At 37.8% G+C, this 119,024-nt stretch overlaps 3 protein-coding genes across 16 annotated transcripts; 2 read left to right on the top strand and 1 right to left on the bottom strand.

The window, feature by feature from the left end:
• Positions 1-17,458: 17,458 nt before the first annotated feature.
• Positions 17,459-35,350, top strand: NEPRO (nucleolus and neural progenitor protein). 9 transcript variants are annotated; one of them, XM_063805153.1, is made up of 9 exons: positions 17,459-17,789; positions 19,735-19,889; positions 23,334-23,417; positions 23,959-24,090; positions 24,551-24,628; positions 25,955-26,316; positions 26,663-26,724; positions 28,937-29,196; positions 31,360-32,446. In XM_063805153.1, exons 4-9 carry the CDS (start codon positions 24,026-24,028, stop codon positions 31,826-31,828), a joined length of 1,296 nt encoding a protein of 431 aa, XP_063661223.1. In that variant the 5' UTR covers positions 17,459-17,789; positions 19,735-19,889; positions 23,334-23,417; positions 23,959-24,025; the 3' UTR covers positions 31,829-32,446. The 9 variants fall into 9 exon arrangements, with proteins under 9 accessions (XP_063661223.1, XP_009444236.1, XP_009444237.1 ...); NM_001251850.4 differs by having other exon boundaries at positions 17,598-17,789; positions 23,334-23,413; positions 31,360-35,350; XM_016939923.4 differs by lacking the exon at positions 17,459-17,789 and adding an exon at positions 17,865-18,596 and having other exon boundaries at positions 23,334-23,413.
• A 616-nt stretch (positions 35,351-35,966) lies between these two features.
• On the bottom strand, positions 35,967-48,297 carry GTPBP8 (GTP binding protein 8 (putative)). Of its 2 annotated transcripts, XM_001156883.8 has the most exons (6): positions 45,965-48,297; positions 44,164-44,262; positions 42,045-42,175; positions 40,317-40,416; positions 37,736-37,854; positions 35,967-36,449 (listed from the first exon to the last, which is right to left on the bottom strand). In XM_001156883.8, the coding sequence occupies exons 1-6, from the start codon at positions 46,298-46,300 to the stop codon at positions 36,380-36,382; spliced, it is 855 nt and encodes a 284-aa protein (XP_001156883.1). In that variant the 5' UTR covers positions 46,301-48,297; the 3' UTR covers positions 35,967-36,379. The 2 variants fall into 2 exon arrangements, with proteins under 2 accessions (XP_001156883.1, XP_009444436.1); XM_009446161.5 differs by lacking the exon at positions 44,164-44,262.
• Positions 48,298-59,120: 10,823 nt separating this feature from the next.
• Positions 59,121-116,896, top strand: CD200R1 (CD200 receptor 1). 5 transcript variants are annotated; one of them, XM_063806997.1, is made up of 9 exons: positions 59,138-59,367; positions 63,354-63,672; positions 90,554-90,622; positions 106,935-107,000; positions 108,597-108,914; positions 109,040-109,288; positions 112,909-113,017; positions 113,563-113,608; positions 114,299-116,896. In XM_063806997.1, exons 2-9 carry the CDS (start codon positions 63,606-63,608, stop codon positions 114,419-114,421), a joined length of 1,047 nt encoding a protein of 348 aa, XP_063663067.1. In that variant the 5' UTR covers positions 59,138-59,367; positions 63,354-63,605; the 3' UTR covers positions 114,422-116,896. The 5 variants fall into 5 exon arrangements, with proteins under 5 accessions (XP_063663069.1, XP_063663067.1, XP_063663068.1 ...); XM_063806999.1 differs by lacking the exon at positions 63,354-63,672 and having other exon boundaries at positions 59,121-59,367; XM_063806998.1 differs by lacking the exon at positions 90,554-90,622 and having other exon boundaries at positions 59,140-59,367.
• The last annotated feature ends 2,128 nt before the right edge of the window (positions 116,897-119,024 follow it).

Raw genomic sequence — 119,024 nt, 5'->3', positions numbered from 1 at the left:
GTAGATATGGGGTTTCTCCATGTTGGTCAGGCTGGTCTCGAACTCCCGACCTCAGGTGATCTGCCTGCCTCGGCCTCCCAAAGTGCTGGGATTACAGGCGTGAGCCACCGCGCTCAGTCTGAATTAAGAAATTCTTAATGCCAGGTTAGTGATAGGTTCCTATAGGAAGGATTTTTTATTCATGAGTTAATTCATTTGGTTTTTATTCAACAAGTATTCCCTGAGCACCCACATGCCAGCACTATGGAAGATGAATTCATCACCTGCATGAAGGTGCTTACAGAGCTGAGAGTAAATGTCTTGAGAACAAGGCAGACCATGGGCAGCTCACAAGAGAGGTAGAGGTAAAACGAGATCAGAATTCAGAGATGATGGCTGGGTGCGGTGGCTCATGCCTGTAATCCTAGCACTTTGGGAGGCCGAGGCGGGTGGATCACTTGAGGCCAGGAGCTCGAGACCAGCCTGGCCAACAGGGTAAAACCCCGTCTCTGCTAAAAATACAAAAATTAGCAGGGCATGGTGACACGTACCTGTAATCCCAGCTACTCAGGAGGCTGAGGCAGGAGAATCTCTTGAACCCAGGAGGCTGAGGTTGCAGTAAGCCAAGATCACACCACTGCACTCCAGCCTGGGCCACAGTGTGAGACTCGTCTCAAAAAAAAAAAAAAAAAAAAAAAAGAATTCAGAGATGAAAGAGATTACTTCCAGTTCCAGTTTTGAGAGCAGGTGAAACAAGGGACTTTTCTGAACTAGAAATTAAAGTGTGAACAAGATTTGGATGTAAAATCATTCTACATGGCAGAAATTTGGAAATTTCTTTCTTAGGTATAATTTTTCTTGGGAAAATAAGCTATAGACAGCTCCTAAATGCCATGTAAATGACTTTCTGTCTTTCAGGCATCTTTTGAAATGTGAGAGTTCATAACATTTCAGATACTGTCAATTCTTGATTGACCTCTGCCCTTTACACATGAGATTTCTGCCCTCTTCCTCAAAATACTCTTCTCTCACCAAGCCAAAAACAGTAAAACAAGAGAGGAGGAATAACTGTTTTATTGGCTCTCCCTGTCACTATATTCTCCTTAAGTCACCAATGCTACTCATTTCATGTCATACTCCATTCGGGCTGCTACAACAAAAATACCATAAACTGGGTGGCTCATAAGCAATAAATATTTACTTCGTACAGTTCTGGAGGCTGGGAAGTCCAAGATCAAGCTGCCCACAGATTTGGTATCTGGGGAGGGTTCATTTCCTGCTTCATAGTTGGTGCCTTCTCACTGTGTCCCCAAAAGGTGAAAGGGGCTAATGAGCTACCTTGGGTCTATCTTACAACGGCACCAATTCCATTCATGAGGGCTCTTACCTTTGTGACCTAGTTACCTCCCCAAAGGCCCACCTCCTAATATCATCACCTTGGAGGTTAGGATTTCAACGTAAGGATTTTGGAGGATATAATATTCAGATCACAGCTTTTGATGAATTTCTTTTTTTTTTTTTTGAGACGGAGTCTCACTCTGTTGCCCAGGCTGGAGTGCAGTGTTGTGATCTCAGCTTACTGCAACTTCTGCCTCCTGGGTTCAAGCAATTATCTTGCCTCAGCCTCCGAGTAGCTGGGATTACAGGCACATGACACCATGCCCAGCTGATTTTTGTATTTTTAGTAGAGACGGGGGTTTCACCATGTTGGCCAGGCTGGTCTTGAACTCCTGACCTCAGGTGATCTGTCCACCTCAGCCTCCCAAAGTGCTGGGATTACAGGTGTGAGCCACCACACCTGGCTTGATGAATATTTATTGGGTACCTATTATATGCCAGATATACTGCTAGGTACTAAAAGTCAATAGTTAGCAAGCATACATGGTCCTTTTTCTTAAAAAGCTTTTACTGGCTGTAGACAGCAAATTAAGCAATAGAATACAACCCTTAATGTATAATAAGAAGAGCAGTACACCACAAATATCAACCTAGCCTTTGGTATAAGGCAATCTGGATTGAAATCTGGGCTCTGTTGAATACTTGCCATGTGACCTTGGGCTACTTAACCTCTTTACACTCAGTTTTTGATATAAATATATTCCTGGTTCACCTAATGGTCCCAGCAGGTGTTCCTGGTGTGAAATGGCTTTTCTCCAGGCCATAATTCCTTCTTGTGATTTTGCCATCCCCTAGGGCTTCATCCTCACAGCTGAAGGGGAAATAGAGAGTGTGAAAGAGGGACAGATGTTTTTTAAAACGCACTGGTCTGGAAATGGCATCCATCGGCTAGAACTCAGTCATTTGGCCAAATGTAGTTCAAGAAAGGCTAGAAAAAGTAGCTCAGCTGTGCACCCAGGAATAAGAGAAGAACATGGATCTTGCTGAACACCTAGAAGTATTTGACACAACCTTTGTAAGCCACGTTAAGTAGTTCAGATTTATCATGGAATTAATAAGCCAGTGAAAGCAAAGGAGTAAAATCATCATATTTTTCATTTTTGGAAAATCATTCTATCAGCAATGAAAAGAATGGCTTGGGTGATTGATTGGATAACTGAGTGGGTAGTAATGTTATTCAGTGAGATACACGAAGAGGTGTGAGTTTTCAGGGAGGAGAGTGGGAGGTGAGTTCAACTGAAGACACATTGAATATGAGGTGCTTCAAGATCATCAGATACACAGAGATGTGCTCTAGTTACATACCCTGAAGTCTAAAGTTCAGGAAAGAAATCTGAACTAGAGGTATACTTTTGTGAATTTTCAACTTATAGATGGAGCTTTGGGAGTTTGTAAAAAAACAAAAACAAAAACAAAAACAAAAACAAAAACAAAAAAAACACCAATATAAAGGAAAGGACAGAGGAAGAGGAACCAGCAAAAGAAACTGAGCAGGAGCATCCTGTAGAGGGAAAAGTGGCCAAATATGCTGCCACACATGCCACAGGAAGAGATTATTTCAAGGAGGCAGTGGTCAACAATACCAAGCAAGACACTGACTTTTATAAAAAGGAGGTTGTGGGTGAATGTTCTGGTTATTCTGTGTATCCACCATTCTCCCCTCTTCCCTGTGTCCCTGAAGGCTGAGCTCTGTAGACTTTATCACTTAGGCTCCCTTGCCCTCTAGCTTTCAGCTGGGTTTGGCCAATGGAAAGCAATGACAGATGGGATGACTGAAACAGAGAGAGCAGAATATTTTTCCCCAGTTCCATCCAGCTTTAGTGTCTTATCTTAGGCAGTAAGTCCACCACTCCTTGACATCAATTCCTACCAGGTGTCTTCTTCTCCCCGGTTCTCACTCTTACTGTTCTATTTCCTCCTCTTGTCTCTTTGGCCCTAGGAATGATAATGGCTTCCTACTGTCACTGCACTTGGAGTGCCTCACGATTCCATTTTTGATGCCTTCATCCTGCCTATATCTCTGTAAGCAGCTTCTTCCCTTGAACCATGTGGGATGAATTCTGCTTTTTGCTGGTATGCTGACTGATCTTGTAATATTAGTATTTAGAAACTAAATTGCAATTGGTAGAAGGGTGAGTATTTGGTGAAGTAGGAATTAGGCTTTCAAGGAGTTTGGCTGTGGAATTCATCATCTCTCTCTACTTTTCTGAAAGGAGAAAGGAAGGAGGAAAGGAAGGAAAGGGAGATAGGACAAGTGGAGAAACCTTGAGTGGAAAGAGTTTGTTTTTTCCAAGATGGAAGAGACCTGTTAATGTTTAAGTACTCATAGGAAAGACCCAATAGAAAGAATTTATTGTTGATGTAAGAAAGTAGGGGACTTATTAATTGCTTGAAGCTTATGAGAAGGCAGAAGGATTTGGGACACAGGATGCAAATGGGAGGATTTAACTTGGGTGAGGGGAGGGTCACCTTATCTGTTGTAAGTGAAAGAATGGAAGACAGGATGAGTGGGAGACAAGTAAGTTTGTAGGGTTGGTGTCAGAAAGTTGAGAGTTCTTATCTAAGGGTTCTGCTTTTTCTGGAATCCCAGAACATTCAGAGAGTAGAATTATTATAGAGTTGGGCATTTGCCTGGCAAATCTCATGGAAGTACAATGGGGCGAGGGAATTGAGCATGCTGGCAAGAAATGGACTGGGGACAAATAAAGATGAAGGTGGGGGTACTGATGAGAGAGAAAAGGGTGCTGGGGACTGGTGATTCAGTGCAGTTTAAGATCAGATTTATAGGGTGTAACTTGAGTAAGAAAGTTGGAAAATAGGAAACTATTGTCAGAAATGGAAATGTCTGAATTCATGATTTCAGAGAAGGAACAACTCTGGTTGATGCTAAGATTTGGGATATGGCTGGAGAGTGCATGCCTGCAGTGAGGTCGAAATGAAGGTTACTGGAGATGAGGACACTAAAGGAAGTGGGATAACGGAGGACTTGGGATGGAGAGGAACCAAAGTCTCTAAGATGGCTGCTTCCACAAGGGGAAAAGTACATGAGGAAAACATTTCTTCCCCATCCTAGGGGTCCCTGGCATCTTCCTAGTCATCCTAATGTAACATCCCATCACCTGTCTCCTTCAGGACCATGCCTGGTGGGAACCCCTGCCCCAGGCCTGGAAGCAGCTCCCTTCCGCCTCCGTGCCCCCACCATGGCAAGGCTCATTGCTGAGGAAGCCCCGGCTCCCACTTTCCACATGGTGAGGAAACTGGTTCTAGTCAAGACAAGATCTGGACCATTGAAGTGAAAACACGGTGGAAAGAGGGACCAAAATGACCTTCCCCAAGCAAGGAAGGAGACCAAACCTCTAAAAACGTTCCAGCTGACATCATCTTTGTTTTAAAGGACAAGCCACATAGTATTTTTAAGAGAAATGGCTCTGATGTCATCTATCCTGCCAGGATCAGCATTTGGAAGGCTCTGTGTGGCTGCACAGTGAACATCCCACTCTGGACGGAAAGACCATACCCATCGTTTTCAAGGAAGTCATCAGGCCTGGCATGCAGTGAAAAGCCCCTGGAGAAGACCTCCCTCTCCCCAAAGTGCCCAAGAAATGTGGGGACTTCATTATTGAGTTTGAAGTGATCTTCCCCTAATGGATTCCCCAGATGTCAAGAACTGTACTTGAGCAGGTTCTTCCAATATAGCTACCTGCATTCCCCATTCCCCAAGGACTAACCAGGAAGCTTTCCAGAGCTCAAGGATTTCTGGACCGTTCTCCAGTTGACCATGAGAGGACAGGTGGGCCCAGGGAAGTCTTTCAGACTGCCGAATGTTTTCCATGGACTATATTACAATCTTTCAAAGTCATGCACTAGAATGGGGAAAAAAAAAAGCTCCCACTTTGGCTGCCAAGGCTTGTTGGGGTGGAGGGTGACACAAGATGAGGAAAGATATGCTCCTGCTATCTTGCCCTTGACCATGGAAAGCACTTTTCTGTAGCAATCCTGGGATCCAGAGTTGGTCTCTATGGAATGACTGGTAGGAATATCGTGTCTGGTTGCAGTAGAGTGGCTTTGGTGGGCTGGCCCTGGATCTTTAACATCATCCTTTACATTAATTTTGTCAGAGAATGCATTCAGCTTCAAACAATGGACTTAGAAATGGCTTTTGTAAATTAGGGATTGTGTTAAATTGCATGCTGGCCTCTGAATACCTCAGAAAATAGATTGCTATCAACAGGTGTTTCTTCTCTATGTTTCTATGAGGTTCTAGGAGTTGAGATAGGAGATGGATTGTCAACAATGATCCTTGCTAAATGAGCACTTTGTGTTTATCACTGAGATATTTTAACATTTAAAAAATAATATGTCATCTTATAGAGGTAATTTATGTTCACTGAACAATTCAGAAAATTAAAAGAATAGAAAATAAAACTCTTCTGTATTCCTACTAACTGGAAATAACTATTATTAATATCTTAGCATCATTTTTTACTCTGGGTACACATCCCCATTTGCCCCTTTCCCAACTTGGAGTCATCATGTATAACCAGTTTTATTATCTTCTTTATTCATTTAATAAAATGTGAGCACTGTGGAGTCCTGGTAAGATGAGTAAGCAACAATGGAGAAGGGGTCCCATGTCGGGGAGAACAATTGTTCTGAGACAGCTAACCACAAACAACTGCTGGTACAACCACCTCACTCTGCACGTAGCCCCAGCAGTATGACCTCGTTTTACACATATCCCTTCCAGCACAACCCTATAAAACTTTCCTCCAGCCCCTGCCTCTTTGCAGACAGCCCCTTCTCTGCTGTGCTGCTGACTGCACCCTTGCAATGTATCTTCATACTTTCTGTAATAAATGTGCCTTTCTTTACCTATAACTGTCTTGGTAAATTCCTTTACCACCTGCAACGCCAGCCCCAGCCAGTCAGACATGCAACGAGCACTTCTCTGGGCCATTAAAAATTTCTTTTTTAAAAAATGATTGTAGCAAAGTCTTCTAGTTGTTCACTATTTTTTTTCTTTCTTCCTTTTTTCTTTTTCTTTTTCTTTTTTTTTTTTTTGAGACACAGTCTCGCTCTGTCACCCAGGCTGGAGTGCAATGGTGCAATCTTGGCTCACTGCAACCTCTGCCTCCTGGGCTCAAGTGATTCTCGTGCCTCAGCCTCCCAAATAGCTAGGATTACAGGCATGCACCGCCATGCTCGGCTAATGTTTGTATTTTTAGTAGAGATAGGGTTTCACCATGCTGGCCAGGCTGGTCTTGAATTCCTGGCCCAAGTGATCCGCCCGCCTTAGCCTCCCAAAGTGCTGGGATTACAGGCATAAGCCACCATGCCTGACCTATTTCCTTCTTCCTGGATATGCAACTAGATTATGTTTCCTGGCCTCCCTTGCAGTTAGGTGTAGCCAAAGGAATGTGAGTGAATATAATGAGTGTATTCCTGGGCCAATGCTTGTAAGAGGCAGGTGTGTCCTACCTCTATGTTATCTGTTCCCCCTTCTTATAGCTAGATGCAGATGATGACAAGGCCCTAGGGGATTTCAAAGTCACAGGATGGGAACCTAAAATTTGAATAATCATGTGTTGAACAAGATGGGGAAAACAGGTGAGAATAAACATCTAATGTGTTTGATCCACTACATATTTTGGATCTGTTCTTTATAGCCATTTTGCTTACCCTGTTTTTCATTCTATGGGCATACCATAATTTCTAAGAGGAAATTTTGTTTGTTTGTTTGTTTTTTGAGACAGAGTTTCGCACTGTTGCCCAGGCTGGAGTGCAATGGTGCAATCTCTGCTCACTGCAACCTCTGCCTCCCAGGTTCAAGCAATTGTCCTGCCTCAGCCTCCTGAGTAGCTGGGATTACCAGCGCCTGCCACCATGCCCAGCTAATTTTTTGTATTTTTAGTAGAGACAGGGTTTCACTATGTTGGCCAGGCTGGTCTTGAACTCCTGACCTCGTGATCCGCCTGCCTCAGCCTCCCAAAGTGCTGGGATTACAGGTGTGAGCCACCATGCCCGGCCAGGAAATGTTTCTTATTAAACTGTAGTAGGTTGTTATAAATGGCCCCCAATGATTAAATCACATCTCCCTGTGTCCTTGTCTCTTTGTAATATTCTTAACTGCTTTCCCCAACAAGAGCAGGGGGTCTATTTCCTCATTCCTGGAGCCTAGGCTGCCCTTATGACTTTTTGGCCAGAAGAATGTGGTGAAAGTAGCACTTGAGGACTTCTGAGCCCAGATCCTAAGGGGCCTTGCAGCATCTGCTTTTGTTCAGGGTGGACCCCAGCCACTATGTAAAGAAGCCCAGATTATCCTATTTGTAGAGAGAGTCTGTGTGGAGAGATGGGTCCTAGAGGTTGAGATAATATGTGGAGAGAGAAGCCACATGGAGGAGAACTCAAGCTCTACACACATGTGTGAGTCCAGGTAAAGCCACGAGAATAAAGATCCAGGCATCTCAGTCCACCCTCAGCCATTTGAGCCATCCCAGGAGGGATGCCAGACTTATAAGTGAAGCCATCTGGGAGTCTCTTGATCCAGTCAAGCCACCCAGCCAACACCATGTGGAGGAGGGACAAGCCACCCCTGCAGAGCCCTGCCCACATTCCTGACCCGCAGTACTGTAAGCATTTACATAGTTATTTTAAGTCACTAAGTTATTGATTTTTAGCCAGCAACAGATAACTGAAACATGGATATTGTAGGAGAGAAAAGGCAATATCTTTTCCTCACCCATTGCAAGGTTCATGACTGACACCCCGGAACAAAAGATGGATTAACAAAGGAAACATATAAAATTTAGATTTAACCAAAATTTTACATGACATGGAACCCTTCAAAAATGATGACCCAAAAACCGAGGGAAAACTGTGTATTTTTATGGTAAGTCCGATAAAAGAAGTGGATAGTTGTGGAGAAACATGACTAGACAAAGGAGAGTATGACCTAATGATAATAAACAGGGATTGTGGGGGAGAACTTAGCAAGGCCTGTTTGTTCAGATTCTTCTTTATGTCTTCCTTTATTTCCTCTAGATACAGAGCAGGACACCTGTGTTGTGATGTCTTATGGCCTACTTTCAGGGGAGGTAGGTCAGATAATTCTTTTATGGCTGGCTGTCTTGCAGAACGGTGGGAGAATATGAGAGAATGACCTTGCTTCTGTGGTTTTCTCCATTTCTAGGGTCCCACACTTTGAAGCCCAACAGTATTTATATGTGTTCACATTTTTGTTACTGTAAATGACAGTGATGAACATCCTTGTCCTGAATTTCCTGTCCATCAAGAGACTCTATATTGTTGAACTTGTCTAAATCTGGAAACTAAGTAAGAAGTCATGTCTCTCCAGTTTGGTGCTCAAATCAAGTTCCTGGTTCCTTTTGTATCGATGAAGTAATATTTTCATAGGCTGCAATATATTTAATTCCTACAGACACTGTGATCAATTAGCCTCCACTAAAGTTTCTTGCTAGTCAAAACAATCTGGTTACCATTTTGTTCCTATTGTCCATTATAGTAAATGCATCAACTGTCTCTTGTAATTAATCATTGCTCATTGGTCTTTACCATTCTGGGATCCCATTGAAATCAAGGGGCCAATTTCAATGATGGTATCTTCTATCATCACTCTGACCTACAGAAGACAGCCATTGCAGAACTTTGTAAAGAAACTGATAGCACCTCATTAATGTATTTCTCAAGGCCTTAGTGGAGGGCGTGACCTCTGAGCTCTCTCAGAAGACACAGTCGGGGTGGGGTGGATGTGCAGACCACAGATTATATATCCATTCCAACATTCCAATTTTCCTAAGTCTTTGGATCCCTCCTTTTACATTAATCCAGGGAAATTCTGGCATCTTAACCTCGTTGAATGTAGGTTATAGCTGGATTCAATTTTCAATCATCAAAGAAAACTGTTAGATACACTTCTCGCTGCAAGACTCTCTAGAAACTGATATGATGACTCATATTGATACATTTGGTTTAGTCCAGTGCTTGATATTCCATCCTCTATGGTCTAATAACCTTAAAATCCAACACTACTTCAGTTTCTGTCACTAAAAATTAGCAACATTTTGCAACTATTTTGAAATCTAAACTATTTCTTTCCATATTAGACTTCGTACTTGTCCCCCTGGAGCTAAGTGAGATCTGATTTTAGTTATAGCTCTAGAAGTGATGAGAAGTGGTTTGGTGGGTCTTGAGGTTATCATAGGGTCTTCATAAAAGTCTCCTCAGACACAGGAAGGCAGACTGCTCCAAGATTCTCAGCTTTTCCCAAGTTCAACTAATTCCGAGGCTCAGAGTCCTTCTTGCTGCCAATCAATGCTCTAACTTTCACAGATGAGATTTGTGAGTCTATGGATTCAGTTTAGGTTGTAATTCTGCAACCCACAGAACTGAATTTTGGGTCAAGGTCAGCTATGAAACTATAAGAAATAACTGATTATTTTAGGGCCACCATAGACGCTCCCTGATTCTCTGTGACTTGAGCTGTGTTAAATACCTAAGTGTGTCACTTTCTGTAGGCTTTCCAGTGCACTCAGAAGCATCACTGCTACTGTAACAGTCGTGGAGTCAGTGGGCTTCAGAGGGCACTTCCTCACAGTCAGCTTCAGGTGACTAAGTATGATGCTGCAGCACACCAAGGATTTCTAATACCCAATTTCCCCATCACTACTGTGTTTAAAGCTAAGGACATGGCCAAACCAACCGCAGAATTTCATTTAGAGGGGCCGTTTCCTGGGACCACTTCTGGTTCCAAATATCATATCAGTCAAAGTCCATTAGTAAAACAAAATAATACCATGTTATATATTTTACCAGAAAGAATTTTCTTTTTCGAGTTGGAGTTTCACCCTTGTTGCCCAGGCTGGAGTGCAAGGGTGCAATCTCGGCTCACTGCAACCTCTGCCTCCAGGGTTCAAGGATTCTCCTGCCTCAGCCTCCCAAGTAGCTGGGATTACAAGCATGCGCCAACACACCTGGCTAATTTTTTTGCATTTTTAGTAGAGAGGGGGTTTCACCATGTGGGTCAGGCTGGTCTCGAACTCCTGGCCTCAAGTGATCCACCCACTTCAGCCTCCCAAAGTGCTGGGATTACAGGTATGAGCCACCGCGCCCGGCCACCAGAAAGAATTTAAGGTAAATATAAGGAATTAGTTAAATGAATGTTTAAGAACTAAGATGAAAAGATGATACAACACTGAAGTAACACAGAGGTAACTGCTGAAAGCAGTTACAATCCCTGGAACTGGAGAAACCAGGCAAAGAAATCTGGGGTTATCAGAATTTAGATTTTTAGAGGAAGGGACTTACAGAATTGGGACCCAGACCTCTGAGGACAGAACACCATCCCGGTGCTGCTGGTACCTCTGAGGGTAGTTCTGGGCATGTGTCAAAAAGAGTCAGGGACTGGAACCAACTGCCATTACCTGGAGTGAAGACAGTGTTGGGCAACACTGCCAGGGACAATGGAGCAGAGAAGAATCTTCTCTCCTGCTCTTGCCTTCAACCTCCCTCTAGTGGCCCATATTGGTATATCTACCAGCTAGCCAAGCAGTATGCAGAGTCCCAGTTCCAGCATCACAGAGCAAATATAGAAGCATGGGATTAGAGCTGAAAGGCCATAGGTGAATAAGCCAAAAGATATATCTCTGAATATATTGTGCATACACATATCATATCATGTGCATGCACACACACAAACATCTTGGTACACAGCATTCTAGCATTAAAAATAATTTTTTTCGCCGGGCGAGGTGGCTCACGCCTGTAATCCCAGCCCTTTGGGAGGCTGAGGTTGGGGGATCACCTGAGGTCAGGAGTTCGAGACCAGACTGGCCAACATCAAGAAACCCCGTCTCTGCTAAAAACACAAAAATTAGCTGGCCGTGGTGGGCGCCTATAATCCCAACTACTTGGAAGGCGGAGGCAGGATAATCACTTGTTCCCAGTGGAGGTTGCAGTGAGCCGAGACACTGTCACTGCACTCCAGCCTGGGCGACAGAGTGAGACTCCACCTCAAAAAAAGTAAAATAAATAAAATAAATAAATAAATAAATAAAAATAATACATAATTTTTTCTCATTACAACAGCAATACTTCTTTTTTTAAAATATAAAAAATAAGCTCATAGAAGAAAAAAAATCTATCCTACTGCCAGAAAAATGACCATTGTTATAACCTTCATTTAGATCCTTCTAGACCTTTTCCTCAATGTGTGGCTACGTATTTTTTTCAAGGAATGACATACAGTTTTCTGAACTGCTTAAAAAAATCTTAATGTATCATTAATAATTGCTCACATTAATACATATTTATTTACAGCAGCGGGTTTCAAACTGTTCTAGGAAATATCTTGGGCAAGTACCTCAGGAAACGGCCCCTCAAAATTGCCTTAATGGGAGGGCCTTGCATTCCCCCATACATACTTAACCACTGCAATCTCGCTTTTATATATTTGTTTTACATAGTAGGTTTCTATATAAGATTTTGTGGGGAATAAAAAATTCCACTGCCAAAATATTAGAAAGTAATCGAATTATTGTGAGGATACAATGTCACTTTCCTTTTTTATGATTACAACAAAGGATAACTTTGCATCTAAATTTTTTGTGCGAAGCCCTAGTGACACCAGACACCATGCTTTTTACTCTTTGTCTATTTGATAGAAGCTAAAAATTATTTTAATTTGTATTTCATGAATTACTAATGAGATGGCCAAGGTTTTACATTTAATGGTCATTTGTGTCTGTGACAGCATTTTTTTTTTTTTTTGCAGTCTAGAGATTTGTTTACAGTAGGGCCCTAAAACCTTACTTCTAATGTACATAGCCTGTGCTTTTCCCATGTGCCCTGATTCAAGGAAGCTCGGATTTCAACATCCATTGCTCATCCAGAACACCATCTCCCTGCCCTCCTCCACTCTTGGTAATGATCTCAAATCCTCCTCCACTGAGAACACAGAAGCTGTCCATCACTCCATTCCAAATAGATCCATATCTATACTATCTTTATTTTTCTTCCTGGCTCAGATAATAAAAGGTTTTGATATTTAAGTAAACTGCTTTACTTCAGCACTTGATTCCATCCCTGCTTGTCTCTTCTGGTTCCTAGGATGGTGTCTGGCAAAAAACTGACGCTCAGAAACTTTGTTGAATGAGTAATGGGTCTTTCTCCATCAATTCTCTCCTATTTTTTTATATCCAGCTTCTTTCACACTTTGAATTCTTCCCTTTAGCCTATATATATGTTTGATCAAGTCATTTTCCATCTGTGATGGTCAGCTTTATGTGTCAACTTGGCTAGGCTGTAGCACCCAGTTATTCAATCAAATATTAGCTTAGGTGTTGCTGTGAAGGTATTCTGTAGAAGTGATTAATGTCTACAGCCAGTTGATTTTATGTAAAGGGGATTATTCTGGGTAATGTGGGTGAGCCTGATCCAATCAGTTGAAAGGCCTAAAGAATAGAACTTAGGTTTTCCTGAAGATGTGAAGAAAGAAGAAATTCCACCTGCGGACTTCCTCTTCAGCTCCTGCCTGAGAGTTTCCAGCCTTATGAATTTCAGACTTTCCTATCTGACCTCTACAATGGTATAAGTCAATTTCTTTCTGTAAATCCCTTTACATATTCTACTGTTTCTCTTTGGCTGGTGGAATCCTGACTAGTAAACTATCCTTAAAATCAGAACAAAACAAAACAATACTCTTCTTGATCCTGCATCTCTCTGTCACCAATAAACTCCATTTTCCCTCCTATCTAAGCTACTAAAAATATTGTTTTATATTCACTGTCTCTACTTCAACCCTTTGAAATCACTTTTGAGCTATAGTCCCATTTATTCAACCGGTGAACTGCACATTTTCTCATGGATAGCCATGGACAATCTCAAACTCAGTATATCGAAAGTTATCTTATCACCCTTGCCACCTACCTAAATCTATTCTTCTTCTGAATGTCATATTTCGAACTTAAGGTGAAAATCTGGAAGTCATTTGTATTAGTCCATTCTCACATTATTATAAAGAACTACCTGAGATTGGGTAATTTATAAATAAAAGAAGTTTAATTGACTCACAGTTCTGCAGGCTGTACAGGAAGCACAACTGGGGAAGCCTCAGGAAACTTACAATCATGGAGGAAGGTGAAGGGGAAGCAGGCACATCTTACATGGCCAGAGAAGGAGAGCAAGCGAGCAAAGAGGGAGGTGCTACACACTTTTAAACAACCAGATGTCCTGAGAACTCACTATCATGAGAAAAGCAAGGGAGATTTCTGCCCCTACTATCCAATTGCATCCCACAAGGCCCCTCCTCCAACATTGGGGGTTATAATTCAACATGAGATTTGGGTAGGGACACAGACCCAAACCATATCATCATTCTAGACATGTAAATATGTAAATAGGTTGAGCATCTTTAAACTGAAAATCCAAAATCTGAAGTGCTCCAAAATGCCAAACTTTTTGAGTACTGACATGATGATACAAGTTACCCTGAACACATTAATTTTCACTGTATTAATGGTATATCATTTTTTTTACTATTAAGCACATATGTGTGAATAAGAGAAAAAAATGGTTGCTTAACAGCAGCATATAGGCTGGGTGCGGTGGCTCACACCTGTAATCCCAGCACTTTGGGAGGCCAAGGTGGGCGGATCACAAGGTCAGCAGATCGAGACTATCCTGGCTAACACGGTGAAACCCCGTCTCTACTAAAAATACAAAAAAACATTAGCCAGACATGGTGGTGGGCACCTGTAGTCCCAGCTACTCGGGAGGCTGAGGAAGGAGAATAGTGTGATCTTGTGAGGTGGAGCTTGCAGTGAGCCGGGATCGTGCCACTGCACTCCAGCCTGGGCAACAGAGTGAGACTCTATCTCAAAAAACAAACAAACAAACAAACAAAAAAACAGTAGCATATAAATTCAGAGTCAGGAATGATGTTGACACCAAACAACCACAGACTGTCCACATGGGTGATTGAGATGTACACAAACTTTGTTTCATGCACAAAATTATTAAAAATATTACATAAAATTTCTTCAGGCCATGTGTTTAAGGTAGATATGAAACATACATAAATTTCATGTTTATACTTGGGTCCCATACCCAAGATATCTCATGTATATTTGCAAGTATTCCAAAATCTAAAAAAAACCGGAAATCTGAAACAATTTTGGTCCCAAGCTTTTCAGATAAGGGACACTCTCCACCCATGCTAGACATCTAAATAAGTCATACTGTCTATATCCAGTAGAAATGCTTGAAGGTTTGGGTCTGCATCATTTCTGGCCTTAGCTTTTGTAATAGAACAGATGGGCCTGGTCTCCTTACTTCCAATCTCTTCTCTCCCAAATCTGTTCTCCAGGGTGCTCTTCTTCTGAGGCAAGCTGACAAAAATTGCTCTGCCTAAGACTCAGTGAGTGACTCCTTTATCACCTATAGCAAGGACACGTCAACCTAGAGTACCATCACAAAGACCTTTTCAAAACAGACCTACTCAGAACTAATGAGTAAGAATTTTCAAGTGGGACCTGAAAATCTCTATTTTTAAGTTATCCAGGCAATTTTGATAATCAGCCAGGTTTCTGAACTACTGGTCTTCAGGTAAAAAGCCAAATTCTTCCCATGATCTGACTGACACCACTATTCCCAGCTCCATCCCTCAGCACAAATCATGTCCCAGCAGTACCAACTCAGGACTAGTGATTCTTCAAACCCATGCTGCTTAAAACCTCTCTGTAGGAATATCCTTTTTCCTTTAACTGCCTGGGGAGTTCCTATTCATCCTTCAAAAGACTCTATTCAAGCATCATCCAACCTCATATACAGCCAGTAAATATCTACTGAGGCCCTACTATATGCCAGGCTCTGAACTAAGCATTGAGATAGAAAGACCAGTTAGCTATGTCAGTGGTAGTTCTCGCTTTCAGTAGGTTCATATGCCATTGGAGAAATAGACATGAAAGTAAACAAAGAAATACAATAAAGCGAGGTAAATTCTGTGAGAGAGGCTGTGGTAGGCTGAATAAAGATCCCTCCACCTCCCACCCAAAGATGTTCACATGCTAATTTCCATAATCTGTAAATATGTTACCTTGCACTGAGAAGGGATTTTGTAGCTATATAACCTTGAGATTTCAGCTGCTTGAGATTTCAGCACCCCAGCATTTTTGTGTGTGTGTGTGTGTGTGTGCATGAAATAATGAAAATTTTGATCAGGCCCTTGCTTGCTTGTACATGTTAACCGCTCGCTTTTTGCCCAGTATTCCTTGTTCCCACAATGTAATCATAAACTGCTGATGTACTGTTTCTTTGTCAAGCAGAAGGAGATAACTTCAGGGTCATAAGAATAGTTTGCAGAAGGAATGAATTCCTGGAAGGACATTGCAACCAGCTGCCATGTACATACGGCTGCACAAGGTGTTATTTGAAATGGAAGAAACACAGACTTTTCCCTTGGATTCCTTGAAACTCCCTCTCCATTACTCTCTAGCTTCATAAAAACTCCCTGCTTCTTTTTTGTTACTGTGGATCTGAGAGATCTTGCTCTCTTGCTCTCTAACTTTGGTCAAATCGAATAAATATTTCTCTGTCTCCAAGCACCAGTATCTCAATATTTGGCATCAGCTGCCCATCGGGTACATGAGCCTGAATTTGGAGTTCTAAAACAGATGTGATTAAGTTAAAGATTCTGAGATGGAGTGACTATCCTGATTATCTTGATGGGCTCAATGTAATCACAAGGGTGTTTTTAAGAGGGAGGCAGGCAGGAGGGTGAGAGAGACAGAGGAAGAGGAGGAGACTGAAAAATGTCATGCTGACAATGAAGGTGGAGGATAGTGAAATGAGCCAAGGAATGAAGGCAGCCTCTAGAAGCTGGAAAAGGAAAGGAAATGAATTCTTCCCTAGAGATTCCGGAAGGAACCAGCCCTGCCAACTTCAGTCCATTGAAATTAATTTTGGACTTCTGACCTCCAGAAATGTAAAATAACTTCTACTTATTTCAAGCCATTAAGTTTGTCGTAATTGGTTACAGCAGCAATAGAAAACTAATACATAGGCCAACATAGGGCACTGTGGTAACACATTAAAGGGGCCTCTGTATCAAGTTATGGAGTGAGGATGGGGTGTTTAGGAAGAATTACCCCAAGTGACGACCCCAGAGCTGAGGAAAGGAGATTGTGTTTCCGAGGATGACCCAGGTAGAGTAGGTAGATGTGTAAAGGCGCACAGAAAGAGCATGGAAAGTGTTTCAATAAAGTAAGACTGCTTGCATGAAATAGTAGTAATAACATCAACAATATTAACTATGGTAAATGTTCATTGTTTGTATGCCAGGAGTGCCTTGGCATTTCACAAGTCTGTGAGATTGATACTATTATTATCATCTTCATTTTACCCACAGGGATACTAAGGTCTGGAGGAGGAGGTAAGTAAATTTCCTGAGATCACCGAGCTAGTAAACAGCAAAGCTAGAACTAGAACCTTGGCAGTCTGTTTCCAAAATTCACTGTTTTTCTAATACGTTACTGTGGGAGTGTTAAGAACTTAAGGGGGCATTAGCATGGCTGAGGATAAATGAATTATTAGAAAGATATTAATGAGGTAAGGATCACTAGAGCTTGGAATATGATCTTGTCTTGGAGACTGACAGAAGTGGGAATGACTGACAGGTGTCTTCCAAGTTTCTTTGATGTGATCTAGGTTTTGCTGTGGTTCAAGACATAAAGGAGCCTTCCTTTACCACTCAAAGCAAATCACTGCTTCTTCGCTACAAATTCCACACCTTGCACAAACCTCTTCATTTCATTTCTTCCTTTTCCCCCCTAATGTCTGAGGCAGAGTTGGGGGTAAAAGCACCAACTCAATTCTGGGCCTCATTTTCCATATTTGTAAAACGCCTAGAAGTATTTAACAGTTCCAAACTTGGTTGTGCTTCCGAATCCCCTGCGCTAAGTTTAAACAAAACGCAGATTCCTCACCCCATTCTCAGAGATTCTGTTGGTTATTGGGATGGGGCCTTTTTTCCCCCATGATTCTAGGCGGCCACGTGTTGGTAACCAATATACAGATGACTGGGTCCTTCCCAGTCCCACGCGTTTACTCGATGAAGGCAGCCTCCGGCCGGGCTCCTGGCTCCGGCCGGGCTCCTGGCTCCGGCCGGGCTCCTGGCCCCGCCCGAGCCCCACCCCCTGCTCCCTTCCGGCCCGGACTGGGTCCCATCGCCCCACCTCCGGTCGCTCGACGTGCTCTCGCGTAGTTCCGCCTTTCTTAAGTCCCCCCGCCTCGCAAGATGGCTGCGGTGCCGCCGGGCCCGGAGCCGTGGAACCGTGTGAGAATCCCTAAGGCGGGGAACCGCAGCGCAGTGACAGTGCAGAACCCCGGCGCGGCCCTTGGTGAGTGAGGCGCCGGGCGAGGAGGGGGGAACGTTTCCGGGGGAGGCCGCCAGGGCCAGCCGGCGCACGTGGGCGGGGGTGGTACCGGGACTTCCCGGCCCGGGGGACGCTGGGAAGGGGCGCGGGGCACGTAGGGGTCGAGAGGTCCCAGCACTTTGCTGGTGTAGCTTGTAGGGCCTCTGGCTTCGCATTCCTTCATTGAACCAGCTGTGCTAACCCAGGGCTTGGCTGGAGAGATGAAGGACCAAGGCTCAGCCGTGCGCTGAGGGGGCGGAGAGAGGTGGACTCAGCTGGTGCCGGGGAACAGTGCTGCCTGGGAACCCTTGCTCACCCGGGTCTTCGGAGTCTTGTTTACCCTTCCGTCCATTTCCCCTTTCCTTCTTTTTCCTGTCCCCGAGGAGCGGTGGACGTCACCTAAGCACTGGGACTCAAACTGCAATCTTTTCGGACCTCTATCTGCTTATCTGTGAAATGGAGTTAGTCCTACTCCTCACAGGGGCGTTGGGAATATCTAATGATGTAATTTAGGAGACAGTGCGCTGTAAACGACGGTGTTTTGCCACCTACATGGATGGTATTTGTTAGGGTGAAGGGCATATAGTAGGTAGGAGCCTGGCGCAGGAGCCAGGTTGTTTGGGTTTGAATACTAGCTCTACCCTTTGCTGGAGCTTGAAGGAGTCATTGAACCTTTCTGTGCCTCACTGATCTCACTTTCAAATGGAGTTGTAGCACCTTCCTCATAGGGCTGTTTGGGGGGATGAAAGAGTTGATAATGTAGAGAAAGCATTTGGAACACTGCCTGGCATGGTAAATGAACACTCAAATGGAAGCTGTTATGAATGTTAAATACGTAGCTCCGGGGCCCAAGGGAGAGAATACAGTCATAGGTTCTTTGTTTCCGGTTGGGCTGGTAAAGCCCTTTCCTCATCCCTCTTTTCACTAGAGACAAACTAAAAACCATGGCTTTAAGCTGCAAAAAGCCCAAAACAAAACAGAACAGAACAACAAAATAAGGCGGGTTGGACAAGCTTGACTTAGATCATCACATCCCCTTTCCCATATATCCATCCTACACACTTTACAGATTATCCCATCTATCCTTCCTACACACTTTACAGATTAATCCTCCCTCTTTCTCTATTCAAAAATTCTTTAACAACTCCTATTAGGCCTGGGAAATTCACCAACTCACTATCCATCCCCGAGGCAGCCCATTCTGTCTTCAGGTAGTTGTTGGGACAGTAAGAAAATTCTTGTTAGGTAGCAACCAGCCTTTACTTCCACTTAGAATGCTAGTGCTGCCTTTAGAGCCATAAATAACACATGAACTACATCTTAGGGACTACTACAGATTTTCAGACTAGGAAGCATCTGCTGATGAGCACCCGGTGTTCAGTCAGGCGTTCATCAAATAATACGATTTCCAGTTTGGTGGTTTTTCTTTTCTGAATATGTTTGTGTCTCTCATAAAGTGATATCCAAACACAGAAGCCTTGATTCTGAAGACTGTGAATTTATTCATTCTGTCTTGCTTTCGGGCATAGCAACATGGGGAGTTAGAGAGTTATTACACATGTTGTGACATGTGCCCCACCTTCAAGGTGGGGGCTTAAGGGTACACATGAGACGTAAGTGTACACCAAATGACTGACAGCAAAGTATTCATATGAAAGATTATTAAACCATGATAAAGTGCAATGCAAAGATATAGCTTCTTGTTTAACAGATGTTCTCTTAACGATTTCCTGGACTTTATATCATCTGTTACCATTTTCCAACTTCTCTCATACTTAGAATCCTTACGTTCTTAACAGTTGAGACTGATTACATTAGTTTTTGATTCCTTTAAAACAAATAAGGAAAGATGCTTTTTTTAGTGTGTTTTTAATATAATATACTTACTGTAGAAATACATACTAAATCTTATTAGATGTCTCTGCTTCAGACCTTTGCATTGCAGCTGTAATTAAAGAATGCCATCTCGTCATACTGTCGCTGAAGAGCCAAACCTTAGATGCAGAAACAGATGTGTTATGTGCAGTCCTTTACAGCAATCACAACAGAATGGGCCGCCACAAACCCCATTTGGCCCTCAAACAGGTGAGGAAGCCCGGTAGGTGAGACCCAACCTGTTCACTTGAAAATGTAGATCACACTGCCACTTACTATATTGCTATTTATGGAAATCTCGTGGAAATCTCAGTAAATTACTTGTGTTTTATAGGCCTATAGCCCACAGTTACATGTGCAGTTTCTTTTTTTTTTCTTAAAAGCATTTCAGCATTTCAAAAAGTAATTTTTGTTAGAAAAGAAGTATGTTTAGATTCTTTCCCAGTCTTGTTTCTAATAGGCAAGTAAACATTTTCTTCATTATATACAATCTATAACAACAGTGCCTTTGCCCAGCTCAAAGATAAAGTGATTTGACCAAGACAAAATGTTGGACATTAAGAAACAGTTCCCTGGGCATAATCAAAATGCTAAAATTATTTTTTAAAAAACTTGTCTACTTATAATGGGGTACATAATCTAATTGGTGGTATGTTAGAGTAAGTGGGTACATAGCAAGTTGTGGTGTAAACTGGTTTCATGTAATGTTTGGAGCTTAAGACAAAATTGGGCCCTCCAGCTCAGGGGCTACACCATAGAGTAGAGCCTCTCTTAAGCTGGCTTCCTGATATGCTCATTCATTCATTCACTTAATTCTGCAAGTATTTTCTGGAAGTTCAGAAGGCTATCCATTGTGTGACAGGGCTACCTTGCAAGTGTTTTTGAACTTTCTGTGTGCCAGGCATTCTGCTTAGTGCTGTGTATAGAGGAGTGAAAAAGGTAGACACAGTCTCTAACCTTACAGATGCATGCTTTCTGGTTAGTTTTCTACCCCTAGTACTTAAAGCAAACAGGGTGAAGATTTCATCAAAGAAAGATCTGGGACCATGGTCTTTCCCTAAATTTTCCATTCTAGGGTGGCTTTTATCTTTTTCGGAGTCTTTTTAATCCAAAAGCAAGCTTGCTAACCCTCAAAGTGAATGTATTTCTCCTTCTAGCTTCTGGGTTGTGAATAATCACCCCGTCATCAAAATTTGGCATTCTCTAGTCTCTCTCTCTTACGTAGCTCTCCCATCCAGGCAGTCCGTAAGACAAAACTTCCTCTGCATCTGGTCCCCTCTTCAGTTCTGGCTGCCATTTTCCTTTCTTAGACCTTGTCAACTTTTAGTTGTCTTACTATCATAACTGATGTTTCCTCCTTCAGCTTTTCCTAAGTTCTGGCATATTCTAAATATTAAAACCAGGTTAATCATCTGAAAACACAACTTTGATTTTTAGTCGTTCTCCATTGTGTCCTGAGTAAAGACCAGACTTCTTAGTTTGGCTTACGAGATCTGTGATCTGGCCTCTTCAGTCTTCTTAGTTCGGGCTTCTCTCTTGCGTTCAGATAGATTATATTCCAGCCAACCTGGACTCAACACACCTGCATGCTCACTGTGTTTGTTCCTGCTTCTGAGTCTGCTTACCTGGTCCTGTATGTTTAGAATGCCCAGCCTCACCATGTCTGCCTGTTAAAGGCCTTCCTATCCTCTAAGTCCCATTTTAAGCCTTTCTGGCAGTGATAATCTGTGTTATAGTAATCTCATTTTAAGTTGTATTTTTCTGATTATTACTGAAGTTGCTTTTTTTTTTTTTTTTTTTTAAATTCTTGGCTATTTGGGCCTCCTCTTTGTACTTCTCTTATAGCATTTAATATAGTCTGTGTCATGGTAAGGTTATTTGTGTATATATTTTATATTCCATGTGATCCCTGAAGTAGGAAACATGTTTTATGCTTATGTTACTGCTACAGCTGCTATTACCACTTCTACTACTGCCTTACAACTGCTTAATATTTCACAGTTTTCAGAGAACTTTCATGTAAGTACTAGAATCGGCCTGTCTCTAAACATTCCCCTAAATGGAACACAGAAAATAGTTTTGATTCCTGTTCTGTGGAGTACATGTAGGGCATGCTGGCAGATAAAGTGGTATTAGAAACTTCCCTATCTCTAGTTGCTAAAAATCTAGTAGTAAAAATAGGAAGACATGTAAAATATTTAATTAAATGCTAAAATATTTAATTAAATGCTAAAATAAAAACAGACCCTATTTAAAATTACAATCTTCTCAGCACTCCCTCTCTGCCTTATTTGTCTTCATAGCACTTAACACCACCTGCCATTGATTGACTGCCTTTCTCTCCCAGCTATAATGTAAGCTCCACAAGGGCAATGTATTTTGTCCCTTTTGTTTACCGCTATAATCCAGTTCTTAGAACGGTGTTCAGTAAGCACTCATAGCATTTTTAATTTTTTTTAAAAAAAGTAAGAGCCATGCATTGTACAAAACGCTGTAGGAATTCTGTAGTCCTCAGGAATAACACACAAAGGGCAGCATGGGACTGCATCTAGACAGATACAAAAATTTAGATGGGCATTGATACTGGCAACAAGAGTATCTTGACAGAGCTGCAAATATACTTCTAGAAATTGAACCAAGGTTATGGATTCTGTTTTAACAGTGGTTTTCAAGAATAGTGGAGGGAACAATCCTTAAATTCTTTAGGGTCAGCTCCTATCTTTTTCAGTTTTCAAGTCTGTACACCATCCTTTGAGGGAGGTATTGACAAACCCAGATGGTAAAGCACTTGGAAAACATAGTAAGTGAACTGTGGTTCAAAGGAGAAAAAAAACCCAAGAGAGAGAAGGGAGAAAGAGAGAAGATGCAGAGGAACATAAGAACAAGCTTCATCTACTCAAAGAATATATTTGTTCAGTGATTAAAGCCAATCGTTTTCCTCATCTCTGTGGTACTTTACAGACTTGAAATTTAGTAGTTAATAATTTGATATCTTGTTTTAATAGTTTCACTATTAAAAATCATGTTGTCGGCCAGGCGCGGTGGCTCACGCCTGTAATCCCAGCACTTTGGGAGGCTGAGGTGGGCGGATCACAAGGTGCAGATCGAGACCATCCTGGCAAACACGGTGAAACCCCGTCTCTACTAAAAATACAAAAAATTAGACTGGTGTGGTGGCGGGTGCCTGTAGTCCCAGCTACTTGGAAGGCTGAGGCAGGAGAATGGTGTGAACCCGGGAGGCGGAGCTTGCAGTGAGCCGAGATCACGCCACTGCGCTGCAGCCTGGGTGACAGAGTGAGACTCCATCTCAAAAAAAAAAAAAAAAAAATCTTGTCTTAGCAAAATTATAATCTTGAGAATAATCTATACTCGTTTTGGTCCCTTTTATGACATCAAGCTCATTGTGGCGTATACTAATTTCTTAGGAATCACCTGATTTTAAAAATGTGTTTGGCTGGATAAATTCCAAATTTGTAACTAGAAGCAATTGCTTGCGCTTTGGATTTCTCTACCCTGAAAAAAAATAAGGTATTCTGTGATATTTAGCGTATTTCCATACTTTGAAAAATCTAGAAGTCTTTGCTTTCCTGGTCATAATCAGTGACCCTGTCTGCATTACATACACATGAATTTGAACTGCTCTTCTTCTTTCAGGTTGAGCAATGTTTAAAGCGTTTGAAAAACATGAATTTGGAGGGCTCAATTCAAGACCTGTTTGAGTTGTTTTCTTCCAAGTAAGTAAGTGGTCCAGTTGCTTTGTGATGTGGTGGGCTGGGAACTCAATGTCTTGTGATCTCCCTTTGGATTTCTCTGTGCTTGCTGTTGGAATATAACCAATTATACCTCAGCTGTATAAATTTTGTTTTAATGTGGGGCACCTGGTGTTTGTGGTAATCTTCTGACATTGATCTATGGGAGTGACTGGTGTGACATTGAAATCTGGGTCATGGTAGATTATATTAAAATATCAGTGGGCTGTTATTGTGCATAACTACCTCAAATTGAGCTTAAAGCAAGTCTTCACTTGAAAACTGCTATAGAAATGCTTTATATTTAAAAATGAAAGTAATGGGAGCTTGCACATAGCTGAAAATGTGAAGGGTCACCCAGGGAGGACATGGAAGCTCTGTGCTTCTTCTGCCATACCTTGCCCTATGAATCTCTTTATTTCAATCCTTTGTCATATCCTTTATAATAAACTGGTAAATGTAAAAAAAAAAAAAAAACAACCCCCTTTTTTTTTAAGTGAAAGTAATGTACTTTTTCTATTTTTTTCAAGTGAAAATCAGCCCTTAACTACCAAAGTATGTGTTGTCCCCAGTCAGCCAGTGGTGGAGTTGGTGTTGATGAAGGTTTTGGGAGCCTGCAAGTTGTTGCTCCGCTTGTTGGACTGCTGCTGCAAAACTTTTCTGTATCCTTGAATATCTTGAAATATACCTTCTTTTGAATTGGAATTGTTTGGATATTTTTAACAGTATTTTTGTTTGAAAGCTAACACTCCATAGGAGTTACAACCTACAGGAATTCTTAAACTTTTGCTTCTTGGCCTCTTTTTCTCAGGTATTGCCTGATGCAGCCATTGCCAGAGACTGCCTGTCACTGTTCAGCACGTATTATCCTAAGAGCATTGATAGCTAGAAATTCTTAATCTTAGAAACTAAACTTTAAGAACTAAATTTAATAACGGGAACTCTAGCAGAGTGTTTATAACCATATTTTAAAGTTTCAAATTCTTAAATAGAACGTGTTTTAAGGCTTTAATACCTTTAAGAAAATTCTCTTTACTTCCAATATATTTCTTCATTCATGATTGTAACTTACAAAACCCACATTACTTTGATTTTGTTTTCTACCTTAAATTGATTTTCCAGTTTGACTGTGAAACATCTAGGTTTGCAAGAGTTCATTATTTTAAACCTTGTGATGGTTGGGCTGGTGAGCAGGTTATGGTATGTACATACCTCTGACATCCTTCATTTCTTTCTCATCTCCTTTCAGCCTAGGTTTCTTATTAGTAGTTTTCAAACTTATTTTCTTATGGGGTTATGGAAGGTGCAGGTATTCTCTTTCTTGGTTTGATCAGAGTTTTTTGAGGGTAGATTGGGAAGCCGAGTGCTGATGGCTGTATCAAAGGAGTAGGCTTTGTATCTCAATCCGCGAGATCAGCCCAACACTAAACAACTAAAAAAATCGGGAGTGACTGGTGTCACACTGAAATCTGGATCATGGTAGGTTGTAGTGAAACATCAGTGGGCTTTTACTGAACATTAAAAAAATTAATGCCTGTGACTGGGAATTGCAGTAATAAAAAATTGTTGGTAGTAGTCATATTGCAACAGGCCGTTTAAAATGATGCTAATCCTGGGCTGGCTATATCACTTGATTCTTTCTGTCACTTGGTTTCCAATTTTTAATGGCAATGATAAATGCAATTTTTGACCTTCTTATGTGCTAGACTCTTTTCTTCCATCTCAAACACCACTGCTTTTTTGAGCATATTTAGTTGATGTATGCTGGTAATACTTGCAAACTAAAGAGACATCTCTTTCATGTCTCTCAGTACATATTGTGAAACTGATCTGATGGATAATTAGAATTTGCCCGTATCTGTAAGAAGGCCTGTTTTGGGCCATTTGAAACAATTAAGATTATTAGTTCTAATATGAATGTAAGAAAACATTGGATGGAGAAAAGAAAAAGAGTTTCTGTGTTTAGAGATTGAAAACCTTGCTTTGATATCTTAACCTGGATATCTCAAATAGTATTTCCTATTGTTTTATTTTTTATTCTACTTATTCTTAATCAGAGGTAACAATGTTTGATTACTAATCATATTATTTTAAAATGCTAAACCTTTGATACTCTCTTCTGTAATGAAAATAGCTTTAATTTTTGCTGATTATAATACATGCCTGTTTTAAGAAATTTAAAAAGAGAAATGTGAAGAACCTGAAATTTGCCTAAAATCTCACCATCTACCACACTTAAAACTTTGATATGCATCCTTTTGTACATTTCTCCATGTAGTACTTTTTGAATATATATATATCTTCCCTGGTAGACTGTCTTACAGTTTTTTGAGTAACATTTTATACTTGGATTTTTCTGTTGGGTTGGACTAATCTGGCTGTTCGCAAGTGTGCACTATAGTGTTTTTTATCTGTACTGGAGGACCTTGATAGCCATTTATTTTCAGCTTTCAATCTTGCAGTTTATTATGTAATCTGCAAATTGTAATTACTGGCTAATTAATGAGCTCCTATTTCTTTCTCTAGGGTTCTCTATAAAGGTGTCTTAAAAAGGTTGATTTTGTTATATGAGTCTTTGTTTGGATTGCTTCAAGAGGTCGCTAGGATTCAACCAATGCCTTACTTCAAAGATTTTACCTTTCCTTCTGATATCACTGAATTTTTAGGACAGCCATATTTTGAAGCCTTTAAGAAAAAAATGCCTACAGCTTTTGCAGCTAAAGGAATAAATAAATTGCTAAATAAACTGTTTTTAATAAATGAGCAGTCACCAAGAGCCAGTGAAGAAACCTTACTTGGAATTTCAAAAAAAGCTAAACAAATGAAGATCAATGTACAGAATAATGTGGATCTTGGACAGCCAGTAAAGAATAAGAGAGTCTTCAAAGGTAATTTGCTTTGATACAGCACATACTCTAGTAAAACAAAAAACAAATAAAAAGAAACCTTTTGAAAGTAATAGTCATGCATTGCATAGAAAGAAATTCAACATCTCACATCTTAATTTTGACTCATATTGATTATCTTTAGAGAGGTATGGTAATACCTGTGCTTTCTAAGCTTGAGTACTTTAAGTTGTTTATTTGTTTCTGTAGTTGCTTCCTAGTTATTTGCTTGCTTTATTCCTGTATTTTGTGGTAATTTGGCAAGAAATGTCATGCACTTAAGAATTTGTTGTAGATTTGAAAATAGTATGCCTAAGGTTTTGTATCTGCAATTTTTCCACCTCCACAGAAAAGTCATCAGAATTTGATGTGAGGGCTTTCTGCAACCAGCTGAAACACAAAGCTACTCAGGTTTGTCTGGCTTCATTAAATTTAGCTTATGATTTCTGCTAATTTGTAGAGGATGCTTCTTACCAAGGGCAGAGATTGAATCTTTTCATTTTATCCCCAGCTCTAAGCTTAGTGCCTTCTTAGTTGTCAGTGTGTGCTTCTGAATGAATATAGAGGCAGGGGATTTTTAATATATCTAGTTAATTCAGTTAATAGAGTACCTTCAGAAATATTTTAGTAGGAGTTTCTCTAGAATTTTAAAGTAACCGTAAGATCTGTTGTTAAGTATGGATTGTACTGCAGCTTAAGAGTATAGGCTTTGCAGTCAGACCGTTGGTTTGAGCCCTGGCTTTGGTACTAGCTGTGTGACCTTCTGTGAGTTTCCTGATATCTCCGTACCTCTATTTTGTAATAGTAATATGTGCCTCATAGGGTTGTGCTAGTTTTAATGCATGTAAAGCGTTCGGCAGTCTGGAGTATGGTAAGCATTTAATTGGAGTTAGATGTTATTAGCTACGGTCATTTTGGTCATCATCCTTATCATTTTGTCATGAAGCTATTCCTTTACTCCTGTTGAGGTACAAGTTTTAACATGATTGATTAATGTCTGTAAATTCTGTTTGTTCTGGACCTAACAGCATATAAGTACATCAGCATTACTGTTTTACTCAGTAACTTGACTTTTTTTTTTTTAACCCTGTCTTTGCAAAATGTCTTTACTTCTGGTATTTTTCATGGGTTAGTTTACTTCTTTTATTTAAGAATTCTTAAACATACTTTCTTGAACTTAAGGACTCCAGCTTCCATTGATGTTCTGTCCAATTTATGAATTCAGAGTGAGGAGTAATACTTTCTGTGCCAGGCATTGTTCTAAGTGCTTTTATATGCATGAAGTCATGTAATTATATCACAAAAGCTCTGTGAGGTGGGCATGCTTATTACTGTTTTCATATTTCAGATGAGGAAACTGAGGCATAGAAAGGCCAAGAAACTGCCAGGCCACATAGTGAATAAATGGTAGAGCTGCGATTTGAATGCAGGCAGTATGGTTTCATAGTCTTTCTTCTTTACTATTCACCAGTCCCCAGAACAGTTTTTCAACTGTATCTCAAGAACTATGGTGCTTTGTGAGCCTTGAAACTTCTGCAGCCTGTGCACCTGTTTGTAGGTGAGCTGGCTTTGAAGTTGGTGGGTCAGCATCCCTCTTATTCAAAACTAACTGCTACTATATTTTTAACAAATAGCACTAACTTGCTTAGCTTTAAAGCAAACTACTTCTATTGATCACCAAACATAAACTATTGACCTGGGACATTACTTTTATATTTTCTACTTTTTTTTAAAGTTCCTTTTGAGTGTAAGAAATTTGGAAGAAGGTAAGCTTTGAATGAAAGAGCAGATCATCTCGTAGGCAGCATATTTTCATAAAGAAATAGTAAACGTTAGTAAAATCCAAATGTGACTTGATATAGAAAGAAGGGGTTGAAGAAGTAAAGGTGCCTTGTCAGAAGATGGTTGAAGTAGAATTGGAAGTGTTGCTCAGTTGAGCATTTTTAATAGATATTCAGCAGGCATTAACTGATTAATGGGCTTATTCTGCTGGGCACTCTGCAGGGCCCCATATCTTCCCTGTTTTCAGAAACATTTCTAAATTGAGGAGGTTTGCTCAGGATTTGGAAATAAGTGAAAAACAAGTCGTGATAATCTGGTGGTGTAGCGAAGAGGGGCCTTTCAGTGATCCCCCAACCCTCTGCAATTAGGCTTTGACCAGTATTTAATCATGTGGGGTTTTTTTATTGTGTATGTGAGATATGTGTGTTAGAATATTTATGTTAACTTTCCTATGTCAATCTAATTCAGCTGCAGATGGGACCTGTCCTGGTACAGAGGGGGAACAAAACAACTTGTATTTGGAGCAGTGGAGAAAAATTCAGTTTTTAAAGACATAAGGAAAGCTTAGTGAGCAAAAAAATTTCCTTACAGACTGATTTTTTTTTTAATTTTTAGGTTTTGTGGGTACGTAGCAGGTATATATATTTATGGGGTACATATTTTGTTATAAGCATATAGTGCATAATAACCACAGGGTAAATGGGGTATCCATCACTTCAAGCATTTAGGGACTGATAATTCTAATTTTTAAATTTTGATTATGAGCTAGCTTTCTTTGTTGTCATATAATTACAAGTCAGTAACATGTCCAATATATTTTTCTCATCTTTCCACGTTTCAGGAGACCAGTTTTGATTTTAAATATTCTCAATCCAGACTAAAGACAACCAAGTATTCTTCTCAGAAAGTGATAGGAACTCCTCATGCCAAAAGTTTTGTGCAAAGATTCCGAGAGGCTGAGTCCTTCACACAACTTTCTGAAGAAATCCAGATGGCAGTTGTATGGTGCAGGAGCAAAAAACTCAAGGCTCAGGCCATTTTTCTGGGTAACAAACTTCTTAAAAGCAACCGGCTTAAACATCTGGAAGCTCAAGGTACTAGGTAGGTATATTGCAAAAATTATGTTACTTTACTTTTTCTGTTGTTGTTATGAGTGAAAGTATTCAGGTCACTTTTCTTTAAAATGTGATGTCCAGCAGCCGCAGCGGGGCTAAATTGGGATGTACTCAAACTGCAATTGCATTTGCTGCTTTTATTGTAAGAGCAAAGCTGTATCATTGGAGGAAGAAGATAAACAAGTTAATTGGACTTCAGTCCCAGTTATGCTCTTCATCATTTCCATCTGCTCATTCAGGAACCATTAAGAGTGTCTAGTGTGCTGAGCCTGAGGATACAACTGCATAAAGACATGACTTGGTCTTCAGGGAGCTCAGGGTTTTCTGGGAAAGGCAGCCCTTCTGCAGACAGCTTCAGTGCAGTGCAGTGGGATAAGGGCATGAGAGCAGACACAGAAGGTGCCTGCCTTCCATGAGGCCCACACAAGACTGCTGGAGTGTTGTACTGTTGCTACTTGCTACTGTTTGTAGCAGCTGGACTCTATATTTCTTTTCTGTGATTTTTATATTCACAACTGTTTAAGGGTGCTTATCTTTGCTTGTGAACCAGTATTGCATGAAGTATTACATGAATTTAGACATTAGACACTTCAGGGCTTAACGGTAATGATTTCAGACACAAATATGTATTAAGAGCCTATTCCACCTTCACAGAGGCAATTATTCTGACCTGTTTTTTATTGTATTCTTTAACAAATATCCTGTGCATGCCCCATAATTTCTTATCCATAGTTTAGAGCTATTCAGGGATTTAAAGTTCATTCCTGGGGATGAACCACGTATTGAAAATTTGTTAAGTTTTCTTTTAAAATTTGCATAAAATGTATTCCTGTTTTAGAAAAAAATTAGTATACAGTGAGGGTTTTGTAACACATTTTGATTAAAAGCTATGGGGAAAGTGGTTGAATATTCCTAAGGGATAAAGTGCTTGAGGGGTTTTTACATTGAGATAGGTCCTCTAAAGGTCTGTAATAATCTAAAAGTGATGTATCCTATGGCTGGAAACGCAGCCTGAGATGGAGAGAAGCATTCTGTTTAAAATTGGGTTTAAAATCAAGGGTAGATGAGGCAGAGGTAACAACTAAAAGTTAATGAGGAGGGTAGCAAACTGGTGTTTATTGGTTAAACCATTACTCAGTACTCCCCCAGATATAGTGCTCCTTCATAGATTGCCCTGTTTTGCTGTTTCATTAATATATTTGTAGTAAACTTTATAATTTATTTAATGTCCATAATAACACTGTGAGGTAGACAGTATTATTCCCATTTCATAGATGGGTAGATGGAGGATTTTGCTCAAGGGGTTAGATGTGGAACTCAGTTCAGGCCCTCTGTTTTCCTTTCAACTCAGAAGTACACCCACCTTCTCCCCACTTAAAAGCCACTGCTTATAGTAAGATAAGAAAATGGTATGGAAGCAAAGATCATGATTTACTTTATTATAATGGGCTTCCTCAAAGTTTTATATCCATGCCCATCTTTTAAAATCTATCACAAACAGTGAAACAATTCAGCAAGGCACTGATGAACCTTGTGGCAGTGTACCGTGTGTGGAAGCAAAACACCTAAAATGATCAGCTGTTTGATTTCTGAATTTCCAAACTTGAAGATGACATATGAATCATAATTAGGGTAGCTTAAGGCTGTCTGTGTATCTGGGCCAGAAGCCCTGTCTTCATATTGTTTTATAAACCCCTCTTAGCCTTTATTCCTTTTTCCTTGTTCATTTCCTGCCACAGCATGAAGCTGATTATCCAGATTCGGATTAATACGTACTGGCAGATTTTTTCATTTGTGATGTTTCCTCACGTCCACTCATTACATTATGAACAGATTAGCAGTTATGAGGGAAAAGCTCTGACACTAAAGTATAGGGTATCTCGCCATTCAGCTAATTGCTAGGCGGCTGTACTTTTGAGAGTTTGAAAGCAAAATGGGGACACATTCGTCTACACTTCAATCAGAGGGCATTTGTGCTCTCAAAAAACAGACTTGGGGTGAAATTTTTCGATGTGGTTCTGGGATTGTACACAGGCATAGGACTTGTAGATAAGTTGTGTATTTTTCTTTTCAGTTGGTAAATTAAAAGTGCTTGAGAATGTTTTTCTGCATCTTAAGCCCAGATTTTTCCTCTCTCTGTCTTTTAAAGTTTGCCAAAGAAACTAGAGTGCATAAAAACGTCTATTTGCAACCACCTTCTTCGTGGCTCAGGTATCAAAACTTCAAAGCATCATCTGAGACAGAGAAGATCACAGAATAAATTTTTACGGAGACAGAGGAAACCACAGAGAAAGTTGCAGTCGACTCTTTTAAGGGAAATTCAGCAGTTCTCTCAAGGGACTTGGAAGAGTGCTACAGATACCAGTGCTAAGTGGAGACTCTCACACTGTACTGTGCATAGAACTGATCTCTACCCTAACAGTAAGCAGCTCTTGAATAGTGGAGTTTCAATGCCTGTCATACAAACTAAGGAGAAAATGATTCATGAAAATCTTAGAGGCATCCATGAAAATGAAACTGATTCGTGGACGGTGATGCAAATAAATAAAAACAGTACATCAGGAACCATTAAGGAGACAGATGACATTGATGATATTTTTGCTTTAATGGGAGTTTAGATCTTCGTTCATATGTGAGACTTTTAAGTGATTAACAAGGCTAGTTCAGTGTTCTAAGTAGAACTGCTAAGATCTGGAAGTACCACCTGGACTCACAGAGGAGCTGCTTTAGTGCAGCATTGCACAGGAGTTCATTTCAGTTCAGTCTACATTTAAAGTAGCATTGTGTCATTTCATCAACAAGTATTTTTTTTTGGCTTCAACTACATGTCAGGTGTTAATATGAAAAATCTGCCACAGCCTACCCTTGAGAAGCAGATGTAATTCCTTGAGTGAGGCTAGTAAGTGTCTGAAAAACTGAATAATTTTATGACTTACTAGGCAATTTAATAATCGTTTGCAAAAACCATTGTGTCTTGAGGTAAATGAGTAAGGAGGGTGGGGGATAGCAAGGAAACACCTGAAAGGTCAATTTGGTCTTATTGGCTCCATTATACATAGGTCCGCCTCTGAATACTAAAGTTTGTAGCTCCTGACAGTTATGTTTTCTTGTTTATATGCTGGAATTGATCAACAAGGTTTGCCACTGCTTGTATTACCAGGGACTGGTTACAACCATTATTTCTCTTCATTTGCTCGGCTTATCTCATATTAAAGTGAGTTTGGAGTTCTCCAAAAGGTTTTAATTTTATTTATTTGGGTACCAGTGATTGATTCCAAATAAACCTTTTTACAAAAAGGCCATAAGGTGGTTTATGGTTACATATGAAATATAATAGGATAACAGGTAGATGAGAAAGTAAAATGAAAAAATGAGGTTAGGAGATACAAAGTAGACCCAGGAATGAGGCTAGAACATTTATAATTTGGTGTTGATGCTGTCATCTGATAGGGGATGTTGCTCGTACTGTTGCTCTGAGGGGAGTACATCTTGAGTATTTTCAAATAATGATGTGAAGTTTGAGGTAGGTATCTTTCCAATGTTCTAACTTTACTAGAATTAGGTTATTAAGCTTCTCTAGTGCCCTTTTGTTACATAGAGATTTAAAGAAAAAGAAAGTAGTACCTTAGTATGTACCGCATCCTTCTTTTCCTCAGCCACCCTATCATAACAGAAGTTATTTCCCTTCCATTCTTTATTTGGCTTTGTTCTTTCCCTGTCTGCCTTCTCCATTTTCTCAGTTATCTCTACCAGTGGTTCTCAAACTTTAGACTTTTTGAGAATCACCTGGTGGGTTGCTAAAAGATGCAGATTAGCCCTTTCCCAGAGACTGATAAACAGGGGCCAGAAACCTGCATTTTTAACATGGAGCCCAGGTGATTTTGATCCAGGTGGCCCCCAAATCCAGTTATATAAACACTACTTTAGCTTCTCTCCTGAAGCCTTAAGTAAACTGGTTTAATTCTTAATCTGTACTCAGTTTTCATATTCCTTTTGGCTTTCTACCAAGTGGTAGTATCCATTTAGTGCCTTAAAATATAGACAATACCAAGGAGATTTCATTCTAGACAAGTCTAGAAATGGCCATTAACTTCTAAGTGTCCTTGTGTTCAATGAATTTCCTTTACCTATTGGGAAATAGAAGGTAAATTCATAAGAGAACTGGTGTATAGCTTTGTGGACCATAGGGCTTATTTGTTGAGAGTTGTCTATATTCATGCACCCAGTCCCCTAAGTAGCCTCTTTTAAGACTTCATTTAGCTGATTCAGAAAAAAACTCCCTGGGAATTACGACATTTAAGGTTCAGTCTTGCTTCTCCTACTTGTGGCTTCACTGAGCTAGTCAGTTTCCTCTGGCTTAGGTTTTGGATTTGAAGTGGAATTTTTTCAAGAATGAAACTTTTATAGCTGAAATAAACTTTGGAGCTTATCTTTCATTGGAAAAACCAGGGTGGTTCAGTGAGTTAAGGACAATATAGCATGGACTGGGCTGCCAGTCTAGCATTTGTTTCTGAATTCATTCATGTTCTTTTGGAGTATCTTCATCTCCTCTCATTTTCCCATCTTCTGCCCTTTACTATTCTGGGAAAATGGCAAAAAAGCTTCACATGGGTCCACAGAATGACAATTTGTATGTTTATAAGGAATTTAGTATTCTGTATCAGTTACTTTTTCCAAATAAATCCAAATATTTAACATTTAAAAAAATGCAATCTAAAGTATACCAAATTGTAACTTACCTAGTAAATGAGATTAGAAACTATTGTCAGGGTCATCATAGTGAATTATTATTATTATTATTTTTTGAGACAGAGTCTTGTGCTGTTGCCCAGGCTGGAGCACAGTGGTATGATCTCAGTTCACTGCACCCTCCACCTCCTGGACTCAAGCTATTCTCCCACCTCAGCCACCTGAGTAGCTGACACTATAGGCACCACCATGCCCTGGCTAATTTTTAAAAACCTTTGTGTAGAGATAGGGTTTCACCATGTTGCTTAGGCTGGTCTCAAACTCCTGGACTCAAGGGATCCACCCACTTTGGTCTCCCAAAGTGCTGGGATTACCCACATCCTAGTACCAATTTTATCACTTCTGATGGCATTAGGACACACAGGCCATTTATAAGAGCAGTGTTTGAGACCTCCTGTGTGTCACTTCCAATCCTCTTGGCCTTCATACTAAAGTCACTGCTGTGGCAACCAGTTTCAAGCAGGGCTGAACCTTGCCTCTTGCTCTGGGGATGTCTCACTTCCTGCCCCTGGGCTTCTCACCAGCTGTAGGAACTGCCTAGCACTTGGGTATGTACAACCTGGAAGAGGTGTGGGGCCACCCCATCCCCTCCTCAAAGAAATTCACAGGCACAGTATGAGGCTAAAGTAACTTCCATCTTGGATGCTAATCTACCATGTTGACTTCTGATAACCAGTTCCTGGAATGCCCTCTAAGATTTCTTTTATCTATTAAAAGAACACACACACACACTGTAAATCATGGCCTTAAGCAAGTTATAGGCTATGTTGTAAACAGCATTCTTGCCTTTCCCTGAGGAGTTGACTTCAGTGTCTCACATGTTCCTTCATGTACACCCTTTTCTCTATGGCATAAAAGCCCTGGGTCGGGGGGTAACTGTGGGGATCACTGCCTGAGACATGGCTTCTGTGTGTAAGTCCCTATTAAATGTTTCTTTCTGACAAACTGGATTTGTTGGCCTCTTTCTTTGGCATCTCAGCACTCTCAGCCTTTGGGGGTAGGTTGCATAGACCTGGTCACTATACAACACATATTTCCTAGGACTTATCACAAGTTCCCTCAAGATCTAGCACTAGTGCTGTTTCGGCTAACTCAATGAATATGTTAAAAGGCTTGTCTGTCTTGTTTCATTTTGCCACTGTTCCCTGGGATCACTTCCCAAATTTACATATGTAAGCTTTTGGCTCAGGCTCTGCTTATAGGAGAACCAAGGATAAATCAAAGCAGTGAAGTAACACTGGCAGACAAAAAGATGACTTCTAAGATAATTCTTTTGTTACTATATATTTTATGAATGTCTATATTAAAAAATCTTTTTTTTGGGTGAAAACATTCCTGCTTAGATTAGACCAATTCCGTCAACTATAAAACTGACAATATATTCAGACTGTTTTCTGAAGAAAAGCCACGAAGTTGGTTTATAGCTTTAATTTGTTATCCAGCAATACAGCTATAACCTTTTAATATTAAGCTTCACTTTGAAAACCTAAGCCACTTACATGAATAGGTTAGTGGCACCTTCACAAAAATCTTCTCTATTAACTTTAGTTCAAAGGCTTTATTTTTCCATTCTGAATCTTAAATGTAGCAGTCTAAACTGTCCCATCAGCTTTTTTCTCTTGCCCTTTGCAAATTAGTTTTCTCACTTAAAGCTATTTTTGTTTTTGCTTTTTCACTAGTGAAAATGTTACTTCCCCCGTGAAAGGATATTTCTTGTAATAAATCTACCTGTGAATTTTGCTATATTTCTTTGTTGGTTTGGCTTTACAAATATGTAGCTGTCTTCTCACATGTTACCTGCTGTAAAACCATTCATTTGAATCTTAATAGCTTTCACGTTTACAGTAACAAATGAATTTCAGAGAAATCAAGTAAGTTGCCCAAGATCCAACATACATAATAAACATCAGAACTAGAACTTGAATTCTGTTCTTTCGGTTGTTTCCAACATGGACTAACACATTTTATCAAGAATGTTTTCAATATTCAAATAAGGACTCAAAAAAATAGGCTTACATAGTAACATTTATCCATCAACTTACCTATCGATGCTTAACAGAAAAGCAGCCCCCTTTTAGCTAGCCCATTTTAACATTTTAAAAAAAAATACCCGTAGTAGACATATTCTTTAAAAGACAAAAGCCCAATAAAACGTCAAACCCTTCTGTACATAGTTGTAACAGGTTTTCATTTTATGGATGTGCTCTTGTCAATTTGTTAAAATAGGGGAATCAGCTAGTAGCTGTTCTAATGAACACCATAATTCAATAACTTACAAACTTTTCACCCCAGGCACAAATTCTTGTTTTGAGAAGGCACAACATTTAAAACAATGTTGAAATTCTTCTAGGTATTTAACTCCAGTTAGCATAAAGCTTTTTTTTTTTTTTTTTTTGAATCTTCAGCTAAACCGGGAACCATTAGTCAAGATTTCCTGTTACACTGGCTATAAAGCATCTCAACAGATGGATTCCAGAGAAGGTCACAGCACTGTGAAAAGAAAAGAAAAATAATTTTCTTCCTTTCCTCAGAGATAACATCTGAATTCATCAACTTAAAAAAATTTACGAATTCTTATGATTTCATATATGAAAGCAGAACATCTTTTAATGTGTTCTAGCTTTCTTCTCTTCCCCCAGCCGCGTCTTGTAGTATTCTAAAATCTGATGATCAATATTATCTGATCCATTTCCTTCATGATTCCAAAAATTTCACTATATCTTCTATTTTGCTTTGTTTTCCAGAATAAGTCTTGATCTCTTTAGTTTGTTCTTTTTATAACAAATATTCAATTACCTTGTTAGACTTTTTAGGTTTTAAAAAAATTACCATCACCATTATTGTACATATTATTTATCTATCTGTCTTCCTATATCCATCTGTGCGTCCGTCTGTCCGTCCGTATGGAGATCAGCCAAAATGTTTCTCAGGTATGGATATACTACAGTGTTTTTTGGTTGTTGTTGTTGTTTTTGAGACGGAGTCTCACTCTGTCGCCCAGGCTGGAGTGCAATGGCGCGATCTTGGCTCACTGCAACCTCCGCCTCCCGAGCAGCTGGGATTACAGGCGTGTGCCACCACATCTGGCTAATTTTTTTTTTTAATTTTAATTTTTCTAGAGATGGGGTTTCACCATGTTGACCAGGCTGGTTTTGGACTCCTGACCTCAGGTGATCTGCCCACCTCGGCCTCCCAAAAGTCCTAGGATTACAGGCATGAGCCATGGCACCCGGCCTTCAAATGTCTCTAGTTTTAAGTGACACTTTAAGAAACACTGATAATATTACAGGTTTTCAGTACATAACGTTATAAAAATTCAACTAACAAGTGGATAAAGAAAATGTGGTATTTATGTACCATGTAATACTACTCAGCCATAAAATGGAACAAAATAATGGCATTTGAAGCAACCTGGATGGAGGTGGAGACCATTATTCTAAGTGAAGTAACTCAGGAATAAAAAACCAAATACTGTATGTTCTCACTTAGAAGTGGGAGCTAAGCTATGAGGTCACAAATGCATAAGAATGATATAATGGACTATGGGGATTCATGGGGAAAGGTGGGAGGGGTGAGCGAAAAAAGACTACACATAGGGTACAGTGTACACTGCTCAGGTGATGGGTGCACTAAAGTCTCATAAATAACCACTAAAGAACTTTTCCATGCAACCAAAAACCTGTTCCCCAAAAACTATCGAAATAAAAAAAAAAAACACAACATTCTCAGATTACTTCATAAAAAACAAAAAACAAACAAAACAATTCAACTCTTACCTTACAGGAAACAACTGAGGAAAACATCCTTGAGTTTTCATGTTAACAAATTTCTGGATCTGAAGCACTTGTTTTAAAAGATGTCCCTTGGAAGATTTGTCAATTTTTGTTAATACAATCTATAAGAAAACAAATTTTTATGCATTAGAAATAAAGTGGTTCTTAATAATTTTACACATTTTAGCTATAATTTTTCATTCACAACTAGGTGACCCGTGCAAATTTATCTCTGTACCTATTTCCTCATCTATAAAATAAAAATAATGACCCATAAGGAGTAGCTGTAAAGATTAAATGAGCAAATGTGTGAAACACATCAAGTATACACTATGTCTGCTGCTTAATAGTGCTTTAACCACATAGGGCCACAATATCTTGGAAAGATCAATGAGAAGGGTCCTGGAGTTATATTTGCAATTGTTCATATGATCACAATGTACCTGATAGCTTAAGATATATAAATGAATATTGGGTTTATCTATACAAAATTGCCAATTTGTAATCATTTTTTGACCTATACTCTAAAAAAAAAAATCAGAAATCAGGCTATTTGTAGGTTCTATCTACTAGTTATATTCCAAGTAAGTCCAGAATTCTACTTGTCCAGAGACAAGTAACATAGTGCAGAAAGGTCAAAGTATGGGTGATTATTACAAAAATCAATTAAAAATAAAACCTTAATCCACCAGGTATTCCTGATGAGTTTCTGTAAAATTAAATTTCCTGGCAAATCATTTATGCTTTTTAGTCATAAAAGATGCTAATGGCAGGAGTGTGGTGTCATGATACATATATTGGTTTATGTCCATGGTTCCTTTCTCATAACTCCCATAGCCCTTGTTACGATCATTTGTTATAATGTTGGATATGTTAGGCATCAGGAAACAAAATCTCTCTGACCTCCTGCCTTCCATTCACCTGCTCCAAGACAAGACTTGTAATCTTCTCTCACCTTTCTGATTGTGGTCATATGACCCTCATTCCAGAGAGGGTCCCACCTCATACCCTGGGGGAAGGGATGCTGATGTTATGAAGCTTCCATAAATAAAAGCCCAGGAAGACTGGGTTTGGAGAGCTTCCAAATAGCTGAACACAGGTAGGTTTCCAAAGGGTGGCATGCCCAAGGAGGACATGGAGGTTCTGTGCATCTTCATTATATCCTTTGTAATATACTTTATAATACCATCAGAAAACATGTTTCCCTGAGTTCTGTGAGCCACTCCAGCAATTAAACCCAAAGAGGGGGTAGTTGGAACCCCAACTTGAAGCCAGTCTAGATACTCTAGAAGCCCAAAATTGTGACTAGTGTCTGAAGCCGGGTGAGAGGAGTCGTCTTGGGGACTGAATCCTCAATCTGTGGGATTGTGTCCACTGGTTGTTGGTGAAGACAAAAACCCCTACACATTTAGCCACAGAAGTCTTCTGTGTTAATTGTTGTGGTATGAGAGCAGAAGAAAAACATGGTTCCAGTGTTTTTCCCACAGTGAGAAGCAGAAAGTGTGTGGTTTCTAATGACCTGTGAATCCCTCCGCAAATGGGAGTCTTTCCTCATAAAGGCAAATGTTCTGATATTTAAAAGGAGATACAGATATAACTTTTCTATTCCAATTCCTTTTCCAATGAAGAAAGTAATATTTCCTTTCAGTTAAAATTGAGGAAAATATATGATTTCATAAACTAGTATCTGTGATACCAAATAAGGAATACTATTATTTAGTTTGGCAATATTTAGGCATTTTTACTAGGTAGACTATCAATCCTTTGACTTCTCATAACTATAAATCATCTCTAATGCTTCATAGGGCTTTTGCAGACCCCAAGAATTCCAGGACCCCAAGAATAAAACAAAAGTGGCTGACTAGTAACTTGGTGTGATTTGTACTAAACTCCACTGTTACATATTAGTGGCTTTCTGACATCTTTTTGAAAGCAAATTATAGTTATTGGGTTCTTCACTTTTCTTTGGAAAGAAACTTTAAGAGTGCCATTTTTTCTGGAAGTCTCACAAAGCAAAATTAATGTGGATACCAATCTACAATTCTGGTATTCTAGTCTAGGTCAAAAGACCAAGAATACTGTAAGAAATTCCCAGAAGAAATTTTGTTTGCTTTAAAAATATAAAAATCCTACTTGTGTGTGCTGGAGGCTGCTATGTTCCTGGAACAATTTTAAAGTTTTAAATTAGTTAAGCAACTTTTTAAGTTGCAGTTTTATTCACATTCTTATAAGTACTATCTGCCATGCTGCTGTTAAAGAGCTACTAACTTTTTCTGAACAAATGTTTATGTTGCTATAAAAAGAAAAAAATATGAACAGTATCTAGGAACATTAAATGAACAGCCTAAAGAAACCTTTACTTTGACTATAATTTTCAAAACATAGCTGAGCGACAGAAAAGAGAATACAAGTGCCATAGAACTTCTTTTAATATTAATGGATGATTAATTGAAAAGATTATTCAAAAGGCACTCTATCTTTTGAGGAGGCAACACAAGCTCAATTGTTAAAAGGTGCATGTTCACACAGATGCACGTAGAACTGATATTTCTAATTGCAACCATGATTCAAAGGAAGTACTTACCACATAAGGTAATGCAAATTCTTCACACATTTCTATGGCAGTATTGTCTGTTTTTTGAATTCCAACAACACTATCCACTAATAAAAATGTTCTCTTCAAGCTATAAGCATGTAGAAAAGAAGATTAATGGCAATATAAAATATACCCATTCATTCATCCCCTCTTCCTTACTGTACTAAGAAATTCTCCTTTGAATAATTCTCATTCCAAAATTAAAACATTTCTTTAGGCAACAGGAATTCTCAATTTGCCAGAAGTTTATCCTGCAGTCCAGAAGGTCTCAATGCTATTTACTTTCAATAACTAAATTCACTAAATATTAATTTAAATCAATAAAGATATATTGGATATAAGACATTCTGCCTGGGACTTGATATATAATGAGTGAGTTCCCTCCTCTAAAAGTTTAAACTCGAGGAGGAGAAAGAGACACAAATCAAATTAACCATAAATTACAGATTATAAATTATAGGAACCATAAATTATAAAAAATTAACCATAAGTTATAAATTTTTTTTTTTTTTTTTTAGACAGAGCCTCATTGTGTTGCCCAGGGTAGAATGCAGTGGCACAATCTTGGCTCACTAACCTCTGCCTCCTGGGTTTGAGTGATTGTCCTGTCTCAGTCTCCTGAGGAGTTGGGATTACAGGCATGTGCCACCATGCCTGGCTGATTTTTTTTTTTTGTATTTTTAGTAGAGTCGAGGTTTTGCCATGTTGCCAGGCTGGTCTCGAACTCCTGATCTCAAGTGATCCGCCAACCTCGGCCTCCCAAAGTGCTGAGATTACAGGCGTGAGCCGGCGTGCCTGGCCTATATGGGAATTTTTAAGTATTACCCTAACACTAACAGATAACAGAAACCAGACACATTATATCTTGCATTTTCTTATGTAAATATTTGATTTTACCCCTTATGTAAAGCTACAACAAACAAGATACACTTTTTTCATTTCAAAAGATTAACATCAATTTTCTATATATTGTGCAATTCTTAGAACTATCACTTGATTACATAAGGAGACAAAAAAGAGATATCATTTGCAGCAAATGTGATGTCTGAAGTATTTTAAGAATGATCAGAATTTACTGATTTTAACCAACAATTTTCATTTTCAAAATTAGCCAGGTAAGAGTTTGGTTTTAAAAAAAATTAATGGGCCAGGTGCGGTGGTTCATGCGTGTAATCTCACACTTTGGGAGGGCAAGGCGGGTGGATCACCTGAGGTCAGGAGTTCAAGACCAGCCTGGCCAACATGGTGAAACCCTGTCTCTACTAAAAATACAAAAATGAGCCAGGCATGGTGGCATGCACCTGTAGTCTCAGCTACTCGGGAGGCTGAGGCAGGAGAATCACTTGAACTCTGGAGAAGAAGGTTGCAGTGATCCTAGATTGCATGACTGCATTCCAGCCTGGGTCACAGAATGAGACTGTCTCAAAAAAAAAATGAAAAAAAAAAAATGCTGAAGTACACTTTACTCTCAATCTCAATTTGGGAAAACACTTAAATTTAATATTAAGGGTAAGCTAAACCACAGACAGAAAACAAGCAAGCAGTATATACCTTGGTCCTAAATATTGTATTGTAGAATATTATGAGAATAAAATGGACCTTATAAAATAAGTCATTTGATAAAACTGAAGTGTTAATCATGTGTATAATACTCTACTGATGAAAACATGCTTTGGGGTTAAATGTATAACTATTATAAGAAAATCTTTTCCTTACTTCCTTCGTTCTTTTAGATAGGTCTCTACCATGTCAACAAAATCTTCAGGTGCTCTAAAGCCATAACCTGGCATGTCCACCACTGTAAAATGTTTTCCAACTTTGAAAAAATTCATTTTCTTTGTGTGTCCCTGATAAAGTAAATAGAAAAAGAAAAGCTGTCTTAAGATAATGATTCAAAATGTTTTCCAGTTAATCAACAAATATTTATTAAAAGCCAAGTATATAACCTTAACTATGCTGATGATGACACAGGAAAAGAAGACAGAAGGGAAATGGCTGGAGATAAGTTTAGATCATACTACTTTTTGCTTCATTTTAAAAAAAGAATCTGTATGACTTAAGAAGAACTTTAGATTCCATATTAGAAACATGTAGGCAAAATATTTTGGAGTCTTTCCTATTGCATTCACTCTTAGTGAAAAATTCACCCTGTTCTAAATTGTGACTGCATCAGTCAATATTCTCTGATGAACAATGTATCTCCACTTTAAAGAGAAACTATGGCAAGGATAGGTTAAAATGTTTACCATCAGTCATACACATTTTCATAAAACCTAGATCCAAAGTCTGATCGTTTCTTATACCTAGACTATTGCTTCCCTAAAATCAAGATGTTTTGCATGTTTTATTAGGTGGATTTTAGTGCTTTCATTAAACAATTTTTTACTGCATATACAACATGATAATTACAAAATATTTGTGCAACTAAAATTGATGCACAGATGATGAAAAGTGGTTTACTCAGTTTTGTGTCCATAGGACAGATATTAATCAGAAAAGATAAGATTATGATAGGCAACTTTTTTTTTTTTTTTTGAGACATAGTTTCACTCTTGTTGTCCAGGCTGGAGTGCAATGGTGCAATCTCAGCTCACCGCAACCTCCACCTCCTGGGTTCAAGCGATTCTCTTGCCTCAGCCTCCCGAGTAGCTGGAATTACAGGAATGCACCACCGCGCCTGGCTAATTTTGTATTTTTAGTGGAAATGGGGTTTCTCCATGTTGGTCAGGCTGGTCTCGAACTCCCAACCTCAGGTGATTGGCCGGCCTCGGCCTCCCCAAAGTGCTGGGATTACAGGCGTGAGCCACTGCGCCCGGCAAGATAGGCAATTTTTAAAGTTAAGTCAATTGTTTGGATCTTAGAACAAATATTATCAAAGGAAAGATTTTTATAAATGGTGATTTTAAGTTCCCAGTCAGTTTATTTGTCTACAGGAAAATGATTTTAGAATTACAGATTGGGAATGTCAAGAATACATTTCCTCCATTGTCCTCTCACAAAAGGAAGGAGATCACTCTACTTAGAAGTGATCATTTGGCTGATTTATTTGGTGAGGCGGGGCAGGAGTAAGGATGGGAGGGTTAAGTAATGGAAAGAATCATTAGCGATGGAGCCAGAGAATCATTTTATGAAGTGAGGAGCAAGAAAAGACCTAGTGAAGTCTCATGGAAGGGTTCCAACTCAATGAAAGGGGTGTGTGTGCGCTTGCACACGCACATACACAGGGATAGTGAACATTAGGGTTGGTGGAAAGGTTTACCATGGCCAGATATGGTGAGAGAAAGTGGGGGTGATTTTGAAGAAAGGGTATGTCAGATATTGGCAGAGACTGCGTCGTTGAGAAGAAAGTAGAGGGAATTAGAAAATGAAAGAAAGCTATTACAGCAGACTGGCTAGGAAAACAAGCACATAAGAATATGCCGAATGTGTGTGTGTAACTAATTCACGTACTTCATACCTTAAAAAAGATTATAGGAGGAAAAAAGCAAGAAAAACCTAAAAGCCATTTACCGTACAATCAGTGTAGAACTAGATGATCACTGTTATAGAAGGAAATATAGAATGACAATAAGACACTTTATTTGGCAACTCTGCAAAATTTGGATAAAGAAAGACTTTCTGAAGCTATTGTCTAGACTACTAAAATAAATCCAGCTACACTTCCTTTTCTTCAGAGAAATACACAGGCATTAGGATGTCTTACTTTATTACTTTTTTGAAAGAAATCACTTCTCTAGGAACTTAGTAATTATGATTTCTTATACCTTCCAGCATTTATTATTCATGTTAGTTAATCCAAGAGATAGTCCAAACATATTGAAAAACTTCAACATACTGGTTTTTTGGAGACTCTGACTTCAACCTCAGGGGCCAGTGAAAATAAAGCCTTGATTAGAGATGATTTTCCAACATTGCTTCTGCCTATAAAACATACCTTATACAAGAAAAAACAAGATAAGTAAGTACTAGCTGTATATGCTATTCTGCATTAGATGTAAAAAACTTCAAATTCTAACACAGCTAATATTTATTGAATGAATTAAATGTGCCAGGTACTATTTTAAGCATTCAGCATATATTTTCTTATTCATTTTTTACAGCATCTAGGAGGTAGGTGATATTATCCCCATTTTACAGATGAGAGAACACAACTAACCCAAAATTATACAGCTAGAAAGTGAAGGAGTTGGGATTTGAACTCAGGACATGTATATCTAGAATCTGTACTTTTAGTTTCACTACGCTACTCAAGAATATATGCAACTTTTATTAAGCATTTCATATTTACAAAGCTTTTTAGAGTAAAAACTAGATGTAGTTCAACAGAACTAGATGAAAAGTACAACTACATGTTTGGAAGCACATTTTCTCAAGCACTCCCATGGTATACTGTAACACCACTGCAATTTAAAAACTTACTCTTTTCCCTTGACCTCTCTTGTTCCAATTAAGCTTTTCTCCTCTGTAGTGTGGAAAACAACAGAATATTCTCGATAATAACCATTAATGCACATGGCTCTGCTTTTGAACATGGTATTGGGGGAAGGGGTACAATGCCAATCAGTTGTTCTAAATGACGGCTGTACTGCCCCTTGAGGGACATTTTGGAGATTTTAAGGGCATTTTTGGTTATCAAGACAATTGGGGGACATTTAGTGGGCAGGGGCCAGGGATCCTATCCTGGAAAATTCTGGTCAGTTCTTCAAAATTAATTGATCTGAGTCCTGCAAAAATTTTAAATGCTCTGCCACAGCAAATCTAATGCTAATATGTAGATAAAACTGAATTTAAAAAACGAATTACAAAAAAGTCCAGTAATTTAGAAGCTTAAATAAAAAAGCAATGGCTGTCTCAAAATCATTAAATAATTGAGGTACTCTTTGAATCCTGACTATAGTTCCACATATATTTAGACGAAATATCTCTGGGCAATGGTGCACTTAGTGTAAATACATATGGAGAGTTGAGATGCCTTTTAGCAGACTTAGAACAGAATATCAATAAATTGTAGGACATGCAAGAATGCTCACTCATGAAATTTCACTAATAAACGTTGTTATAAAAATTTTTCCACATTATTGCCATCTAGAGATTATTATTTTTGCACATGATAGGAAATTTAGATTAGGCGAAAGTTACTTATTGATAAGGACCATTTCATTTGTGAAACTATTATTCGTTTCCTATTCTTCACTGTCTAAATTCTGTCTAACTTGTCTGGCATGTTTTCCCTACTTAAGTTAAATAGAAGAAAAAAGGAGAGAGTTAATTTTTTGAATGCTTAATTTGGGTTTGAAAAGCTTTTAAAGCATTTGGAAGTCTTCTATATTCATTCCCAAAATAATTTAAGCTGTATACAGGCAGTCTCTGCTTACAGTGGGTCGACTTAACGATTTTTGACTTTACCATGGGTATTGACTTTATGGGTATTGACTGCATTTTGTACTTAACAATGGGTTTATCGGGTATCCCCACGTACAGGGAGCATCGACATATGCCTATTTAGTTAAAATAATATATGCGCCAACACAAAGCTAGAAAATACAACAGCAAAATCACCCGCGAGCCTGACGGCCAGGGCAGCGGTTAGCGCTGTGACGCCGGCGCGCAGGTGAACCGTGAGAATCGCCTCTCACCTCTGGCCGCGGAAGGTCCGGGGCGTGGTCGATACGGACGGCGGAGCTGACGTAGTCGATGCGGTTCCGTTCAGTGGCCGTGAAGATGTTGTCCGCCCTGGCTATGTCCTCCGGGCTCGGGTCAAAGATACGCAGGTGAAAGTCTTGCCTCCCGTCCGGGGCGAGGAACCGCTCTACTTCCTGCAGCGGGTACAGCAGCTTCCTCAGCTGCTGCTTCGGCAGCCGCAGCACCTCAGCAAAAGCTTGGGACGTGCTGTTATAGCGGCTCAGTCGCTCTAGCACCGCAGGCATTTCAAAGAGTCTTTCCGCTCCCAGCCGCAGCCCGGGCGCCGCCATTCTCCCTTCCCAGAAGACGGGCAGAGAGACTTTACTCCTGGCCTGGGTTGCGCGTGCGTGACTTCCCGCTGCCGCGACGCCTGCTGGGAGTTGTTGTCTCCTCTGGCCTCGCTCGTTCCGGTCTAAGTTTTTTGCCGTCAGTGCGCGGGAGGAGGGTGGAGGCAGGCGGTGACCTGCGGGGAACAGCTCACTGGGTTTCTTTAACACCGTGGGCTTAACGATTATGTCTTACTGGAAGGATGTTTAACGGTTTGCAGAGGTGAAAGACCTATCTGGCCATGTGGCCCTTGAGTCTCAAGCGAAGGACTAAAGTGTGAAGCTCCGATGCGTTCCAGGAACGTTTGATTTTCACAGTTTTTGGTTATCTTATTAACTGTTGACGTTTGTCGTAAGTCCGCAGCACTAGGATAAACACTTTTGCAAAAAAGAAAAGGGCTGCTGAGAAATGTGATTGTAATAGCACCTCGTTTTCGTGGAAGGGACTGTTTGTATTTCCGCCTTCACTACAGGTGCAGGAAATGTCATTAAATTTTAGAGATTTCTTACAAAAACAGTTTTGCACAGATGTTACAGAATTGTTTCGTGGACGTTTCGTAATATCATCTTATTTCAAAAGTTTCTCCCTAAAGTCGATCAGTACTGAAATGGGAGATACAGGTATCATGATGATGACATGAATAACTGAAAAATATTCATATGTTTAAAAAAACTAGGTTTTCTAAAACATCAGCAGCCCAGAAAGGGTAACTCATGGTTTCTTGAGCTATTTCCCAGGTTGTTCAGTAACTAAACAGTACAATTCTTGAATAAATATGATACAAAAATTAATGAACAGAACCTGCGACTTTGAGGGCAGCCAATACGGCAGCCTGATGTGCTGCTGGCTGGCTAATTTTTTATTGCTCTTTGCATTAGGGTTTGGGGTGCCTTTCTGTTCGCTATTCTCTCTCCTCCATGTATAAAAGTGTATATAATACTCTGTTGTATACATCAGAAATTTGGGATTCTCATTACTGTGTGTTTCATTCATCCGTGTGAAGAGATCACCAAACAGTCTTTGTGTGAGCAACAAGGCTGTTTATTTCACCTGGGTGCACGTGGGCTGAGTCCCAAAAGAGAGTCAGCAAAGGTGGTGGGATTATCATTAGTTCTTATAGGTTTTGGGATAGGCGGTGGAGTTAAGAGCAATGTTTTAGGGGCAGAGGATAGATCTCACAAAGTACATTCTCAAGGGTGGGGAGAATTACAAAGAAACTTCTTAAGGGTGGGGGAGATTATAAAGAACATTGATCAGTTAGGATAGGGCAGAAACAAATCACAATGGTGGAATGTCATCAGTTAAGCTGTTTTCACTTCTGTGGATCTTCAGGCCTTCTGGATGTATACGTGCAGGTCACTGGGGCTATGATAGCTTAGCTTGGGCTCAGAGGCCTCACGCTGTGTATGTAATATACTTTGAAAGTGCTTTTATACATGCCATTTTGTTTTCAAACCTTGGAACCCCAGGTTTGGAAATAAGAGCTTTGGTGATTCTTAGAAAGGTTTTAGAGGTGTTCCGGGATTAATAGACATTATAGTATTCATTTAATAATCATTCATGTTTCTGAATTCTAAATCATTTTGGATTTTACCTGATAGGACAAATCATTTTAGAATTATTTGATGGGACACTTTTTGCAACAAATTGTCTTGTCATGCAAAGCTTGAAGGATCAAACGGTCTACTGGAAAGAAGTATGACTAGTAAAACCACTTGACAATTTATATATTTTTTTCTCTTTCACTTCATCTTTTAAAAGCATCTGTGTAAACAAAGCATATAAAACTTCAGAAGGATGATTTAGAGTTAATAATACACTATGTTTTCCCTCAACATGATTAAACTCTTTCATAATTTGCAGAAGTTCAAATATGAAACATACGTAGCAGTGAGACCTACTAGTGAGACGGGTGAGGGCTAGAATTGGGAGGAATTAGTTTGTAATAACCCCATTGTAGGGCTGCAGTGGAAATCATCTGGTCTACAGGGAATTATCAAAGCCCAGGAAAAGAGGCTCACACCTGTAATCCTAGCACTTTGGGAGGCCAAGGCAGGAGGATCGCTTGAGCCTGGGCAACAAAACGAGACTGTCCCTAAAAAAATAGTAAAAACAAAATTAGTATTGAAGGGAATCAAGTCTGGTGGATAGGATGTTGTGACAGGACTTTCTGGGTTCTGGCAATAGTACTGTGAATCTGTTGTTGTTGGCAGCATCTTGGTTTGAGGTGGTCTTTTTGTGTGTGGAGTAGGAGCTCAGCCAATAAGTGTAGATGGGGAGTCAGGATCTAGTCTGCTAGATCAGGACTAGGTCAGGGCTAAGATTCAGAATAGGGTTTTAGTCCAAGTAGGGAAAAGAAGGACTGTAGATTAGAAAACCTTGCTGTCTAATATGCGCCTCCCATTTACTAGGTCCAAAACAGAATTTCTAATATCCTCTAATTGTCTCCTAATCTGTAAGAGACAATGGCACCTCCATTCCTCCAATTGACTTAGCTGAAAATCTTGGGAGAAAATTCTGGACTCCTTTTTCTGTTACCCCAAGTCCAAGTTGTTAGCAATCCTCTTGGCTTTACCTTGAAAACATATCCTGAATTGGATACTTTTTAGCACATCCACTGCTACCACCCTGATACAAGCCACCATTATCTCCCACCTAGATTATTGCAGTAGCTTTCAAATTGATCACCCACCTTTGCCCTTTGCCCCCTTCAGTATATTTGCAACATGGTGATAGGGAAGTGGGGCAGGGAAGTGTGAGGAGAAGGGCAGGTCCCTGGCTAGAGCTCCACCCCCGGCCTGTGCCCACGGACCTAGGTGAGGACAGGCACTTCTGGCTTTGTGCCCAAATGTTGCATTTCCCAAAGCCACCCAGGTCTACCACACCCCCATCCTGTGCCTATAAAAACCCCGACACCTAGCAGGCAGACACACAAGTGGTTGGACCTTGAGAGGAACACGTTGGTGGAAGAAGACACGAGCTGCTGGATGTCAAGAGGACGTCGAGGGGAGCAGGCTGCCCACCAGCAGGCCATTGACCAGTAGAATGATGCAGAGTTTGGCCGGGGTGGTTGGAGGGCTGCTGAGTGGCTGAACTCCTGGGGAAAACCATCTCCCTTCTGGCTCCCCTATCTGCTGTGAGCTACTTCCACTCAAAACCATGCACTCATTCTCCAAGCCCATGTGTGATCCGATTCTTCCAGTACACCAAGGCAAGAACCCAGGATATAGAAAACTCTTTGTCCTTGTGACAAGGTAGAGGGTCTAATTAGCTGGTTAACACAAGCTGCCTATAGATGACAAAACTAAAAGAGCACACGGTAGCAGATGCCCACTGAGGCTTCAGGAGCTGTAAACATCCACCCCTAGATGCTGTCGTGGGGTCGGAGCCCCACAACCTGCCTGTCTGTATGCTCCCCTAGAGGTTTGAGCAGTGGGGCCCTGAAGAAGTGAGCCATTCCTTGTCACATGCCCTTCGAGGGGGACAAGAGTACTTTTCCCATTTCAGTGGCAGCAACCATGATCCTGTTAAAACATAAGCTAAACCTCCAGGAGCTTCCTGTCTCACTCATAGAAAAAGTTCTTCCACTAACCTAAAAAGCCCTACATGATCTTTCATTTTCTTCTTCCACTCTTGTCTGACTTCATCTATTGTTATTTTTCCCCTTGTCTACTCCATTCCAGCCACACTGGCTTCCTTGCTGTTTTTCAAGCAAGCCATATACACACACCTGCCTCTGTGTCCTTGTACTTCTCCCTGGAATGCTTACCCCAGATAATCACATGGCTTATTCCCAGTATGACTTAGGATGTATTTATGGCCAACCTTCTGAGAAAAAGTGCCTTCTGTTTTGATAACGAGGAGGTAGTTTACCACAAAGTTAACAAGGTTTTAAAAATTTAATATGACTTTGACAGGTGTTACTTTATACATCATCCCCAGAATCAGCTTTTATTGCTAAAATTCATCTGCCCTAAATGTCATAGTTATACTCTGTCATGCTCAGCTAAGAATAGAAGGAAGATAGGTAGGACAGGATCCTCTCAATTGTTCTTATTGCGATGTCTGCCTCTATAGTGAATGGCCAGTAGGTCCAGAGTGATCCCAATTTATGTCCAGGTCCTATAGGTTTCAAGCTTATGGAATCCATCTAAGACATGAAGAAGGTAAACTTTGTAGGCCTAGATAGGTAGGGGACACTGGGGACATCAGAGAACTCCCATCCTAAGTTAAACATGGTTTGAATGTCCTGACAGAAGCAAGAGCAGGGACTCTAGCAAAACTTACTTCTAGAAATAGAGAGAGGGAATGGATTAGGTCTCAGTGTCTGATTTCCACTAGACCTTTCTTACCCTGACTTTTCCGCTTGTCTTAACAACGATAATGAACATTTATTGAGTGTCTGCTATGCCAGAAATTTATCTGAGTACTGATAAACTATGAGAAAGACCTGGTTACATTCCAATTAGGATATCAAACTCTTGTATTAGGAAGAAAATATTGGGAGAAAGGAAGATGAAAGAGGCTTTATATGAAGGAGCATGATATGGGAGAAACTTCCACATAAATTACTTAAATTGTGATGACTACTATCTGAATGAATGATTTAAATTTAAAATACAATTAATTATATTTTTCTCAAGTTTTCTGTGCAACATTCATTTTAAAATTTTACTTTAGATATTACCTGACACATTGACACAAATTTGTGGCACAACAAGTTTGATTTGTTCACCTAATTTCTTTCTTTTTTTTTTTGAGACAAGGTCTCGCTCTGTTGCCCAGGCTGGAATGGGCACAATCATGGCTCACTGCAGTCTCAACCTCCTGGGCTCAAGTGATCTTCCTGCCTCAGCCTCCTAAGTAGCTGAGACGACAGGCACTCAACCACCCTTGGCTAATTTTACAAAGTTTTTGTGTGTGTGTGTGCTTTTTTTTTGGAGAGACAAGAGTCTCACTATGTTGCCGAGGTCAGTTTTGAACTCCTAGCCTCAAGAAATCATCCTGCCTTAGCCTCCCAAAGTGTTGGGATTACAGGCATGAGCCACCACACCCAGGCTTAATTTCTTAATTAGGGCATAAATTATTATTCTTGAGATTTATTATTTTACTATCATTCAAGAACCAATAGAGACCTATTTTCCATGATCTTAGTCTTTGGAGCTCATGAAAGCATTGAGTTTTTTAAATATCTGATTAATGTGTCTTTAGAGAATATATCTAAATTTAGAGAAGTTGTTTCTTTTTCAGAGAAGTTGTTTGAGCTTTCTTTTAAGGTTGTGCCTACTGCACTGACAGATTTCTCTAAAGAGATCTGGAGATTAACCATCAGACAGTAATCATATGTAGGAGGTGAGTTTGTAGAGTGATTTGGATTCTGGAGGAGGAGTAAAGGTTCACTTCTTTCAAGGTTGTTTTTATCAATAGAGAAATGATTGCTTTAAGTGGTCTTAATTTTTTTCATTCGTAATTTTGCATTTGGCTCTGTGTCATACAAGTGCTATTAAAATAATTTGGAACACTATTTACCATATTCAAGTTGTGTTTTTATATCAGTAACAAGCTCAGAGGGTTTTTTAAAAATTGTTTTTGGAAAATAGTATGGATTTTGCTGTTCTGACTGATTAATTTGTTAACATTTTAATTCTTGTTGTGTGTTAAGCAAGGTTATTTTAGTGGGCAAGTTTACTTTGTAGTACACATCTAGTTTATATCTCGTTGCCTTGTTGGAAGTGAATGGAATGTTCTCTAACACCCTGAGGAGATGAGGCAACATTCACAGGCAGATATATTGATATATATTCAAATTTTTAACTTATTCATAGGTAGAGTGTGTCAGGTGTTCCCAAGACTAGCTCCCAAATGAGGCGAGCAAGGATGCACAGAACTCAGCATATAGTTGTACTTATGCCTATAATTTACAACAACAAAAGAATACAAAGCAAGCCTGGCAAAGGGAAAAGGCACTCAAAGTGAAGTTTGGAGGAAGCCAGGCACAAGCTTCTAATCATCCCCTAAGTTGCACAGGATGCAATTAATTCTGCCAGCAATGAGTTTTAACAACATGTGTGAAATGTTGTCTACTAGCAAAGCTCACCTGAGTCTAGGAGTCCAGGGTTTTTACCGAGTGCTGGACTATAGGCATCTAGTGCCTGTGTGACTGACTATAGTCACTGAAAGTTCAGATTTGCAGAAGGAAAGCAGCATCAGTATGTACCACTTGTTTGTTCAAATAGTTTAGATACAGTGAGCCACTCATGAATGGAAAGTTGGCTCTGTGCCATGCAAGGAAACTGTTTACCAGTCAAGTTCTCAAATGTCAGCCCAGTGCCAATCTTGTAAACAAATCTTTCTAAGGGTAGCAGCCACAGGCCTGCTATATGAACTGTTTTCTGCACATAGATTAAAAGATAAAAACATTTAAAAATGAGAAGTTTCTCACCTGCACTTATTGTGAGATTGTATACTTGTAGGAAAGATGTATTGCAGGTTCTGCTCTAAATACAAGTGATTTCTCTGGAGATTTTTGAGAAAAGTGGGACAGACCTTCTCTAGTCATTTTAATAGGACATGGCAAAACTAGAATTCTTCCTGTGGAAGGAGGTTATAATCAAAGCTGCTGTCTCAGCCACCTGTAATAAAGTATGGGGCCTCTGGAGAGGAGTGCAATGAATTGGTGATTCAACTGGTATGAACATCAGGTTTAGCTGGAGTTGAGTGCAGCAATGTCCTTGAACATTCCCTCCAACCTCCTTACCCATCCTCCTCTAGGGGCTGGACAATCAGATTCAAACAATGTTTTGTGATTACTCTCTAGAAAGGAATAATGCCTGGTGTAGTGGTACTAGGTGGTTACCTAATAGGCAGGATCTCATGGGTGGCAGGCGCACGAGTGGTTGAACCCAGAATGCTGTGATATATCTCTCTTCTGCCTAGACGAGTGCAAGTCAGAACCTAGCCTTTCACTCCTCTCTCTAGGTATCTGTTATTTACCAAGATAGCTGATTTTTTTTAAAGATAGCTGATTTTACCATAATAGTATAATCTCACGAACTCACATTATGAACCCACAAGCAATAGAAGAAAAAGTAAGAAAAAGATAATTCATTCTAGAAGTAATCAGAATGAATGGACTTGGTGGACAAAGAATTTAAATAAAAACAGAAAATATCCTCAGAGATAAGGGAATATATGGCAAACATGAAACAGGAAGCTTCTAAGAAGTACCAGTTGAACATATTAGATATGAATTATATTATTGTGAAGTAAATTTCTCAATGGATGTGTGTAATAGTTGAATAATATTATCAACTCAAAGAACAAAATAGTGAGCAGGATAATTAGATTGGAGAATATTTCAATAAATATTAGGAAGGGATAAAAAATATAAAGAATTTAAAAGTTAAGAGCTGCGAAGGTGAAAAGAAGAAATTTAAATAACAATATTGTAAGAGTTGGGCATGGTGGCTCGGTCCTGTAATCCCAGCACTTTGGGAGGCCAAGGTGGGCAGATCGATTTGAGGCCAGGAGTAGGAGACCAGCCTGGCTAACATGATGAAACCCCTTTCTCTACTGTAAATGCAAAAAATTAGCCAGATATGGTGGTGCACGCCCACAATCCCAACTACTTGGGAGGCTGAGGCATGAGAATTTCTTGAGCCTGAGAGGCAGAGGTTGCAGTGAGCTGAGATTACACCACTGCACTCCAGCCTGGGTGAGAGAGCAAAACTCTGTCTCAAAAAACAAAACAACACAAAACAAAAGCAAACCAAACAATATTATGGGAGTACTTGAAAAAAATGAAGTAAAAGGAGGAAATTTGCTGAAAATTTCCAGAATTAAAGATACTTTGACTAGGAAGCAGAGCACTACTTCTTACAGGTTTCATTGCTTTATCATATTTAGCCAAGTAAAAGATAGAAATATTAAATCAAAAAAGATCTTATCTACTTCCTTTTCTCAATACAGAACATTCAACATTCAAACGTTTTCAAGTTTCGTATTTCCTACTTCTTCTTTTCCCAAGGTGAGATAATCATAACAGTATTCTTTAGAAAATTCCCCTACACACATTTTGAAATCACATTAAATCACTCCAAGTTATTGGTAGTATATTAGTAAGTAAAAAGAAAGCATATAAGAAAGAAAGATCACTAGTAGGAAAATAGTCATAAAAGCATAACTTAGTTGTCAATGGAGCATAAATGATTTTAAGAAAAAAGTCTTAATATAGGCCTTCAGACTTTTAAAATTCTTAAATTTCCTATATGGAATATCTGAGCTTTTATGTTTCAACAACATAATCAATGCTACAAGTGACCAAAATAAAAATGACTTTAATAAAATGCATTTCAGAAAGTTGTGGTAAAATGGAAGCAGTCACGAAACACAAGTGTTCTGTGGCTTCTGGTATCTGTTTACCTTTTTGCTGCTGCCCGCAAGTTAAATGATACAGTGTTTTAGTTTTAAAAACTATGCTTTTGAAGCTGTAACTGCATCCTTCTTTTTCTAATCCAGTAGAGTGGAGATGATGTGAAATGGTCAAATTCAGGAAACATTTTAAAGTAGAGAACAAAAAGACTTGCTGATAGATGAGGAAAAGCAAAGAATCCAGGGGTTGGACTTTTACATCAGGTGATACAGACTAAGAAATAACTAGAAAATCTAGACATAATCATTTTAAAAGTCTACTGGATGGCAGATCAGTGACCTAGCAAGGTAATGAAGAATTACCTCACCAAGATTCAGAAAAAGAAAGAAATACAGATTGATGAAACTGGCATGGGAACTACATTTACCCTTGGGATGTTTACTGATTGATATAGAAGAGCTAGTTGAAAGGTGAGCAGTACCTTTTGTAGCCTCTTGAAATGAGAAAGAGTGGTTTGGGATAGGATGGAGTGGACAATAAAATCACCCCTTATGAGGGAGGTAGGGGGGTCAGCCCCCCGCCCGGCCAGCCGTCCCGTCCGGGAGGTGGGGGGCGCCTCTGCCTGGCCACCCCTACTGGGAAGTGAGGAGCCCCTCTGCCTGGCCAGCCGCCCCGTCCGGGAGGGAGGTGGGGGGCTCAGCCCCCCGCCCGGCCAGCCGCCCCGTCCGGGAGGTGAGGGGCACCTCTGCCCGGCCGCCCATACTGGGAAGTGAGGAGCCTCTCTGCCCGGCCACCACCCCGTCTGGGAGGTGTACCCAACAGCTCATTGAGAACGGGCCATGATGACAATGGCGGTTTTGTGGAATAGAAAGGGGGGAAAGGTGGGGAAAAGATTGAGAAATCGGATGGTTGCCGTGTCTGTGTAGAAAGAAGTAGACATGGGAGTCTTTTCATTTTGTTCTGTACTAAGAAAAATTCTTCTGCCTTGGGATCCTGTTGATCTGTGACCTTACCCCCAACCCTGTGCTCTCTGAAACATGTGATGTGTCCACTCAGGGTTAAATGGATTAAGGGTGGTGCAAGATGTGCTTTGTTAAACAGATGCTTGAAGGCAGCATGCTCGGTAAGAGTCATCACCACTCCCTAATATCAACTACCCAGGGACACAAACACTGGAAGGCCGCAGGGTCCTCTGCCTAGGAAAACCAGAGACCTTTGTTCACTTGTTTATCTGCTGACCTTCCCTCCACTATTGTCCTATGACCCTGCCAAATCCCCCTCTGCGAGAAACACCCAAGAATGATTAAAAAAAAAAAAAAAAAAAAAAAAAAGATCTCAGGAGTTGGGCAAGTGGGCTCAAGCATGCACACTGAGAAGCAAAATGGCAAAGTTTAACTGGTATATGACCTTCATCTAGAAACACTTGACTGGTAAGGGAAAAATACCTCAAATGAGCATGTGCATAACTTCAGTAAACAGACTGTGCATGCAGCCCCTCCCAAGTACTGGCAGGCCCCTGGGCATGTGGACAGCCCACCCTAAGGAAAAATCAAGGGAGAAGAAATGCAAACCCCAGAGCCATGCCAATGTATAAAACTCCAAGTCAAGGGTCAGATGAGCAGGTACTTGGATCTCTCAAGTTGCCCATTTGGTCCTCTTCCAAGTATACTTTACTTTCTTTTGTTCCTGGTCTAATACTTTTTAATAAATGTTCATTCCTGCTTTAAAAAAAAAAATCACCCCTTGTATAGTGTCTTAGGCCGTTTTGTGTTACTATAACATAATACCACAGAATGGGTAATTTATAAAAGAAATTTATCTCCTACACAGTTCTAGAGGCTGGAGAGTCCAAGTTTGAGGGGCTGGCATCTGGTAAGGGGCTTCTTGCTCATCCTAACATGGTTAAGGGTATCACATGGTTAGAGAGGAAGAGTGTGCATGTCAGCTCAGGTCTCTCTTCCTCTTATTAGAAAGCCACCAGTCCCATCATTGGGGTCCCAACCTGATGACCTTATCTAATCCTGCTTACCTTTCGAATGCTGTACCTCCAATCAACATATAAGTTTGAGGATTAATTTCCAACATGAAATATGGAGGACACATTCAAGCCATAGCACATAGACTGCAACCTACCTTTGAGTCATCTGATTGCACAGAAAATTGTAGTCCTTAAAACTGGATTAAGGTGACTCCTGATTGCTACTGTTTATGGACTCCTGGCAGAAGCAAATGAAAATCTCCAGAGGAAGACAAAATTTTGCAGGGCCTCAAATAATTTCCAGTTTTTCTGCAATTTGAGAAAGAAAACACAATACCTGGCACATGAGGAGACCAAATATCACAGAAAGAACCAATAGAGATTTACCCACCGTTACTTCAAATATTGGAATGATCAGACAGAGACTTTAAAATATTATTTTTATGTTTCAGGAGACAAAGGACTAAAAGTTTTGGTGGAAAACTAAAGTTACAAAAATGTTAGCAGATTCAAAAAAATCAAATAGCATCTGAGAACAGAAAAAAAAAAAAAAACAAAAAACACAGTAACCCAAAACTAAGAGGCTGAACTGAAATTTGAACCCAGAAAGTTCAACTTAGGAGCCATAACCTTAACAGCTCCTCTCAAAATTAGATAAAAAATTGTGACATTCTTAAACTCCAACTGTAACTAATTAGAGTTTAGCCAACTTAAACTATTTTTCAGTTATTCACTGAAAACATTACATTATCTTATAAAAGATAGACAGGATGGTCAAATATGTAATTTGGGGACAAAATTTTTAAGCCATTGATAAAATAAAACTGTGATGGATCAACAGAACATTTATCATTTCTTTGAGAAAGGCCCAATAAAATTTGAATAAAATTTCAGGCAAATATAAGCTTCTATGACTGACATAATTTTCATGATTCATATTCTTTTGTTAGAAAGTTATATAGAACTAATTTACTTATCAATTAATATTGTCTGAGACATTTAAGGTAAACCCACTTGGCTCAGTCTAGACTATTTCTTTTTAAAATGTTCTGCTCTTCTTGACTTTAATATTAGGGTGTTCTGGAGATCAGATGATACTTGTCTCTCTTCAGCATGCTTTGCCTTGATGTTAGTTTTTAGCCAAGGTATATGATTGGGCTTTTCCTTTAAAAAATTTATTTCCATATCTTCTGGATTTCTCAGTTGACACTTACAGATGAAAATTACCTGACTGCCTCAGGTAGAAAATATCTTAATGCAGAGCTACTTCAAGGTTATATTTTTGACAAGATTTTCCGTTAATTTGGTTTCTTGGGAATGAAAGACAATTGGCTGAGTGGAATATCATTGCATTTGAGACTAGATTTAGAGTGGATTATTTTCCAACATTTATTCAATTTGCAGACAAACACTGTGGGGTACCATCAACCCCCTTCATTGAAGGACTTTGTTGCTCCAGTGTTGATAGTGTTTTCCACAGTTCAGGGATTGGCCTCTTCATGGATTTCCTTACCCAAGGTCATGGTCTTTCCCGTGGCTATAACAAATGACTCATAGATGCAGAAGTGTAAAGTTCTGCCCATTTCAGGACAACAGAGGACAACTCTAAGGGGCAGTTTCAGCTCTATAGCTCCCCATAGGGCTAGCTGATTCTGGTGTGGGCCTACCATATAGTGTGATTCCCTATACCCACATCAGTTTCTGTTCCTTCTTATCCCCAAGTGATGATCTGAGGTTACTCCTTAATATAATAACAATTCTTCACATTAAACTCCGCCTTGGAGTTTGCATTCCAGGGTACCCAAAGGTGGCAATCTTTGCAAATTTTCATGCAGTGAGATAGGGAATCTACCTTCTGTCCATCCATCCATCCATCCATCCATCCATCCATCCATCCATCCATTTATCCATTTCTTTACACTGCTGCTTTTAAAACAATTTTTAAATTTTATAGAGATGGGCTCTCACTATGTTGCCCAGGCTCGTCTCAAACTCCTGAGCTCAAGTGATCCTCCTGCCTCAGCTTCCCAAAATGTTGGGATTACAGGCATGAGCCACCATGCCTGGCAGCACTGTTGTTTTATTAAACCACCCTGGCAACTCAAAAGATTCATATTTGTTTTTTTCAGCAACATTTCTTCAAGGTATAATATCTGTACTATCCATCAGGTAGTCATTTGTTATGTTGCAGCAGTTTCCAAAAGATGTAAATTAAATGTATAACGTTTAGGCATGTTAGCATACTTTGTGCTCAAAATCTTAATGTGAAGCTATTTTTGAATTTGCTAGATAAATTTACAAAAATCTTAGCATTGATTTCACCAAATTATCTCCAGGGGGCAGCAGAGAGTAATCTTAATGCAAATAGATGATTAGAAACAGCACAGGGTTTGCTTATTTATTTAAACAAAACAGACCAATTTTGAGAAGGTAAGGAAGAAAGAGTGAATTAGTACATAAATAGAGTCAGTAGGGGTTAGGAACCTGGGAGATGTGTTGGAGACAAAACAGAGTTACCACCTTCAAAAAAGTAGATAGTAAAGCAGAGACTAATTAGCCACATAGCTTAAGAAGTAGACTTTGGAGTGAGATTTCTTGGGCTTGAATCCTGTTTCTATCACTTATCAGCTGTGTGGCTTTTGACAATTTACATAACCTCTCTGCTTTGAGTTTCCTCAATGGTAAGTGGTATTTACTATATAGGATTGTTGCGATAATTAAATTAGGTAATATTTATAAACTGCTTAGAACAAGATCAGGGTGTTAAGCTTAGGGCTTGACAAATATTTGCTATGGATCTGACCAGTGAGATTTACAGTTGATATTTAGCTAAATATAAAATGTGATTACTAATTTCTCTACTCTGATTTTGCTTATTTTGATACTGCACACATTTGATTTTCAAACATCTATTTCTCAATTTTCCTTTTTGTATAATCTGTAAAATTATAATGAAAAAATAATCATTAATTCCAATATGATATATTTTTTCTAACTTTTTAAGAAGACTTTTTATACATTGATGTAGATCAACCATATATTAGGAGTAAAAATTTTCAAGAAAAATCAATATAATAGTAGGTATAAAAATAGAAGTATGCATTTTTTGAGGCTCTTTTAAGTTACTGTTTAGTCTATTTAATGATTGTCCATGGAGGAAGACACAGGATTTCAGATGAGTCTTGAGAGCATGGGTCAATGAAGGTTACAGAGAGGTAAATTGGAAAATAGAAAATGGAATATGCCCAGGAAAGCAGTCTTTTTATGCAATTGTTTGTTGAATTATAGCATTTCTGTGGTAATTCATTAGATTCAGATCTGTAGTTATTGTACAAGGGAGCAGAGAGGAAGTAAAGACAAGAGTGGAGTGCTGTAGAGTTTGAGTCCCTTGAAATTCTTTAGACTATTAGGTATTGTTCTTTTTACCTCTGTGAAATTGGCATGTTACCACTTGGCTAGCAGTAGGACAGAGTAGATTGAGGGAATTAGGACTAAGTGTTTAGCTAGTATATTTGTGTGAGCGTGTGTGTGTGTGTTATGTTTGTGTGTGCACACATGCAAGTGTATAGAAGGGTAAGTCAGGCCAGATATCTAAGCCAGAGAGTTCACCAAAAGTAACAGTGACAAGGCAAGTAGTTATTGGCCCATTTTGCAAGAATGCACATCCAGAAAATTCAGCTATGGTAGGAAGGGCAGGCAGGTGCTGAAGTTCTAGGCAGTCAAGACTCAAATATAAGAGGTGAATGAGTCGGCAATGGTACTGGGGAACTAAGGGTCCCGGGAACGAGAAGTCAGGAGTAAAAGTCCATAGAATCTTTGCAGTAAGTATTCAAGAGCCATGCAAATCTTCTACATAATGGGGAGGAATCCCAAGAGCAAGGCTGCAACATTTCATCTTAAATGGTTTCAGTGTGGCTAAGTCTGAATCTGACATTGGAGAGAAAGATATACACCTGATTGGAAGAAGTTTACTTCAACAACATTTATAGTTATTACATCAATTTTCAGTTTATTGCAATTGATAAATTGAGTAAACCAGCCATGCTGGTTTGGGGGCATTATGGCCTAAAGTAGTTCTAATTTACTAAAGTTTCTCTGTCTTTTTGTTTTGGCTACAACATTAACTGGCATTACATTGTCCTGTTTGTTTCTCTTATGCTATGATTCTTAACTGGTATTATTGAAGGAGAATTGGAAAACTGGTAGAGTAAAAGGTTTGGGTTTTTGGTTTGAATGACACCTGTTTCTTGATCCTTTTTCACTCTTTTGCTTTGCTTCCTGGGTCCTGTGCCCAAGGGCCCCAACCAGGGAGAATTTGGGGCCTTTAGATTTTTTAGAGAGGTGTATTTACCAGACACATCTTACTCTTATTATACTGACTTTCATGGCATGTCTTTAGTGGATGATTATGTTAACAAACTTTTAGTCCCTTTATTGTTTTAAACATTCATGGTCCATAAAAGGTAGAAGGTGGGAGTTGAGAGGTTACAGGCATGTGATTTGGGTGTGGAGAGGATGAGGGACCAGGGAGAGAAACTGTCATCCTGCCAAATCTATTTAGTGAATTTTATGGTTTTTGATACCCATCACTTGATTCTTAAACTGCTGATTGCAGATTGTGGTCTGACCTCAGGTGAGTGCATTGGAGTGTGTCTATGAAAGTTGTTGCCTGAAATTTCAAAGTAGAGGAGTTGAGTGAAAAGAACACAGGGCTACGAAATATAACACATTTTATTCCCAGCTGTGCCAACAAGTTGTTTTGAGGCCACAGGCCATTTAGCCCTTCTGTGGTTTAGTTTTGGCTATGTCATTGAGCAGATATTAAAATAAATGATCTCCAAGAATTTTTGATGACATGAGAAAAAGCTAATGTCAATATAATATAAACAGATACAGACTTGAGTAAGAAACTTTCCCAGTATCACTGGACTAGTAATTGCACAACAGAGACTTAACCCTATGTCTATCTGTATCCTAAGCGAGTGTGAATTTTAACTTTAACTTCTCTCTGCTCACTGCAACCTTTGCCTCCTGGGTTCAAGCGATTCTCATGCCTCAGCCTCCCAAGTAGCTGGGACTACAGATGAATGCCATCACACCTGGCTAATTTTTTTTTTTTTTTTAAGTAGAGATGGAGTTTGGAGTTTTGTCATGTTGCCCAGGCTGGTCTCGAACTCCTGAGCTCAGGCAATCTGCCCGCCTCGGCCTCCCAATGTGCTAAGATTACAGGCATGAGCCACTACTCCCGGCCAACTTTAACTTCTATGTAGTGGAAAACCAGAATATTATCTGTATTTTAAATGATGTATTCTCACTAATTTTCCGACATCTGGTGAAACATTAGACAGAAGAGAAGACATTTTTGTTTTGGTCTTCCCATTGTCATAGCTCATACCCTTAAGTGTTCCATGCCCTCAAGGACCTGATTTCACTGTCTTCATCAAATTAATTAACTGGAAAAAAAAGCTTGAGAAGGGGAAGGGGGGAAATATTTATAATGTTTGACAAGAAGGAAGATGAAACTGCTAACTGAGAAAAAAAATGCATGCTGTTTAATCTTTTTCCTGTTTGCAATGTTTTCTTCCCCTTCCTGTACAGTTTTGCCTTGGGGTAGAAAATTCTCAGCACATAGAAGATTTTTCCCTCTCTCAGACATAACTTAAAAGCATAGTAACTAGCAATAGTAAGGAAGAGGTGTTTTTTTTTTTTTTTTTTTTTTTTTTTTTTTTGGTGAGGGGGAGTCTGAATTCCAGATGTGTGGCAACTAAGAGATGGGTGATTATTTGTAATTTGGTTAAAATGATCAGTCTAATTCTCCAAAGGTGAAACTGAATGGCAATAAGTACTGAGTTCTGATAAACAGAATGCCCTCACCCCCAACAAGGTAGATACCTATGTCTGAATTACTGAAACCTGTGAATGTTACCTTGTGTGGCAAAAAGGACTTTGCAGATGTGATTAAATTAAGATCTTGAAATTAGATCATGTTGGATTATTTGGGTGGACCAAAAATAATCACAAGGTCTTTATAAAAGGGAGGCAGAAGGGTCACAGTCAGAGAAGATGTGACAGTGGACCAGAGGTCCGAATGATGTAGCTACAAGCCAAGAAATGCAGGCATTCCCAAATCGCTGGAAAAGGCAGGGAGCAAATTCTGCCCGAGCCTCCAGATGGAGTGCAGCCCTTCCAACACCTTGATTTTAGTCCCCTAAGATCCATTTCAGACTTCTGATCACCAGAACTGTAAGATAATAAATGTTGTGTTGTGTTAAGCCACTGAGTTTGTGGTAATTTATTACAGTAGCAGTAGGAAACTAATACACATATGATGTTTACAGGGTTGTGTGTTGACTCCCATTATAGACAGGAATTTCACACAATAATTTTCAAGAAAACATATTGTATTCCAGACTCAAATACTAAGGCCGTAAAGCTCTTCAACCTGGAGAAAGCCTCTAAAAGTTATCATAATTGGGAAATTTACAAGGATGGGCCAAAGTAGATCAATATTCTGTTTTACTTTTTGGTGCAAATTTAGACAAATCTGTTTATCTTGGACACGTTCAATGCCTTACTGTAAAGTTTGTCTGTGTACAGCAGAAGTGAGAGGAGAACCAATGAGCTGAGAGATAATTCAATCAATCTGCTTCCTCCGTCTTTGCTTCAGGGCTTCATACAGGAAATCTATTGCTGTGTCAAGTTCCAGAGAAAAGCTTCTGTTCGTCCAAGTTACTAATCAGGCTAAACCACATAGACGTGAAGGAAGGGGCTAGAAGGAAGGGAGTGCCCCACTGTTGATGGGGTAAGAGGATCCTGTACCGAGAAGTTGACCAGAGAGGGTCTCACCATGCGCACAGTTCCTTCTGTACCTGTGTGGAGGAAAAGTACTGAGTGAAGGGCAGAAAAAGAGAAAACAGAAATGCTCTGCCCTTGGAGAACTGCTAACCTAGGGCTACTGTTGATTTTGACTATCTTCTTAGTGGCTGGTAAGTTTGAATTCTCTTTGGGAGAACAGTGAGAAACCTGGTCTCAGCTCTTCCTGAGTTTATTTTTTGTCTTTCTTCTGGGGCAATACAAATCAATTGCAATAATAGATATAGGGGGTTGCTAAATATGGGTTACTCCCATATCTAGTTTACTTTATTATCCTTTTTTCCGGTGTCTTGCTTGTTTTACTTTGTATCCTACTACAATATACAGATCTCTATAATTTGTCTTACTGTCCATTTCCTTATTTCCTCCTGTTTTTTGAACAAGGCAGGATAAATCAAATACATACTATCAGCAATCAAAGTCAGTTAGGTTCTCTTTATCTTATTCTCTTCCCCAACCCCCTTTTTTGAGACAGGGTCTTGCTCTGTTGCCCAGGCTGGAGTGCAGTGGTGCAATCATAGCTCACTGCAGCCTGTAACTCCAGGTCTCAAGCAGTCCTCCCACTCAGCCTCCTGAGTGTCTAGGACTACAGATATGCGCCACTATGCTTGGCTAATTTTTAAAATTTTGGGTAGAGATAGAGTCTTGCTATATTGTCCATGCTGGTCTTGAGCTCCTGGCTTCAAGCAATTCTCCCACCTCAGACTCCCAAAGCATTGGGATTACAGGCATGAGCCACTGCACCCAGCCTCTTCTCTCTTAATTTTTTTTTTAAAGATAAGAACGCTAACTCATTTAGGTCCACATTGCCAGTGGCATAGATTAGGACAGTTTATTGCTTTCTGTCACTTTCGATGATTAGGCACTTCAAAAATATAATATGCCTACAGTTACAGTGGTGCGTCTGTGATGTATGTCTGTATTTATCTTCAAGATGTGTGGGCTGTAAGAGACACTACAAGTTAGAGAACAGACTCTTCAACATCTAGGTTCCTATAGAAGTTATAGAGAACTTGGGCCACTGTGGGGGTGTCCTGGTTTCACTGTAGAAGGTTGGTAGGAGTTGGTGTGGGAGGGAGTTTTCAGGTTTCACTTTTGGTAGACAGAGCAGCTGCAAGGGAAGAGTGTAGTTGGTTTTAAATGTTATAATTTGATAATTGAAAGAAGAAAAGGTATTTTTCCTCATTTCTGAATGACTTTAAAATGCTGCTTATCTTCCGCAAAAAACCTTCTTTCCACATGTTAATCTTACTAGTGAACACATGCAAAATAAGTATACTCTTTGACTGCACTTTTCTATTGAGAATTTTCACATGCTTTTTTCCCTTTGATCTGCACAGCAACCCAGTGAAGTAGACATGGAAGACACCTCTCCATTTTACAAAGGTAGAAATGGAGGCGTAGAGAGGTGAAATGATTTGGCCAAGGTTAGATATGACTAGTATGTGCCAGAATCACAATCAGTAAAGATATACATCAGTAAGCACCACTAAACATTTGAGTGGGCAATTTTCCTCATTATTTAACCATTGTGCTTTTCACTGAAGAGGATCAGTGAAAAAAGTCAAGCCAATACTTAGTTTTAGCCTTAATAGACTGTTACTCACCTAAAAAGTCAAGTGATCTGAATCTTTCAGTAGTTCAGATCTTGTTGTAGAAAGCTCTTATAGCAACTTGTGTAGGACCCAGCTTGGCTGGGGCAGCCAGATAGGCAAGGAGCTGTTTATGTCAAATTGCACTGTTACTCCTGGGAAAAGGAAAAAAAATGATTAAAACATAATTTATAATTTTCAATTTTAAAGGTTGAAAGGTTTAAATTTTAAAACTATTTCTGAACACAACTAGGAAAGACTACATATAGCAGATCTATGAAGTCTATGCTTATGTTATTGTAAAGTTATTAAATGTTTAAAATCAAGATTTAAAAAAGCATATTACTTTACATGTAGTGATTTGGTGTGATAGGTTAACCATGACATGATTTAGAATAATGAGAAGCATACCACTTGGGGAAATATGACTTTATGTCTTTATTGCTAAAACTGCTATGTTATTAATACTGCCAAACAGAAAGAACTCGCTTTGTACAAGGTAAATTCACAAAGGAACAAGGGAGCTAACGACTTAAATGTAAAACATAGTATTCATTTGGTTTCCCTATTTTCTTTTTGTCTACTTATTTGCTTATAACTTCAAGCAGCTTGGCAGTTAGTAAACAAGATTTATCCAGAAAAAACCTAAGGGGAAAAATAAAAACAACCTAAATTGTGTACATCAGAGCTATATTCCCAACCTTGTACCTGGTCCCCTTCCTGGACACTCCCCGTACCCTGTGCCACTTCTTCCTCCTTTTTTTTAGCCCTATTGTCTTCTAGATTTTTGTGTGTGTGTTCAAATTATATTTTGGTGTTCCAATTAAAATTATTCCATCTTTTATAAAAGTTACTGATTTTGTGATTATGAGTTACTAAAAAGGAACCCTTCACTTCTTTCCTTCTTTGGGCTAATTTTTATTCATTTATTGTTGTCTTCCACTAGAGGACAGGCAGTAACAAGAAGAGGAGATAAAAATCAAGACAGGGCTCTAAGGTAGCTTTGGCAGATTTGCAAACAATGGAAAAAGATTCAAAACAATTGTGCAAAAGAAGGGTTTTGTCCTTATTAATAACTTTAGTCCTATCTTCCTTTTCTAGTTTGCATATTTGTGAATTTACATGTTATAATAATTTATAGGTGTGTTTTTCTCTAAATGTTCATGCTTAAGCAATTAATAAATTAATTAAAAGTCCTTATTAATGTCTGTGTGTGTGTAGAATAGTGCCTAAAAGTTATTAGTAATCTAAATTAGAAAGACAAAGGTAAGATGAAACAATTGGTGAACATTTAAAATCAGTAAATCTTGAAATTGTATATGAAACTAGTACAAATCTAAAGGAGGGAGAAATTACAGTGGGTTGGAGTTGTGGAGGATTTTACGGAGATGGGTCTTGAGCTAGGCTTTGAATGACAGGTTTGGATAAATGGGGAAATGCAGAGAAAGGAATTGGAAGGATGGGATGTGTAGCATGTGCAAATGCAAGGTGCTTCAGAGAGAGAAAGAGCTGTAGCTTGCAGGAACAGAGGTTGTGTGTTAAATGATAGTAGGAAATAAGGCTGGATTTTGGGGGTCCTTAATAGCTAAATTAAAGAACCTGGGTATTAGTCAGTAGACAATGAGGAACCACCTGTTCTTTGGTGAACAGGAAAATTTATAATTAAGTAGGATTTTTTGGAGAATAATGTGGTAACAGTGTCCCATTGAGTGGCGGTGGCACTAGGTAAAATATTTATTTTGAAACATGAGTCAAGAGCTTCTGCCCTGGGGTTCTCATTTGAAAAAAGTTCTGTGATGCCGCTGAGGTATATATGTGACTGAGAAGGGAGTTTCGTTGTGGAGGAAGATAGTAAATTCAGTATAGGAAGGGAGGACAAGTAGGAGGAAAATTCCTACAGATACTTGGAAATACAGTCAGCCCTCTGTATTGCATCCCTGGATTCAACCAACTTCAGTTGAAAATATAAAGGGAAAAAATAGATGATTTCATTAGTACTGAACATGTACAGATTTTGTTCTTGTCATTTCCTAAATAATTCAATATAATAGCTACTTATGTATTATTTACATTGTATTAGGTTTTATAGCAATCTAGAGATGATTGAAAGTATGTGAGAGATTGTACATAGGTTATATGAAATACTACACCATTTTATATTAGGGATTTGAGCATCCTTGAATTTTGCTATCTCTGGGGGTCCTAGAACTAATCCCCCAAGGACACTGAGGGATGACTGTATAGAAAACTCTAGTGTTTGTGAATCATTCATGAAGTAGATGATCCATCCCACGAACAGAATAAACATACAGACAAAAACAATAGAATAAGCACTAGAGATATTTGGATTTGGGCTCTAAGAACCATACTTATCTCTTTCCAGTCTATAAAAGATAGGAAGATCTGAGAAGAGACAGGAAGGGAGCCAAAGTGGAGTATCAATTGAGTGCTTAACCTCATGTAGGAGGAGATACTCTTCTGAAATTGAGGATTAAGATGAGACATTAGATAGAGGGATGCTAGTAGGTTGAGGATGGCAATAAGGTAATGGGAACAAATGAGAGAGTTTACCGTAGATAAATTTCCTCCCAATAAGGTCATGAATATTTCAGTTAATGGCGTTTAGTTAATAAAATGACCCAGTTGTTGTTTGATTTTATGTTGTGTCTGAAAAATTAACCATTTGTGTCTGAAAAACCATTTGTGTCTGAAAAATGTAGTAGCCATCAACATATTTTTACCTCTTCTGCCTTATTATCACTCACATACATTTGTCAATTGCTGACTGGGATTTGGGAGCAGATCTGTGGTTATAAAATAGCTTTGGACTATGTGATGCTAGTAGGCCCTAAGAATCAGGTCAACAATCATTACTTTTTAAATAATAATAATGGTAATAAATATCACTGATTTATATAATTCATATAATAGACACAGTCACAATCAGCCCTTTTTCCCCCCAGGAAGAAATGACATTGTTCATGCATTAACACTAAGCAACAACTTCAGAGTTTTTCTACATAGAATTTATATGCCTAGACCCCATTCTAGGACCAAAATCTTTAAGGAAAGCAATACCAAAAAGTTCCAGGATTAAAGCAGGGCTAAAAGTTTTTCTATTTCTTTTTTGAGACAGGGTCTTACTCTATCTATCACTCAGGCTGGAGTGCAGTGGTGCAATCATGGCTTACTGCAGCCTTGACCTCCCAGTCTCAGGTTATCCTCCTGTTTCAGACTCCCAAGTAGCTGGGACTACAGGTGTGCACCACCACGCCAGGCTAATTTTTTTTTTTGTATTTTTTGTAGAGACAGGGTTTTCCCATGTTGCCCAGGCTGGTCTTGAACTCCTGGGTTCAAGCAATCCTCCTGCCTTGGCCTCCCAAAGTGTTGGAATTACAGGCGTGAGTCACTGTACCTGGCCAGTTTTTCCAGTTTTGAAGAAATAATTTTCTTCAAAAATGTCTGTTACTTTGAGTTATTGATGCTGTTGCAGGTTCTCTTGGAAATTAGACTCTGAGATAGAGTTTTGTGTACAGTATGCTTGTGAGCAGAGGGAGAAGTCTACCTGCAATCTCAACCAACTGACACCCTCACTGACCCCACAGGGAGCTCAGGAGCTAGACTGGCCTTAGAGAGGCCCTGCATTGAATAAAAATGGCTGGTCCTTTATAACTCCATCTAAATCAGTCATTGGATATGGGCTCCCCTGGAAAGGGTCTGACTTTGGTCAAAGTAACTGAAGTCATCCCTGGAGAGGCTGAAAACTGAAGACTGTCTGTTGACAGTGATCCTAGTGGCAGGAACAAAAAGTCAAAGGCAACTGTTGGTGGCACATACTATGTCCACTCTAGTTGTCATTTCTAATACTCTTAATTCCTTCTTGAATTTCCAAGTTTCTACCTGGTATTATTTTCTTTCATCCTGAATAATTTCTGTTATTGTTTCTAGTAGTGTAGGTCTGCTAGTGAGGAGTTCTCTTAGTTCTTAGTTCTCTTTTTATACATATTTTCCCCAATATCTTGTCTTTCTGTTCTTTTGATTGAATAATTTCTATTGCTATATATTCAAGTTCACTGACAATTACAATTTCCTTTCTCCTCTTCATTCTTCTGTAAAGCCCTAGTTAATATATTATTTTAGATATTGTATTTTTCAATTTTAAGATTTCCATTTATTTGTTAAAAGTTTTTTTTCTCTGCTGAGATTTTTCTGTGTTTTTATTCATTCATTGTGAGTATATATTTCTTTATGTCACTAAGTATAGCTGAATGTTGCTGTAAGACTCTTGTCTGAGAATGCGAGTGTCCGGGTCAACTTGAAGTTGTTAGTCTCCCTTAATGTATTTTCTCCTAAGAATAGGCCACATTTTCTTGGTTCTTTGTAAATTAAATAGTTTTATTTGGGTTTTGAATGTTGCACAGATTCTGTTATATTGCTGTGTTGATATTTTACTTGGTTGGACCCAAACTGCAAACTCTACCCCTTGGACAGCATCTCAAATCTGAGTTCTTTTACTGGTAGCTAATCTGCTTTGACTGTGACCTGCAATGTGTGGTTTAGAGTCATCAGAGATATGGGTAGAGTGTATGCAGAATTTGGAACTCTTTTACTCTGACTCTGTCACTTTTCAGAGAGTAAAGTTGCCCTAAAATCTGCCTGCTGGTTCTTCAGAAAACTGTGGGCTTTCCATTAGAGTAGCTGCCTAATGTGGTATCATCTGCAGCCCTCTCTGGGACTAACATCAGTAAAAATGGGGAAATAATGGGAACCTACACCCACAACTCTGATCCCCTATTTCCTTCTTCCAAGCATTGACACCCTTCAAGAATTTTTCTGCTTCCTCCACTTTCCAGTAACCTCAGGTAGTTGTTTTTATATTTTGTCCACAATTTATAGTTCTTACCTGTGGAAACTCACTGGCCCATAAAGAAGTGAAACTTTCTTCAAATATACATATTTTAAAATATTATTGTATTTTTACAACTAATATTGACTTAGTGGTTATATTGTCTTGGATGTTAAGATTGAATATATTATTATGATTTTTGCTTTCTAAATGTTACCCATGCATTGAATGTTTTGGTACATTTCACTTTTCTCAGTAAAATTTCATTCTTCTTTCCCATAATTTCTAGTAAAATTTCTAGACACTAATTTAGATACCAATAGATACCAATTTCTAAATACAAATATAACTCTGTGTTGGGTCTAAAGATCAGTTATGTAATTCTAACCACTAGCTGTTTCATCTTTAGAAATTGCTTAACTTCTTTTGACAGTAATTTCCTCATTTGTGAAATGAAGATGTATGACACTATTAAGAAGTATAAAGCCTTCACAAAGGAAGTACTTTAGGAACCTTCAAATTAAAAATCTTTCATTTTATACATGGGACAAATAAAGCCCAAGTGTGGATGTGGGATTGCTAATCATATCAAACAGCTTTCTGGGGTGTGAGCTGAGTTTTGAACACCTTCATAGTACAAAAATTAGAGGGGAAAGGGATGGGGCAAGTGTGTGGGAGAAAAATCTATGTCTTTTAGATGTGATACACTTGAAATGACAGCAAGTATTCAAGTGGGGACAAATTTCAGCTAAATGTTTGAGATTCTTGCTTAGGAAAAAGAAGTCAAAGCTAAAATGTGGGTGGGTTATTCTGTCAGCCAGTAATTTAGAGTGTCTGTCATGTATAGTCACTGTGCTTCATGCTGTGGACATTTGATCAAGACAGACATAGGTCCTGCTCTCATGGAATTTAAATCTGGTGGGAAAGATAGATATTAAATCAATTACTGCAAATAATTAAACAATGCGCAAGTGCATAAGGATAAATATAGGGTGACATAGAAATGTGTAACTGGTGAGTCTAATCTGGTTTGAGGATCAAGTTAGGCTCCTCCAAGGAAGTGATGTTTAAGATGAAGATGAACAGAAACAGCGAGGTAAGAAGAGTTGAGGGATAAACATTCCAGGCAGGTCAAACAGGCTTAATGAAGGACAGAGGGAGCTAAACTATGACTGGAGTGGTGAAAACAAGAGGAAATCACCTGTATAGAGATCTAGTTGAAGTTCAAGGGGTTGAGGAGCAAGAGGAGAGAAAGTGTAAAGAGAAAAAGCAGCTGAGACTTTGGTGAATACTGACATTACGATGCCCAAGGAGAAAGATAGCTTGTAGAAAATATATGAGAGGAGGCAGTGAAGATAGGAAAAGAGACAGAGAAGGGAATGCATGGGTGTAGTGGGAAGGCTAGGAAAGGGGTTTTAGAAGGAGAAGAAAGTGGTTAATTGTGTTAAAATCCATCAACAACTTAGGAACACCAGCACTGAAAAGAGGCCAAAAGCTTGACTATAAAAGGGCTGGTGACCTTGAAAATTGCAGTTTGAGTAGATAGACGTGGGAGCAGCGAGATTGCTGGTATTGAGGAGGGAGTGGGTGGGAAGGAAATTGAGGCTGTGGGCACAGACCACTCATTCTAGAAGTTAGGCAGCAAAGAAAGGAGAAGGGATCCTAGCTAGAAGGGGAAGTAAGCATCTAATAAAGTTTTTTTTTCTACCAACATAGGGGAAACCTGAATGTGTTCAAAGGATATTATTTGAGAAAATTCAGTGATTTGGAAGAAATATTTTTCCAACCAGTATGTGTTTATGTAGTTTTAAGGTGTTCAGTAATTTCTTTTCTTTTTCTCTGCCATTTTGTTACTTTACCATGAATGCTACCTTTTCCTAAAGGTTTATCCATTACATAATATGAGAATATCTGGTTATATGATTCATTTTGTGGTGCTGATAATTTCTTGAAAAAAGTGTCCAAGTGGTAAATGTTTACAGATCCCCAATAATAAAATCTAGCTATTTTTATTCTTCACAAAATTATCCTACTTATCTTTAATTGGCTCTTCCCTAGTTGTTCCCCAGGGATGGTTCTAAACCAGTGATTTTAAGGTAGTTGCCAGACAGAACTCCCTATAGAGCCTAAAATTGCCTATAGAGCTTAAGCCTGCTTAATCAGACTTTTCCAGTGTATAGGGATCTAGACTTTCACAAGTCTTTTCAGGGTATTCTGATGGGTGCCAGGGTTCAGAACACTGTGCTAGGTCTTTCCTAGTTTCCTCATCACCCCAACTATCCTCATTTCCTTTGCAGACAGCTGCTCACCTCCTGATTTACCATTGTCCAGTGTGGACTTCTTTAATGTCCACAGATGGTAAGGTTTCTGAGAGCAGGAACCTTGCCTCATTCAAGCTGCCATTCCCTGAGCTCTGCCGAGCTACTTGCCACTAAGTAGGTACTAACAAGTGTTTGTTAACCTGCTTCCTCAAAATGTTTCTTGTGTCTGTAATAATTCTTAACCTTTTTGTTCACCTCTCAGAGATGAAATATCAATCTTTTCAAAAGCAAACCTGCTTTTTGTCTCATTCCTTCTAGTACCTCTGGGATCCTGCCTGACCAGTTAGCTTTTCCTCATTCTAGTAACTTCTGGCTCTCCCTCTTTCTGTCTACAAACATGCTGTGTTCCCCTTTATTATTAAATATCTTTTTTTTTCTTTTGAGATGGAGTCTCACTCTGTCGCCAGGCTCGAGTGCAGTGGTGCGATCTCGGCTAACTGCAACCTCTGCCTCCTGGGTTCAAGCAATTCTCCTGCCTTAGCCTCCCGAGGAGCTGGGACTACAGGTGTGCGCCACTATGCCCAGCTAATTTTTGTATTTTTAGTAGAGACGGAGTTTCACCATGTTGTCCAGGATGGTCTCGATCTGTTGACCTTGTGATCCACCTGCCTCGGCCTCCCAGAGTGCTGGGATTACAGCCATGAGCCACCATGCCTGGCCTGTTAAATATCTTCTTGATCCCTCATAGCTCCTGATGTTGCCCCATCTCTCTCTCTTTCAAGTTTAACATGAAAGGATGAAACCAGTCTCATTTCTCCCATTCTTTCAAGGTCAGCATTCTTGAAAGACTAAGTCTACATTTGTTGACTCCGTTACCTCTGATCAGCCCCTTTCAATCTGGTTTCCACTTGTACTTCTTTGTTAAACTTACTCTCTTTCAGATCTTAAGGTCACTGATGATCTTCTTGTTACCAAATCACAAAGCTTCTTAATTCTTAGGTTAAGACTGTTCTGCATATGATTTAATCTTGATTCTTCCTGTCTTGAAACCTCCTCTTTACTTGGTATAATAGTCCATTTTCACACTGCTGATAAAGACATACCTGAAACTGGGCAATTTACAAAAGAAAGAGGTTTAATGGACTTACAGTTCCACATGGCTGGGAAGGTCTCATAATAATGGTAGAAGGTGAAAGGCACATCTCACATGGCTGCAGACAAGAGAAGAGAGCTTGTGCAGGGAAACTCCCATTTTTAAAACCATCAGATCTCATGAGATTTATTCACTATCACAAGAACAGCATGGGAAAGACCTGCCCCCATGGTTCAAATACCTCCCACAACACGTGGGAATTTAAGATGAGATTTGGATGGGGACACAGCCAAACCATATCATTCTGCCCCTGGACCCTCCCAAATCTCATATCCTCACATTTCAAAACCAATCATCCCTTCCCAACAGTTCCCCAAAGTCTTGATTCATTTCAGCATTAACTCAAAAGTCCACAGTTTAAAGTCACATCAGAGACAAGGCAAGTCTCTTCTGCCTATGAGCCTGTAAAATCAAAAGCAAGTTAGTTACTTCCTAGATACAATGGGAGTACAGGCATTGTGAAATACAGTCATTCCAAATGGGAGAAATTGGTCAAAACAAAGGGGCTACAGGCCCCATGCAAGTCCAAAATCCAGCAGGGCAGTCAAATCTTAAAGCTCCAAAATGACCTCCTTTGATTCCATGTCTCACATCCAGGTCATGCTGATGCAAGAGGAGGGTCCCCATGGTCTTGGGTAGCTCTGCCCCTGTGGCTTTGCAGGGTACAGCCACCCTCCTGGCTGCTTTCATGAGCTGGCATTGAGTGTCTGTGACCTTTCCAGGGGCAGAGTGCAAGCTGTCAATGGATCTGCCATTCTGGGGTCTGGAGTATGGTGGCCCTCTTCTCACAGCTCCACTAGGCAGTGCCTCAGTAGGGACTCTGTGTGGGGGCTCCAACCCCACATTTCCCTTCCATACTGCCCTAGCAGAGGTTCTCCATGAGAGTCCTGCCCCTGCAGCAAACTTCTGCCTGGACATCCAGGCATTACTATACATCCTCTGAAATCTAGGCAGAGGTTCCCAAACCCCCATTCTTGACTTCCATGCACTGGCAGGCTCAACACCACATGGAAGCTGCCACAGCTTGAGGCTTGCACCCTCTGAAGCCATGGCCTGAGCTGTATGTTGGCCCCTTTCAGCCATGGCTGGAGCAGCTGGCACACAGTGAACCAAGTCCCTAGGCTGCATACAGCATGGGGACTCCTGACCTGGCCCACAAAACCATTTTTTTCTCCTAACCCTCCAGGCCTGTGATGGGAGGGGCTGCTGTGAAGGCCTCTGACATGCCCTGGAGACATTTTCCACCTTGTCTTGGGGATTAACATTCAGCTCCTTGTTACCTAGGCAAATTTCTGCAGCTGGCTTGAATTTCTCCTCAGAAAGTGGGATTTTTTTTTTCTATGACACTGTCAGGCTGCAAATTTTATCAACTTTTGTGCTCTGCTTCACTTATAAAACTGAATGCCTTTAACAGCACCCAAGTCGCATCTTGAATACTTTGCTGCTTAGAAATTTCTTCTACCAGATACCCTAAATCATCTCTCTCAAGTTCAAAGTTCCACACATCTCTAGGGCAGGGGCAAAATGCTGGCAGTATCTTTGTTAAAACATAACAAGAGTCACCTTTGCTCCAGTTCCCAACAAGATCCTCATCCCCATCTGAGACCACCTAAGCCTGGATTTCATTGTCCGTATCATTATCAGCATTTTGGCCAAAGCCATTCAACAAGTCTCTAGGATGTTCCTAACTTTCCCACATTTTCCTGTCTTCTTCTGAGCCCTCCAAACTGTTCCAACCTCTACCTGCTACCCTCCAAAGTCAGTTCAACATTTTTGGGTATCTTTTCAGCAGTGCCCCACTCTTCTGGTACCAATTTGCTGTATTAGTCTGTTTTCACACTTCTGAGAAAGACATACTTGAGATTGGGCAATTTACAAAAGAAAGAGTTTTAATGGACTTAGAGTTCTATGTGACTGGGAAGGCCTCACAATAATGGTGGAAGGTGAAAGGCACATCTCACATGGCAGCAGACAAGAGAAGAGAGCTTATGCAGGAAACTCCTGTTTTTAAAACCATCAGATCTTGTGAGACTTAATCACTATCATGAGAACAGCATGGGAAAGACCTGCCCCCATGATTCAAGTGCCTCCTACTAGGTCCCTCCCACAACACATGGGAATTCAAGATGAGATTTTGGTGGGGACACAGCCAAACCATATCACTTGGCTTTGTGGCATTGCATTTACATCCTACTTTTCTTCACTGTTTTTGTAAAGTGCAATGCCTCCAAGAGATCTCTAATTATAAATGTTTTCAAGGCTCTAGTTTTGGCCTTTTCTGTAACATCAGAGACTGCAATTTGGCAGCCCATGGGTTATATCTGGCTTGCAGACACTTTAGCTGATATATGTAATTTTTTAAAAAAAATTAGCTGCCAATTAATCATAAAATTTGGAGATTTTACCTATAATCCCTGACCTAGTGTCTGGGGTGGCAATAAGGATTAAGCCCAATGATGCAGGTAAAGTACTTAGTGCTGCATCTTCATTTATAAGCATTCAAAAATGACAATTTAATGATATTTTGTGGTTTTCAAAGCTCTTCTTATATATTATTTGATAACATTTAATTAGCCCCCTACAGACCAGCTTTTTGGTTGTTTTCAGTTTTTTTAAATTACAGTTTCAAAACTGTGTCAGATTTTTTGGAAAACAATGCTAGAATTAGTATCCTGGTACACATATCTTTGCATATGTTAATATGCGTATGTATTCAATGTCTACATATCCATTGAACGTGTTGTCCTTTGTGATCAGTGATACACATTTACACAACATCTGCCTTAGGTTAGGGAACATGTTTGTCTTCATTAACTAGTTTTGGAGTTTGTGACAGTAATTGCCTCAAAAAAATACTCCCAAAACCAAAAATTAAAACCCAAAAACAAAACAGGCCAGTAAGATGGCTTTTATTAGCAATACACCCTAATAACTGCCACAGACTTTATATTGCCTTAAAAAGTAGGGCCAAATTTATTAGCATAATACTTACTGCTTTCTAAATTTTGTCCTTCCATCAAATTCATTATTGAATTGTTGTTTTGAAACTTCCTACTTTTCTAAACACTTCTCACCTTTCTTTTTATAACCCATCTGTATGTTTTATTTTTATCCCTATGTTGTACTTAAAGAGTAGAATTATAATTACTGTGTCACCTATAACATATTTAATCTTTTGTCAGCCTGTTCATACCTTTGCCCATTTTTTCAGTTGAGTTGTCCATCTCTTTTTTTATTGGTTCATGTGTTTTCAGCATATTTTTTGAAGAAAATTAATCTTTGTTTGTTTTAAATGTTGCAAACATTCCCCAGGTTTTTGCTTGGCAACATTGTTTTATGTATTTTTCTTTTTCTTTTTTGTCATACAGAAGTTTCAAATTCTCTCTTGAGTCAGACTTCTCAATATTTTTCTTTATGGTTTCCATGTTTTATATCAGGATTAGAAAGATTTCTTAATTGAAGGTGAAAAACTGCATCAGTTTGCCTGGAACTTTTTTCCTAGTTTTAGCACGGAATGTCCTGCATCCCAGGAAACCTCTCAGTCTGGCAAACAACGATGTTAGTCAGGCTGCCTCTTAAGATTAAAAAAAACAAAAACAACAAAATTACTTATATTTTCTTCTAGTACTTTTGTTTTTGTTTCTTATATTTAAATCTTTTATTTATTTTATTTTGGTATGAGAAGTGAAATAAGAATCTGATTTTGTTTTATTTTCCCACATGGCTAGCTATTTCTCATAATAGTATTTATCAATGACATATATAATCATCTTTCCCTCCAGGAATTTGAGTGGCAAGTGGTATCAGATACTACATTCTCATATATGTAGATGAAGCAACTGGGGTTTAGAAAGTAACCCCTGCAAGACTCCAGGGGTAATAAATGAAAGGGCCAAAATATTAGTCACTTTTCTTATTTTAATTTTGAAGTTTTTTTCTATAATTGTCTCTGCCAGAACTTTGAGTTTTCACCGCCCCCCTTTCTTTTTTTTACTGAACATCTAATTTGGTGTTCACATCTGCTACTAACTAGATGTATTTAAAAATTAAAATCAGTTTCATAAAGTGTCAGAACATGAAACATACAGCATAATCAATTCTTCAAATTGTGTTTTAAAATGCTAAAAATAAAAAAGTAAGTACTAATCTGTACTTTTTGTATTTCTTTGTACTTACTTTAGTTTTATTTTATATTAACATAAAATATATATTGCATATGATTTACATACATTTTAAATAATAATTATACTGTGAATACTTATGTCAGTTAAGAACAGACTACTGCCATTTCCTCCCCAGTTATATCCCCCAACCTCTGCGTTAAACGTAGTCATTATCTTTTGGGCTAATCATTCCCTTTGAGGTATAGTTACTCCCTGCTTTTCTTTACATTTTATCATGTGTGTGTGGAATCCCAAACAATAACATTTATATTGTCTTTTTTTGGTATTGGTGCAGAAACGGAATCATACTGTGTATATGATTTTATAACTTCTTTCATTTATTCATTATTTTAGAGATTTATCCATGTTTAAGTTTGTATTTGTTGTTCCTTAATATAAATAACTTTTATCCTAAAATTTCAAATGTCTGCAAAATAGTTTGTTCCCTAGAAAAATTCTGGTTCATAAGTAACAAACATGATTTTACAAAACAAATCTCATATTTACGATTTCAACTTATTTCCTTGTTGGAAGGAAGAACAATTAAGATAATATGCTGTGAGACATGTGAAGGAGAGAGTTTTCATTTGAAAACCATGTTGCATTTCATATTGTTACAATGGCAAACATTAATTTTCCAGGAAATTCATAGTAAAAGTTTCTGTGTTCTATTGACTTTACCATACTGGTGATGAGAAAAAAGCCATATGCTTAGTGTAGCTACAGAAAAGTTGCTCTGGCAGCCTAATTTGAATTTCTGAATCTGTTTGTGATTAAGATCTCAGTTACAAAGTTGCATTCATTTAAAATGAAACCCTGAATCTTTAGGAGAAATATATACTGTGTAATTACAGTGGGCTTAAAGCTTCAGTTTGTAATGTACTTTGCATACCTTTCATGAGTAATTCCTTATTTTTAAAGTAAGAAAGATAGTACATGTTTTGCTGAAGGGAAAATGAGAGCATATAATTCGTTTAGTTATCTAAAAAGATTCAAGAAAGAAGCAAGAAAGGAAGAAGTAAAAGTCATATTTTCAAGCCATTAGAAATTGTTTAATGCTTAATCCATGCATAATTCATAGTGGTTCATCTCTACATTCATTATAATAACTTTGAAGATCTATTAAAGTTTGAAAGAAACTTTGAAACTTTGAGACTTATTGAAGTTTGAAAGAAAATAGACTTCAAGGGTTAAAAGCTTGACTCACCAAATGTAGAGTGAAATAATTTTATTTGGTTTTCCTCAGGTAAAATGCCAGGATATTTTTAGATTTCAATGTGTATTTATTTTGTGTTCTATTTTTTGAAGTACTGTAGTAAATTCATTAAAATTTAAATCACAGTAAAGTTTACAATAAGCAATTAGAATGAATTCTACTTAGCTCAGTACCAGCACAGAGGCCCCAAGTCCTATAAAGAAATGTCCATAGAAATGTCAAAATAAACCATTGTACACTGTTCTCTTTTGCAGCTAATATGGTTATCTGATAAAGTCATAGCCACATTCGTTAGTCCACAGTTTTGCCCCAAGTTGAGTTTCAGTTTGAAGTTCATTTATCAGACTCCTAACTTATCTGTTTGTATTCCTCCGGAAGACCTGCAACTGAAGGAAAGGGCAGAACTTCTTTTTTATTTTCCATCTCCATCATTAGAAATAATACATGAATATTAGCAACAATGTTAACTATTTAAGTATGGTATAATACTTGCTCTCTTTTGGTTAGTAATAGTTACCAAATTAGGGGTTTTTAACAGGAATGGTGACGTTGCAGAAATGTCTATCTCTAAGTTTTTTTTGGAGAGTAGAGCATGCAGAGCACAGCATTTTACATTAAATAAAAACTGCTTAACATGACAAGAAAATCATGTGCTGTTTCTGAGAGCCTTTTTTTTTTGTCTCACTGGAGGAAACCTCCATGAAGTACGGGTCTGCAGCGTCATGCCTGTTTTTATGTGTGGGTGTATATGCTTGCTCAGGCATATGACAATGATGATTTGGGAAAGGAAACTTCTGGTGCTCAAAGTGAGTAAGAGGTTTCGCTAGTAGTAAAATCACGAAAACATTCTTCTTTCTCCTGATGATTTTGACTTAGATAGAAGTATTTTTTAAAAAACATTATTTTCAGTGTGAAAGATCTCTGTTTATATTTTGTTTTGTGTTTATTTGTGTGGATGCATATTCTAATGTTATGTGTGTTAAAACCTAATGTTTCTGATGCTGTTTTTAGTTATCTCCTTTCAGCTTTATGGAAGAATAATTTATGTACAATTAATTGCATCAATTTAAAACATGTAATTTAATAAATTATGGCAGTTGTATATACCTGTGAATCATCACCACAAACAAGATACAAAACATTTTCACCATTTCCAAAATATTTCTCATGTATCTTTAGTCCATCCCTTCCTTCATCCTCATTTATGGGCAATCACTGATCTGTTCTTTGTCACCAGAGATTACTTAGCATTTTATATTAGTAGCAGTATTTTTTGTAGTATGTAGTATTCTTTTGTGCCCATCTTGTACTTTCAATTAGTAGAATGATTCTGAGATTTGTCAATGTTGTGTTTTCCTTTTTGCTATTGAGTAGTATTCCTTTGTGTGGATAATTGATTGATTTAACTGTTAATTGACCTTTCAGTTGTTTCCAGTTTTTTTTGGCAATTTTGAATACATATTTGCAAATAAGGCCACTATGAACATTCATGCATAAGTCTTCTGTGGATATGTTTTCATTTCTCTTAGATAAATACAGTTGGAATGAACAGGTAATATGGTGGGCACATGTTTGAATTTTGAAAAAAAATCTGCCAGAAATTTACCAGTGTAGTTTACATTATTTTACATTCCCACTAGTAATGTATGAGAGTTTTAATTTCTCCACATTCTTGCCAGGATTTATTATTGGTCTTTTTAATTTTAGCCATACTTATAGGTGTGTAATCATTATCTCACTATGTTTTATATCTGCATTTATTTTATGGTTACTAATATTGAACATCTTTGCATGACTCTATTGGTCATTTTAATATCTTTTTATTTTTCATGAGGGGTCTGTTCAAATCATTTGCCCAGATTTTAATTGACTTTTAAAGTTATTGAATTGTAACAGTTCTTTACATATTCTACATAGCAGTCTTTTGTTAGATATGTATATTGCAAATATTTTCTTTTACTGTATGGTGTGTCTTTCATTATCTTAATGATATCTTTCTAAAAGCAAAATATTTAAATTTTGTTAATGTCCAATTTATCAAATTTTCTTTCATGGCTTGTTCTATTTATGTCCCAATAAATCTTTGCCTATGTCAAAGTCAGAGATGCTCTTATATATTTTCTTCTAGGGGTATTACAGTTTTAGCTTTTACATTTAAGCCAATAATCCAATTATAGGTAATTTTTTTTGTGTATGTGTAAAGGGTTGAAGTTCATTTTTTTTTTGCATATGTATCACCAGTTGTTCCATCATGTGTTGTTGAATAACTTGTAGTTCTTTATAAAATTGCCTTAACACTTTTATTTTAAATCAATAGATTGGTTGGAGGGTGGAGCACAAAGGTGGAATAGGACTCTTTACCAATCATTCCCCCATATAAACATCAATTTGAACAACTATTTGCACATGAAAATACCTTAACAAGAGCTAAAGAAACCAAGTGAGAGAACACAGTGCCTAGTTATAAGTATATTAATAAGAAAAGATATATTGAAGAGGAGGTCAGTTTTAAATTACTTGTGTCACCTCTTACCCAATTCTAGACAGCACAGTGTGATGAGAAATACTGTGTACTTGGGGGAAAGAGGGGAAATAAACATAGAACTTTGCCTTGGACCCCAACACTGGGCCCACCAGAGTAAAATCCAGCACTGGGAAAACTCCAATGACCCCTGACTGCAGGCTGGTGCCTATGGACACCAGACTCACCCCAGCACCAGGTGGGAACCTATAACCCATGTGAGGCAAACTCAGTCAGCACTGTGCATCACTGCCAGCTGACTAGAGTGTCCTTGGTCTCTGAACAAACCTCAGAGGTAGGCATGCCTCAGTGGCTACATGGCATTGGGTGCATTCCAACACTAAACCAATCTCGTGGCCAAGGGATTCCAGCCTGGCCATAGTAGTACTAGGCTTAGGATGCTCCTAGTGCTCCAATGGCCACAGTGATCTGGGGCATAGGGATCATGCCAGTAGGTCTTCCCAGGATCTCTGGAAAAGCTTACTGTTGGAAAGCATTCCCACACAGAGTCAATCTATGAAGTGCCTACTTCTTCAAATGCACAGACATTGAGCATGGCCACAAGCATCAAGAACCATCAGGGAAACATGACATCACCAGAGAGACAAAACAAAGTGATAGTGACCAACCACAAAGACATGGAGATGTATGGATAGCCTGACAGAGAGCTCAAAATAACTTTTTAAGGAAGCTCAGCAAAGTTCAAGAAAACACAGAGAAACAATTCAATGAAATTAGGAAAATATTAAGTGGCCAGAAAAGAAAATCTAATAGAGAGATTGAAATAATTAAAGAAAAAAACAACAGAAATCCTAGTGCTGAAAAATACAATGAAAAAAATGAAAAATACAGTGTAGAGTATCAACAGTAGAATTATCAAGCAAACGGAAGAATCTGTGAACTTGAAACAAGTTATTTGAAAATATGTAGTCATAGGAGAAAAAAAGAATGAAAAGAAATGAAGAAGGCTCACAGGATTTGTGAGACAGCATCAAAACAACAAAATGTTTGAGTCATTGGCGTTCATGAGGGAGAAGAGAAAGATAAAGAGATAGAAGACTTATTAAGGAAGTAATAGCAAAAAACTTTCCAAACCTGAAGAAAGATAAAAATATTCAGGTAAAGGAAAATCCAAACTCTACAATCAGATTCAATCCAAGTAAGACTACCCCAAGACATATTATAATCAAACTGTCAAAAATCAGAGGCAGAGAGAGGATCCTGAAGGCAGCAAAAGAAAAGAAGCAATAACATAACATAAAAACGGGCTCAAATGTGCCCAGAAGTGGACTTCTCAGCCGAAACCTTATGGGCCAGAAAAGAGTAGGATCATATATTTAAAGTACTGAAAAAAAAAAACAAAAAAAAAAAACGAAAAACCCTACCAATCATGAATACTTTAACTAGCAAAACTGTCCTTAAGAAATGAAGGAGAGAGAGACTTTCTCAGATAAACAGAAGATGAGGGAATTTCTCACCACCAGACCTGACTCATAAGTAGTGGTGGGCACCTGTAATCCCAGCTACTCGGGAGGCTGAGGCAGGAGAATCACTTGAACCCAGGAGGTGGAGGTTGCAGTGAGCCGAGATCATGCCACTGCACTCCAGCCTGGGTGACAGAGTGAAACTCCGTCTCAAAAAAAAAAAAAAAAAAAAATGTGAAGAGAGACCAAAAAGGTCTTTATATATTGATAAAGAGGTCAATTTAGTAAGAGCATGTAACAATTGTAAATATATATGTACCCAACATTGAAGCACCTAAATATAAAAATCAAGTATTAATAGATCTGAAGGCAGAGATAGACTGCAAGACAATAACATTAGGGGACTTTAGTACCCCACTTTTAGCAATGGACAGACCATCCAGGCGAAAAGTTCAGTGAGACATCACATTTAAACTACATTGTAGACCAAATGGGCCTACCAGACATACACAGAACATTCCATCCTTCAGCTACAGAATTCATATTTTTCTCAACTACACATGAAACATTCTCTAGGATAGATCTTATGTTAGATCACTTTGTGAGTGGAAAAACAACTCAAATTGGTTTTCCTTTGCTCTCACACCATAACAATTAACACTGATGAGTTCTGTGACCAAAAGTTTGTTTGTCTGTTTTTTTCTACACACCAAACAATGAATTCTTCAGTGGACACCAGCTGGTTGTATCCTGATTCAATTCAATTCTGATCCTATATACTTGAAGGAAACATTAGATCCCAAGCCTCAGGTTATTTTTCCTGTGCTTCTGACTGACTGGCTATAAGTCTCGGTTCCCATGACCCCCTCCTTTTGTTCGATTAATTTTCTAGAACAACTCACAGAACTCAGCGAAATACTTACTTATGTTTACTAGTTTATTATGAAAGATTTTACAAAGGATACAGAGGAAAAAGTGCATAGGGCAAGGCATGTGGGAAGGGGTGCAGAATTCCCATGCTCTTTCCGGGTACACCACCTTCTAGTAACCTCCATATGTTTAGCTATTTGGAAACTCTCTGAATGCAGTCCTTTGGGTTTTTATGGAGGCTTCATTAGATAAGCATTATTTATTAGCCATTGGCCATTGGTGATCAACATAACCTTCAGCACCTTTACCCTCCCCAGAGGTTGAAGGGTGGGGCTGAAAGTCAACCCTCTGGTCATGTCTTGGTCTTCCCAGTGACCAGCCACTATCCTGAAGTTACTAACCACCAGTCAACTAATGAGCATACGCAAAAGACATCAGTTTGGAGACTTTAAGGATTTTAGGAGTTGTGTGTCAGGAAACAGGGTCAAAACCCAAATGTATATTTTACAATATGACAGGCACAAAGCAAGTTTTTAACAAATTTAAGAAAATTGGTATCATATCAAGTATCCCCTCCAACCATAATGATATAAAACCTGAAATCAATAACAGGAGGAACTTCACAAATACATGGAAATTAAACAACATACTCCTGAACAACCAATTGGCCAATAAAATTAAAAGAGAAATTAAGGACATTTCTTGAGACAAATGAAAATGGAAATACAACATACTAAGACCTATGGGATACAGCAAAAGCAGCTATAAGAGGAAGATTTATAGCAATAAGTGCCTACATTAAGAAAGAAGAAAAATCTCAAATAAACAACCGAATGTTGAACCTTAAGTTAAACTGAGCCCAAAATTAGTAGAAGGAGGCAAAGAATAAATATCAGAACATAAATAAATAAAATAGAGACTAGAAAAATCATGGGAAAAAAACTAATGAAATGAGTTGCTTTTTAAAAAGATAAATAAAATCAACAAGCCTATAGCTGAAAAATTGAGAAAAAAAGAGAGAGACTCACATCCATAAAATGAGAATGAAAAAGGAGACATTACAACTTATACTGTAGAAACACAAAGGATCACAAGAGACTGTTATAAACACAATTATATGCCAACAAATTGGATAAGCTAGGAGAAATGGATAAATTCCTGGACATAGACAACCTACCAAGATTTAATTATGAAGAAATAAAAAAATTGAACAGCCCAGTAATGAGTCAAGAGATTAAATCAGTAATAAAAAATCATCCATCAGAGAAGTCCAGGAGCTGTTGGCTTCACTGCTGAATTCTACCAAGCATGTAAAGAAGAATACCAATTATTTTCATTCTTCCAAAAATTGAAGACGAAGGAATACTTCCAAAGTCATTTTACGAGGCCAGAATTACCCTCACACCCAAATAAGACAAGGACGCCAGATAAAAAGAAAACTACAGGCCAATATCCCTGGTAAACATAAATGCAAAAAATCTTTAACAAGATGCTAGCAAGCCAAAATAAATAGCAGATTAAAAAGACCATTCATCATGATCAAGTGGACTTCCATCCCAGGGATGTAAGGATCAACATACACAAATCAATAAACATGAGACATCACATGAACAGAATGAAGAATAGAAACCAGATGATCATTTCCATAGATGCAAAAAAGCCTTTAAAAATTCAACATCCTTTCATGATAAAAATTCTCAATAAATTAGGTATAGAAGGAAAGTACCTCAGTACAATAATGATTATACATGAAAAACTCACAGCTAGCTTCACACTTTATGGGGGAAAATGGAAAGCCTTTCCTCTAAGATCAGAAACAAGACAAGGATGCCCACTCTTGCCACTTGTATTCAACGTGGTACTGGAAGCATAAAGTTGTTAATAATATTTCCTCATAATGCTGGAAGTTCTAGCTGGAGGAATTAGGCAAGAGAAAGAAATAAAGGGATCCAGATAGAAAATAAAGAAGTCAAATTTTTCCTGTTTGCAGACAACATGTTCTTATATATGGGAAACTCAAAGACTCCGTGAAAAATTCTTTATTTATGTATTTATTATTATTATTATTCTTATACTTTTAAGTTTTATGGTACATGTGCACAATGTGCAGGTTAGTTACATATGTATACATGTGCCACGCTGGTGCGCTGCACCCACTAACTCGTCATCTAGCATTAGGTGTATCTCCCAATGCTATCCCTCCCCCCTCCTCCCACCCCACAACAGTCCCCAGAGTGTGATGTTCCCCTTCCTGTGTCCATGTGTTCTCATTGTTCAATTCCCACCTATGAGTGAGAATATGCGGTGTTTGGTTTTTTGTTCTTGCGATAGTTTACTGAGAATGATGATTTCCAATTTCATCCATGTCCCTGCAAAGGACATGAACTCATCATTTTTTATGGCTGCATAGTATTCCATGGTGTATATGTGCCACATTTTCTTAATCCAGTCTATCATTGTTGGACATTTGGGTTGATTCTTAGAACTAAAAAATGAATTTAGTAAAGTTGCAGGATACAAAATCAACATTAAAAATTAGTAGCTTTTCTATACACTAACAGTGAACTATCTGAGAAAGAAAGAAAATCCTATTTTTAATAGCTACAGAAAATAAAATACTAAGAGATAAATTCAACCAAGGAGATAAAAATCAATAAAGTATATATGTGTGTGTCTATTTCTGGATTATGTATTATATTCCATTGACATATGTGATTATCTTTTAGCCAAGACCAGATTGTTTTGATTACTGTAGCTTCAGAGTGTAGCTTAAACTTAAGTACATTTTTCTCTCTTTTTTTTTTTTTTGTTATTCTTTTTAAACAAACAGCTTGGCTATTCTAGGTTTGCATTCATATATAAATTTTAGAATTATCTTCTCAATTTACACAGAAAAGACTACTACATTTTGATTGAGACTGTTCTTGAGGAGAATTGACATCTTAATAATATTGGGACTTTCCATTATATAGCGTTTATCTAATTTACCTCAGCAATATTTTATAGTTTTCAGTATACAGGTCTTACACAACTTTTATTACCTTTTTTTCCTAGGCTTTTTTTTTTGCATTGTTGTAAACATTTTAAAAATTTCATTTTCCAATTGTTTGTGCTAGTATAGAAAAATGTAATTGTTTTAAAATATTATTAGTATTTTATATTATTACTTTACTAAGTTCATTTAGTTCTAGGAAGAGAAGAAAACTTCCTCAAACTGTTAAAGTGCATCTTTGAAAATTCTATGCCTAATATTTTACTTCTTACATAGTGCAAGATTTGATGTTAATATTTTGTGAAAAAATTTCATAATGTGTTTTTTAATTTGTAAGGTGTTTGTATAGTTTTGATATATGGTTAATTCTACCTTCATAAAATGAGTTAGTGTTCTCTCCTTGATTTTCTAAAAGGGTTTGTGTGTAAAATTAATATTACTTCTTTCTTACATGTTTGCTTAAATTTGTCAGTGTAGCCAATTTGATAGAAGGCTTTTTATCAACAAATTCAGTTTTTTAAAGATATAAGGCTTTTCAGTTTTTTTATTCTTAAGTAGGTTTCAAAAGCTTTGTCTTCAATGAATTTGTCCATTTCAACTGTTACTGAATTTGATTAGCCTAATATTGTTAATAATATTCCCTCATTTTTCCTTTCACGAATGTAAATCTATATGAATGACCCTTCCTTCCTTCCTGATATTAGAGATTTGTGTTCTTTCTATTTTTTTCCTTATCAGTCTAGTTGTTAGTTTATAAATGTTGATTATCTTTTTAAAGAACTAGCTTTTGATTTCCTTAATTTTTTGCATTGCTTGTTTCCTCTTTTATTGATTTCTGCTCTATATTTATTATTGTGTTTTCTCTCTTTTGTTTCTTGCTTCTATGGGTGAATTTTACACATTTCTTCCTTTAAAATTAGCACTTAAAGGTATTACTTTTCCTAAAACCACTGTGTTAGCTGCTTATTTCAAATTTTGGCATGTTGTATTTTCATTATCATCCAGTGAAAACTTTAATTTCTTCATGAATTTCTTCTTTGAGCAAAGGGTTGCTTAGAAGTGTGTTTGATTTCTAAATATTTGGTATTTTCTTAAAAATCTTATTGTAATTGATTTCTAATTGAATTCTGTTTTGGTTGGAGGACATCTTTTATATGACTTCAGTTTTTTTTAATGTTTTTGAGACTTGTGGCACAGAATGTGGTCAAACTCAGCGAATATACGATGTGCACTTGCAAAGAATGTATTCTGCAGATGCTGGGTTAGGGTACTAAAAATATAAATTAGGTCAGTGTGGTTGATAACTATATTAGTTGTTTATAACTATGTAATGAATTACCCCACAACTTAGCAGCAGATAAGAAATATGTATTTTGAAAGATAAAAATACATCTTAAGTTGATATTGATACTTTTCATTAAAATTTAGGACTGAGGATTTTTTTTTCCTTTTTTTTTTTTCTTTGACGGAGTCTCACTCTGTCACCCAGGCTGGAGTGCAGTGGTGTGATCTCAGCTCACTGCAACCTCTGCCTCCCGGGTTCAAGCAATTCTCTGCATCAGCCTCCCAAGTAGCTGGGATTACAGGCATCTGCCACCACATCCGGCTAATTTTTGTATTAAACTTACTTATTTTACATCTATTATCTTCTTTCTTCCTCACTATAAAATTGAACAATACCAACATACAGACATACCTATCTCTCCACAACCTCACCCAACAGTGTATGTTGTCAAACTTTTGGATTTTGCCAGTTATAGATGAGAAATGGTATTTCCAAATACTTTTAATTTGGATTCCTCTTACCATGACTGATGTGAAATATATTTTCATATGACTAAGAGACATTTTTACTTCTTTTTCCATAAAATTTCTGTCCGTATGTTTAGTCTAGTTTGCTATAGGTTTGGGTTGATCTTTATTTTTAATCCAGCTTCATCTAGCCACGTGCCAGGGAGCTGTGCAGGCCACTATTCTAAGCCCATGAATTCTGACAATTGTCTCTTCCCTAACTTAACTATTCCCATTCAGATCTAGAATTCATAGTGTCTGTGTCCAGATGCCTTTGTAATCCTGATTTTATGGACTTGCCATGCGATCTGCTTTTTTAAAAGTTTGTCTGTCAGTGCTCTTGCAATAACATGGCTTAAACTCACTTCAGTTTGGGTTAATTTGGGTTGTGTATCTATCCTAGCATATTTCTTAGGCTCTAACCGTTGATTTCTACTCATAGCAGTAAGACTTACTTGCACTAAGATTCATAATTGGGTAACTGAAGCAGCTTACTAGCCAGGTAGTCTTGGTCAAATTGCTTAATCACTTAATCTACATTTCTTTATCTGTAAAATGAAAATAATAATATCTGCTAGTTATAGAGAGATGGAAATAAAGAACATAGGCAAATTACCCAAAATCTATTCCTGTTATACTCATTCCATAAATTATCTTAAAAGAACAGTTTGCTAAAGAAAATGGCAGCTGAAAGGGGCACTAGATTAAAACTTTTTCCAGAAAAACACTGAGCATTAAATTTTACTCTAAAAGGTGTCTCTTTGCTAGTCAGATACGCTCACTATAGATAAGCTACGAGTGTATCTTTTCCTTGTGAACACATTCCAGGAGCTTTGTGCCTTGCACAGTTAGAGCCTGCCGATATCCAGCCTCAACTCCAATTACACATCCAGGTTTTCTCACTTCATGGCAATACTAAACTATTTATAACTCTTGTAAATTTTTATTTGGCTTTGTACCTCCTTTAAATGCCATTATTTTTGTTTGCATTTTCCCTTCTGTCTTCCTGGAAAACTCCTCATGTACTTAGATCCAGCTAAAAAATTACTTATTATAGGAAAGCATGCCTAATCTCTTACTCCTGTTTTCCTGGAATTTAAACATCTCTTCTTTTAAACTTCTATACATCACAGGCAACTTCGATCATTGCACTGAAAACTTTGCATTATAATTGTTTCCCTAGCTACTGCCTCTCCTGGATCTTAAGCTCTTGGAAAAAAGGGGATATTGTTTATTATGATATCTCTGTGCCTAGCAGAGTAACTTTGCCAATAATTGCTGCTTAAAAGATGTGTACTACCAATTCTCACTAAGAGCTTGCCTTGCAGAAATGTGAACTTAATAGGCCATTGTCTATATCACGGGTCTCCAACCCTGGGGCTGCAGACTGGTACCAGTCCTTGGCCTATTAGGGATTGGGCCGCACAGCAGCGGGTGAGCGGCAGGTGAGTGAGAATTGCGGCCTGAGCTCCACCTCTTGTCAGATCAGTTGGAGGCATTAGATTCTCACAGGAGCGTGAACCCTATTGTGAACTGTGCATGCCAGGAATCTAGGCTGTGCATTCCTTATGAGAATTGAACTAATGCCTGATGATCTGAGGTGTAACAGTTTCATCCAAGAACCATCGTGCTCCCTTCCCCCTTGTCCGTGGTGGAAAAATTATCTTCCTCGAAATGGGTCCCTGGTGCCAAAAAGGTTGGGGACCGTTTTCCCATCATAGAGTCTATGATGTGACTTCAACAATGCTTAGGAAAATCCTTTTATTCCATACCAGCAGCCAATCAATAGTCCCCACTAAACTTTTTTTACCTCCTCATTGGTGCTTGAAAAGCCTGTAAAAGATAGTAAAATAATTTCTTCCACACTCAGAGATAGACTAAAAGCATATAAGCCTGGAAGAAGACTTGAATATAAAGCAAGAGGGGGGTGATGGGCACTCTGGGCTTAAAGCAGGACTATGGCAGAGTCTGGAAGAGAAAGTCAAAAGTTTATACTGGGACAAATTTTGCCAAGACTTTTGCTTGTCTGTCATAATTTAGATATTCATTGGCAACTGCAATACAAAAATAGTCTGAAGAATGTGAAAAAATATGATTTTAACTAGGAGTCAGATCTATTAATGCATATTTCTCTCTCTACCCCCTATGTCTTTTTCAAAATTCAGAAGCGGAGGGTGCTGCTCAACCAAACAACTCATTAATGCTGCAAACTAGCAAGGAGAATCATGCTTTAGGTAATGTCCATCTTTTAACAATAATTCTAGTAGGGGAGTGCTTGATGTCCATATAGGTTTTACATTTTTGGATCTTGAATTGTCTCATGCATTATCTGTATTATCTAAATGATATTATATTTAAGAGTGTTAATAAATTTTTCATTCTGAAATTATTTCTATGCTTATTTAGTACCTATTTTAAGAATGGGATCACTAAACAAAACCAATGGCCTATTCAAAAAATTTGTTATTCAACTTTTGAAACCTAGATTATTATCCCAGAGCACTTTTTAATAAGCAGATCTTAATAGGTGTTAATGATTTATTTTCTATATCCTCTCTCAACCCTATTTTCTCCAAAATTTTTGTTTGCCATTTAATTAACATTGAAACAGAAAAGAAAAGTTAACAGACTTTATTTTTTTAGAGAAGTTTTAGGATCGTAGCACAATTGAGTGGAAAGTACAGAAATTTCCCCTATGACCTCTGCCCCTACATGTGCAAAGCCTCCCCATTATCAACATACCTGACTAGAGTGGTACATTTGTTTCAATTAATGAACCTACATTGAAACATCATCATTATCACATTATCAAAGTCCAAAGTTTGCATTAGAGGTCACTCTTAGGGTTGAATATGAATGTTTTCAGGCAAATGCATAATGACATGTCTCCACCATGATAATATTTTATAGAGTAATTTCACTGACCTAAAAATCATCTCTATTCTACCTATTCATCCTTCCCTGCCCGCTAACCCCAGGCAATCCTGGTATACTGTCTCCATAGTTTTGTCTTTTCCAGAGTGTCATATAATTGGAACGTTACAGTATGCAGCATTTTCAGACTGGCTTTTTTCACTTAATAATATGCATTTAAGTGTTCCCCCATGACTTTCCATGTCTTAATGGCTCTTTTTTTTTAGTACTGAATAATATTCCATTGTTTGACTATACCACAGTTTATTTATTTGCCTGGTAAAAGACATCTTGGCTGCTTCCAAGTTTTGGCAATTAGGAAAAAAGCTGCAATTAACACCCATGCACGGGTTTTTGTATGGATGTAAGTTTTCAACTCTTAGGGTAAATACCAAAAAGCATGGTTGTTGGATTGCATGGTAGGAGATTGCTTAGTTTTGTAAGAAACTGCCAAACTGTCTTTCAAAGTAGATGTACCACTTTGCATTCCTGCTTACTACATTGAATCCACAGGATGTAGTGATATACAGGCATTGTATTAGGTATTATAAGTAATCTAGAGACGATTTAAAAAATACAGGTGGTTATATGCAAATACTAAGCCATTTTATACAAGGGATATGAGCATCTGTGGATTTTGGTGTCCATGGGGTGATGGAATCCCCCAGAGGTAACAAGGGATGACTGTATTTTTTTTCTAGTATGTGGCTTGTCTTTTCGTTTTTTTTTTTTTTTTTTTTTTTGAGACGGAGTCTCGCTTTGTCGCCCAGGCTGGAGTGCAGTGGCGCGATCTTGGCTCACTGCAAGCTCCGCCTCCCGGGTTCACGCCATTCTTCTGCCTCAGCCTCCGGAGTAGAGTAGCTGGGACTACAGGCGCCTGCTACCACGCCCTGCTAATTTTTGTATTTTTAGTAGAGACGGGGTTTCACCGTGTTAGCCAAGATGGTCTCGATCTCCTGACCTCGTGATCCGCCCGCCTCGGCCTCCCAAAGTGCTGTGATTACAGGCGTGAGCCACTGCTCTTAGAAATTTTTCACAGAGTAGAAATTTTTAATTTTACTGAAGTCCAGCTTATCGATTCTTTATTTTATGGATTGTGCCTTTACTGTGGTAGCTAAAATGTCACTGCCAAACCAAAGATCATTTGGACTTTCTCTTATGTTACCTTCTAGGAGTGTTTTTAGTTTTGCATTTTTATATTTAGGTCACTGATCCATTTTGAGTTTATTTTTGTGAAAGGTGTGAGGTCTGTATCTAGATTGACTTTATTTTTGCATCTGGATGTCCAGTCGTTCCAACACCATTTGTTCAAAAGACTCCAATGTATTGCCTTTGCTAATTTCCAAATACAATATTTATGTGAGCCTATTTCTGGGCTCTTTATTTGGTTTCATTTACTTATTTAGCTCTTCTTTTGCTAATAACATACTGACTTGATTATTGTAGCTTTATAGTAAATCTTGAAGTCGAATAGTGTCAGGCCTCAAACTTTGTTCTTCTTCAATAATGTGTTGACTATTCTGAGTCTTTTGCCTCTCTAGATAATCTTAAAAATCAGTTTGTTTATGTCCATAAAATAACTTGCTGAGATTTTGGTTGGGATTGTGTTGAATCCATAGATCAAGTTGGGAAAAACTGGGACTTTGGTAATATTCATTCACCCTATCTGTGAACATGAGGTCTCACTCCATTTACTTAGATTTTCTTTGATTCTTTTCCATCAGAGTTTTATAGTTTTCCTCATATAGATGTTGCACATATTTTGTTAGACTTATACCTAAGTATTTCATTTTTGGGGATGTTAATATAAATGGTATTGTGTTTTTAACTTCAAATTCCACTTGTTCACTGGTGACTTATTGGAAATTGTCATACAAACATTGACTTTTGTATGTTAACCTTGAATTAATATCTTCCATCACATCAATGAGTCAATACAATACAAAAAATTGACTTTTGTATGTTAACCTTGTATTTTGCAACCTCGCTACAATTTCTTATTAGTTCTAGGAGTTTTTTTGGTCAATTCTTTCAGATGCTTTACACAGATAATTATGTCATGTATGAACAAAGACAGTTTTATTTCTTCGTTACCAATCTCGATCCCTTTTATTTATTTTTTCTTGTCTTATTGCATTAGTTAGAAATTCCAGTTGAAAAGCAGTGGTGAAAAGAGTCATCTTGCTTTGCTCCTGATGCTTTGCTTTCTCACCATTAATTATGATGCTAGCTGTAGAGTTTTTTGTAGATGTTTTTTAAGTTGAGAAAGTTTCTCTTTATCCCAGTTTACTGAGAGTTTTTAAAAAATCATAAATGAGTGTTAAATTTTGTCAAATGCTTTTTATGCATCTATGGAAATGATCATATGATTTTTTTTATTTAGCTTATTTATGTGATAGAAGATATTAATTCATTTTTGAATTTTGAGCCAGGCTTGCATATCTGGAATAAACCCCACTTGTTCATGGAATATAATTCTTTTAATACATTCTTGAATTTGATTTACTAATATTTTACTGAGGATTTAAAAATGTATGTTTATGAGAGATATTGGTCTGTGGTTTTCTTTTTTTGTAATGTTTTTGTCTGGTTTGGTTATTAGGAGAATGCTAACCTGATAGAATGAGTTAGGAAGCATTCCCTCTGCTTCTGTTTCTGAAAGAGATTAAAGAGAGCTGGTATGATTTCTTCCTTAAATATTTAACAGAATTTATCAGTGAACCCATCTAGGCCTCATACTGTGTGTACTGAAAGGTTATTAATTATTGATTCAATTTATTTAATAGATATAGTCCTGTTCAATTTGCCTGTTTCTCCTTTAATTTATTTATTAGATATAGTCCTGTTTAAACTGCCAAATTGTTTTGGCAGGTTGTGTCTTTTCAAGAATTGGTTTATTTCATCTGTGTTGTCAAATTTGTGGGCATAGGATTCTTCATAGTATTCTGTTATTATCATTTTAATGTAAATGGCATCTGTGTTAATATCCCCTCTTTCATATCAGATATTAGCAACTTGTATCCTCTCTCTTTTTTTCTTGGTCTGGCCAGTGACTTATCAATTTTATTGATCTTTTCAAAGAACCAGGTTTTGGTTTTATTGATTTTCTCATTTTCAATTTTATTGTCTTCTGTTCTAATTTATATTTTCTTTTCTTCTGCTTAATTTGGATTTAATTTGCTCTTCTATTTTCTAGTTTCATAAAGTTGGAGTCTGGGTGATTGATTTTAGACCTTTCTAATTTTCTAATATGTGCATTCAATGCTATAAATTTCCCTCTAAGAACTACTCCTGCTGCATCCACAAATTTTGATAAATTGTGTTTTCATTTTCATTTATTTAAAAATATTTAAAAATTTCTCTTTAGGTTTCTTTTTTCACCTATGCATTATTTAGAAGTCTGTGGTATAATCTCCAAATATTTTGGGACTTTCCACTACCTTTTTGTTTTTCATTTCCAGTTTAATTCCATCATGGTCTAAAAGCAGGCATTATGTAATTTCTATTTTTTATATTTGTTAGGATGTGTTTTATGGCTCAGAATGTGGTCTATTTTGGTACAAGTTTCATATGAGCTGGAGAAGAATGTGTATGCTGTTCTTGTTAGAAAAAGTCATCTATAGATGTCAGTTATACTAGTTAATTGATGATATTGTTGAATTCAGCTATTTTGTTACTGAATTTCTGCCTGCTGGATCTGTCTGTTTCTAATAGAGGGGTATTAAAGTCTCCAACTATTATAGCAGATTCATTTATTTCTCCTTGCTGTTCTATCAGTTTTTGCCTCATATATTTTGATCCTCTTTTGCTAGGTGCACATATGTTAAGGATTATTATTTCTTTTTGGAGAATTGACTCATATATTATTATGTAATGATAACACATCATTATGTAATAACTTTTCTTGCTCTGAAGTCATTGCTGTTTAAAATTAATATAGCTACTTCCATTTCCTTTTGATTAGTATTAGCATGACTTATCTTTATTCATCCCTTTTCTTTCAAACTACATATATATATATCTCTCTCTTTAGATTTCAAGGTTTTTTGTAGACAACATATAATTGGTCTTGCTTTTTGATCTACTCTGACAATCTCTGTCTTTTAATTGGTGCATTCAGACCATTAATGTTCAAAGTGATTACTGATACTGTTAGATTAATATCTACCACAGTTGTTACTGTTTTCTTTTAGTGCCTCTGTTCTTTGTTCCTATTTTTGTCTTCTACTCTTTTCCTGCCTCTTATGATTTTACCTGAGCATTTTATATGATGCCATTTTCTATCCTCCTTAGCATATTAGTTATATTTCTATTTTTACTTTTTTAGTCATCACTTGAGCTTGCAATATACATTTATAATTAATCCAAATTAACTTTCAAATACTACTATATACTGTTTCGTGGGTAGTGTGAATACCTTGCAATAACAAAATAATCCTAGTTCCTTCCTTCCTTTCCTTGTATCATTATTTTATTCATTCTTCTTATACATAACACATACATAATCAAATACATTGTTACTATCATTATTTTGGACAAAGTGTTATCTGTTAGATTAATTAAGAATAAGAAAAATGCAAGTTTTAATTTTACCTTCACTTGTTCGTTTTCCAGTGTTCTTCTTGATATAGATCTGAGTTTTTGACTGATATTATTTTACTTCTCTCTAAAAAAATTTCTCTCAACATTTATTGGAAGGCAGGCCTACTGACAACAAATTCCCACAATTTTTGTTTGTCTGAGAATATCTTTATTTCTCCTTCAGTTTTGGAGGATAGTTTTTGCAGGACATGAAATTCTAGGTTGGTAGTTTTTTTCCCTCAACACCTCAAATATTTTACTTTGCTGTCTTCTTGCTTGCATGGTCTCTGAGGAGAAGTTGGGTATAATTCTTTTCTTTGCTTCTTGGTAGGTAAGGTGTTTTTCCCTTCTGGCTTCTTTCTGAAGTATTTCTTTACATTTGATTTTCTGTAATTTGAAAATAATACATCTAGGTGTAGGTTATTTTTGGCATTTATTCTGCTTGGCATTCTCTGAGTTTCCTGGATCTGTGATTTAGTGTCTGAAATTAATTTGGAGAAAATTCTTAGTCATTATTATTTAAAGTATTTCTTATTTTTTTCATTTTTTTAACTACAATATAGCAACTTTTCAAAAACAAAATTTGAAATAGATTAAAACTATTGTGATTGTGAAAAACTCTACAGAGCTCAAGGGAAGGAATGCATGTTGATCTCAGAAATTATGGAATTAGAAAGTTGAACTAGATGAGGGCTCTCATCTCTGTTCCTCTCCTGCTTCTGCTTTAGTTACTTATTTATATTAATTTTAATTGACACATAATAATTGCGCGTATTTATGGGGTACATAGTAATATTTTGATACATACAATTTGTAGTAATCAGATCATGGTAATTGGCATATCCTTCACTTCAAACATTTCCTTGTGTTGGGAACATTCAATATCCTCTTCTAGCTCTTTGAAAATATGTAATATATTATTGTGAACTATAGTCATCCTACAGTACTATAAAACAATAGAACTTGCTCATCCTACCTAGCTATAATTTTGTGCCCTTTAACAAATTTCCTCTATTCCCCCCTTTCCCTTACCCTTTGTAGTCTATAGAAGCCTGTGTTCTGCCTTTTACTTCTATGAGACCAACTTTTTTTAAACTTCTGCATAGAATGAGAACATGTGATGTTTGGCTTTTTGTTCTTGGCTTATTTCACTCAACATAATATCCTCCGGTTCCATCCATGTTGCTGTGAATGACAAGATTTCATTTTTTATGGCTGAATAGTATTCCATTGTGTATATATACCACATCTTCTTTATCCATTCATTTGTTATTGGGCGTTTGGGTTGATTTCCTGTCTTGGCTATTGTGAATATTGCTGTAATAAACATAGGGGTGCAGATAGATATTTCTTTAACATATTTATTTCCTTTCCTTTGAATAAATGTTTACTAGCAAGATTTCTGGATCATATGACATTTCTATTTCTAATTTTTTTAGGAACTTCCATACTGTTCTTCATGGAGACTGTATTAGTTTACATTCCTATCAGTGGTTTATAAGAATTCCCTTTTCTTTGCATCCTCACCAACATTTATTTGTGTCTTTTTAATAATAGCCATTCTAACTGGGGTGAATGATATCTCCTTGTGATTTTGACATTTCCTTGATGATTAGTGATGTTGAGCACTTTTTCATGTATTTGTTAACCATATGTATGTCTTCTGTTCAGAAATATCTGTATCAATTACCCATTTTTAAGTTAGTTTTTCTGTTATTGTGGAGATATTTTAATTCCTTGTATATCTGGATATTACTCTTTTGTTGGATGAGTATTTTACAAATATTTTATCCCATTCTGTAAGTTTATTCATTCTGTTTATTTTTTTGCTGTGCAGAAGGTTTTTAGTTTTATATAATCCCATGTGTTTATTTTTGCTTTAGTTGCCTATGCTATTGAGGTCTTATTCTTAAAATTATTGCTCAGATCAATGTCCTGAAGTATTTCATCTGTGTTTTCTTCTAGCAGTTTTATAGTTTCTGGTCTTATATTTAGGTCTTCAATGAATTTTGAGTTGATTTTTGTATGGGGTGAGAAGCAGGAGGTCTAGTTTCATTCTTCTGCATATGAATATTCCGTTTACCCAGCGCCATTTATTAAAGAAGGTGTCCTTTCCCAAATGTATGTTCTTGACATCTTTGTCAAAGATCAGTTGACTGTATATATGTGGACTAATTTCTGGGTTCTCTATGCTGTTCCATTTTTCTATGTGTCGATTTTTATGCCAGTACCATGCTGTTTTGATTAGTACAGCTTTATGGTATATTTTGAAGTCTGTTAGTGTGATGCTGCAGCTTGGTTTTTTTTTTTTTTTTTTTTTTTGGTTTGTTTGTTTGTTTGTTTTTTGCTCAGTATGGGCTTTGGCTGTTTCAGGTCTTTTGTGATTCCATGTAAATTTCAGGATTTTTTTTCTATTTTTGTTAAACGAAATGACACTTCATTGGTATCTTGATAGTAATTACATTTATTCTGTAGATTACTTTGGGTAGTATGGGCATTTTAACAATATTAGTTATTCTAGTCCATGAATATGGGATGTCTTTCTATTTTTTGTGTCTTCTTAAATTTCTTTCTGCAGTGTTGTATGGTTTTACTTGCAGAGATCTTTCATCTCCTTGGTTAAATTCATTCCTAGATATTTTATTCGTTCATTTATATATTTTTGTAGCTATTGTAAATAGGATTGCTTTCTTGATTTCCTTTTCATCTGGTTTGTTGTTTGTGTATAGAAATGCTACTAAGTTTTGTCTATTGATTTTGTATGCTGCAACTTTATTGAATTTGTTTATCAGTGTTAACAGTTTTTTGGTGCAGTCTTTAGGGTTTCTCTATATAAGATCATGTTATCTGGAAACATGGACAATTTGATTTCCTCCTTTCTAAATTGGATGTACTTTACTTATTTATTTTTCTTGCCTAATTTCTCTGGGCCAGACTTCTAGTACTATCTTGAATAACAAGGGTGAGAGTAGGCACTTTTTCTTCTAATTCTTCTTCTAATTCTTAAAAGCTGAAAGCTTTTCCCCATTTAGTATAATATTAGCTACATGGCCTATAGATGGCCTTTATTGTGCTGAAGTACTTTCTTCTGTACCTAATTTATTGAAAGTTTTTAGTGATGAAGGGATGTTGAATTTTATAAAATGCTTTTTCTGATCATATGATATTAAAATAATCACCTAGTTTTTGTTCTTCATTTTGTTGATGCAATGTATCACAAATATCTATTTGCATATGTTGAACCATCCTTGCATCTCTGAGGTGAATCTCACTTGATTATGGTGCCTGATGTTTTTGATGTTCTGTTGAATTCATTTGCTAGTATTTTATATATATGTTTATTAGTAATATTGGCTTGTGCTTTTCTTTTTTGCTGTGTCTTATCTGGTTTTTGTATCACAATCATGCTGGGCTTGTCAAATGAGTTTTGACATTCGATGACATTCAAATGAGTTTTACATTCAATTTTTTGGAATAGTTTGAAGTATTTCATCTGTGTATCAAGGACTGGTATTAGTTCTTTAAAAGTTTGGTAGAATTCAGCTGTGAAGCCATTTGTTCCTGGACTTTTCTTTGTTGGGAGAATTTTCATTACTAATTCAATCTCATTTCTCATTATTGCACTGAGGTTTTCCATTTCTTGTTGGTTTAAAGTTGTTAGGTTGTCTGTATCCGGGAATTTTTCAGTTTCCTCTAATCTTTTGAATTTATTCATGTGTAGTTGTTCATAATAGTTTCGAATGGTCTTTTGTATTTATGTAGTCTCTGTTATTATGTCTCCTTTTTGTTTCTGATTGTATTAATTTGGTTTTTTCTCTTTTTTTCTTTATTCATCTAGCTAATGGCTTGTCAATTATGTTAATCTTTTTACAAACCCACAGCTCATATCATACTGAATGGGCAAAAACTAGAAGCATTCCCCTTGAAAACTGGCACAAGACAAGGATGCCCTCTCTCACCACTTCTATTTAACATGGTATTGGAAGTTGTGGCCAGGGTAATCATGCAAGAGAAAGAAACAAAGAAAATTCAGATAGGAAGAGAGGAACTCAAGTTATCTTTGTTTGCAGATAACATGATTCTATATCTAGAAAACCCCATCATCTCAGCCCAAAATCTTCTTAAGCTGATAAGTAACTTCTGCAAAGTTTCAGGATCCAAAATCATTGTGCAAAAATTGCTAGTATTCCTATATACCAACAACAGACAAGACAAGAGCCAAATCATAAATGAACGCCCATTCACAATTGCCACAAAAGAATAAAATACCTAGGAAAACAACTAACAAGGGAAGTGAAGGACCTCTTTAAGAAAAACTATAAACTGCTGCTCAAAGAAATCAGAGATGACACAAACAAATGGAAAAACAGTCCATGCTCATGGATAGGAAGAATCAATATTGTGAAAATGACCATACTGCCCAAAATAGTTTATAGATTCAGTGCTATTCCCATTAAGCTATAATTGACATTGTTCACAGAATTAGAAAAAACAGTGTTAAAATTCATATGGAACCAAAACATAACCCAAATAGCAAAGGCAATCCTCAGCAAAAAGAACAAAGCTGGAAGCATTATGCTACCTGACTTCAAACTACACTATAGGGCTACAGTAATCAAAACAGCATGGTAGTTGTACGAGAACAGACACATAGACCAATGGAACAGAATAGAGAACCCAGAAATAACACCGCACACCTACAACTATCTTATTTTTGACAAACCTGACAGAAACAAGCAATGGGGAAAGGATTCCCTATTTAATAAATGGTGCTGGGACAGCTGGCTAGCCATATGAAGAAAATTGAAAGTGGACCCCTTCTGATATGGTTTGGCTGTGTCCCCACCCAAATCTCATCTTGAAATGTAGTTTCTATAATCTCCATGTGTCATGGGAGGGACCTGGTGGGAGGTAATTTAATCATGGGGGGCAGTTACTCTCATGCTGTTCTCATGATAGTGAGTGAATTCTCATGAGATTTGATGGTTTTATAAGGGGCTTTTCCTCCTTTTGCTTGGCCCTCCTCCATGCTGCTGCCATGTGAAAAAGGACACGTTTGCTTTCCCTTCTGTCGTGATTGTAAGTTTCCTGAGGCCTCCCAAGCCATGCTGAACTATGAGTCAATTAAACCTCTTTCTTTTATAAATTACCCAGTCTTAGGTATGTCTTTATTAACAGCATGAGAGCAGACTAAAACACCTTCCTTACATCATGTACAAAAATCAACTCAAGATGGATTAAAGACTTAAATGTAAAACCCCAAACTCTAAAAACCCTAGAAGGAAATCAAGACAATATCATTCAGGACATAGGCTCAGGCAAAGATTTCATGATTTCATGACAAAGATGCCAAAAGCAACTTCAACAAAAACAAAAATTGACAAATGGGATCTGATTAAACTAAAGAGCTTCTGCACAGCCAAAGAAACTATCAACAGAGTAAACAGACAACCTACAGAATGGGAGAAAAGTTTTATAATCTATTCATCTAACAAAGGCCTAATGTCCAGCATCTACAAGGAACTTAAACAAATTTATAAGAAAAAAAGAACCCCATTAAAAAGTGGGTAAGGAACATGAATAGATAATTCTCAAAAGAAGACATACATGCAACCAAGAAACATGAAAAAAAGCTCAACATCACTGATCATTAGAGAAATGCAAATCAAAACTACAATGAGATACTATCTCACACCAGTCAGAATGGTGATTACTAAAAAGTCCAGAAACAACAGATGCTAGCGAGGTTATGGAGAAAAAGGAACACTTCTACACTGTTGGTGGGAGTGTAAATTAGTGCAACCATTGTGGAAGACAATGTGGTGATTCATCAGAGACATAGAGGGAGAAATACTGTTTGACTCGGCAATCTGATTACTGGGTATATACCCAAAGGAATATAAATAATTCTATTATAAGGATACATGCACGTGTATGTTCATTGCAGCACTATTCACAATAGCAAAGACATGGAGTCAACCTAAATGCCCATCAGTGATAGACTGAATAAAGAAAATGTGGTACATATATACCATGAAATATTATGCAGCCATGTATAGATGAGTTCATGTCCTTCGCAGGGACATGGATGCAGGTGGAGGTGATTAGATTATCCTCAGCAAACTAATGCAGAAACAGAAAACCAAACAGTGCATTTTCTCACTTATAAGTGGGAGCTGAATGATAAGAACACATGGACATATGGAGGGTAGAAACACACACTGGAGCCTGTCAGAGGGTGGGGAGTGGGAGGAGGGAGAGCATCAGAAAGAATAGCTGATGGATGCTGGGCTTAATACCTCGGTGATGGAATGATCTGTGCAGCAAATCACCATGGCATACATTTACCTAATTAACAAACCTGCACATCCTACCTATATACCCCTCAAGTTAAAATATTGGAAACAGAAAAAACAAAACTTTTTTGTTGTTGATTTTTTGCATTTCTTTTTAGGTTCAGTTTCATTGAGTTCTGCTCTGATCTTTATTCCTCCTACTAATTTTGGGTTCAGTTTATTCCTGCTTTTCTTCCTTAATATGTGCTGTTAGGATGTTAATTTGAAATATTACTACTTTTTTGATGTAGGCATTTATTGCTATGGATTTGCCTCTTAATGCTGCTTTTGCTGTATCCCTTAGGTTTTGGTATGTTGTGTTTCTATTTTCATTTGTTTCAAGAAATTGTTAAACTTCTTAATTTCTTTCTTTACTCATTTGTCATTCAGGAACATGCTGTTTAACTTTCATGTATTTATATAGTTTCAAATGTTCCTCTTGTTATTGATTTCTAATTTTATTCCATTGTGGTCACATAAGATGATATGATTGTAATTTTTAAAAATTATTTGAGACTTGTTTTGTGACCTAACATATTGTCAGTTCTGGAGAATGTTCCATGTGCTGGTGAAAATAATGTGTATTTTGCAGCTGTTATATAAAATGTTCTGTAAAGGTCTGTTAGGTCTGTTTGATTTATGGTGCGGTTTAGATCCAATGTTTCTTGATTTTCTGTCTAGATCATCTGCCTAATGCTGAAAGTAGGGTGTTGAAGTCCCCACCTATTATTGCTTTGAGGTTTATCTCTCCCTTTAGTTTTAATAACATTAGCTTTATATATCTGGGTGCTCCAACGTTGGGTCCATATATATTTCCAATTGTTATGTCATCTTGCTGAATAAATTCCTTTATTTTTACATAATGTTCTTTTTTATATAGCCTTTGTCTTAAAGTCTGTTTTATCTAATGTAAGTATAGCTACTCCTGCTTGTATTTGGATTCTGTTTGCATGTCTTTTTTCCACTCCACTTTCAGTTTATGTGTGTCTTTACAGGTGAGATGAGTTTCCTGTAGGTGGCATATAGTTGTTTTTTTGAGATGGAGTTTCGCTCTTGTCACCCAGGCTGGAGTGCAATGGCATGATCTTGGTTCACTGCAGCCTCTGCTTCCCCGGTTCAAGCAATTCTCCTGCCTCAGCCTCCCGAGTAGCTGGGATTATAGGTGCCCACCACCATGCCCAGCTAATTTTTGTATTTTTAGTAGGGATGGGGTTTCATCATGTTGGCCGGGCTAGTCTGAAACTCTTGACTTCAGGTGATGCACCCTCCTTGGCCTCCCAAAGTGCTGGGATTACAGGCGTGAGCCACCGTGCCCAGCTGGGTCTTATATTTTTAAATCCACTTGGCCAGTCTATATCTTTTAATTGGGAAATTGAATCAGTTTACATTCAAGATTATTTGATAGATGAGAACTTACATCTGTCATTTTATTGATTTTTTTTTTTCTGCTTGGTGACAGTCTTGCCTTTATTTCTGAAGGATAGTTTTTCTGGATATAATATTCACTGACAGTTATTTTCTTTCAGTACTTTGAATGTATCACTCCATTTTCTCTTGGCCCGTAAGGTTTCTGATGAGAAATCTGCTATCAGTATAAGGGGGATTCCCTTATATTTGGCTTGATGCTTTTCTCTTGCATGTTTTTATCATTCTTCCTTTGTCTTTGCCTTTTGATAATTTGACTATAACGTTCCTTAGAGAGGATGTATTTGGGTTAAATCTATTTGGGAAATTTTGAACTTCTTGGATCTGGATCTCTCTCTCTCTCCCAAAACTTGGAAAGTTTTCTGCTATTATTTTATTAAATATGTTTTCTGTGCCTTTTTCTTTCTTTTCTCCTTCCAGAATTTTTATAATGTGAATGTTTTTTGCTTACTGATGTCTCCTAAATCCTGTAAACTTTCTTGATTTTTTAAAAATTCTTTTTCTTTTTGTTTTTAAAATCCTCATGTATTATTTCAAAAGACTTGTCTTCAAGTTCAGAAATCCTTTCCTCTACGTTTTCTATGCTGTTGTTGAAAAATCGTATTTTTTATTTCATTCATTGACTTCTTCAGCTCTAGAATCTCTTTTTTTATGATAGCTATCTTTTTGTTGAATTTTTCATTTAAATCACAAATTGTTTTCCTGATTTTATTGAATTGTTTATCTGTATTCTCTTTCATCTCATTGAGTTTCCTTAAGATTATTATTTTGAATTCTTCTTCTGGCATTTCATATATTGCCTTATAATTGGTTATGTTACTGGAGAATTACTGTGTTCATTTGGGGGGTCTATCATATTTTCTTGCTTTTTCATGTTTGATGTGTTTCTATGTTGATACCTACACATCTGGTGCAATTGTCGCCTCTTCTAATTTTATGGTGTAGGCTTCTTAAGAAAAAGCTTATTCATATGTAATCCATTCTAGTGATGTTTGCAAGTGTCCCTATGACCTAGGTGGTGAGAGTTTGTGGCAGCAGTGGCACAGCTTTGCTGGGAGTTGGTTTGCCAGCCTGCTTTTCAGGTCATGGGTGCTTGTGTGCACATGGTGTGTTACTCAACTTGGCATCTGGCTTGCTGGGTTTGGGACTATGGGGCTCTTACTCTGGCCCTGGGCACAAGCACATGGTTGTTTGGCTATCCTCAGGGCATGTCTGCTAGGGGTGGACCCACTGGGCTGTTTCTTAGGTTCTGGAGTGGGTGGGCAGCCACTCAGCCAGTCTGGGGGCATGTCTGCTGGGAGTGGGCCCACCAGATTATTTCTCAGGCCCTGGGCACAGGTCCCCACCTGCTCAGCTGGTCTGTAGGTATGTCCACCAGGGGCATGCCTGCTGTGCTGTTTCTCAGTTCCTGGGGGTGAATGCATAATCTGTCAGTCTAGGGTTGTGTTCACAGTAGGGGCCCGCTGGCTGTTTCTCAGGCCCAGGACATAATCATGCAGACACTCAGCTGGTCTGGCTGAGTTTCCACTAGTGGTGGATCCACTGGGTTGTTTCTTAGGCTCTGATTACAGGCATGGGGCCACTTGGTAGGCCTGGGGTTATATTTGCCAACAGTGAGCTTGTGGGGCTGTTTCTCAGCCCTGGATGTGACTGCTGGGCTGGCCTGGGGGGGATGTCCACTGGGAGTGGATCTGCCCTGCTGTTTCTTCGGCCCCAGTTGTGGGTATGGAACTAATGTGTAGGTCTGGGGATGTGTCCTCTGGGAGCGACACCCTTGACAGTTTCCCAGATCCTGAGTGTTGGTGTGGGCTGCTGATTAGTTATGGGGCTGTATCTGCCACATGGAGGACTCACAGGGCTATTTCTCAGGCCTTGAGTGAGGGCATGGGGCTGCTGGGGAGGCCTGGACACATGTCTGTGGCCATGTTTGTTGGGGAGGAGGCACAGGACTGTTTCCCAGGCCCTGGGCGAGGATGCATGTACACTCAGCTGGCCTAGGGTTATGTCAGCTGCTGGGTCCTCTCGCCTTCAGGAGAGGGCATGCAGTGGTTTGGCCAGCTCAATGGCAGGTTTGTCCCGGGTAGGACTGCCAGACTGTTTCTCTGGCTGGAAGTGTGGGGAGAGGGGATTGGTTTCCCTACTGTGCAGGACACAGTAGTCACAGCCAATCCTGAGCCCAGGCTCCATGCAGCAAACGTATAGCCAGCTGGTGGGCTGGAGAGGTACAGTGGCTACTAGTCCCCAGGACACGGTGTACTTCAAAAGTGGCTCTAGTCCATGGTGGCCCCTTGCTGCAGCAGCTTGGCTCACAGAGGGTGGGTGGGAGGTAGCAGGTGCACACATTGTGCCCCTTATCTGGAGCAGTGCAGCTGTATGAATTCCTGGTAGCACTCCAAACTGGGCTCAGGGCTTGTGAGGACTGTGAAATTCTCTTGAAATAACTCTTTTCAGTAGCTATAGGGGCTGGTGGGGTTCTTCTGCTTATGTTTTCCCTGCAAGAGAAAGTCCCTCCTGAGCCTGGGCCAATCCAGGAAGAGGATGTGGAAGGATGGGGTGCCAGAGGCAGGGTGCTTTTATGCTTCCCTCCTGAGCTTCTGATGACCACGAGCTCCTCTCCACTCCTTTTCTGCACTCCTGCACTCTCCCTTTGATACTCCAGTAGAATCTTAGCTGTCTATTGCTTGGTCCTTTCTTTTGGAGGAGATGTGCACCAGGGGCCTCTAGTCAGCCATCTTGCTGACATTTGCTTCTGCTATATTTTTCCCTTTGTACTCTAATAAGTAGAAAACAAAATGAGAAAGCAACAGAGATGGATGGCCCCTTCTCAGTTTTGCTTCTAAAATTCTTGAGAAAGGGCACTGCTGTATTCACCTGGGTGAGGTGCCCAACATTGGACCAAATAACTTTGATTGGGAAGTGGTAGCTGAAGAAAGGGATGTAATTGGACCAGCTCATGTGAGATGCTCACGTAGACCAATCTCCCTGGCTGAGGAAGAAGGATGCAGTAGAGGCAGGTTTATCTTTTTCAAAATATTTCAAAACAAGGTTTTTCAAATCATGAAAGAGAAATTATTGATTAATTACTTATAAGTACAATTTTCAAGATATTAACACATTTAGTCCCCTAATGATCGCATGACTTCTAATTTCTGTTTTACAATGATTTTTGTGTAATTTTAATTATGGTTAACTGGTTGCCTATCATGTTGGATGAGACTTTGTGGAGGGATACTGGCTTCCACTCTGAGTACATAAAACTGATTTCATTTATTCTTCTCTAAATATTTTCTAGCTTCAAGCAGTTTATGTATGGATGAAGAACAGATTACACAGAACTACTCGAAAGTACTCGCAGAAGGTAATATGCTTCCTTACTAGTGGCCAGCACCTAGGGATGGAAAGTTGAACTTCCTTAGAAATATTAGCTAATGACCTGACTGGAAGCCAGCCTTATGACTACTTGAAGAACTTGGTGATCTGAGTACTGTGGTATGAGGGATCCTGAATGACCCAACCTCTAGTTGTTCTCCAAACAAGCCATGTTCTTGCTTGTCTCTAAACCTTTGCTAAGGTGGAGTGGCGGAAGGAGCATGGATTTAACTACCTCTCAGATCGATGTTAAAGTATTACCTCTTTCTTCATCTAGTTATGTATTTATTAATTTGCTGTGAAATGCAAGGGCTAGAGTACAAACCATGTAAGAGACAGGTGACACCAAAACAGGATAGGAAAGATGTTAAATGTAGGGTTTAGCAAAAACATCCTTCACCCACATAAAGGTTTGCCCCTCTATAGCTGATTCTGCTTATGCTATAGTGATGAAATCACTGACACTTACCTTTGTTAGAGGTGAGTAGTGACAAATACTTTGGTGGACTAATCACCTCTCAGTAAACCCTTACCAAGTCACTGACACATTGTGTCAATTTATGGGATGCATGAGGTTCTACGTTGGAAGATGCTTGTAGGATGCAGGGCTTAATTTTTCCTTTAAATGATGGACAACAGGGATCAACTTACGCCTTTAGTGTTGATAATTGGATTGAATATACAGAAATAAAATCTGTGAGCTAAGTTCACAGCTGAACTATCTGAAAGTGTATGTGTGACTAAATAGGAAGGAATGAAAACTCATCCAAAGGCTACATTTGATAACGTCATAAATTTGCAATAAAATATTTTTTATAAAAAATGTCTAAAGGGAAATTAATCGTTTTTTAAAAATTATATATCACACTATATTTTCACAAGAAATAAATATTTCTAAGCATCTCTTATCACAGGGCATTATCATTTTTCATTTTTATGGGATGGCTCAACTGGTGAAATAATATTTTTTTTTTTTAAAGATCTGTGGGTTTCACTGACTTTGTGATTCTTTTTTAAAAAAAGAACTTAAAAAAATTTCTAGCTAGTTCAACCCAAATGCCATATTAGTTACTTTAAAAGAAAGCACTATATATTAATACATACCACATTTATGTTTGTCTGAAACAAAAACCTTAGAGATAGACTTTTTTGTGCTCACCAAAGCTGAGGAGGAGACAGCCACATCACTAATTGTTCCATTTTCTTTCCTGTGGCACATACATTGTATGATAAAGGCAATAGTCTCCACCACCTAAAGATTAGATGTAGAACATTGCCTTTGTTGTTTAATTTACAATTCTCTTTGTTTCTAGATATTAAAACTTCTGAATTAATATCAAAAATACTTTATTATATATCATATTTCTAATAATACATAATACAGGAGAAAATTGGTTAATCTCTAGATTGGGTTCAATATATTATTTATATTTTGAGAATTTTAATTTTTTATGAAGGTCTAATATTTTTGGAATAAGATCACCATCAAAGTTATGTTCTAGTGTAACTTCATATGTTGTGGATAAATGTAACACATGAAGTTCTTTATCAAGCTTTTCTTTTATCATTCTCTTTTCATGTCCAGTTAACACTTCATGGCCTGTAAAGATGGCTACAAATGCTGTGCTTTGTTGCCCTCCTATCGCATTAAGAAATTTGATCATAATAACATGGGAAATAATCCTGAGAGGCCAGCCTTCCTGCACAAAAGCCTACAGGAAAGAAACAAATGAGACCAAGGAAACCAACTGTACTGATGAGAGAATAACCTGGGTCTCCAGACCTGATCAGAATTCGGACCTTCAGATTCGTCCAGTGGCCATCACTCATGATGGGTATTACAGATGCATAATGGTAACACCTGATGGGAATTTCCATCGTGGATATCACCTCCAAGTGTTAGGTAAGGAGCATCATATATTGAGGTATTTCACATCACCAGATTTGTGACGGAAACAAATGTCTCTCTGAATTCCATATGCTTTATGTGAAAACTGAAGCATTTTTTTCCCTCTTTCCTCTCTGCAGTTACACCTGAAGTGACCCTGTTTCAAAACAGGAATAGAACTGCAGTATGCAAGGCAGTTACAGGGAAGCCAGCTGCGCAGATCTCCTGGATCCCAGAGGGCGATTGTGCCAGTAAGCAAGAATACTGGAGCAATGGCACAGTGACTGTTAAGAGTACATGCCACTGGGAGGTCCACAATGTGTCTACCGTGACCTGCCACGTCTCCCATTTGACTGGCAACAAGAGTCTGTACATAGAGCTACTTCCTGGTCAGTAATTCTTTTAGTTTTATTTTTTATTTTTTTCCATTCTTTTAAAGGAGTTAAGAAAAAAAAAAGGTGTGCAAATATATTTTGTTCGAGGATGCTCTCCCCACTCTTCATTTTTATCTCTTCCCTGACCAAAATAAAGAGATGAGTTTAGGAGAATAGTACAGACATTTGTTGTAAAAAGCCCTTTTTTAGAATGCAGTTTAATTCTACTATTAATGTTCACTTCTATGCTAGTAGTTAATTAGCATGAGTAGTATACTTTTAAAAATAATACTTATGGCTTATTGAAAGATAAGGTATACTTTGAAGCATGTAATTATGGTTTTATTAGAAGGATACATTTACTCAAAGTTGCTTTTATGAATTTTTAGTTTGTTGTAATTTTGTTTTCTGGACTTTTCATCATTGAATTTCTTAAATGTCTTATAATAACATCTATGATTCATTTAATCACTGTTTAGTTTATTTACTCTCTGCTCTCATCCTACTCTCATTTCTTGTTATTTAAAAACTATTAAATATCAACAAACATATTTAAAGTGCAATTGTTCTGTAAGGCTTCATGAAAAACATTAGCTCTACCCCTGTCTTTCCAACCCAATTGCCATCTCCATTAAACTCCCCACAGGTAGGTACTTTCAAATTTTCCAGTCTTTCTTCTAGTAATTAGTGCCATTTTTATACAACATGCTCATACTGCTATTTCTTACTGTATCAAATTTAGACATTATGTAATCACAACTTCTTATGGTAGATGAGGATTTCACATTACCTTCTTCCTTTCCTTCAAACTTTAGTTGAGGTAATGCAATTTTTCATTAAATAGCCTGTTCCCATCAATTTGAATATTTAAGTACTGTTAAGTGCTGAATCAAGAAATACACTCATGCTTTCTCTTTCAAATGACTTTTTTTCCTTGGACTTCATAAGTGCTTTACCTTTTTTGTTTCCTTAAGAATGTATGTACCTATCGTGAACTATCACTAAGCCTATTGACAAAACTAGAGAACCCCTTAGTAATATTTTCTACATGGTCAGATTTATTAGGTAATCTGTTAGTTCTATTTTTTCTCAAAGTCATTCCTTCTTGAGTTTTGGTATGTGTTTGGTCTAATCTCTCCTGATTGGCCTCTAGATCTGCTGTACAGCTATTGTCCTGGACACTCTCATTGCCTCAGTCCTCTACTTAGCCTCTGTCTATTTAATCTGAGTTTCTTCTGTCTTCTATACATTTGTTTGTTTTTAACTCTTTCTTTCATATATGAGACTTTTCTTCACTCTTTGGTAATCCTTGGGTATGGATTCATTTTGAAGTGAGTACTATATGAGCTACTTGGAAGCTCTACTAGTTAATGGTTGGATTTGTCAACTAGTTAGCTTCAGTTCAGTGAAAAGAAGCTAAGTGATTTTTTAATAACTAGAGATTTGTTATGTATCTGAAGGCCTTTTCTCTAGGGCTGTTCAGGCTCTGCAGAAATTAACTCAGCAGTTTCTGGCCTTGGAGAGATAAGCCTGACTACCAGTGTTTGGGAAAGGAGGGAGCAATATGTGTATGTGTGTGAGTGTGCATGTGAGTGTGCCACTGTTGAGAATCAGACTTCCTTTTATACCTCTCTTCAGTCTGGTATTTCATTCTCACCCTCCCTGATGTCTGGATCCTTGACTTTGGAGTCTCTCCAGTTCATCTTCTTTGGACCAATCTGCCAATCTCCCCTTTTTCTGCTAGTTGGGAAAGGTGTGCTACATAAAATGGGGCAGGAGACATGGGAACCTGCCTGTTCTCAAGACAAAATTTCAAAGAAGCTCTCAACTTTTAGCCCCATACTTCACCCCTCCACATACTTCTTCTTCTATATTTGATGCTTCCTACTCTAGAGTTTTCCTGGAGTTTTGTGTATACTGAGGTTTGTATTTATTCTATGTTGTAAATCATTAGTGAGTTTTCTATTCATTTCTCACTTAAAAACAGTTCGAAATCTTTCATCTGTTCTTGTCTTCATCCCTCTTCTCTTTGTCTTTGCAGATCTACACTAAAAAAATTATTTTTACCAACATTTTAGTAAGTTTTAATGAGGGAGAAGAGAAAATCTCATGTGTTGAAACCACCTTTTTTTATATCTATCATTTAAGTCATATGTGTAGGTTTTTTTGAGTTTAGCAATATTTACTGAAAAGAGAAGTTGTACCTTGGTTATGTGTGAAATATCACCATTTCATATTACAATATGATGTCAGATTTATAGTGTCTCAGAATTGAAGGGAAATTCTCATTCAAATTCCTATGTACTGCAGGGATCTCCTTGATGTCTTCCTTGCACGGTGGATCTTCAGCTTCTGCTACTACAAATTCAATGAGAGAGAGCTTAGTAGTTTGAAAGCAAGGGTTTTAAAAAATGTTGTTTTAAACAATGTAACCAAACATTTAATTTTCATATAACATATGGAGAAATTCAGTATTTAAAAACATCAACTGTGGAAGAAAGGTGGAAGGACCAGATGCCAGCCTGCTCAGTCTCCACTTCATCTCCTCTGCTGCCCCTGAGCTATATTCATGCAACACCAGGAGCATAGTTTGCAAATCATTGCCTCTCAGGCTGGCAATTCCTTTGTTGATTTGCACGCTTGTCAGATAGAGTTTTGTATTGCTGCCAGCAGCTAATAAATAAAGTTCCTGCTGTGTATTCATTTCAGTTTCAATGCCCTGGGAGAAAGATGACTTCAGAATTAGGGTTACTTTTCCAAGTATCTTCCTTACAATTGCCCATTTAGTTGGAGGGGAGAAACACTCTGCTATAACAGAGTGGTAGGAATTCACCACCAATGAATCTTTAAAGCAACAAAACCCTGATATAAGGTGATGTCTTGCTGAAATCTCTGGAGTCTGTATTGAAAAAGCAGTTTTATTTTAATAATTAATTCTCAAACTATTAATGGGTCAGAAGTGTTGAAAATGAAACTACAGATATGAATTTCATGTATTGTGAGACATTATTGAATGATCTATATAGATAGATATGGATATAAATATAGATTATTTTAGTAGACTTTAATTTTTAGAGCAGTTTTAGGTTCACAGCAAAATTGAGTGGAAAGTACAGAAATTTCCCATATAAGCCCTGCCTTCGCCCATGTCCAACCTCTCCCACCTACACCTGCACCAGAGTGTTACATTTATTAGAACTGTTGAACCTCCATTGATACAACATTGCCACCCAAAGTCCATACTTTACATTAGAGTTCATTCTTGGTGTTGTACATTCCATGGGTTTGGACAAATGTGTAATGACATGTATCCACCAGTACAGTATTATATGGAACAGCTTTATTGTCCTACACAATCCTCCTTGCTCTTTCTATTCCTCCCTCCTTCCTCACCACCAGATAATCAATAATTTATTGACTATTCCCCTAGTTTTATCTTTTCCGTAATGTCTTACAATTGGAATCATACAATATGTAACATTTCCAGATTGGCATGTTTCACTTAGTAACATACATTTGAAATTCCTCTATGTCTTTTTATGGTTTGATAGCTCATTTCTTTTTAACATTGAATAATAAGATAGTACATTATTTGGATTGTACCACATTTGAACCATATATTTTTGTGTCTATAGTTCCAGGTGCCAAAAAATCAGCAAAATTATATATTCCATATATCATCCTTACTATTATTATTTTGACCATCGTGGGATTCATTTGGTTATTGAAAGTCAATGGCTGCAGGTATTGACTAATGAATGTTTTTTTCTTCTTCAGCTTTATTAGGCTAGAAAAGAGTCAGAAATATGGAACTGACCGTATTGGGTATATTAGGATGTTAACATCAAATCTCCCATAATCAAATCTTGAAGGTGTTAGACTTGGACTACTTTGAATGATGAGAGAGACTTTGCTAGGTTGCTTTGGCGTAGAAGCATGGAAAATTAGGCGATTTAGGGTAGGATCTTGGGAGAGAAAGTGCATGTTAATTTTCACATTTGGGTAAATAATTACAATTCCTTCATGCACCAAAGAGGAGATGTTACATGCATTCAATTGCATCAAGCTTCTATTGCATAATTTCACTTTTTCAAAATCCGGAATATTCTTATTTGGGGATATTAACCACGAGCAGTATTCTTCACTTATTTCTAGTAGTTTCTTTCTGATTTATTATGGCTTCTATCAAAATTAAACACAATTGTCAATAGTATACTGTCTTATTTTCCCATTTTCGATCTAAACAATGATGTTTCCTCCATTCACTTCAATTTATTTTATTTTTATAGAAAATATAAATTGAATAAAACAGAATCTACTCCAGTTGTTGAGGAGGTAAGATAAGATAAAAAAGACTAATTGCAAACTTAAGCCAATAGTCTGAAAATCTAGCAACATAATTTGTAGTTTGTATCAATATTAGTGTTTCAGTTGAAAAACTAAAACAATTCTGACTTGCAGTGCTTATATGTGTGATTACTTTGTTAATTATCTATCAAATACTATTTATACATCATCACTCTGAACCACATTTTCACTTCATGAACTATATCCTAACACATATGATGTTTGGCTCCTTTAGACTGTAATCTTTAGAGGAAATGAATTGGTGTTTCTTGTCACCAATTTGAAAGCATCTCTAATTCCTGACTTTTCCTTTTCAATACTATCATTATTTTTCTCTTACACAAACTTAAAACATATCCTGCTCCTTCATCTCTTATTATAAGTAGCTTACTCAGTCTCCAAAGCTCTCCTTTGGAGTACTCATATCACTTCATTCATCTCCATTCCTACTTGCACAGAGCCATTATCTCCACACAGAGACTTATGTAGTTAACAAATACTTTTTGATAAAATGTTAGAACAAATCCTGCTCTTATGTTTATATAGGCCCAGAAACACAATTATAAGCACTCTTGAGCACCTGTTAGAAATACTAAAGCTATGGGCAACTGTTACAAAAATACAGATAGTCTCTATGATGATTTTTTGAATTGATTTTAACTTTGAGTTCTTTCTTAGGATGAAATGCAGCCCTATGCCAGCTACACAGAGAAGAACAATCCTCTCTATGATACTACAAACAAGGTGAAGTCGTCTCAGGCATTACAAAGTGAAGTTGACACAGACCTCCATACTTTATAAGTTGTTGGACTCTAGTACCAAGAAACAACAACAAACGAGATACATTATAATTACTGTCTGATTTTCTTACAGTTCTAGAATGAAGACTTATATTGAAATTAGGTTTTCCAAGGTTCTTAGAAGACATTTTAATGGATTCTCATTCATACCCTTGTATAATTGGAATTTTTGATTCTTAGCTGCTACCAGCTAGTTCTCTGAAGAACTGATGTTATTACAAAGAAAATACATGCCAATGACCAAATATTCAAATTGTGCAGGACAGTAAATAATGAAAACCAAATTTCCTCAAGAAATAACTGAAGAAGGAGCAATTGTGAACAGTTTCTTGTGTATCCTTTCAGAATATTTTAATGTACATATGACATGTGTATATGCCTATGGTATATGTGTCAATTTATATGTCCCCTTACATATACATGCACATATCTTTGTCAAGGCACCAGTGGGAACAATACACTGCATTACTGTTCTATACATATGAAAACCTAATAATATAAGTCTTAGAGATCATTTTATATCATGACAAGTAGAGCTACCTCATTCTTTTTAATGGCTATATAAAATTCCATTGTATAGTTATATCATTATTTAATTAAAAACAACCCTAATGATGGATATTTAGATTCTTTTAAGTTTTGTTTATTTCTTTTAAGTTTTGTTTGTGGTATAAACAATACCACATAGAATGTTTCTTGTGCATATATCTCTTTGTTTTTGTTTGAGTATATCTGTAGGATAACTTTCTTGAGTGGAATTGTCAGGTCAAAGGGTTTGTGCATTTTACTATTGATATATATGTTAAATTGTGTCAAATATATATGTCAAATTCCCTCCAACATTGTTTAAATGTGCCTTTCCCTAAATTTCTATTTTAATAACTGTACGATTCCTGCTTCTACAGTTGCCACTTTCTCTTTTTAATCAACCAGATTAAATATGATGTGAGATTATAATAAGAATTATACTATTTAATAAAAATGGATTTATATTTTTGGTCATGTTTGTAAGAGAGTAATGCACCTGTGAGAACATTAGCTTATTCTGAACTCATTATATCTCCACAGAGGTGTTGATACTTGATGCCTAACAGTTTTGCAGATGTGCTACATTGGAACTGTGTATTTTTATGGTGTACATTCTATTGTGATATATTTATTGAATAATTAATGTCTATTGACCATATAAGTGGCGAAAAATGCACCATAGAGGACATGGGGTATTTATTTACAAACTATGAGCTACATGATAAGCAAGTGGCCATGGGATGACATGACCCTCCCCTCCATATTTTTGTGGAGCAAAATATTGGCAATGTTTATGTGAATCATTGTTAATATCATGAAATTATTTTTAATTAAAAACATAAGTCTATTTTCTCCATAGCAGAAAAAACATGAAAAGTTTTTTCATCATGATAGAAATTGAAACAAAATATATCCATTCTTCAATCATACCATCTGAGATTTTTAAGACAGCTATTTTGTCTTATAAGTATATTTTTCTCCCTCTAGACATTTCAGTTACTATGGATTTTGTCCTCAAAGGGACTTTTAGTCTATTTTGGATGTAAAGCTAATCTAATGACACTTGGCACATGATATTTTGATCAAGCCATTTTGACTTGACCAAAAAGCAGTGTCCCTTAGGTTTCTGCATATAAATATTACCAAGCAATGTTCACAATAGACATCATTACACTGTCCTTGAAATTTATTAATTCTTCATCCAACCCTGGTTGAGCTGAGGCTCATAGTTAGGTTCAAGACTATCTGTTTAAATATTACTGAAAAACAAAGTAAGACAGTATTATGCTTACCTCTTAACTTGATAATGTCAAAACAGGCATGTTAAATGACATCATAGAAAAGACTTCAAGATAATTTATAGAAGTTAAATTATATTGTACAGAAAATAATTGTATGAAAATCTCTACTATGGGGCTGGAACATGGTTGAACATTAGAATGATATAAAAAATTATATATATTCTCCAAATCCACGCTAGACCTGTCAAATTAGAGAATCTAGAGATTAGACCTGGTGTGTCAGCAAGGTCATCCAGGAAGCAGAGGCTGAGACGGAGTTAGGTGTGATTACTTACATAGTCGATTACATTTTACAAATAACATTTTATATGTCTCATTTACTGTGCTTTCTCCCCATCCCATTTTGTATCTTTTCCTTTGCTTTGCTAGATTTGTCAATTTTCTCTCTCTTTCTCTGTCTCTCTCTCTTTCAATATCTCTAATAATTTGAAAGTAATTCATCATAACTAAACATCTATTGGGGTTATGCTTCACTTACAAACTTCTGAAAACGGCTTTACTGAGATATAATTGATATATTTAAGTGTACAGTTTGTTAAATTTTGCACATATTTAAAATGTGGACTTTGGTAAATGTTGACATAGTTTTACATCTGTGAAACCATCAGCATAATCAAGATAATAAACTTGTCCATCACCCCCCAAAATTTTCTTGTTTCTTTGTGAGCCTATCCCTACAAACTTCTTGTTCCTCCTCATCCCCCGCTCCCCAGGCAACCTCTGATCTGCTTTCTGTAACTATGTATTAGTTAGCATTTTTTAGAATTTTCCATAAATAAAATCATGTAAATATCATCACAATAGACACTCTTTTACTTTTTTGGTTGGACTTTTTTTCTCATTATAATTATTTTGAGATACATCCACATCCACACAATGATACTTCATTCTTTTTATTCCAAATAGTATTTAATTTTATAGCTATACCAGTTTGTTTATCCGTTTGCCTGTTGGTGGACATTTGTGTTGTTTCCAGTTTTGGGTTATTAGAAATAAAGCTGCTATACACATTATTTTGCAAGTATTTTTGTTGACATATATTTTTATTTTTCCTGAGCAAATACTGATGAGTGGATTGGCTAGATCAGATGATATGTAGATGTTTCACTTTTAAAGAACTTGCCAATCTTTGTTTCTTTTCTTTTTTTAATTTTTTTTAAAGTAAACTTTTAATTTCAGATAAGTTTCATTTATTATTATTATTATACTTTAAGTCCTGGGATACATGTGGAGAAGGTGCAGGTTTGTTACATAGGTATACACGTGCCATGGTGGTTTGCTGCACCCATCAACCCATCATCTACATTAGGTATTTCTCCTAATGCTCTCCCTCCCCTAGCTCCCCACCCACCAAAAGGCCCCAGTGTGTGATGTTCCCCTCCCTGTGCCCATATGTTCTCATTGTTCAACTCCTACTTATGAGTGAGAACATGCGGTGTTTGGTTTTCTGTTCCTGTGTTAGTTTGCTGAGAATGATGGTTTCCAGCTTCATCCATGTCCCTGCAAAGGACATGAACTCATTTTTTATGGCTGCATAGTATTCCATGGTGTATATGTGCCACATTTTCTTTATCCAGTCTATCATTGATAGGCATTTGAGTTGGTTCCAAGTCTTTGCTATTGTGAACAGTGCTGCAATAAACATACGAGTGCATGTATCTTTAAAGTAGAATGATTTATAATCCTTTGGGTGTATACCCAGTAATGGGATTGCTGGGTCAAATGGTATTTGTAGTTCTAGATCCTTGAGGAATTGCCACACTGTCTTCCACAATGGTTGAACTAATTTACACTCCCACCAACAGTGTAAAAGCATTCCTATTTCTCCACATCCTCTCCAGCACCTGTTGTTTCCTGACTTTAATGATCGCCATTCTAACTGGCGTGAGATGGTATCTCATTGTGGTTTTGATTTGCATTTTTCTGATGATGAGTGCCGATGAGCTTTTTTTCATATGTTTGTTGGCAGCATAAATGTCTTCTTTTGAGAAGCATCTGTTCATATCCTTTGCCCACTTTTCGATGGGGTTTTTTTTTCTTGTAAATTTGTTTAAGTTCCTTGTAGATTCTGGATATTAGCCCTTTGTCAGATGAGTAGATTGCAAAAATTTTCTCCCATTCTGTAGGTTGCCTGTTCACCCTTATGATAGTTTCTTTTGCTGTGCAGAAGTTCTTTAGTTGAATTAGATCCCATTTGTCAATTTTGGCTTTTGTTGCCCTTGTTTTTGGTATTCTAGTCATGAAGTCTTTGCCCATGCCTATGTCCTGAATGTTATTGTGTAGGTTTTCTTCTAGGGTTTTATGGTTTTAGGTCTTAGGTTTAAGTCTTTAATCCATCTTGAGTTAATTTTTGTATAAGGTGTAGGAAAGGGGTCCCGTTTCAGTTTTCTGCATATGGCTGGCCAGTTTTCCCAGCACTATTTATTAAATAGGGAATCCTTTCCCCATTGCTTGTTTTTGTCAGGTTTGTCAAAAATCAGATGGTTGTAGATGTGAGGCATTATTTCTGAGGACTCTGTTCTGTTCCACTGGTCTATATATCTGTTTTAGTACCAGTACCATGCTGTTTTGGTTACTGTAGCCTTATAGTATAGTTTGAATTCAGGTAGCGTGATGACTCCAGCTTTGTTCTTTTTGCTTAGGATTGTCTTCGTTGTATGGGCTCTTTTTTGGTTCCATATGAAATTTAAAGTAGCTTTTTTCCAATTCTGTGAAGAAAGTCAATGGTAGCCTGATGGAGATAGCATTGAATCTATAAATTACTTTGGGCAGTAT

This window comes from Pan troglodytes, chromosome 2 (genome assembly GCF_028858775.2).
Source record: "Pan troglodytes isolate AG18354 chromosome 2, NHGRI_mPanTro3-v2.0_pri, whole genome shotgun sequence".
In the NCBI taxonomy this organism is placed as follows: Eukaryota; Metazoa; Chordata; class Mammalia; order Primates; family Hominidae; genus Pan; species Pan troglodytes.
This window is presented reverse-complemented; position numbering and strand designations above follow the sequence as displayed.

What these genes read in the sequence shown, in the direction of transcription:
- NEPRO (NM_001251850.4), top strand. Translation starts at nt 17,687, where the DNA reads ATGGCTGCGGTGCCGCCGGGCCCGGAGCCGTGGAACCGTGTGAGAATC. An exon ending in TTTGAGTTGTTTTCTTCCAA is followed by an intron (nt 23,414 to 23,958) that starts GTAAGTAAGTGG and finishes ATTTTTTTCAAG; the next exon opens with TGAAAATCAGCCCTTAACTA. An exon ending in GAATAAGAGAGTCTTCAAAG is followed by an intron (nt 26,317 to 26,662) that starts GTAATTTGCTTT and finishes CCACCTCCACAG; the next exon opens with AAAAGTCATCAGAATTTGAT.
- GTPBP8 (XM_001156883.8), bottom strand. Translation starts at nt 46,300, where the DNA reads ATGGCGGCGCCCGGGCTGCGGCTGGGAGCGGAAAGACTCTTTGAAATG. An exon ending in TCAGAGTCTCCAAAAAACCA is followed by an intron (nt 42,176 to 44,163) that starts GTATGTTGAAGT and finishes TTACTTTATCAG; the next exon opens with GGACACACAAAGAAAATGAA. An exon ending in AATTTGCATTACCTTATGTG is followed by an intron (nt 37,855 to 40,316) that starts GTAAGTACTTCC and finishes GTTTTCTTATAG; the next exon opens with ATTGTATTAACAAAAATTGA.
- CD200R1 (XM_063806997.1), top strand. Translation starts at nt 63,606, where the DNA reads ATGCTCTGCCCTTGGAGAACTGCTAACCTAGGGCTACTGTTGATTTTG. An exon ending in CTCGAAAGTACTCGCAGAAG is followed by an intron (nt 107,001 to 108,596) that starts GTAATATGCTTC and finishes TTTCATGTCCAG; the next exon opens with TTAACACTTCATGGCCTGTA. An exon ending in ATATCACCTCCAAGTGTTAG is followed by an intron (nt 108,915 to 109,039) that starts GTAAGGAGCATC and finishes TCCTCTCTGCAG; the next exon opens with TTACACCTGAAGTGACCCTG.